General features: G+C 39.2%; 4 protein-coding genes and 1 non-coding gene across 8 annotated transcripts; 1 reads left to right on the forward strand and 4 right to left on the reverse strand.

Moving 5' to 3' along the window:
- Positions 1-18390: 18390 nt before the first annotated feature.
- Positions 18391-48401, reverse strand: LOC104237189 (protein DETOXIFICATION 27-like). 2 transcript variants are annotated; one of them, XM_070172234.1, is made up of 8 exons: positions 47885-48399; positions 46725-47266; positions 46483-46569; positions 37281-37337; positions 19353-19591; positions 19133-19251; positions 18769-18858; positions 18391-18658 (listed from the first exon to the last, which is right to left on the reverse strand). In XM_070172234.1, exons 1-8 carry the CDS (start codon positions 48191-48193, stop codon positions 18596-18598), a joined length of 1506 nt encoding a protein of 501 aa, XP_070028335.1. In that variant the 5' UTR covers positions 48194-48399; the 3' UTR covers positions 18391-18595. The 2 variants fall into 2 exon arrangements, with proteins under 2 accessions (XP_070028335.1, XP_009789598.1); XM_009791296.2 differs by lacking the exons at positions 18391-18658; positions 18769-18858; positions 19133-19251; positions 19353-19591; positions 37281-37337 and adding exons at positions 37513-38031; positions 38131-38189 and having other exon boundaries at positions 47885-48401.
- A 2240-nt stretch (positions 48402-50641) lies between these two features.
- On the reverse strand, positions 50642-54780 carry LOC104237188 (protein DETOXIFICATION 27-like). 3 transcript variants are annotated; one of them, XM_009791292.2, is made up of 8 exons: positions 54265-54639; positions 53238-53779; positions 53074-53160; positions 52929-52985; positions 52481-52719; positions 52093-52211; positions 51873-51963; positions 50642-50729 (listed from the first exon to the last, which is right to left on the reverse strand). In XM_009791292.2, the coding sequence occupies exons 1-7, from the start codon at positions 54556-54558 to the stop codon at positions 51877-51879; spliced, it is 1425 nt and encodes a 474-aa protein (XP_009789594.1). In that variant the 5' UTR covers positions 54559-54639; the 3' UTR covers positions 50642-50729; positions 51873-51876. The 3 variants fall into 3 exon arrangements, with proteins under 3 accessions (XP_009789594.1, XP_009789595.1, XP_009789593.1); XM_009791293.2 differs by lacking the exon at positions 50642-50729 and adding an exon at positions 51183-51325; XM_009791291.2 differs by lacking the exon at positions 50642-50729 and adding an exon at positions 51478-51755 and having other exon boundaries at positions 54265-54780.
- Positions 54781-96563: 41783 nt separating this feature from the next.
- Positions 96564-103488, forward strand: LOC104227077 (uncharacterized). The gene is made up of 2 exons (XM_009779207.2): positions 96564-97294; positions 102544-103488. The coding sequence occupies exons 1-2, from the start codon at positions 97154-97156 to the stop codon at positions 103459-103461; spliced, it is 1059 nt and encodes a 352-aa protein (XP_009777509.1). The 5' UTR covers positions 96564-97153; the 3' UTR covers positions 103462-103488.
- A 1657-nt stretch (positions 103489-105145) lies between these two features.
- On the reverse strand, positions 105146-105511 carry LOC138890182 (uncharacterized). The gene has a single exon (XM_070173548.1). The coding sequence runs from the start codon at positions 105509-105511 to the stop codon at positions 105146-105148; it is 366 nt and encodes a 121-aa protein (XP_070029649.1).
- A 34802-nt stretch (positions 105512-140313) lies between these two features.
- LOC138890958 (small nucleolar RNA R71) lies at positions 140314-140420 on the reverse strand. The gene has a single exon (XR_011407320.1). It is a non-coding gene; the product is annotated as a small nucleolar RNA R71 (small nucleolar RNA).
- Between the last annotated feature and the right edge of the window lie 3759 nt (positions 140421-144179).

Below are 144179 nucleotides of genomic sequence, written 5' to 3' on the forward strand. Positions count from 1 at the left end.
GACGTCTGTATTTATCCCACAGAGGCTACGGAGTTAGGAAACGTTTCACTTCTATTCTTCTCTATCGTGCGGTTTTGTTCTCTCACTGTTAAATTGAAACCTCTACTCTTGCCCTTTCGCGAATGGCAAAGTCACGTACCACTTCTTCAGCCGAGCAGTAGCATAGACCTGCGATAGATCAGCTACGTCTCCGGTGGCTTTGTGGAGGTTGGATAGGTTTCACCAAGCTCTTCACTACCACTTTCAGCGGTGCATCTTCTGAAGATCCCCAGGATTATCTAGACAGTTGTCATGAGGTTCTCAGGAACATGGGGATAGTGGAGACCAATGGGGTTGACTTTGCTACTTTTTGCTTATCTGGATCCGCCAAGACTTGGTGGAGGGATTATTATTTGGTTAGACCAGTTGGGTCACCAGCTTTGACTTGGGATCAGTTTTCTCAGCTATTTTTGGAGAAGTTTCTTCTTCTCACTCAGAGAGAGATCTATCGGAGGTAGTTTGAGCATCTCCAGCAGGGTTCTATGACTATTACTCAGTATGGGACCAGATCTATCGACTTGGCTCGTCATACTCTTATCATACTTCCCACCGAGAGAGAGAGGGTGAGGAGGTTCCTTGAGGGGCTCATTCAGCGTATTCGACTTCAGATGGCTAAGGAGGCGGGGAGTGAGATTTCTTTTCAGGAGGCGGCCAATGTGGCTAAGAGAGTTGAGATGGTTCTGTTGCAGGGAGGTGGTCAGGGGTCTGAAAAGAGGCCTCGTCATTTAGGTAGATTCAGTGGCGCCTCGTTTGGAGGCAGAGATTCGTATGGTATAGGCCATCCTTCTAGGCCTTTTCAGTCCTTCAGGTTTCTCACGGTGTTTCAAGTGGTCGTAGTTCTCATATGCAGTATTTTGATCAGCAGTCCTACAGTGCACCACTAACTCCTATTAGTGCACCGCCGCTTCAGAGTTTTCAGGGTTGTCAGCCCCAGCAACCGAGGGCTTGTTTTACTTGTGGTGACACGAGGCACATTGCTAGATATTGTCCTCGAGCATCGAGCAGCTCTCAGCATCCGGGTTCCCGTGCCATGGTTCAGGCACCGAGTGTTCCACAGCCCGCCCAGCCAGTCAGGGGTAGGGGTAGAGGTGCTAGAGGTAGAGGTAGAGGTAGAGGTATTAGAGGTGGAGGTCAGGCAGCTAAAGGTGGAGGTCAGCCAGCAGCAGGCCATTCCAGAGGTGTAGTTCAGGGTGGTGGGGCCCAGCCCCGGTGTTAAGCTCTTCCAGCCAGGCCTGAGGTTGAGGCTTCCGATATAGTTATCACAGGTACTGTTCTGGTTTGTAGTAGAGATGCTTCAGTCCTATTTGATCCAGGGTCTACATACTCCTATGTTTCATCTTATTTTGCACTGTATCTGGTTATGCCTAATGATTCTTTGAGTGCTCTTATATATGTGTCTACACCAGTGTGTGACTCTATTGTGGTAGATCAAGTCCATCATTCGTGTATAGTTGTGATTGGGGGTCTTGAGACTCGTGTAGATTTGTTACTTTTGGACATGGTTGATTTTGATATCATATTGGGGATGGACTGGTTATCACCTTACCATGCTATCTTGGATTGTCATGCTAAGATTGTGACCTCAGCCTTACCGGGTTTACCTCGTTTAGAGTGGAGAGGGACTTCTGGTCGTTCTACCTGTAGTGCCATCTCTTATGTGAAGGCTCGGCGTATGGTCGAGAAGGGGTGTTTGGCCTATTTGGCATATGTTCGTGATTCTAGTGCCGAGGTTCCTTCTATTGATTTTATGCCTGTTGTTCGTGAGTTTCCTTAGGTATTTCCTTCAGACCTGCCGGGTATGCCACCCGACAGGGATATTAGCTTCTGCATTGATTTGGCTTCGGGTACACAGCCCATTTCTATTCCGCCGTATCGTATGGCCCCGCCTAAGTTGAAAGAGTTGAAAGAGCAGTTGCAAAACTTGCTTGAAAAAGGTTTCATTAGACCTAGTGTTTCATTTTGGGGTGCGCTGGTGTTGTTTGTAAAGAAGAAGGACAGATCGATGAGAATATGTATTGATTACCGGCAGTTGAATAAGGTTACAATCAAGAATAAGTAACCATTGTCGAGGATTGATGATTTGTTTGTCAGCTTCAGGGTGCCAAGGTATTTTCGAAGATTGACTTGAGATCTGGCTACCATCAGTTGAGGATTAGGGCATCTGATGTCCCTACGATAGCTTTTCGCACTCGGTACGGGCATTGTGAGTTCCTAGTGATGTCATTCGGATTGACAAATGCCCCAGCAGCTTTTATGGATTTAATGAACCGAGTGTTTAGGCCGTACTTGGATTCGTTCGTGATAGTCTTCATTGATGATATTTTGATCTATTCTCGCAGCCGGTAGGAGCATGAGCAGCATCTTAGAGTGGTTCTCCAGACTTTGAGAGATAGTCAGCTGTATGGCAAGATTTCGAAGTGCGAGTTCGGGCTGAGTTCAGTTGCATTCCTGGGTCATGTTGTATCAGTAGAGGGTATATAGTTAGATCCAAAGAAGATAGAGGTAGTCAAGTACTGGCATATACCAGCATCAGCTACCGAGATCTGGAGTTTCTTGGGATTGGCAGGCTACTATCGTCGGTTTGGGGAGGGGTTTTCATCTATCGCAGGCCTGATGACCAGGTTGACCCAGAAGGGTGCCCAGTTCAGGTGGTCGGACGAGTGTGAGGCGAGCTTTCAGAAGCTCAAGACAGCTTTGACTACGACACCGGTGTTGGTTTTGCCCACAGTTCAGGGCTTTATATAGTTTATTATGATGCATCTCGTATTGGACTTGGTGCGATGTTGATGCAGGATAGCAAGGTCATTGTCTATGCTTCGCGACAGTTGAAGATTCATGAGAAGAACTATCCAGTGATGATTTGGAGTTGGCAGCCATTGTTTACGCGTTGAAGATTTGGAAGCATTATCTATATGGCGTGGCATATGAGGTTTTCACGGATCACAAGAGTCTGCAGTACTTGTTCAAGCAGAAGCAGCTAAATTTGAGGCAGAGAAGTTGGTTGGGGCTGTTGAAAGACTATGATATCACCATCTTATATCATCCGAGAAAGGCCAATGTGGTGGCCGATACTTTGAGTAGGAAGTCAGCTAGTATGGGCAGTCATGCTTATATTCCGGTCGGTGAGAGGCCACTTGTTTTAGATGTTTAGGCTTTGGCCAATCAGTTCGTGAGGTTGGATGTTTCTGAGCCCATTCGTGTGTTAGCTTGCACGGTCGCTCGTTCATATTTATTGGAGCGTATCCGTGATGGGTAGTATGATGATCCCCATTTGTGTGTCCTTAGAGACACGGTGCAGCACTGAGGTGCCAAGCAGGTTACCTTAGTTGATGATGGAGTTTTGAGATTGCAGGGTCGAGTTTGTGTGCCTAATGTGGACGGACTCCGAGAGTTGATTTTAGAGGAGGCCCATAGCTCCCGGTACTTTATTCATCCGGGCGCCATGAAGATGTATCAGGATTTGCGACAACATTATTGGTGGTAGAGAATGAAGAAGGATATCATTGCATGTGTGGCTCGGTGTTTGAATTGCCAGCAGGTTAAGTATGAGCATCAAATGACTGATGGTTTTTTCCAGAAGATTGAGATTCTTGAGTGAAATGGGAGCGGATCACCATGGACTTCGTTGTTGGACTCCTACAGAACTAGAGGAAGTTCGATGCAGTGTGGGTTATTGTTGATAGGCTGACCAAGTCAGCGCATTTTATTCCTGTGGCAGTCTCCTATTCTTCCGAGAGGTTAGCTGAGATCTATATCGGGAGATTGTTCGTCGTCATGGTGTGCCCGATTCTATCATTTCGGACCGAGGTACGCAGTTTACCTCGCATTTCTGGAGAGCAGTTCAGCGAGAGTTAAGCATACGGGTTGAGTTGAGCACAGCGATTCATCCTCAGACGGACGGGCAGTCCGAGTGGACTATTCAGATTTTGGAGCATATGCTCCGAGCTTGTGTCATTGACTTTGGAGGCTCGTGGGATCGGTTTTTGCCATTAGCAGAGTTTTCCTACAGCAACAGCTACCAGTCGAGTATTTAGATGGCTCCTTATGAGGCTTTATATGGTAGGCGGTGTCAGTCTCCGGTTGGATAGTTTGAGCCGAGAGAGGCTCGGTTGTTGGGTACGGATCTGGTTCAGGAGGCCTTGGACAAGGTCAGTATTATTCAGGATAGGCTTCGTACAGCTCAGTCCAGGCAAAAGAGTTATGCCGACCGCATGGTTTGTGATTTGGCATTCATGGTCGGCGAGCGGGTATTGCTTCGAGTCTCGCCTATGAAGGGCGTGGTGAGATTTGGGAAGAAGGGCAAGCTTAGCCCTAGGTTCATTGGCCCGTTTGAGATTCTTGATCGAGTGGGAGAGGTGGCTTATTAACTTGCATTGCCGCCGAGCTTATCAGTCGTGCATCCAGTGTTTCATGTGTCCATGCTTCGATAGTATCACGGCGATCCATCCCACATGTTAGATTTCAGCATTGTCCAGTTGGACAAGGAGCCGGTGATTATTCTAGACCGGCAGGTTCTCAGTTGAGATCGAAGAGTTTTCCTTCTGTTCGTGTTCAGTGGAGAGGTCAGCCTGCTGAGACATCGATCTGGGAGTCCGAGTCCGATATGCAGAGCCGTTATCCCTATCTTTTCCCCGACTCAGGTACTTCCTTCTTATGTCCGTTCGAGGACGAACGGTTGTTTTAGAGGTAGAGAATGTGATGACCTCATTTGTTTTAAAAATAAATTCTGTGTTTCGAGGTCTTACAAAACTCTTTCTATCTCACCACTATTTGCGTGCGCAGTCCGGGCGCGTAGCCAGGAAGCTAATATATGAAAATCTGTGAAAAATGATAAATTTTGACTATAAAATGAATTAAGTTGACTTCAGTCAACATTTTGGGTAAACAGATCTGGACCCGTGATTTGACGGTCCCGGAGGGTCCGTAGGAAAATATGGGACTTGGGAGTATGCCCGAAATTGAATTCCGAGGCCCCAAGCCCAAGAAATGAATTTTTAAAGAAAATTATTTTTCTGAAATTATTTATGAGATTTGGAAATGAATTGTGATTAGAACTCAATGGTATCGGGCCCGTATTTTGGTTCCGGCACTCGGTACAGGTCTTATATGTGATTTAAGATAATTCTGTGAAATTTGGTAAGAAACGGACTTGAAACGACGTGAATCAGATCATTTTTGAGAAAATTGGAAATTTGAAGTTCTTAAGAAATTTTCATGATTTTGATGCTAAATTCCTAGTTGTTGATGTTATCTTAGTGATTTGAATGCACGAGCAAGTCTGTATGATGTTTTTAGATTGGTGTACATGTTTGGTTGGAAGCCCTGAGGGCTTGGGTGAGTTTTGGATAGGCCACAGAGTGAAATTTTAACTTAGGGAATTTCTGGTATGCCTCAGGCCTATAGGCTTCGCATTTGCGAAGCCTGTCTTGCATATGCGAGCTCGCAAATACGAGCAATGTATCGCAAATGCGAGAGGTGGCCTGGGCTGCCTTCTTCGCAAATGCGAAGTTTTTGTCGCAAATGCGACATCTGCCTGGAATCCCCCTGAGTCGCAAATGCGAACATAGCAGAGATCAGGGTTCGTAATTGTGAACCCTGTTCGCAATTCCCATAACTGCAACTTGCAATTTTTATACTTAGCCGAAAAACTCCCATTTTTCACATCTTTTCAAAACACAAATTCCCTAGGGCGATTTTTGAAGAACAACTCTTCTTCCAAATCGATTGTAAGTCAATTTTAACTCGTTTCCTTTAATCATTAACATCTTTTAACATGATTTCAACTCAAAACCAATGATTTTCATGGGGAAATTGGGTGTTTTGGGTAGAACCTAGATTTTTTAAAATTGGGGATTTGAAACGCGATTTGAGGTCCGATTTCAAAATAAATTATATATTTGGGTTCGTGGGGGAAAGGGTAGTCGGGTTTTAGTTCGAACCTCGGGTTTTGACCATGTGGACCCGGAGGCGATTTTTTACTTTTTGGGTAAAACTTTGGAAAACTTATTTTCATACATGGCATTGATTCATTTGGCGTTTATTGATGTAATTAAGTAACTTGTGGCTAGATACGAGCGAATGGGTGGTGGAATCAAGAGATAAAGCGATAATTGAGGCTTGAATTGTATCTGTAGCATCGAGATAAGTGTTTGATCTAACCTTAGTTTGAGGGATTAGGAGTTGTGTCCTATTTGCTGCGTGTTTCTTGTTGAGTACGACGTATAGGCATGGTGATGAGTATCTATACGTTGGTGTCGAGCATGACCGTGAGTCTTGAGTTGAAATTTATTGTGTTCTTAAATAATACTACGGATGCTTAAGTTGTTGATTCTCTATATTGAGCAAGGATTATGGTTATTCTCGTGAAAATTACTTATGACTAAGTATTGGTGTTAGCTGAGGTAGTTAGGTGTTGGAACAAGTTTGGTTTTAGCTGTTTCTCCCTTGCTGGGACGTAGTTACTTATACTGTCGATTCCCTTGCCGGGATAGTATAGTGCCGGGACTCTTGTTATGATTGTTGTTGATTGTATATGTGGATCGGGCGGGTTGCACGCCGCAACAATATTATATGTGGATCGGGTTGCACGCGCGCAATAGTATTAAATGTGGATCGGGTTGCACGCCGCAACAATGATATATGTAGATCGGGTTGCATGCCGCAACAATGATAAATGATATGGATCGGGTTACACGCCGCAACAATGATATATGTGGATCGGGTTGCACGCCACAACAATGATATATGTGGATTGGGTTGCACTCCGCAACAGTGATAAATGATATGGATCGGGTTGCATGCCACAACAGTGTTGTTATATATTGGGATCGGGTTGCGCGTCGCAACAATTGTTGATACAAAGTGTTTATATATTGGATACAAGTTTCTTATTGCTTTGCCGTGAATTCTAAGTTGTCCTTATGTCGTTACTCTTGATTTACTATTGATATTGATACACCTCCGCAGCATGTACCTCCCTCCCATCTTTACTTGTTTATTCCTGTTTTATTTTCCAATGTATATTATATAACTGCACAGGTTCATTTGGTAGTCTGGTCCTAGCCTCGTCACTATTTCGCCGAGGTTAGGCTAGGCACTTACCAGCACATGGGGTCGGTTGTGCTGATACTACACTCTGCACTATGTGCAGATCCTGGAGCAGCTCTTGGACCATAGCATTTGGGTGGATACCTTCAGTCCACGCGGAGATCCAAGGTAGACTTGCAGGCGTTCGCAGGCCCTGGCGTCTCCTCTATCCTTTATTTCCTGTTTCATTTCTTTGATTCGGAAACAATGTATCTTTATTTTCAGACTTTGTATTTAGCACTCTTAGATGGTACTGTGACACCAGTTCTGGGTGATTAAGGCTTAAAGAGTTGTATTAGATTCATATTTCAGATATTTTACTACATTTCTTCCGCTTAATGAAATTTCCACTGTTTTTTACATTATTGCTTTATAAATGCCAAAAAGGTATAAAAATGGATAAAGGTAATATGTTCAATAATTGGCTCTCCTAGCTCACATTAGTAAGCGCCATCACGACTCCCGAAGATGGAAAATCCGGGTCGTGACACTAAAATTTCGATTTTGTCCTTTTATTTTGAGTTATTATGCTTAATATTAAAAGGTTATTTTTGTAAACCAACATTTTATTCATGCTTTTATAATAATATAGATAGATATAGATTGAATAAAAAAGACAAAATTTTAAAATAAAAGTAGAATTTGCCTATATATTAGTAGTTTTTAGCATTAGTCTCACACGAATTTACCACATAATCAGAGTCTCAATATAATTTATTGAAAATATTAAGTGTAAGTAAAATTGTTCTTCAAAACAGTTATTCATAAATGTTATAAAAAAAATTGCTGTATAGAACAATTGCAAAAAAACGTATTCAATTTTTGTACTAACGTCTCAAATAGTTGAGTTTTTAAATGATCTAGTTAATATAAAATTGTAATTGGTTCTAAAATCCTAAATTTTAGGTACATAATTTAAATAAGGAAAGATGTAATAACCAAATTTTAATGAATTTCTAAGTCTTAAATATAGAAAAATAATTAAATAACTATTTTGTCTAGTACAAAATCTATTTTTAAAGGGTAAAAAATGCAAACGATATTTCACTAAGGGGCTTCGTGCTTTTAATATAATACTAGTCTCACAATATGCGCGTTGCGTGTGTACACTATCTCAATAAAACAATATTAAAATAATATATAAATATCATATTAAAATATTATATTTGATTTATAAAATAAAAGCATATGTTTGTGAAAGTGATAAATGTTGATCCTGTGTACTTACTCAATAAAACAAAAAATAACCACATAAAATTTTTCAATCATATGTTGATATATATCCAATAATAAACTTATTTTAGTTTAATAATTTCATCACTCCAAATTCAAAAATTATCATTCTTCCTTCCCAGTTTCAATATTCACACATAAAATTAAGAGATTTATAATTTTGGTTTTGAGATAATTTAAGAACTTCACCAAAAAATGAATTAGGTTAATGGATGATATTAAATAATAGTTTCCTGCTTATTATCTCTTTTTATTTTTTCTAGACAAAATTACATAATAATGCACTTCATAAGTTGATCTTGCATTATTTTAGCCCATTTACAAGTTTGCAAATGTGTAGTCAAATATCAATAAGCTTAGATCTGAATTTTTTTTCAATTTTTTTATGCTCTTTATCTTCAAGCGCGAAACATTTTCATTCTCCTTTTTCCTCAAGTTACTACACACCTATCTGTCACGACCCAAAATTCACTAAGAGTCGTGATGGCGTCGGACACCACTGTCAGGCAAGCCAACCAAAATACTTAATTAAATTCTCGTTTCAAATATTTCCGAAATCACTTCTTTTACATTTAAATAATACACAGTAAATTCCTCTGAATAAATAATGAAACATTTAACAACTTTTAAAATTTCTGAATAAATCCATAGACATCCCAGAACCCAGTGTCATAAGTGCATGAGCAATTTCTAAGAAATAGTATAATACAACAACCGTCCGGAATACAATATTGGACAAAATAAATACAGTAATCTGAAAGAGACTCTGCTAGTTGCGGGTCGTCTCGAGATGTGCAGCTCACCCAAGTCTCCGTATCAACCATGCTGCTACGCTCACTAGGCCACTAGAGATGCATGTGCTTGTGCAACAAAAATGCACAGAAGTGTAGTATGAGTACGAAAACAACGTGTACCCAATGAGTATCCCGCCTAATCTCGAAGAAGTAGAGACGAGAGGTCGACTTCGACACTTACTAGTGGTCTAATAATTGTTATATCAATAATATATTAAATCGTGAATTTTTATAAACATGATTTTAATTCAATAGAATGAAGCAAGTAAACAATTCTTTCTTTTATAGGAAATTTTCAAATTCCTTGTCATCATTTACACATATATTCTCAAGCCGGGAAGAGGCATTAACAACTTCAATAAGTTTCAAGGCAAGCAATACAAGCATGCGGATATCATGCCGAGATCGTACGGCCCGATCCAACATAAATGTAAAATGTGCACTGCCGAGGGTCGAACAGCGCGAACCATAGATGCATCTATTACCCCGCTCGCAAATCATACATGTGACACAGGTACACATAGAAATACATGCTCAAACAGCAAATTAAGAATTTATCGGGGAACGTTTATCCAAATAAAAGCCAATTCTCTTTTAGCGATTTAAGAAAATGAAGTTTAATCCTTTTAGAAATTCATTTACCAATTCGATAAGATTTAAGCAATTCAACTGCCAACAAGATTTCAGATATTCCAAGTATAGCATGCTTTTGGGTCCTAGACTACCCGGACAATAGCATAATAGTAGTTACGCACGGACTCTCGTCACCTCGTGTGTACGTCGCCCCCACAAATAGGAGCACATAATCAATTAACTCACATATGGGGACAATTCCCTCTTACAAGGTTAGAAAGGAGACTCACCTCACTCCGAAGATCCAATCTGGCATTCCACGCTCTTCCGAAGACTCGAATCGATGCACAATGCTCCAAAACTAGCCAATAATTATACAAATCCATTAATATATGTTCAATTACTCATTACAATCCAATTATTCCTAACCCCGATCGAAAAGTTGACAAAATTGCCCTCAGGCCCATGTGCTTGGATTCCGAAATTTCTCGAAGATAAAATTTGCCCATGAACTCACGAACTTAAATATATGATTTTCTCCTAATTTCGTACCCAAAACCGTGGTCAAAATCCAAGAATATCAATTTTCTAGGTTTTCCTCAAACCCCCAAATTTCTACCAATTTACATGCTCAAATCCATACACAATCAATATATTTAACTCAAGATAGGTGGGTTAGCTTACCTTGTCGTTGATGATGAAAATACCCTCTTGAAACCCTCCAAGAATCGCCCAAGCCAAGATAAAGATGAAAGAAAATGGCCAAATCCCGACTTTAAAACAACCCACTGTCCCCAACACTTTCCTTACCTGCGTTCTCTAGACCGCTTCTGCGGTCTAGGCTTCCAGCCTATTCCGCTTCTGCATCTTCTCCTCCACAGATGTGGTCTCGCATCTACGGCGAAATGACCGCATCTGTGGTCCCAGCTCTCCCCCGCCAATTTCGCATCTGCGACTATAGGGCCGCTTCTGCGGCTCCGCACCTGCGGCTCCGCACCTGCGGCCCTAGTCTCGCAGGTGCGGTTACACCAGCAACTTCAGCCTTTTCCCAAAATTCCATTTTCGGTCCGTTAACCACCCGGAATCCAACCGAGACCCCCGGGACCCCAACCAATCATACCAACCAGTCCCAAAATATATTACTGACTTGCTCGAGGCCTCAAATCATATCAAACAATGCCAAAACCACGAATTGACCTCCAATCCATGCTTTATGAACTTTAGAATTTCAAACTTCTACTTTTGATGTTTAAACCTATTAAATCACGTCCGATTGACCTTAAATTTTGCACACAAGTCATATTTGCCATTACGGACCTACTCCAACTTTCGGAATTAGATTCCGACCCCAATATCAAAAAGTCCACTTCCGGTCAAACTTCTCAAAAACCTTCAAATTTCTATCTTCAGCCAAATGACTCCAAAATGACCTATGGGCCTCCGAATTCACTTCCGATCACGCTACCAATACTAGAATCACCATACGGAGCTATTCCCACACTCGGAATCTCAAACGGACATTGATAACCCTGAAATGCACTTCAATCCAAACTTATGAGATTCTTCCAAAAATGCTAACTTCCACAATAGGCGCCGAAATATTTTCGGGTCTTCCAAAACCCAGTCCGGACAAACGCCCAAGTCCGAAATCATCATACAAACCTGCTAGAACCTTAGAACCTCGATTCCGAGTTCGTTTACTCAAAAATCCAACCTTAGTCAATTCTTTCAACTTAACGCTTCTAAAATGAGAATTCTCTTTCCAAATCAACTCCGAACTTCCATGAATTAAATTCTGACCGTACGCACAATTCATAATAGCTGAGTGAAGCTGCTCATAGCCTCAAACTGCTGAACGATGCGCTAGAGCTCAAAACGACTGTCAGGTCGTTACACTATCACAACTATGAAAATTCAAAAACAGACGCGAGAAATCTAAAATCTCATCTTCTTTAATGCTAATCTTGTTAAATTTTGAATATAATTTTGTGAGAAATTTGGAGTGGGTATTGTTTGAACTTATTATAATTAGTCTAAGTAGACTGTATACAAAGTTTGAAGTCATTTAATGGAGATTTGGAATAGTTTTAATCAAGAATTGCAAGTGAAAATTGTACAAAAAGTTCGTCATAGATGTTTATACATTTTTATACAATATTATACACTTTTATACAAAGAGGTATATTATACATAGAGTTGTATAAAAATGTATAAAGATGTATAAGCACAGTAGTGAAAATGTTAGTGATACACCATGTATATAGGTGTAGTAGTTGAAGAAGAAGAAGAAATGTGAGAAATTTACCAAATACCTATAAATAATGTATCAACCTTGTATAAAATAATGTATAAGAGGTGTTTATACACCATTATACATTACTTATACACTATTATATAAATGAATCCTATTAATGGAGCTTCAGGGGTTCTTCTTCTTCTTTGGGCATCTTCTGAAATTCAACTCGAATCTAGTTCAAATCTGCTCCAAATCACTTCAAATTTGAGTTTTGAACTCCCATTGACGATTCCAATCAATTGGGCCAACACTCAGTCCAAACAACTAACAAAATCAAAAAATCCAATTTCTGAAATTGAAGCTTCGAATGACCTTTAATGATGACTCCAAAAATAATAATTCTTTTAAGTGGTATTTTTTCTTCTCATCTTAATAGTGATTATCAACTTTGAATCTGGAAGGAGAATTGAAGAATATATATAATGGTAGAGAAATTTTGGGGTGCAAAGTCGTGAAAGAGGAAGAAGAAGAAGAGCGAAGAAAAGAAAAACATAGGGTGGGCTAACTGATGAAAAATAATTTTCAGATTATGTACAACCTGGCCATATCAGGTAAGAACTTCAAACGTGGGCCATTTTTTGATGGACTGTGGGGCCAAGTGACAAGGAGGGTAATTCCCCTTTTTTGTGATAACCCAAAAGGTTATCACTTGCTTTTAAATTGAATTCTGTATTTTCGAGGCCTTGAAAACCTCATTTAGCATCATCTCGATTTGCGTGCGTAGTCCAGGCGCGTAGTTGGAAAACTTATATGTGAAAATCTATGAAAAATGATAAATTTTGACTATAAAGTAAATAAATTTAACTTCGGTCAACGTTTTGGGTACACGAACCCGGACCCGTGATCTGACAGTCCCGGAGGGTCCATATGAAAATATGGTACTTGGGCGTATGCTCGGAATCGAATTCTGAAGTTCCAAGCCCGAGAAATGAATTTTTAAACAAAATTATTTTCTGAAATTGTTTAAAGGAATTTGAAATGAATTTCGATTAGAACATGTTGGTATCGGGCCCATATTTTAGTTCTGGCACCCGGTACAAGTCTTATATATGATTTAAGATGATTCTGTGGAGTTTGGTAAGAAACGGAATCTATTAGATGTGATTCGGACCGTAAATGCAAAGTTTAATGTTTTAAGAAGTTTTGAAATATTTCATTGATTTTGAGGTTTAATTCATTGTTATTGAGGTTATTTTGCCAATTTGATCGTACGGATAAGTTCGTATGATGTTATTGAGTTAGTACGTATGTTTGGTTTTAAGACCCGGGGGCTCGGGTGTGTTTCGGATATGTTTTGGAAAGTTTTTGGAACTCAAAAAGTTGCAGGTTTCTGTTTTTCAGTGCCCAGGGATTTTACTCTTCGCGTTCGCGTGGTCCCTCTCGCGAACGCGTAAGGCAAATTTACCAGGTGCTAGATTTCTTCTTCGCGAGCGCGAAGGTTGAGACGCGAACACGAGGCTAAGGGGGGGAATACCCTTCGCGAACGCATCCATGCACTCACGAATGCGTCCATGCACTAGATTTCTAGGACTAAAACATGTGATTAAGGGTAGAAAATTAGGGATTTAGGTAGAGTTAGGGCTTTTTGATTATTTGGGAATTTGACCTCGTTTTGGGGTCGGATTTGAAAATAAATTATATATTCGGGCTCGTGGGTGAATGGGTGATCGGGTTTTGGTCCAAACCTCGTGTTTTGATCAAGCGGGTCTGGGGTCGATTTTTGGATTTTTGGGAAGAATGATTAGAAAGCTATAATTAAGTATTGGAATTGGATTGTTTAGCATTTATTGATGTTATTAAGCCGATTATGTGTAGATACAATTGATTTGGAGCCGAATTCGAAAGGAAAGGTAGTGTTTGAGGCATGAGTTGGCCGTGGAAGTTCGAGGTAAGTGTTTGGTCTAACCTTAGCTTGAGGGATTAGGAGTCGAGTCCTATTTGCTATGTGGTAATTGTTGAGTATGATGTATAGGCATGGTGACGAGTATCTATACGTTGGTGTCTAGCATGCCCGTGAGTCTTTATATTATGATTATCATGACTTCGTTGTATCTTTCATGCCTTGGTGATGGTTTCTATTTGTTGTATAAAGTTTGTGGAAAGAATTGTGACCTATGAACATTGAGGAGCGTTGGCTCAAGTTGTATAATGAATTGTGAAAGTATAAGTGACAATTGAACTTTTAGAGCATTGGCTCGAGTTGTGAAATGAGTTGTGAAGGCATAAGTGATAATTGAACCTCTAGAGTATTGACTCGAGTTGTGAAGTGAACCGTGAAGCAAAAAAAATGAGAAAGAGAAGAGATCATTATGTTGTCACCCTTGCCCGGCTATTGTTGATTTAATTGTTATCTCCCTTGCCGGGATGTTGATGTTATTGATGTTGTTCCCTTGCCGGGATTTAATTGTCGACTTGTTGCTCCCTTACTGGGATTCTTATTGCAATTTCCTTTATTTCTTTGCCCTATTATTTGTGATTGTTGTTTAGGTGAGGAAGAGAGTTAAAGCACGAAGGGTGATGTCGTGCATTGTTTGTTTTGTGAGGAAAGAGTATAAAGCACGAAGGGTGATGTCGTGCTGCATGATGTACCATCCCATGCCTATTATATTGATTTCATGGTGAGGAAAGAGTGTTAAGTACGAAGGGTGATGCCGTGTCGCACGATGTACAATTCCGTGCCTATTGTATTGATTCTTATGGTGAGGGCGAGAGTAAAAACACGAAGGGTGATGCCGTGCACTTGTCCTTGATTTCCCTGATTCTTGCTGATAATTGAGTTATGATGTCCTTTACGTTTATTTACTGATTTTCTGTTGTTGCTTGATTTTATTTCGAGCTTTTAGATCTCCTTACCCTATTTGCCTTGTAATTGTTGTTTGGGTGAGGAAGAGCGTAAAGCACGAAAGGTGATGTCGTGTATCATTTTGGTGAGAGAGTGTTAAAGCACGAAGGGTGATGTCGTGTATTGTTTTGGTGAGAGAGAGTAAAAGCACGAAGGGTGATGCCGTGCACTTGTCTTTGATTTTCTACTTTTTATTGATAACTATGTTACAGTTTCTCTACACTAAATTGTTGGTTTCCTGTTGATACTTGTTGTACCCCGCAGCATGATTTCCCCTTCCTATTTTCAATTGAACTGTGGTGATTCTCATATTTATCTGTTGCTCTTCTGTTACTACTCGATGTTTCCCCGCAGCATGTTTTCCCCCTCCCATACTTGGTTGTATATCACTGTTTCTTTCTGTACTTCTTTTTCGCTGTATATAGTTAAAATGCACAGGTTTATTTGGTAGTCTGGTCCTAGCCTCGTGACTGCTTCGCCGAGGTTAGGCTAGTAACTTACCAACACATGGGGTCGGTTGTATTGATACTACACTCTGCACTCTTTTGTGCAGAACTCAGTGTTGTAGACTTCGGACCGCAGTGGGATTGCTGATTCTTGCTCATCAGACGACCCGAGGTAGTCCTGCAGGCGTCCGCAGGCCTTGGCGTCTCCTTCTATCCCTATTTCCTGTTTCATTTTCCTTTTATTCAAAAACAGTGTATTGTCATTTCTTCAGACTTTGTATGTAGCAATCTTAGACCGTCTGTGATACTGTGACACCAGGTTTTGGGTGGTTAAGGCTTAAGTATTTGTAGTAGATTCAGATTTTATATATGTTATTGTTGTCTTCCGCTTAAATTTGGATTTTTCCGCTGTTATCACGTTATCGTCTTATATTTGTTAAAAAGAAATAACTGGATAATGAAGTAAGTAGTTAAAGGATTGGCTTGCCTAGCTCACGTTAGTAAGTACCATCACGACTCCCGAGGGTGGAAAATCCGGGTTGTGACATTTTTATTTGAACATAGGATAATTTTGACTTGACTTTAATAGAGTACATTAAATACAAAAAATTTTATATTGATGCGATGTTAGTTTTTAGATATTTTTTAAACATAAATCCTTTTCTAACCCAAAGTATTAATCAACATAATCTTTTATCCTAAAAAAATTGAACTGAATGGTAAAAAGAAAAAGATTTAAACGGAAAATAATTCTTGCTAAATCCTATAGAAGAATTAAAAATAAAAGTAACGACAAATTAAACTAAGAAAAATTGCCAAAGGTTACAATAATATTCTATAAAACGAAAAAAAATAAAAAAGATTAAGGGACTTACATGCTAAGGCATGATTCATATCTCATTCGATGAGGACCAAAATAAATAATAATTTACCTCGATATACTTTGTTGTGTTAGTTCAAATGATCCAAAAGCTTCTACGATCTAGAATTGGCAACCTAAATTGGGAGAAAGAAAGCACAAAAGTTAGACAACACCAAATTAAGAACATAAAAGAGATGATAAATAGAAGCAAAAGCACTAATAAGCAATAAAGGAGTTTGAATCACAATCAACGATTAAGACTTAAACAACTCTAATGAAAATATCAAATTAAGACTTAAACAACCCTAATGAAAATATCAAACTTCTCGTATGGCAAGCTAAAAAGAATAAAGAGAATTCAAAGCAAGAGCCTTTCCAAGTTAAAGCAACAATAAAAAATGAAAGACAATATGGAAAAGACAGCAAAAATTGACTCTTAAAGCAATAATAAAATTTTTAATCAACGCAGAAACTAAACCTTAGTTTCATGAAAATTGGTACACGTTTCTAATGCCCTTTACCACGGATATTCATTAATAATAAGTTTTCTATTTATTCTGTTAAATGTTCTCCTTTTGAACCCACCGAAAATTTGACTTTTCTTTAATAGAGATATTAAATGCTTCCTACTTATTCTCTTTTAAGTTCTATTTTCCTTTTTTAACCTACGAAAATCACAATTTATTTTGGATATTAATTGAAGAAGTTGTTTTTCACTTATTCTCTTCTTCTTTCTCCTTTTTTTGTAATACGTTAGTTTCATTTTTTTCTCCTAAAAATACCTTTTTGATATTTACAATTATATCCAACTTAAAATCCACTTACAATGGGTAAAAAATGCGAACAACATTTTGTTAAGGGTCTTCGTGCTTTTAATACAGTAATAGATAATAGATAGATATATAGATAGATAATAATAATAATAATAATAATAATAATAATAATAATAATAATAATAATAATAAAGATACTTAAAATTTTATTAAATTTAGCCACACATCTAGTACATACAAAAGTTGGAGTAATCCTAAATTACATGAATTCCATTACATGGATTCGTGCAACGTCTTAATACCCATATTCCTTTACAATATAGGTATATGTATTAATATTACATAGATTAAAAATACTAAATTACAAAATTAAAAATAAACCAAACTTTATTTTGTCAAAAGAAATTGAGAATATACACTATCTACAAATTTACAATATTTCAACCTAAGCTTTTTTTTTTTTTTGGTCGAACAACCTAAGCATTCAAAATAGCCACTGCATTACTACTCTATGCATATTTAACTTGCTCCAAACGATCACAAATATTATATTAAATTTTTCAAGAGAGAGCAAACCGTTGAATACATGCCATTTTTCTTAAGTTCTCGTGCAAGTAGGGATCTATATAATGATTGCCTCAAGTTCAACTACTTAGAGATCAAATATACGAACATATAGAAGGTTCAAGGGCATTCTTTTTTCAAGTGAGAAACAATTCGAGCTCAGGACTTGATCATAAAGTCAAGGCTAGGCTGTTTTTCCACCATTAGTTTGATAAGGTCATAAGCATTATGTTCCTTCTTTAATTATTCCAGGTTTAGTTGTCATGACCCGCCACATCATCATGCCACGTAGGTGTCACTTGGTATATATTTTTGACATATGGAAGGGTTACATAAGTTAGGGAAAAGATCTTGGTGGAATATCCTAGAACTATGCAGAATTTCCTTAAAAAAGCTCTAGATATTTATGCATTTGTAGGAAGGTTCTAGAGAAATATAGAGGTTTCCTTAGGAAGACCCTAGAAACCCTATAGAATTGTTAAGAAAGTCCTTAGAAGAATCTAGATGTGTAGAATATTCTAGAGAAGGGACTTAGTTGTAAATATGGAAGGACTTGTAGAACAATTATTATTTACATACTAGCCCCTATGTGATTAGTATAAATAGGGGCATTCATTTGTAATTCATCAACCAAGCAAACAATTCAAGTTCTCTCTAATACAAAGCTTCCTTTAACAATTCTCTTGTGTTCTTTCTTCCATTCTCTTAGCGATCTTGAGTGTAGTAAGGTTGACTTGACATAGCAAGAACGTGATCAAGTTGTGCAAGATCGTGAGCGAGTTGCCAAGTGCCGCACGTGTACTTAGTTAACAACTAACGACGTGACATTATTGCTCTCTTTTTCACAAGGGTGAAACTAAAACGTTGTTGAGAAAGTTGAAGTACGCCAAACTTTTGAGCTTGTCATATTTGACTTACTACTCACTGAATCTTGATTTATCTACAATGTTCATTGAACAAATTACCCTTGCACAAAACAGCATGATTATTGCTTATTCTTTATGCTTAAAGAAGAAACAGGGTAGGAAACAAAACAAAAATAGAAGGTGTCACCGACTCAACGTTGTCTAAAAAAGGAAATGATCATCTAGGATTGACTAGCTGGAGGTGGCTCCGACCACTTTTGCACATGCATTCTAGCTTTTTCAGCCTGCCAAGAAATGCACAACAATATATAATTTTTATTGTTAAGATGAAGGGTTTTGATAAAATTGAAAAACAAGTTCCAGAGTTTTGCATTTTCCTAGAAAAAGATATTACCTCATTTTCCCAATCACAACGATACGTTATAAAAGCCAATATTATCGTCTGCAAAGCTGTCCCTCCAAAAATCATTCCTGCCCACATGCCCTGCAATTTCCAATTTTCATTTATAAGCACAAAAAACTCTAATAAAAATTGTCATTCCGCAACGTAGATCCACACCCCAACGGAGAAAAATAAGCACAAAAAATAAAAACAACTCATTTATTTTCTTAAGACTTAATATATAAAAGAATACATGGTACGATCTGAAAAGTATTTACAATATATTACTCACAAAATAATTACTAGTAAATTCCTATTATAAATATTAATTTGTTAATTTTGTAATATGATTTTAAAAAAAAGGAAACCGACATACCTCAAGACCAGTGTTGAGAACCATACCCATAAGAAGTCCAAGAGGGACCCCAACAAGGTAATAGCAACCTAGATTAATACAAGCCACTTTTGATTGCCATCCTGCTCCAACAGCAACACCTGTAACAGATAATGCATTTCTCTATTAAAATTCTTTAACGCAGACAGTACATAGAATTTAAACTCATATTTTACTTCGAACGAAAAAGAAAGGTAATTACCGGATAAAACAGGTTGAACACTGTTTAGAAGAATAGTAACGGCAAGAAGGTAAGATATCTTCTTGACAGCATTTAGGACATCAAGGCTTGATGAGAAGATTAGAGCAAATTTATCTTGATATATCATTATTAATACACAAAAGATTAACCCAATCACGGTGGATTGTGCCACTGATACCACTGTTGCGAATTTTGCTGCCTTTCCTCTTCCAGCACCTAGTTCATTTGCTACTCGCACTCTGAAAATAAAAAAATAAATTACCCCCCCCCCCCCCAACAAAATAATTATATGGTGAAGTAACATCATCTTCCTCATTTGTACAACAGTACAAGTAAGCAAGCGAATACTCCCTCCGTTCCAATTTGTGTGATGATGTTTGATTGGGAACGAAGTTAAAGAAAGAGCAAAAGACTTGTAAAACTTATATGGTCTAAAACAATCCAAAAAAAATTTTGTGGCTATAAATCATCTTATTAAAGGTAAAATGGGAGGTTTATAATTAATTGTTACTAAATTTTAAATTGTATTATTCTTTTTGGAAGTGACTAAAAAAATGGTGTCACATAACTGGGATAGAGGGAATATATACCAACATGTATATATATATCAAGCAAGCCTAACACTTTTCAACTTAATAGGATAGTCCAAGTAAATAGTCATCAACTTAACCAAGGTCCAGTAAGGTACTTAAATGTTTTTTGAATGCTTATATATCTATACTATATTAAAAGCACGAAGGCCCTTAGCGGAATGTCGTTCGTCTTTTTTATCCTTTAAAAACAGATTTCACACTAGACAAAATAGTCATTTAATTATTTTTCTAAAATTTAGGACTTTAAAATTAACTAAAATTTTTGCTACTTGTGATGACCCAAAAGGTCATCACTTGTGTTGCAAGTGAATTCAGTATTCTGAGGCCTAAAAACCTCCTTTTTACCCCACCCTAATTTACGTGCGTGGTCCGGGCCTATATCCGGAAAGCCTTATATGTGAAAATATGAGAAATAGAAATTCTAGAGTTAAAATTTGATTATGGTTGACTTTGGTCAACATTTTGAGCAAACGGACCCGGATCCGTGTTCCGACGATCCAAGGAGGTCCGCAGTAAAATATGGGACTTGAGCGTATGCCCGGAAATGAATTCCGAGGTCCCAAGCCTTAGAAATCAATTTTTGAAAGAAATTGTTTCATTGAATTATCTAAGAAATAAAGAAAAGAATTAATATTTGAAACCATTGTTGTCGGGCCCGTATTTTGGTTCCGGAGCCCCGTACAAACTTGTTATAGTATTTGAAAGATAACTATGAAATTTTGTGAAAACGAAGTTTATTTGACGTGAGTTGGACTTCCGATTGAAGAGTTATGAACTTTGAGAGTTTTTGATAAAAATGTTGAGTTTTGAGGTTTAATTCATGATTTTACATGTTATTTTGATGATGTGATCGCACGAGTAGGTCCATATGATATTTTTGAGTTAGTATGCACATTTGGTTTGGAGTCCCGAGGGCTCGGGTGAGTTTCGGGTAGGTTCCGGGGTGTCTTAGGCTTAAAACATGGCTATTGGAGGTTCAGAAAAACTGCAGCTCTATGAACCTGCTAGTGCGGTCCGCATTGATTTTGTGTTGTCCGCACTGGTGACTGTGCGGACACAGTTAATTTTGTGCGGTCAGCACAGGTTCACTGGTGACTGTGCGGCCGCAGTTGATTTTGTGCGGTCCGCACAGGAAGTCTGAGAGGGGTACATTAAGACAGGATTTTCAGTTATTTTTCAAAACTGCAAAAACATAAGAGGCGATTTCTCAAACAACCCTTCTTCTCCATAACATTGGTAAGTGATTTCTAACTTGTTTTCTTCAACATTAACATCTTTTCACATGATTTTAACTCAAAATCAATGATTTTCATGTGGAAATTGGGTGTTTTGGGTAGAACCTAGGTTTTTCAAAAAAATGGGGATTTGGACCTCGATTTGAGGTCTGATTTCAAAACAAATCATATATTTGAGTTCGTGAAGGAATGGGTAATCAGATTTTGGTTCGAACCTCGGGTTTTGACCATGTGGGCCCGAGGGCGATTTTTGACTTTTTGGGTAAAACTTTAGAAAACTCATTTTCATGCATTCAAATTGATTCATTTAGCATTTATTGATGTAATTAAATAACTTGTGACTAGATACGAGCGAATTGGTGGTGGAATCAAGGGGTAAAGCTATAATTGAATCGTGAATTGTGTTCGTGGCATCGAGGTAAGTGTTTGGTCTAACCTTAGCTTGAGGGATTAGGAGTCGAGTCCTATTTGCTATGTGGTAATTGTTGAGTACGGCGTATATGCATGGTGACGAGTATCTATACGTTGGTGTCTAGCATGCCCGTGAGTCTTATATTGTGATTATCATGACTTCGTTGTATCTTTCATGCCTTGGCAATGGTTTCTACTTGTTGTGTAAAGTTTGTGGAAGGAATTGTGATCTACGAACATTGAGGAGCGTTGGCTCAAGTTGTATAACAAATTGTTAAAGTATAAGTGATAATTGAACCTCTAGAGCATTGACTCAAGTTGTGAAGTGAATTGTGAAGCAAAAGTGAGAAAGATAAGAGATCATTATGTTGTCGCCCTTGCCGTGCTATTGTTGATTTATTCGTTATCTCCCTTGCCGAGATGTTGAGGTTATTGATGATGTTCCCTTGCCGGGATTTATTTGTTGAATTGTTGTTCCCTTGCCGGGATCGTTATTGCAATTTCATTTATTCCCTTGCCCTATTGTTTGTGATTGTTGTTTGGGTGAGGAAGAGAGTTAAAGCACGAAGGGTGATGTTGTGCATTATTTGTATTGTGAGGAAAGAGTGTAAAGCACGAAGGGTGATGTCGTGCCGCACGATGTGCCATTCCGTACCGATTTTATTGATTATATGGTGAGGAAAGAGAGTAAAAGCACGAAAGGTGATGTCGTGCACATTTTTTATTATATGATTGCTTTGGTGAGAACGAGAGTAAAAGCACGAAGGGTGATGCCGTGCATTTATTGATTTCTGATTCTTTGTTGATATCCGAGTTATGTTGTTTCTTTTGTTTATTTGATGTCTTTCTATTCGGAACTGTTATCTCCCCCACAGTATGTTCCCCCTCCCATTTTGTTTGGTTATTTTTGTACTTCTTTCTCGTTGTATATATTTGAACTGCACAGGTTATTTGGTAGTCTGGTCCTAGCCTTGTCACTACTTCGCCAAGGTTAGGCTAGACACTTACCAGCACATGTTGTACTGATACTATATTCTGCACTATGTGTAGATCCCGGAGCAGCTTTTAGACCATAGTGTGGAGGCTACCTTCAGTCCACGCGGAGATCCAAGGTAGACCTGCAGGTGTCTGCAGGCCCTGGCGTCTCCCTCTATCCCTATTTCCTGTTTCATTTTCCTTTTATTCAGAAACAGTGTACTGTTATTTCTTCAGACTTTGTATGTAGCAATCTTAAACAATCTGTGACACTGTGACACTAGGTTTTGGGTAATTTAAAGCTTAGGTAGTTGTAATAGATATAGATTTCAGCTATTTTAATTGTTATCTTCCGCGTAATTATTTAAAGTTCCGATGCTTTTGCGTTATCGCCTTATAATTGTTAAAAAGAAATAATTGGATGATGAGATAAGTAGTTAAGGATTGACTTGCCTAGCTCACATTAGTAGGCGTCATCACAACTCCCGAGGGTGGGAAATCCGGGTCGTAACAAGTTGGTATCAGAGCTCTAGGTTACATGGGTCTCACAGTTCACAGACAAGCTTAGTAGTGTCTGAGGGATCGGTACGGTGACGTCTGTATTTATCCCTCAGAGGCTACAAAGTTATGAACAACTTCACATTCATTCTCTCCTGTCGTGCGATTTGGTTTCTCAATGCTAATTGAATTTCTACTCTGTTCTTTCGTAGATGGCGAGAACACGTGCTTCCTCATCCACTAACCAGCAGCCCGAGCCCCCAGCAATAGCTCCCACGAGGGGCAGAGGGCGAGGCCGTGCTAGAGGCCGGGGTAGGGGCAGAGCTCAGCCCCGAGCAGCAGCACCAGCAGCGGAGCCTCAGGTTGACTTTGATGATGAGGTTCCGGCCCTAGCAGTTCCGGTGGGCCCAGCTCAGGTCCTAAAGGGGTTTATTGATACCCTAGTTCTTCAAGATGCTCTGGTCCGTCTGGTGGGCCTAATGGAGAGTGTCGCCCGAGCAGGCTTGCTTCCTCTAGAACCAGCCTGAGAAGAGGAGGAGCCCAGACTCCTGCTACTCGCACTCTAGAGTAGGTAGCTCCCCAGTTTCATACTCTAGTGGTTCAGCTAGTTAGAGCAGTTCAGCCGAGTGTGGTAGCTCAGACCGACGATGGAGCAGTTATGTGTACCGATACTTTGTGGAGGTTGGATAGGTTCACCAAGCTTTTCACTACTACTTTCAGTGGTGCATCTACTGAGGATTCCCAGGATTATCTAGATAGTTGTCACGAGGTTCTTAGGAATATGGGGATAGTTGAGACCAATGGGGTCGATTTTGCCGCTTTTCGCTTATCTAGATTCGCCAAGACTTGGTGGAGAGATTATTGCTTAGCTAGACCAGCCGGATTGCCAGCCTTGACTTGGGAGCAATTACGCAGCTATTTCTGGAGAAGTTTCTCCCCATCACTTAGAGAGAGGCCTATCGGAGGCAGTTTGAGCGCCTCCAGCAGGGTTCTATGACTGTTACCCAGTATGAGACCAGATTCATCGACTTGGCTCGTCATGCTCTTATCATACTTCCCACCGAGAGAGAGAGGGTGAGGAGGTTCATTGATGGACTTATTTAGTCGATTCGTCTTCAGATGGCTAGGGAGGCTGGGAGTGAGATATCTTTTCAGGAGGCGGCCAATATGGCCCAGAGAGTTGAGATGGTTCTGTCGCAGGGAGGTGGTCATGGGTCGGATAAGAGGCCCCGTCATTCAGGCCGATTCAGTGGTACCTCGTTTGGAGGTAGAGATTCGTATGGTAGAGGCCATCCTCCTAGGATTTTTCAGTCGGCACTCCAGGTTTCTCATGGTACTTCAGGTGGCCAAGGTCCTCAGATGCAGTATTATGATCAGCAGTCCTTAAGTGCACCACCTACTCCTATCAGTGCACCGCTACTTCAGAGTTTTCGGGGTAGTCATTTAGGTCGTCAGGGCCAGCAGTCTCAGTAGCCGAGGGCTTGTTACACTTGTGGTGATATGGGTCACATTGCTAGGTTTTGCCCTCGAGCGCCAGGTAGCTCTCAGCATCAGGGTTCCCGTGCCATGGTTCAAGCACCAGGTGTTCCACAGCTCGCCCAGCCAGCTAGAGGTAGGGGTAGAGGTGCTAGAGGTGGAGGTATAGGTACTAGAGGTAGAGCTCAGGCCACTAGAGGTGGAGGCCAGCCAGCAGCAGCCCGTCCTAGAGATGTAGTTCAGGGTGGTGGGGCCGAGCCCCAATGTTATGCTCTTCCAGCTAGGCCTGAGGCTGAGGCTTTCGATGCAGTTATTACAGGTACAGTTCTGGTTTGTGATAGAGATGCTTCAGTGTTATTTGATCCGGGGTCTACGTACTCGTATGTGTCCTCTTATTTTGCACAGTATCTGGTCATGCCTAGTGATTCTTTGAGTGATCCTGTTTATGTGCCTACGCTGGTGGGTGATTCTATTGTGATAGATCGAGTCCATCGTTCAAGTATATTTGTGATTGGAGGTCTTGAGACTCGCGTAGATTTGCTTCTTCTGGACATGGTTGATTTCGATGTCATATTGGGGATGGACTGGTTATCACCTTACCACGCTATCTTGGATTGTCATGCTAATACTGTGACCTTAGCCTTGTCGGGTTTACCTCATTTAGAGTGGAGAGGGACTCCTAGTCATTCTACCCGTAGTGTCATCTCTTATGTCAAGGCTCGGCGTATGGTCGAGAAGGGGTGTTTGGCCTATTTGGCATATGTTCATGATTCTAGTGCTGAGGTTCTTTCTATTGATTTTGTGCCTGTTGTTCATGAGTTTCCTGAGGTTTTTCCTTCAGACCTGCCGGGTATGTCACCCGACAGGGATATTGACTTTTGCATTGATTTGGCTCCGGGCACACAGCCCATTTATATCCTGCCGTATCATATGGCCCCGCCTGAGTTGAAGGAGTTGAAGGAGCAGTTGCAAGACTTGCTTGATAAGGGTTTCATTAGGCCGAGTGTTTCGCCTTGGGGTGCACCGGTGTTGTTTGTTAAGAAGAAGGACGGCTCGATGAGAATGTGTATTGATTACCGATAGTTGAACAAGGATACAATCAAGAATAAGTATCCATTGCTGAGGATTGATGATTTGTTTGATCAGCTTCAGGGTGCCAAGATATTCTTGAAGATTGACTTGAGATCTGGCTACCATCAGTTGAGGATTAGGGCATCCGATGTCCCTAAGACAGCTTTCCGCACTCGGTACGGGCATTACGAGTTCTTGGTGATGTCATTTGGGTTGACGAATGCCCCAACAACTTTTATGGATTTGATGAACCGAGTGTTGACGCCTTACTTGGATTCGTTCGTGATAGTCTTCATTGATGATATTTTGATCTATTCCCGCAGCCGGGAGGAGCACGAACAGCATCTTAGAGTGGTTCTTCAGACCTTGAGGGATAGTCAGTTATATGCTAAGTTCTCGAAGTGTAAATTTTGGTTGAGTACAGTTGCATTCTTGGGTCATGTTGTATCAGTGGAGGGTATTCAGGTTGATCTGAAGAAGATTTAGGCAGTCAAGAACTGGCCTAGACCAGTATCAGCTACAGAGATTCGGAGTTTCTTGGGGCTGGCAGGCTACTATCGTCGGTTCGTGGAGGGGTTTTCATCCATCGCAGCACCGATGACCAGGTTGACCCAGAAGGGTGCCTAGTTCAGATGGTCGGATAAGTGTGAGGCGAGCTTTCAGAAGCTCAAGACAGCTCTGACTACGGCACCGGTGTTGGTGTTGCCCACAAGTTTAGGGTCATATACAGTTTATTGTGATGCATCTCGTATTGGGCTTGGTGTAGTGTTGATGCAGGATGGCAAGGTCATTGCTTATGCTTTGCGGCAGTTGAAGATTCACGAGAAGAATTATCCGGTTCATGATTTGGCGTTGGCAACCATTGTTCACGCATTGAAGATTTGGAGGCATTATCTATTGGTATGGCATGTGAGGTGTTCACGGATCACAAGAGTCTGCAGTACTTGTTCAAGCAAAAGGAGTTGAATTTGAGGCAGAAGAGGTGGTTGGAGTTGTTGATGGACTATGATATCACCATCTTATATCATCCGAGAAAGGCCAATGTAGTGGCCGATGCGTTGAGTGGGAAGTCAGCCAGTATGGGCAGTCTTGCTTATATTCCGGTCGGTGAGAGACCGCTTTCTTTGGATGTTCAGGCTTTGGCCAATCAGTTAGTGAGGTTGGATGTTTCTGAGCCCAATTGTGTGTTAGCTTGAACGGTCGCTCGTTCTTCTTTATTGGAGCGTATCCATGATCGGCAGTATGATGATCCCCATTTGTGTGTCCTCCTAGACACGGTGCAGCACGGATGTGCCAAGCAACCTTAGGTGATGATGGAGTTTTGAGATTGCAGGGTTGCGTTTGTGTGCCTAATGTGGATGTGATTCGAGAGTTGATTTTAGAGGAGGCATATAGTTCCCGGTGCTCTATTCATCTGGGCGCCGCGAAGATGTATCAGAATTTGCGGCAGCATTATTGGTGGCGGAGAATGAAGAAGGATATTGTTGCATATGTGGCTCGGTGTTTGAATTGTCAACAGGTTGAGTACGAGCATCAGAGGCCCGACGGTTCATTTCAAAAGATTGAGATTCCTGAGTGGAAATGAGAGCGTATCACTATGGACGTCGTTGTTGGTCTCCCACGAACTCAGAGGAAGTTCGATACAGTGTGGGTTATTGTTGATAGGCTTACCAAGTCAGCGCATTTCATTCCTTTGGCAATCTCTTATTCTTCCGAGAGGTTAGCTGAGATCTATATCCGGGAGATTGTTCGCCTTCATGGTGTGCTCGAGTCTATCATTTCAGATCGAGGTATGCAGTTTACCTCCCATTTCTGGAGGGCAGTTTAGTGAGAGTTGGACATACGGGTTGAGTTGAGCACAGCGTTTCATCCTCAGACGGACGGGTAGTCCGAGCGGACCATTCAGATTTTAGAGGATATGCTCCAAGCTTATGTCATTGACTTTGGAGTCTCGTGGGATCAGTTTTTGCCTTTAGCAAAGTTTGCCTACAACAACAGCTACCAGTCGAGTATTAAGATGGCTTCATATGAGGCTTTATATGGTAGGCGGTGTCGGTCTCCGATTGGATGGTTTGAGCCGGAAGAGGCTCAGTTATTAGGTACGGATCTGGTTCAGGAGGCTTTGAACAAGGTTAGGATTATTCAGGATAGTCTTCGTACAGCTTAGTCCAGGCAAAAGAGTTATGTCGACCGCAAGGTTCGTGATTTGGCATTCATGGTCGGTGAGAGGGTATTGCTTCAAGTGTCGCCTATGAAGGGCGTGATGAGATTTGGGAAGAAGGGCAAGCTTAGCCCTAGGTTCATTGGCCCGTTTGAGATTCTTGATCGAGTGGGAGAGGTAGCTTATAGACTTCCATTGCCGCTGAGCTTATCACCCATGCACCCAGTGTTTCATGTGTCCATGCTTCGGAAATATCATGGCGATCCATCCCACGTGTTAGATTTCAGCATTGTCCAGTTGGACAAGGACTTGTCTTATGAGGAGGAGCCAGTAGCTATTCTAGACCGGCAGGTTTGTCAATTGAGATCGAAGAGTTTTCCTTCTGTTCATGTTCAGTGGAGAGGTCAGGCTCCTAAGGCATTGACCTCCTGACCTGGGAGTCCGAGTCCGATATGCGGAGCCGTTATCCCCATCTTTTCCCGACTCAGGTACTTCCTTCTTATGTTCGTTCGAGGACGAACGATTGTTTTAGAGGTGGAGAATGCGATGACCCAAAAGGTCATCACTTGTGTTACAAGTGAATTCAGCGTTCCGAGGCCTAAAAACCTCCTTTTTACCCCACCTTGATTTACGTGCGTGGTCTGGACCTATATCCGAAAAGCCTTCTATGTGAAAATATGAGAAATAGAAATTCTAGAGTTAAAATTTAATTATGGTTGACTTTGGTCAACATTTTGAGCAAACGGACCCGGATCTGTGTTCCGACGATCCCGAGAGGTCCGCAGTAAAATATGAGACTTGGGCGTATGCCCGGAAATGAATTCCGAGGTCCCAAGCCTTAGAAATCAATTTTTGAAAGAAATTATTTCACTGAATTATCTAAAAAATAAAGAAAAGAATTAATGTTTGAAACCATTATTGTCGGGCCCGTATTTTGGTTCCGGAGCCCGGTACAAACTTGTTATAGTATTTGAAAGATAACTGTGAAATTTGGTGAAAAACGAAGTTTATTTGACGTGAGTTGGACTTCCGATTGAAGAGTTGTGAACTTTGAGAGTTCTTGATGGAAATGTTGAGTTTTGAGGTTTAATTCATGATTTTGCATGTTATTTTGATGATGTGATCGCACGAGTAGGTCCATATGATATTTTTGAGTTAGTATGCACATTTGGTTGGGAGTCCCGAGGGCTCGAGTGAGTTTCGGGTAGGTTCCGGGGTGTCTTAGGCTTAAAACATGGCTATTGGAGGTTCAGAAAAACTGCAGCTCTATGTACCTGCTAGTGCGGTCCGCATTGATTTTGTGTTGTCCGCACTGGTGACTGTGCGGCCACAGTTAATTTTGTGCGGTCAGCACAGGTTCACTGGTGACTGTGCGGCCGCAGTTGATTTTGTGCGGTCCACACAGGTTCACTGCTGACTATGCGGCCGAAGTTGATTTTGTGCGGTCCACACAGGGAGTCTGAGAGGGGTATATTAAGACGGAATTTTTAGTTATTTTTCATTTTTCAAAACCGCAAAAACATAAGAGGCGATTTTTCAAAGAACCTTTCTTCTCCAAAACATTGGTTAGTGATTTCTAACTTGTTTTCTTCAAGCATTAACATCTTTTCACATGATTTCAACTCAAAATCAATGATTTTCATGGGGGAAATTGGGTGTTTTGGGTAGAACCTAGGTTTTTCAAAAATTGGGGATTTGGACCTCGATTTGAGGTCCAATTTCAAAACAAATCATATATTTGGGTTCGTGGGGGGAATGGGTAATCAGGTTTTGGTTCGAACCTCAGGTTTTGACCATGTGGGACCGGGGGCGATTTTTGACTTTTTGGGTAAAACTTTAGAAAACTCATTTTCATGCATTCAAATTGATTCATTTAGCATTTATTGATGTAATTAAGTAACTTGTGACTAGATACGAGCGAATTGGTGGTGGAATCAAGGGGTAAAACTATAATTGAATCGTGAATTGTGTTCGTGGCATCGAGGGAAGTGTTTGGTCTAACCTTAACTTGAGGGATTAGGAGTCGAGTCCTATTTACTATGTGGTAATTGTTGAGTACGACGTATAGGCATGGTGACGAGTATCTATACGTTGGTGTCTAGCATGCCCGTGAGTCTTATATTGTGATTATCATGACTTCGTTGTATCTTTCATGCCTTGGTAATGGTTTCTACTTGTTGTGTAAAGTTTGTGGAAGGAATTGTGACCTAAGAACATTGAGGAGCGTTGGCTCAAGTTGTATAACGAATTGTGAAAGTATAAGTAATAATTGAACCTCTAGAGAATTGGCTCGAGTTGTGAGGTGAATTGCGAAGCAAAAGTGAGAAAGATAAGAGATCATTATGTTGTCACCCTTGTCGGGCTATTGTTGATTTATTCGTTATCTCCCTTGCCGGGATGTTGAGGTTATTGATGTTGTTCCCTTGCCGGGATTTATTTGTTGAATTGTTGTTTCCTTGCCGGGATCGTTATTGCAATTTCATTTATTCCCTTGCCCTATTGTTTGTGATTGTTGTTTGGGTGAGGAAGAGAGTTAAAGCATGAAGGGTGATGTCGTGCCGCACGATGTACCATTCCATGCCGATTTTATTGATTATATGTTGAGGAAATAGCGTAAAAGCATGAAGGGTGATGCCATGCACATTTTTTATTATATGATTGCTTTGGTGAGAACGAGAGTAAAAGCACGAAGGGTGATGCCGTGCATTTATTGATTTCTGATTCTTTGTTGATATCCGAGTTATGTTGTTTCTTTCGTTTATTTGATGTCTTTCTATTCGGAACTGTTATCTCCCCCACAGCATGCTCCCCCTCCCATTTTGTCTGGTTATTTTTGTACTTCTTTCCCGCTGTATATATTTGAACTGCACAGGTTATTTGGTAGTCTGGTCCTAGCCTCGTCACTACTTCGCTGAGGTTAGGCTAGACATTTACCAGCACATGGGGTCAGTTGTGCTGATACTACACTTTTCACTATGTGCAGATCCCAGAGTAGCTTTTGGACCGTAGTGTGGAGGCTACCTTCAGTCCACGCGGAGATCCAAGGTAGACCTGCAGGCGTCCGCAGGCCCTGGCGTCTCCCTCTATCCCTATTTCCTGTTTCATTTTCCTTTTATTCGGAAAGTGTGTACTGTTATTTCTTCATACTTTGTACGTAGCAATCTTAGACGGTCTGTGACACTGTGACACCAGGTTTTGGGTAATTTAAAGCTTAGGTAGTTGTAATAGATACAAATTTCAGCTATTTTAATTGTTATCTTCCGCTTAATTATTTAAAGTTCTGCTGTTTTTGTGTTATCGCCTTATAATTGTTAAAAAGGAATAATTGGATGATGAGATAAGTAGTTAAGGATTGGCTTGCCTAGCTCACATTAATAGGCGTCATCACGACTCCCGGGGGTGGGAAATCCGGATCGTGACACTACTAATCTTTCCTTATTTGAATTATGTAAGGACCTAATATTTAGGAATTTAAAATTAATAAAATTTTACTTATATAAAATCTTTCCGAAGATATATTTTTCATATGAATATTAACTTGCACGTTTATTTACTTTGACGAATGATTTCTCTTCTCTATTAATGAGATGTGTTTGAAAGCTCTTGATTTTTGAGTCGATTTGGATTTCAACAGTTCATGGATCACGATGCTAAGGCTAAGCTCCTTTTTTCCCGTTGTACACCATCGTTCTTTCTTTTATCTTTATAAATTCTACTTTGGTAGTGCTATAAACAAAAATTTGGGTACAATTGACCAAATAACTTAGCTAATATATTCTAATTAAGCTTTGTATCATAATAAATTACTCAGGTATTATAATCTACATCCTACCATGCTCTGTCTATCGATTTATTTTTTTCTATTTATTTATAGGTGAACGTTTATTACCAACAACGATATAAATATATTTGAAATATATACCTAATAAAAATTTTCATATCTTAAGATATTTTTCTAATATTTGAGAAGAAAGTTTGCACGTATACAGAAACTAGATATTTATGTAATTTTTAAAAAATTTAGAAGCATTAGTATAGGGTACACAATGCGCGTACCCTAAAACCAGACCCGTTAAAATTAAAATTGAGTTAAACTATAAGAATCTTCTATTATTCAAAACATTAGAAATTATGAATTAGAAAAATTCTATATGAGACAAAAACACAATGACTTTGGAAGCACCAAAAATCCAAAATTGACATGCTAATGATTTTTTAACTATTTGGAAAATATAATTCTATTGAATAAAGTTATTTGTAGTTAATATTTGAAAATTATGATGAAATAATGTTAAGAATTTGAACTAACAAAAAATAAGTTATTGTCTTTAGTGTTGAGAATAAATAACTAAGTCGTTAAATTAAATTATTTAGCAGAAGAATTCAATTTAATTATTTTTCAAATTTACTATATAAGTAAAGTTATTTGTTAAGTTGATAAAATTCTTAGCGTACATAAATTTGTTTTCGTAAGAAGAGAATTACTGGTGAAAGAAATAAGAATAATAGAGCAAAATTTATAATATAAAATTAAGAGTCAAATTGATAACAATGTAAATTTGAAACAATAAGGATGAAATAGTAGATGAAAAAATATATTTATAATGAGTTATCATTTATTTTTCTTTCGTACTCAACGAGTAATCAATATGAGTAATCAATTATGAGGATATATATGTGGTCATTGTAAAACTTTTTTGATATATGATTGTCTTCATTTATAGAGCTAATTAAAAGGGAACAATATTTATTATTTTCAGGAATTTTTCTTTAATTTTTATTTTATAATTTATGTATAAATCAAATATATCGTCTAATAATATTTACGTGTTTTGTTTAAATTGTGTATTTATTGATATAGGTACACGCGCAAAGCGCGTACCCTGAGACTAGTATTATATTAAAAGCACAAAGGCCCTTAGCAAAATGTCGTTCGCCGTTTTTATCCTTTTAAAATAGAGTTCACACTAGACAAAATAGTCATTTAATTATTTTCTTAAGTTTTAGGTATTTAAAATCTACTATGTTTTGTTTACCAAACCTTTCCTTATTTGAACTATGTACAAATTCTTAATATTTAAAACTCTAAAATCTATTCAGATTTTATTACTTCAATTAAATACAAACGTATAATAAATACATAAAATTGATCATAAATATCTCAACTTTTATGCAAGTTACCTCACATATATAAACCAATTGAATGGAATAGTCATTAAAAGATAACAATACTTACGTAGACCTGTTGGTAATTAGAACTTTTGTTAATTGAATGCCTTACATTGAAATATATCTACGTTATGATATGTTTAGGAGGTTTTACGTAGGAAATGATACTTATCTATGATAAGTATCAACTTTATATCTATATCTATCTATATCTATATCTATACATACATACTATATTAAAAGCACGAAGGCCCTTAGCAAAATATCGTTTGCTTTTTTTGCCCTTTAAGAATATATTTTATATTGGACAAAGTAGTAATTTTAATTATTTTCCTAATATGTAAAAATAGTCAATTATTTTTCTAACATGTAGGGACAATCATTTAATTAAATGCCTAGTATTTAGGACTTTGATATGGAAAATCATATAATTATCTTTTTTTTTTTTTTTGTAAAAGTTTTTGTTTAAGAATCCTTGACGAGCTCTTTTCTTTTCGTTAAAACGTTTCAGGTTTAGTAGTGTTTTTCTTTTCTTTTCAGAACTTCTTTTCTTCGTTTAGTTATGTAATTTGGTTATTACAATGAGCTATAATAATTTATTCTTTTTCTAATCCGTCAAAAATAATTGATATAATATTTATTATTAATTAAAAAGTTAAATAATTTGCATTTTACTATTGAAAAGAAAATTGTTATTTTCTATAATATCACTTTAATCATTTAATTAATTCATATAATATTTATTATTAACTGTATTATATGTTGGATAAAATTGTCAATACAAGTAAAATATTTTTCTTGAAAAGAACTGCCGTAAGATAGAAAAGGGAGAATAAAAGAATAGAAAGTAGGAAACTTCCTCTTACTTGATATCCCCAATGACAGAGAAGGTAAAAGACAGTCCTTTTATAGTTTGCAGGGAAAGTAAATATTTTCGAAGGAAAAAAGTTAAAAGAATAAGACAATAACTAAGAAGGTCAAAATTTTCGTAGTTTATAAAGAAAAAAGAATAAGACAATAAGTAGAAAACTTATTAATTAATTTCCCTATTAAAAAAAGTCGAATTTTGTAGGTTAAAAAGGAAAAAGAATAGATAATAAGTAGGAAACTTATTCTTTAATATCGAAATTAAGGAGTGTAAAAAAACAGTTAATATCCCAATTTTTATTTTCCATGAACACTTTCTTTTAGTTTTTTGGATGATCACTAATTTCATCTACCTATAAAAGACTGTTTGTAGGTCGACTTCTTAAATTAGAATTTTAAAACTATTTTCTTTTTGAAAAAGGGGTTAAAAACTTCTAAAGAAGCTAATATTTTATACTTATTATCATAATTTTTTGATAATAAGCCTTGAGGTAAATTTTTTAACGTTTAGACTGTTTCTTGAAGTTTTGTAATAATAGATGTTAAAAGTTCTTGCATTTTCTACATAGCTATCAATTCAAGTCTGTAATCTAAAAGATAAATAAATGTTTAAGTTTATATAACTAGAATAGATATTCTTGTAGTTTTTTTAATAAGTACTTTATTTGTATTTTAAACATATTACGTGTGAGAAATATATGTGTTTAACAAATTTATTTCGTGAGCATGTAATTGTTGTTTTATGAAAAAATCTGTAAAAAAAAAAAAAAAAAGCGTTTACATGAAATTAGAAAGAGTGAGCTTGAAATATTTAAGAATAGAGCAATCAAACTTTATATAGAAAGATATAACAAAGTAGTACAATTGAAAGTGTATATGGCTGAAGAATACATAAGAATTAAAATTAACATTATTATTGGAGATGCTAGGAATATGACTGCCACCAAAAGATTACAATCTTAAAATATAATTCACTAATAATTAATATCGAATCTTAAATATGTTTGCACTTTAATGATCTCTAATGTTTCTTCAATTGGATATAAGACTTGATCTCATTGACAAGGAGGGGTGGCTTTTTTTGTAAATGTTTTTTTCTATTTGAAGTCTAACTTTAGCTTTATCATAGGAAGATCCAAGCATTTCAAGGCTTTTTTTTTGGTCATTCTTCTATTTTTTTTTGGTCATTCTTCTGTTTTTTTCTTCTCTACCCCTTCGGGGTAGGGGTAAGGTCTGCGTACACATTATCCTCCCCAAACCCCATTAATAGAATTTTGCTGGGTTGTTGTTGTTGTTGTTGCTTCTATTTTTTCTTAGCTGTCCTAATACCAAACAAAAAGAAGTTCGTTCTACAAAAAAAGAAAATTGTTAATTAGTTGACATTGTTTGTGTCTACTGTCTTATAGAATGAACTTAAGAATATATATCATGCAAAAAATATTGGAAAAAACTCTTAAATCTTCAAGAGTTTATGTATTCTTGCTAAAAGAAAACATGAAAACTTTTAAAATAGTAATGAAATATAAAAATAAAATAATTTTTTAGTAGAATATAGCAACCAAGATGATTGGGGACTTTTTAGTGTCATCATTTTCTTTATTGAGTTAGCTAAATAAGATCAAGAAACATCATTTTGAAGAACTTTTTTATGTAAATATTTTATAGCTCAAAGACTATTCATTAATATAATATTAACATAATTTTTAAAATTAGTACTTATTAAGAGGGAATACATGCGCAACGCACGTATCCTAAGACTAGTATAATATATATAAAGAGAGAGAGGAGTCCTAAAATAAAAATACATTCATGTACAAATTGAAAATAGGAAAAATATCACATATTTATTGGAAAATATCAGACTTCTTTAGGGCAGAGTTTCTTACTTTATTTAGTAACTAAATTAATAAGATGAGTAATCATTATTTCTAAAAACTTATGTCTTTTTCTTTAATTTTTCATTTACGAAAATCGAACATAATTTTTAATATAAAATTTATGTAATTCTTTATAAAATTTATACTCATTAAGACGAAGTACACGCGCAACGCGCGTCCCCTAAAGACTAGTTTATAATAGGTCCTAGGTACTATTAACATGGAAACAATCACTTAACATAAGCTAAAGTCCTAAAAGGAATACAAATAGATGTAGCTGCTATGGGTGTGATTGATGAAGAAAAATATAATTTCTCGTAGACTAGAATATATGTGTCAAGAATTCTTGTCTTTATATATTTATATCGAATTTACGTCCAATTTTGTCTTCCTATGCAAATATACGTCGAAATGGAGAGTAGGTAGACAAAGCTTTAATTTTGCCTAAGTAAGGAATTAAAAGCAGACACAAAGAAAGCTACATGATTGTACACCTAACACATTGCTTGCAGCTTTCATGCTCAATTGACTATTTAATTTATATATACTAACCCTATGTGGAAAAAAATATAAATTCCTGGTGGAATAAATTAAACCATCTGGTATTTTCAACATATGATCATAATCATCCATTTCCTCCTCCTCCTTTATGGTTTATAAAAACTAAAATATGAGGACAATCATTGAACTTATAAGTTCAAACTCTAATGTGAATTAAGCTTCAAAAGCAAACCAAACGACTGACAATCGTTCGTTTAACGTCTAATTGTCACTATCCATTTAATTCGCATATTAACTAAATGGTACAAAAGAGAGGAGGACATCATTTTCTGAATTAATTGTGTTGGTTGTTTATAGATATACGTCTCTGTGTCAATTATCATGCATCACGCATGTTTAACTCAAATCTAGAAGCCAGAAGGAGCTGATCAATATACAAGAGCAAAGGACAGGACGTAAGGCCCGACTATAATAATTAGTAGAGACTGGGACAAGTCGTGATGTTAGGTCTCTAATCTTATTTACATAATTAAAGCACTTTTTCAGGTCGAAAAGACTCAATATTTCTTCTCTACCTGTTTAAAAACCAACATCCAGGACAGATGTTCGCTGGTTAACTTCATTATTTCATCTTTTAAATAAAGCAAATGTGTGACTATAATTCCGTCAGGAACCTTCTTATTTTATTCTATTATACTTTATGCATATTTGGTTTTCAAACCATTTTTATAATAAAGAATATTTAGATTATTATAAATTATATCTCTAATTTTAGACATATTACTTGCAAGTATCTCTTATTTATTACTCTTTCTGTCCAATTTATGTCACATAATATTTTTTTAGTTTATTTAAAAATAATTTAACTTTATAATTTTCTTTTTATCTTTAATGAGATGATTTATAACTATACAAATATCTAAAGTTTGTTTTAGATCACAATTTTTAAAAAAACAAAAATTAATTCCATATCTAGTCAAATAATATCACATAAATGGTAACGGAGAGAATATCTTACTTGTCTGCCCAAAGATAAAAGAACACTTAAAATAAGAACAGGATTTTATATATATAAGTAAAGAAAATACTAATACCCGGTGGCAGCGAGGAAAGCAAGTGGTATCATCATCTCCCAACCATTAATATTCATGCTGCAATAGAGTCAGTCAAAAGTACAATAAGAAAGAAAAAAAGAAAATTAAACAGAAAAAGAAAGATAAGAACGGAAGAGGTGATAGAAAACTGATGAGAGAAGGATGTATAAGTAAAAAATAAAGCAGAGAAAGATGCAATAGACATAAACAAGAAATTGCTTAACTGATTGACTACAATGTTGCGACTGCAGTTTTTTTATAACAAAAAAACATAGCAAACTTAAGCTAAAAATTAGGAACTACCCCACAAAGTTTTCTCCTAAAAATTAGATAACAAAAACCACGTTAAACTACTTCCTAAGGACTAGAACAAACCTAAAAAAGTAGGAGTTTTATTTACTAACACCCTCCCTTAAACCGAAAGCTTTCGAGCTTCAGTTTATCTTCAATTTCTTGAGTTCTTCCATGGTGCTAAGTCCCAGCATTCTTCTCAAATTTTGGAAAGAAAGTAACTTGAGAGGTTTAGTGAAAATATCCGCCAACTGGTCTTCACTCCGGCAATATGTTAGCTCTATTATTCCTTCATTGTTGAGATCTCGCAAGAAATAGTACTTCACGTCAATGTGTTTGCTTCTTCCACGTAGCACCGGATTCTTTGACAACTTGATGGCAGAGTTGTTGTCACAGAAAATTGTAGTTGTTTTTTCTTGTTTGAATTTCAGTTCTTCAAGAATTCTCCTTAACCAAACAGCTTGACAAGCACAAGTTGTAGCAGCAACAAATTTAGCTTCGGTACTTGACAAAGTGACAATTGATTACTTCTTAGAAGACCACGAAACAACCCTCATACCTAACATAAAAACATAACCTGAAGTGCTCCTTCTGTCGTCTTGATCTCCTGCATAATCACTATCGGTAAAACCAATCAAATCAGATTTTTCACCCTTCTTGTAGAACAAAATAAAATCCTTAGTTCCCTGTAAGTAGTGAAAGATTCTCTTAGAATCTAGCAGGTGAATTTCAATTGGGCTCTCCATGTATCTGCTTATGAGACTTACAGCATATATGATGCCGGGCCTTGTAGCAGCAAGATACATCAAACTACCTACAATTTGCTTGTAGAATGTGATGTCCACCTTATTTCCGCTTCCAACTTTGCATAGCTTCAAGCCAAACTCAACTGGAATGTTGGCAGGATTGCAATTCTGCATTTTGAACCTGTCCAAAATTTCTCGCACATACTTCTTTTGGGAAACAAATATTCCATCATCAGATTGTACTATTTCTAATCCAAGAAAGTAATGCATCTTACTAAGATCGGACATTTCAAACTCATCCATAATAGACTTCATGAAATCGGCAAACATGACACTATCATTCCCAATAAATATAAGATCATCGACATATAAACACACAATGAGTATTTTTTCAGATTCTCCAGTGTTAACAAAAAAGAGTGTTCATATGGACATTTCAGAAAACCAACTTTTAGAAAGTAAGCCTCAATACGACTATACCAAGCTCGCGGAGCTTGTTTTAGTCCGTAAAGAGCCTTTTTCAACTTGTACACCTTATGCTCATTTCCAATTTTTATATAACCAGGAGGTTGTTCTACAAAAACCTGTTCTTCCAAGTGCCCATACAAAAATGTCAATTTGACATCTAATTGGAAAATAGGCCAAGAATTCTGTGCCGCTAATGCAATCACCAATCTGATTGTATCATGTCTTGCAACTAGAGAAATTACTTCTGTGTAGTCAATTTCATATTCTTGTTTGTATCCTTTAGCCACTAAGCGTGCCTTATACTTGTCAACTTCACCATCATCTTTCAGCTTTGTCTTGAATACCCACTTCACACCAATAGTTTTGTGCCCTTTGGAAGATCTGATAGCTCCCAAGTGCCATTTCTTTCAATGGCATCAATTTCGTCATCCATAGCTTTCCTCCATTTCTCCTCTTTAATAGCATTTTCAAAAGTTGTAGGATCACTATCTGCAAACAATGCAAAGTAGGAAAAATAATCTTCATTTACATCAATTCCTGTTACCTCATAATCCATCATCCACGCGGGCCTTTTGCGAGCACAACGAAGAGACTCATCTGGTGCATCAATTCCTTCCAAAGCTGAGGGTGAAATTTCAGCAGCTGCTGGATTATAATTTTCAGAATTTTCGGGTATTGTTGTTGCTTCTTTAACTTCATTATCAATTAAGATTGGAATAAACTGCTGCATATTCCAATCTCAATAGTTTTCTTCATCAAAAATAACATCTCTGCTAGTCACAACCTTCTTTGTCAATGGATTGAACAACTTGTACGCCTTGGATGCCTCGCTAACACCAAGAAAGACACACTTCTTGCTTTTGTCATCAAGCTTCTTCCTCTACTCGTCTGGGATATGTGCATAGCCAACTCAACCAAAAATTTTAAAATGATCTACAGTAGGTTTCCTTCCACTTCAAGCCTCCTCTGGAGTCATGTTTTGAATGGCAAATGTTGGACTTCTATTCAAAATATGAATACTCCAATTTACTGCTTCTGGAGAGAATGTCTTTGGAACTTTTCCTCGAGCTAGCAAGCTTCGAACCATGTTGAGAATGGTTCTATTCTTCCTCTCCGATACACCATTTTGTTGTGGTGTATACGCCGTTGTGAGCTCTTTTCGAATGGCATAAGTCCCATAAAATTCTTCAAATCCCTTAGAGCAATATTTGCCCCCACGGTCTGTTCGGAAGCTCTTGGTGGTCTTTCCTGTCTCATTCTCCACATTAGCTTTGAAGCTTTTAAATGCATTAAAGACTCTGATTTTTCCCACAGAAACTACACCCAAGTCTATCTAGAATAATCGTGTAATGACCCGACCGGTCGTTTTGAGTTTTTGCACCTTACTCGTCAGTTCTCGGGCATGGTTTGCCCCGTGTGATGGATTATGATTTATGTAAATCGTTGGGTTTGGTTTTCAGGGTAATCAGAATGAATTTGGAAGAACAATTCTCAGTTGAAGCTTGAAATTAGAAAAGTTTGACCAAGATTTGACTTGTTGGTATATGATTTCGGATCGAAATTTTTATGATTTGGTTAGTTCCGTTAGGTGATTTGGGAACTAACTAAATTATTTTGGAGCGTGATTGAAATGCATTTTGGAAGTCCATGGAAGTTTTAGGCTTGAATTAGTGAAATTGAGATTTTGATATTTTCTGGTTGATAGGTGAGATTTTGATATAGGGGTCGGAATGGAATTCCGGAAGTTGCATCAGCTTCGTTGTGTCATTTGTGACGTGTGTGCAAAATTACAGGTCATTCAGACGTGGTTTGGTTGGGTTTTTGATCAAAAGCATAATTTGAAAGTTCTTGAAATTCTTAAGCTTGAATCCGATGCAAATTTGGTATTTTAAGGTTGTTTTGAGCGTTCTGAAGGTTGGAACAAGTTTGAATGATGTTATGGGATATGTTGGCATGTTTGGTTGAGGTCCCGAGGACCTCGGGTGAGTTTCGGGTGGTCAATCGGACCATTTCATGTTGTGAAAAATTGCAGAATTGCTGTTGTTGGTGTTGCAAGTTTTTGACCTTCGCATTCGCGATGCATGTCCCGCGTTCGCAAAGGGTTAAGGTGCGAGGATGTGGAGTTGGCCTTCGCGTTCGCGAAGATGGTTCCGCGATTGCGAAGATGTAAGGTCTTTGGTCATCGCGTTTGCGAGGTTTAGGTCGCGTTCGCATAGAGGAAGAAGGATAGCTGGGTCCTCAGTGCATTTGTTCTACATGTTCGCGTAGTTAGGGTCGCGATTGAAAGGTGTTGAGTGTGTTGTGCATCGCATTCGCGAGAGCTTTCTCACGTTCGCGTAGAATAAATTTCGGTCAGTGAAGCAATGTGCTTCGCGAACGCGAGGGCTATGCCGCATTCGCGAGAGCTTTCTCACGTTCGCGTAGAATAAATTTCGGTCAGTGAAGCAGTGTGCTTCGCGAACGCGAGGGCTATGCCGCATTCGCGATGAAGAAATGTATGGGCAGAAAGTTTATATTTTAAATCGAAGGTTTAAGTCCAATTTCATAAAAACCATTGGAGAGCTCGGGAGAAGGTGGAATTTGAGGAGATTTTCAGTGGAGCTATTGGGGTAAGTATTCTTCACTCATATTTGGTTTAATTCCATGATTTGGTCTTGAATTTCATCATTTAATTTGAGAAATTAGAGTGAAAATTGGGGGGAAATGGAAGAACAGTTGAGATTTCTTTTGGGGATTTGAATGGGCAATTGAGATCGGATTTTGACGAATTTGATATGGGTAGACTTGTGAGTGAACGAGGATTTTATTGATGTGATTTTTATCGGATTCTAAGACATGAGCCCGGGGGCCGGGTTTGAGCAATTTCGGGATTTTTGATGTAAATTAGATATTTTCGAGTGGGCTTTATTTTCTTAGCATATTTTAATAGTTATGTACTGATTGTGGATAGATTTGGAGCATCCGGAGGTTGATTCGTAAGGGCAAAGGCATCGCGGGCTAGAGTTTGGACCAGATCAAGGTAAGTAATGATTGTAAATGCTGTCCTGAGGGTTTGAAACCCCAGATTTCACATCGTTGTGCTACTTTGAGGTGACACACACGCTAGATGATGAGCGTGGAGTTGTGCAACGTTGGTGATTGTGACTTGGTCCGTCCCGTACAATTGTTAAGTCGCGTATTTGATTTGAAATCTTATGATATTTCATATTTTAGAGATTGATATTATATTTTGGGTTGTATGCCATGTTTGGGGCCTTGTGCCGACCTGTTGAGACCCTTAGGGGGCACTTTCACTATTTTTCCTCACTCTGTTTTGAAAGCATATCCTCAATCATGTTTTACCTGTTTATTGTTTAAATCTGGTTTTATCACTTTACTTCTTGAAATGTGAAAACTGTTTGGGCTGAGTTCCTTGTTTTACTGATGGTCTGAGTGATCGTGAGGTTGATGACTGAGATAGACCGAGGGTCTGATTGTGAGGTTGATGACTGAGATAGACCGAGGGTCTGATTGTGAGGTTAATGACTGAGCGAGGCTGAGGGCCTGTTGTGAGGATTATATTTATATGGATCGGGTTGCATGCCGCAGCGATATAGCGCTTGGGCTGTAGGAGCCCCTCCGGAGATCGCAGTCGACTATATATATGGATCAGGCTGCACGTCGCAACAGTTACTATATAGTACCTATTGAGTGTGAATGCTGAGTGTGAGCGCTGATTGGAAAGAGTTGAGTCACGAGTGACTGAGAGTCTTGCCCAAGGGGCTATATATATATACATGTACATGAGTGATGCTTTGCCTGAGGGACTAGTTTATGAACTTACTGTTTTCACCCCTCTTTAAAGTGAAATTGAACATGTTGATTTAATTACTGCTTTCACTCATCTTTAGACCGAGCCTCTATTGAAAATGATGAACAAATGTTTTCAATAATCTTTTATTTAAACTGAAGTTTTTAAGTTATGAAAAGGATTGTGAATTTATGTTATGCCAAGGGGCTGTATATGAACTATGTTTTGCCCGAGGGGCCGATTATGATTTTTATCTCTTTTATTATAAATGGTATTGAACCCCTACTGAAACTGTTGGAAAGCATTTTTCAAATGATTTTCACCAAAAGCTGGATTTTAAATGAGACGATTGACTCGTATTTTGATTTGAAAGATTGTTGTGCTTATTGAGTTTATCATAAATGTGGATTCGTCGTTTCCTACTGCTTATTATTTATTTACTCTTATTACTTACTGGGTTGGAGTACTCACATTACTCCCTGCACCTCGTGTACAGATTCAGGTATTTTAGAATCCGGTAGCGGGTGTTAATTGCTCAGAGGCGGAGTCGTCGGAGTTAGCAAGGTGGCTGCATGACGTTCGTAGCACTGCTTTCTTTCCTCTCATTTCCATTACTGTATTTGGTACATTTTTAGACTCTTGTTGTATTCAGACCTTGGTAGATGCTCATGACTAGTAACACCCTGATGTCGGGCTTGTATGTTATTTCTGCACTGTTCATTCAGACTTATATTATGAAATATTTGTTTAATTAAATGCTTAAAAATGACTCTTAATGATTAAAGGGTTAAAGTGGGTGTTGTGTCAGCTGGCCTTGTCTTTACGAGAGGTGCCATCACGACCAGGTCTGAGTTTTGGGTCGTGACAAGTTGGTATTAGAGCCTAGGTTACATAGGTCTCATGAGTCATGAGCAGGTTTAGTAGAGTCTCGTGGATCGGTACAGAGACGTCTGTATTTATCCTCGGGAGGCTTCAGAACCTTTAGGAAAAACTTCACATTCTTGAATTCTTATCGTGCGTCTTTGATTCAGCTTGAAATTTAACTCTTTGAAATCCTTCCACGCGTTCATATGCGCGCGTGAGCGCTCAGTATCAGATGTGCATCGATGGCTTGTGATTCCCTGATCGACGGGCGAGATGTGATCTCTGTGTGTTGATGTAGGGCTAGTCTGGAGGACTCGAGGCCGGATTTTTGGCTATAGCTTGAGCTCTGAGCTGATGATTGTGTGAGCGTGTGCTTCTAGACCTTTATGTTCTGTTGTGTCCCTATTAAGGGGAGTAATGAGTGGATAGCTACGTGATGAGTATGTTATGGCTGCGAGATGTGTCCATATGAACCGAATGAGGCGAGAAGGGTCTGCTTTGGGGCAGCAAGGACTTTTTGGTATTTGATTTCCATCTTAATTCGAAGTATAGCCCCGAGTTATGGGTGTGTGAAGAATCTTTTCATGTGTTCTAATTAGGAGTGAAGTAAATTTCATGTTGCGGTATGAGTTCAGACTCAGGAAGACTAAGTGACTGCGTGATGTTTATGACGGTGGAAGGTATACAGAAATGTTAGTTGGAGGCAAAACAGGTGTGTTATCTCCTGCGGCGTGTTCTGAGGTTGTGTGATCCTTATGTTGTCTGTTAGGAGGTCTCATTTACAAGTGAATTATATGTGTTGGAATTTAAATTTGGGCCGCTTAAGAGAGTGGGCTTGACTATTACAAGGGTGAATGCGAGATTTGCATAAGATTTAAAGTACTAGGTGGTCTGTGTTCATGAGTGTATGAAGGGTTGAGTTTAATCTCACTATAGTATTATGGTAGCAATAGAGTATATGTGTTATGACCTGTGGCCACATATGTCAGAGTGAACCAACTCCAAAACATGCTTTGCTCACCATGATTTGCCTTTCGGGAATTGAGATTGGTGTTGTTTGCCAACAACACATTCTTCACAAATTTGAGAAGGAGCAGTAATTTGAGGAAGACTTGTGACCATGTTCTTCTCCTGAAGTGTCTTCAATCCTCCAAAACTCAAATGACCATAACGAAAATGCCACAACCATGAGGGATCATTCACTTCCGTCATCAAACAAGATTGAATACTATCAATCTTTATCGGAAATAATATGTTGGAACTCATCTGAACTATTGCTATAGCTCCTCTCACAGGGTCATAAATTTCACACTCACCCTTCTTAATAGTGATGACATAACCTTTCTCTTGCAACTGACCAACACTCAGTAAGTTGCTTTTCAAATCAGGAACATATAACACATTAGAGATTGTTTCCACAAAACAATTCTTGGTTTTGATCTTGATGTCACCTTTTCCCGTTGCATCGACAGTAAAACAATCACCAAAACTAACTTTAGAACGGAAGCCTTCATTTAAGTAAGAAAAGCAAGACTTACTTCCAGTCATGTGATTAGTGCAGCCTGTGTCTAAATACCAAACATCTTGCTCGGTTTCCTTCTCTACTTAAATTGCCATCAACAAGGTCTCACCTTCCTTGTTCTCCACGTAATTGGACTTCTCTTCCTTTTCTTTTTCATTAGGCAGCCCAGTATAACATTCAGATGCGTAATGACCAAATTTATGACATCTATAGCACTCTATCTTGGATTTGTCATAATCTCGACCTCTGCCTTTTCCTTGAGATTGATCATTATTTGCTTTGAAATTCCTACAGGAATCTCTAACTCCACGATCTCCTCTTCCTCTTCCTCTGCCTCAACCTCTACCTCTACCCCTTCCTCTGGAATTGGAAGAAGAAATAAAAGTAGAAGCCTTCAAAGCCTGCTCATCGAAAGTTGAACTACGGTTCATCTTCTGCTCATGCACCAATAAAGAGCTCTGCAATTCGTCAAGTGATAAGACATCTATGTCTTTTGACTCCTCAATGGAGCAAACGACATAATCACACTTTGGTGTCAGAGAGCGCAATATCTTTTCCACTATTACGATGTCGCCCATGTTCTCACCATGGAATCGCATTTTGTTGCATATCTCCATGGTTCTAGCACAGTAGTTGGTGACGGATTCTCCTTCCTTCATCTGCAAGGTTTCGAAGTCCCTCCTCAAGGCTTGTAGTTGTGCTCACTTCACTCTTGTAGAGCCTTGATACTTTTTCTTCATGGAATCCCATATATCCTTGGAAGTTTCTTTGCAAAGAATGGTTTCCAAGATGGAACGCTCAATAGCCTGAAAGAGATAATTTTTTGCCTTTAAATCTTTCAACTTTCTTGCTTCAAACTCAGTCTTTTGAGCATCCATCAAAGTTTCGCCTACTGCTGGCGATTTAATACCATCTTCAACAATTGGCCAATACTCTTTTGACCGTAAGAAATTCTCCATCAGCATACTCCAGTGGTCATAGTGACCATCAAAACAGGGAATAGCTGCTTGCACAAAATTGCTCTCTGAAGCCATAGATGAAGAACAATTTTTTTTGTTTTTGGGTAAACTCTCTCTCTCACGGGTTTATCTTTTTTCTGGATCTAACCTTGTTCGGATACCACTGATAAAAAACTAATGAGAGAAGGATGTAGATTTATAAGTGAAAAATAGAGCAGAGAAAGAATTAATAGACGTGAAGAAGAAATGGCTTGACTGATTGACTGCAATGCTGCAACTGCAGCCTTTTTATATATAAAAAAACATAGCAAACTTAAGCTAAAAATTAGGAACTACCCCACAAAATTTTCTCCTAAAAACTAGATTACAAAAACCACGTTAAATTACTTCCTAAGGACTAGGACAAACCTAAAAAAGTAGGAATTTTATTTACTAACAAGAGGGCAATTCGAAAGAAAAAAATTGGATGTGAAACTCGAATTGATTGTTATGTGTAGCTACTTTAGTTAAATTCAATAAATTAAAACTGAAAATGAAACTAAAGAAATGACGAATGGCTTACCAAATGGACAACGCATCAAGAGCCAACGTTGCATTCTCCAAATACCCTGTCATCAACATTAATATCCTATAGTACCAGTTCTCCAAGCTACAAATAAATGTTCAAAACATAATTATAAGATTGTAATCACAATTTTTATTCCCATATCTTGTCTTCAAATAGTATAATTAAGTCAGATATTCAAGCAGATTTATAATTAAAACAAAATATTTTTGTTTAAGAGCGGTATTAATTTTGCGTACCAAAGCATGACGCCAGAAGCGGCAGAGAGTCGAATGAATTCCCAAAGTCCCGAAAATGCTTGTGTGGAGAAACTACTCCACGTTTCTGGACATCCACCACATGCGGTGTACCAAAACAACCCAATAAACAACAACCACCACGATATATCCAGTGCCACGGCGGCTCCCACTATTCCGAGATTCAGTTTGTACACGAACAGCCAGCTAACCACCGTGTGAATCGCCAGCACCGCCAGTGAAACCCAAGCGAGAACCGCCGTCTTCAGCTGGCTCTGCAAAAACCTCTGTATCGGAAACTGAAACGCAAAGCTGAAGTGCAGCGGAATAAACCACAGCGCCACCACTCCTGATAGTTCTGCCACGTCGTCCGGTTGGCCTAACGCTCTCAAAATTGGGGTGGCGAATATGTACAGCGGCAGCAATAGGAAGCAACATAGAAATAGAACGATCCATGATCTTTGCATGTATATTCCTAACATGTGATGTTTTTTTGCTCCAAAAGCTTGTCCACATAACGTCTCTAATGCACTCGCCATTCCTAGCTACATGTCCATGTCAAAAATTAAACCAAAAAACAGAAGTTACTCACTACTTTTGTTGATTGGCAACAGAGTAGAAATTCTAACAAGAAATCCGACAAGTACCCGTGGATTTAGGATTTTAAATTCGTGGGTGCTCGCCAAAAAAATTTGAAAGAAAAGGAAAAAGGAGTTTAGATGTAGGTGCTTACTCAATATTTATTTAAATATTTTTATAATTATTTATGCAAATTTACTAAATCTTTGTGCTTGAGCACCAGCAAATGGCCATGTAGATCCGCCAACAATAGTAGATAAGAGTTAAACATGTAACCTAAAAATATTACTATACCAGAAGCTTAATTATTATATGTCACAACAATTTGTATATATTATATACTCCCTCCGTTTCAATTTATGTGAACCCATTTGACTAGGCACGGAGTTTAAGAAAAGAGAGAACATTTTTAAACTTGTAGTGTAAAATGAGGCACATATATTTTGTGTGGCTATAAATCATTGCATAAAGGTAAATTGTTTCCAAATAAGGAAAGAGGTCATTCTTTTTGATACGGACCAAAAAGGAAATAGGTTCACATAAATTGAAACGGAGGGAGTAGTATTGAAGAGGGATATACATACAAGGAGGCCAAAGTTGAGGCCAACAATGACAGTGTTAGAAATGGAGATGGCAGCGAGTTCAACTTCACCAAGGTGTCCAGCAAAACCTTGAGTGATAATGTTCATGGTATAAGAGGCTATACGGCTGAAGATGGATGGACCAACGATATGCCATAGTTTCTTTGTTTCGATCCATACTCTTGTTTTTAGATCTTTATCATCATCTTCATCAACTCTTTCAACTGTATTTTTCGACAGCAACCAGTCCGCGGAGGTTGCCTCCGCCAGCAACGGTTGCCGGTTTTCCTCGTTATCTTTAACGCTGCCCATTTTGTAATATACTAGAATAAGGCAGAGGAAGGTGTAAAATTTAGTAGGTGGTTACCAAAAGGAGAGTTGTATATGAAAAACCGTGGGGCGATTTTGTGGGGAAGTTTATAGAAGAACCCAAGTAATACGATGACGGCGTAAACTTTTACATTCAGCGTAATTGGACTGATAGCAAAGTAGTTGCCAATTTTGAATTGTTTGGATCATTTCATTTACAAATTCGATCAGTATGGAAAGTCTTTTTTTGTCAACTACTAGTTTTAATACTAACAGAAATTACGTTTACAGTCAGCAATACTAATTAAATTGCATTAACAGTCAGTACCTATTAAAGTAATCTAATGAATCTTATAATCGAAAAATTAAACTGGTCTTAGACTGATCGATCTATCCATGTGATTAGAGCTTGTGAAGTAAACAAGAGCAATAGTTAATCGAAAACCTTTGTGTGTGTGTGGTTTTTTTTTTTTTTTTGAGAAGAATACTTCACTTTAATTGTTTTTTGTTGTTTTCACACATATTAAGGAATTCACCTTTTAATATTAATTAAATATAAAATTGACCATATTAACCTTAATTTGTTCATTAAAAATATAATAAATACTCCTAGGCTCTTTACTCCAAGGGCAACTTTGGAAAAAAGAAATTAATTCCTTTTTGATATCTGAAAAAATCAAATATTATGGATTACAAAAAAAAGAGCTAAAAATTAATTAAAGTAGACAGGAGGGAGTAGTAATTATCATAAATTATGCATCATTACAAAATAAAGGGTTCACACGGCTATTGGAATATATATATATATATATATATATATATATATATATATATATAATTTCAAGGCTGTGATTATTTAATAAGGTATTACCTCCATTGAGCCGATTCGAATTTGTAGAGGCTGGTAATTGTTCGGTTAGGTTGTTTTAATTTCACTAGGATTTCGTTTAAGATAAGGAACTTCACGGCTTAACACTGTCATATTTCTAGCTCACTATTTCAAACGAGATAATACAGTGCGGTTTTGTAGCTATGATTTATATTTTCTCTCCATTTTAATTTATATCATTGTACTTACCTAGATTCAAAAATTGTTGTTGTATATTGCATATATAATAAAGTGTCATTAAAATAAAATAAGAATATGTCAAATATAAAAATGGGTCAATATATATTTGAACGATTTTAAAAGCAAACGTAGTATTAAATGAAACGGACAAGTAGCAAAATAAAAAATGGCTCCTTCTCAAGCAATTGAATGCCAACTTGATTATAGTCATGATTCATGACTTGATAACAAAAGATATGACAAAAGATGTGGTTGTAGCACTTTTTTCATTGCTTTTCACGCTAAAGAGCAATTAAATGCTAGTACTAGTAAAATTTTATTTTCCAGGATAATTTTGTTGCCTTCTTTTTTTCTATTACAATGTGAAATCTATTTAGAATCTTTGACAAAAATATGTAAATTTTTTGTTTCAAATTCTAAGAAACGTGTACAGTAAAAAATGCATATGACAAATGAGACTTAACACAGATTTAATAAAAAGATAAAGAATTTCTGAGCAACGATCGTAAGAGATTAGTGACAAATTGAACCCGACAAATGAGATTTCTACATCAGAAAGTAATATAAATGACAATTACTTAAATCACAAAAATATGCATTAAAACATGTGCTGAAATTAAAATACATGCACCGCCTGGTATGAACCAGGGCCCCTAGTTATAGGAAAAATTTCCTGAAACTAGTAAATATTTAACAAATGTGGAACCAACTGGGCCATCAGCCATACAGTTGTAAGTTTAGTTTGAGAAATTTCAAAATGTATTTGAGCTAATATACCACCAGACATAGTACTTTTGTAACTAGAACTTTCTTTTACAAGTGATGATGATTGACAAAGATAAATGACCATATAATTCTACTTTGGTGCAAGCTGAGTTGTGGCGGATTGTATTCACCTTCCAGTTGCCTAAACTCATTAAAAATTATAGGTTTTCATACCTCAAATATTTGATCTTGTTGTTCCTACACCCTTCTTAGCAAGCTCAAAGGTGGAGCCATGTCACAGCTGTATAATTTTTGTTTCTCTTTGATTTTGGTAAGTGGGTGGAGATATATCAGCTTTCTAGCTAGAAGATCATTATTTTGTGTAAATAATTCTTCATCGGTGAAATAACGTTGTATAGCGCTCTCAAAATAATAGCTGAAAATATGGTTATATATATTTCAGTATGTTATATACAAAAAATATACAAATTGTATACATTTTTGCGGCTACCAAATATAAATAGTTTCGGCCGCGGGCTAAAAATTGATCTTTGCTCTTCTTCGTCTCCATCATCATCAAGCCCATCTACGAACCTATTTTTAGTAGGAAAAAAAAGGTTGTATATTACAATAGACCACACAAGTCCACGTTAGTACAATAGACCCTATGGTCCGGTCCTTTTTCGAATTCCGTGCATACCGGGAGCTTAATGCACCAGACTGTCCTTTTTTTATATTACTCATGTGCCGAATTGTACCAAATTCCTGCAATTGCAATTGGTAGGACGAATTTAACCTGTTATTCACTGGCATAGGAACAACAATGTTTATATCATTATGATTCCCTTCCCCTGAGCCAAAGAACCAAAAATAATAGAGGGGCAAAAGAAGAAGCAAAGCTGTTTAAGAAAATTTATATAAAAACCTAAAACTCCATAAATATAGCCAGAGTTTGGACATAAATTTAGTTTTATCTTGAAAAAAATGAGTTTTTGAATATGAAATGAAAATTAAATTTTTAAAGTTAAAATTGTGTTTGGACATGCATTTTACTTGAAAAGAATTTGCAGTTTTGTGAGTAGAAAACTTCAAAAACTACTCTAGAGCTATTTTTGAGATTTTAAGCCTTTGTTTTCAAAAGCTGCCAAAAAATGGTTTAAATCTATAGACAAACGGATATTTGATTTGCTAAGAAGAGATCACAATCCCTTTCAAAGATACGCTTCAATCTTCATGATACTACCAGAACTTGTACAAAGATACAAAAATGTGAGTTCTGAAAACTCTGATTTCTCTGAAAAATAATGAAAAACTGATGCTAATCCTCTGGTCTTTTGATTCATCCCTGTACCATTTTCCTCCTTTCAAGGAAGCACAAAATAAAAAAGACAGTACGATCACGGTCAGACTGCTGAAGAGTCCAGATGATAATAAGCATTTAGCTACACCTAAGACCTCATCAGTTTCTATCTCTACAATAATAGCTACAAACACCAAGCACAAGAGCAAGTGATTGGAGCGTTTTACTTTCTTTAGTGAACTTAATTGACGCAAATCTAGATTAATAGACCAGTGAATTCGAACATCAAATAGTTAAAAAAATACAAACAAAAGCAACTGGAACAAAGATATTATATATCACGGAAATGTTATATCAACAAATAGCACAACTATCTTCCAACATTAGCAGACCCCAAGTTTTCTGCATGCGTGTGAGACCCTTTGTTAGTGAGTGTTAATGAATCAAGAACAATGTCGTTGACATTCCTCTCGAATTTCAGCTTCTCATACCTAAGTTGAATGTCCAGTAGAAAAAGTTGAATTTTTCATAGAAAATTTTGGCAAGGGAGAAATATTTCTTGCTACACAGCCAAATTGAAAGGAGAATTATCTAGTTCGATATTATACCTCTTTATATGGTCCATTGACATCTGATGGTCATAATCGTTAATATCAATGTTTGAACTATAGTCCCCGTGATCATGCCATACCATAAGCCCTGCAAATTTACTTGCTACATGTTATCTCCAGTATACGTTTGAGTATATTAGATTGTAGTCGTTTTACCACAGTTAATATTATAAAGGGAGATCGATTCTAAAATATCATGGTTTACTGTTTTACATACCGTTAATCCAAAATCTAGTGACCATCCAAAAAATATTCCGAGGGGCACTCCTACTAAATAATAGCTGCCTAAGTTGACATATGCCACATGTGCTTGCCAACCAGATCCAATTGCTACGCCTGAAAACATTGTAGCAAATAATTAACTACAATACATGGTTTTTCATATAAATGTCAGCATCTAATACTTTGAGATGGATTTAACTTTTAAAGAATCTTTACATTCTCGACGTATTTTAACCTATTGTAGTAGGTACCTTACATTATTTCTAGGCTACTAATTCTATAGTGATGAAAAGTTATCTCTAATTATCTCTTAGTACATGATAGTGCAAAAATTGGTTTACACTGTCAATATATAAAAGTTAAACTCCTTTAAGATTCCTCACCTGAAAGAACCGGTTGAATGCAATTACAAAGGATTGTGGTCGCCAACAAAAATGCAAATCCACACACCATTCTAATGACAGGAGTACTTGACGTGAATATCATTGAAAGCTTATCAGGAAAGGCCATAACTATTGACCAAAACAAAATGCCCAATGCTAAAGTGTTCAACAATGCAACTTTCGTGGCAAACTTTGCATGGTTCCCATTTCCAGCTCCAAGCTCATTTGCAACACGTACCCTATATTTAAAGAAAAATGCATAGTTACCGGATGAAACTTTCGTATGGTACTATGGCCCAATGAAACTTCAGTGGCAGAAAACAAGAAATGACATATGCTCTTTTCTATTATTAATAAACATTCATGTACCAGAAGAGAAAAGATGAACAAACCATAAGCTACACTTAATTTAAATAGTAGAATGAATTCAACTATTTGATGAACATACCCTGTTGCCGCCAAAAGACCTAGTGGAATCATGGATTCCCACCCGATGATTGTAATACTGGAGAAGAAAGAACATCAATTTACTCCCAAAATCAAGCAAAAGATAGCATTTACTTGAGCTAAATATACAATAAAAAAGAACAAACCAGATAGAGAGCGCATCAACTGCAACCTCAGTATTGTTCATGTACCCAGACACAATAACTAGCACTCTAAAATAAATATGCTCCAACCTGAAATATCAAACATTATTATATTAATGTGACTGTGTTTCTGATAACAGAGAGAAATAAGGGACAAGAAAGCATACAATAGCATCACCCCAGAAGCCACAGCGAGCTTAAAGAAATCCCAAAGACCAACAAACGCTTGCATAGAGAAACCAGTCCAAGAATGAGGGCACCCACCAAAGACAATGTAAGCAAGAAATCCCAACACAGAAATCCACCAAGAGAAATCAAGAATGAGGGCAGTCCCAACAATTCCAAATCCCAATTTATATAGAAAAATCCAACTCAAGACCACGTGAAGAGCAAGTGTCCCGCCAGAAACCCAAGCAATTACCGATGTTTTTAGCTGACACTGCAGGAACCTTAACAAAGTGAACTGAAAAGGGAAACTCAAGTGCATAGGGATTAGCAGAATTGCTACTTTTCCAGTCAATTCAGCCACTGCTTCCGGCTGCCCCAGTAGCTCCAATATAGACGCGGCATAAACAAAAAGAGGCAATTGTATCATTGAGCTGATAAATAACACAACCCAAGAACGTTGCAAGTATACGCCCAACATATGGTATTGCTTTGCCCCATAAGCCTGGCCACACAATGTCTCCAGAGCACTGGCCATTCCCAGCTGACCAATCAGTAATACTTCAATAACATCAACAAAATTTCAAACAAAAAATTTATATAAAGCAGCTGATAGTTTTCTCTATATCAGACATGGATTTAAATAAACTAAACCTCATTATTCATTTCTTATTTAATTTTACAAAAATCAATCATTTGGTGAGTACTTTCTTTCTTTGGAGTTTAAATTCTATACACAGGCAATGTAAAAAAAAAGGTATTTAAACAATCTGATTACTTATACTGTAGTTACAGGTAAAAGGGTAGCCCTGTGCACGAAGTATCCCGCGATTAGAGGTTGATTCCACGATTCGAACCCGTGACATATAGTCACACGGAGACAACTTGACTGTTGATCCAAGGCTCCCTTCACTGTAGTATAGGTAGATATCTCTATTTTGATTAAGCTACACTAATCATATTAAAAATTACACACTATTAGTCATATAACTTATAGATCCTTTTGCATTTTCAAAAAGAATAACATACCAAGAAGCCGAAAGTAATGGGAATGAAGAAAGTGGTGGCAAGGGAAATGGCGGCGAGGTCACGGTTACCCAAGTGGCCGGCGAAGGATTGACTGATAACTGTGAGAGAAAACATGGCCAATCGGCTGAAAATGGAAGGTCCAGCTATTTCCCATATCTTCTTTGATTCTCGGCATGTTCTTTTGACTAAATTATCTGCTTTTGATTCTTCTTCTTCTTCTTCTGCTCTGTCTTTGAAGTGTAAAAGGGGCTCATTTCCTGTGATTGAATTCATTCTTCTATTGAGTAACAGCATCACAACGATAATTGCCGAATGACAAGGACAATAGATCGGAAGGTTCAAAAAGACAACAATGTCGATCCAAAAATATAAATTAAAAGCCAAGTTGGGAAATTAAATAAAATTATTAATCAAAATTAATAGACAAACTAGTTAAAATCTTTCGTAAGCTACAGAGTACAGACAACTCAACCTGCCTCGCAACCCCTTTTAACTGAGAGAAAAAAAAAAAGTCAAGGTAGGGAAATGAGAATAGAAAATCCATAAATAATGCTCGCCTTTGGCGATAGATTTGTGACATTTAAAAAAAATTAAGAATATTATTTATTCATAGAATATGATCAGTTTTTTAAAAGAAAATTGAAAAGAATTATCAATCCCTAAAAAATGATTTAGGACACTTTTTGGGTGAACTATTATTTTTCACTCACAAAACTTCAACTTTTATTCAAATAAAATACATATCCAAATACAACCTTAACTTCCAAAACTATTTTTCAACACAATTTAAAAAAAATCAAATTTCTATTAAATGTATGTCCAAATGCTAGTGGTATTTCAATATTTGTGATAACCAAAATTCATTATTTTCGAATACGTACTGAATTTTAGTCTTTGAAATACTGATGAAATATTAGTTATTCGGAAATTATTTTAAGTTAGATTATACTTTTAGTAAAATTATTTTCAAACACAATTTCAACTTTTAAATAATCTTTTATAACTTTAATTTCAAATAATTTCCTTGAGCTTCAACAAAATCTTATTCAAACATCTACTTAAGATACAAAGTGGCAGCTCAGTAAAAAAGTTTTCATTTAATTTTCAAATATAACCTTTATAAATTTCCAATGAACTTATTGTTTAACTTTAAGGACAAAAGAGAATTCATTTTCTTACTTTACCACTTTAAATAATTGAAGATTTCATATGGTACGATTTAAGGTATAAAGTGGTAGCTCAGTAATATGCTGCAGTTCTTTTTTTGTTTTACTTTATTTATTAAATATTATCTATACTATATTAAAAGCACGAAGGCCCTTAGCAAAATGTCGTTCGTCATTTTTACATTTTAAAAATAAATCTTATATTGGATAAAATCGTAAATAAATTATTTACCTAATATTTAGGAATTTGAAATCAACTAAAATCTTTCTTACTAAATCTTTTTTATTTGAATTACTATATAGGAAGTCCTAATATTTAGGACATTAAAATCAATTGAATTTTACCTTATATAATTTTTTCATTATTTGAACTAATAGATAAACTCGATAATAATAAATGCCATTGACCAACAATTAAGGGTTTTAAAGGAGCTGAAATAAATTAACTCACGTCAAACTATCGAGGATGACGTGAATTTTAAATTTGGATACAAAATCTTGAGTTTTAAAACGTATAGCAAAAATTTACTTTCGTGTGCACTAATTGTGTTTTTCCTTTTTTATAATCATGTTCATTGAAAGTTTAAAAAATTTTACACTTCCAAAATTTGAGTCATTTAATTATTTATTTAGTATTTAAAACTTTGATATTTACTAAAATTACTAAGTCTCTCTCAATTTGAATTAGCATTATCAAAGAATTCTAACGAATTAAATGTTTAGAACATTAATATTAACTAAATTTTGAAGACTAAATCTCTCGTTATTTGAAATATATTCTATCATAGATCTAACCAATTAATTTTATATAATTAATTATCTTTAAAAAAAGACTAAGTAAAAAACTATGAAGTGGATAATGTCGGTTGGCACTCATCCAATTTCCGTATTCTTAATTATTTATTTTTAACCGGTGAAAAAAACCAAGCTCTTAAATCATCAAATACTGTATAATCTTGCATAAATTGAAAAGGAGGCATAATAATTCAAAGTTGAGATGATAAAGTTATAGAACTCAGACTAACTTTAAATTAAATATATGAAATGATGATCGATGAATTTTATGGAGCAGAATCTCTTCCTTTATTGAGTTAGCTTATACTCATGAATTATGGAGCTTAAATTTTTATTTTGTACTTTTAAATTATTTTTAGTGGTATATTTATTTATTTAAAAAATCACTCATCGAGATGGGGTACACGCGCAAAGTGCGTACCATAAGACTAATTAATTAGAAATGTCTAAGCAGCTATGCACCAACAAAATAAACTGTTCGCACATCAATAGCAATAATTTGTTTTATTTTTGAAAAAAAGATACTCCTAAGTCCTAATAAAAAAATTGAGAGATTGAAGACAATGAGACAACATTACAATAACTGAAAATGACGCTAGATGGCCCTTTTTAAACTATTATTTATCTTTTGACGTCGTTAAAAAAAGTTTTGAAAAAATAATCTCGTGTCAGTATTTTAAACACGGTCGACAGTATTTTGAAGCATCAAAAAACTCTGATGATGACCAGAATTTTTAGCACCAGAATTTTGAAGCACAAAAAATTATGACTATCACCAAAATATTTAGTCACAATACTGAAAAGTTCTGGTAATTCATCAGAATTTATGTCAAAATCGGGGCGATCACCATAACTGTTGTGTACTTTAAAATTCTGCCCAATATGCTTTAAAGTTCTAACGATCGAGAATAATTCTACCGAGCAAACTTAAAAGTTCTAGGATGAGGTTTCTTCCCTAACACTTTTGTTATTGAGATAAAAAAATCAAATAACACCGAAATATCCTATTTTTGTCATTCTTTTTTATAGGAACTTTGTTAGGACTTACGATAGAAAAGATAGGTGGGCTTGAAGGTGAATTGGGCCAGCTGAGAAGGTGATTATTGGGCCAGTCAGGAAGAGTACTATGTTTGCAACCCTAGTTAATAGCACGGGCAAAGATCACTTTTAGCCTGTGGCTGAAATTATTTATATTCGATATCTGCAAAAGTGTATAAAATTTATATATTCTTTTATGTCACGACCCGAATTTTTCGTCTTCAAAGCCGTGATGACGCCTAACATTGAACCTGCTAGGCAAGCCAACGTTACAGAACATCTTACCTTTTTCCTTTATCTTTTAAATATTTAAGACTTAACAAAATGAACCCAACGGAAATAAATGTGGAAGAAAACAGTTTAAAAGCTTAACTTTATACAATAATGAAAACCAAAATGAAATCCACCCAGAACTGGTGTCACAACTCACGAACCGTCTATGAATACTACAAATAAAGCTTTGAACGAAAAGTTTACATCTGTCTTGAAAGTAGATAAAACAGAAATGAAATAGGATAGAAGGGGACGCCAGGTCCTGCGGACTCCTGTAGGACTACCTTGGGTCTCCGTGAAGCAGTGATATCAACCAACCTCACGATCAGCCACTAGCTCCAAAATCTGCACAAAAAGTGCAGAGTGCAGTATCAATACAACCGACCCCTTGTACTGGTAAGTATCGAGCCTAACCTCAATGAAGTAGTGACGAGGCTACGGCGGGGCATACAACATATACAACATGCAACAGTTTATACTAAGCAGAAAGGAAATACAGAATATAATGAAGCAATAACTGGCATTAAATAAATCTGGAACCCAACTGTTCTACTAGTATTCACCTATAACCAATCCTTAGGGGTGTTTCAACAACACAATAATGGACCTCAACAGATATGAACACTTAACAACAACTGATGCGGCGTGTATCCCGATCCTATCACATAAACAACAACAAAATCAATATTCACCCTTATTTCTCCTTGTTGCGACGTGCAACCTCATCCCACCTGTCCACCCTTATTACTCCTCAATACATATCACCCTTATTCCTCCTGTTGCGGTGCAACCCGATCCCACCTATCCACCCTTATTACTCCTTGTTGCAGCGTGCAACCCGATCCCACCAGACAAACACATTTTCACCCTTATTTCTCCTGTTGCGGCTTGCAACCCGATCCCAAAATATATATATATACCAGCACCAATCATAAATGAATAAAGACAAGTGTTTCACAGGTAAATTCAATTTCTCCAATATACTTATACCGCAATCCACACAATGGAATATTACTATGATTAGAAAACTTCACTGGTGTAAACTACTCAGCGAAACCAACCAAAGTGTGCCATAAGGCACCAACAAGCCAATACAAGCCAACAATGTAATAAAACGAAACCATGAAACAATTAAATACTTCAATAAAGAGAAAAACAGTCAATATGAAGCGATTAGACATGGAACATATATGAGCAAGTAGCAATTAATATATAGAAGCAATTATGAACAAGTAGCAATTAATGCAAGAAATAGTACAATAGGAAACGGGGAAGGGAACAAGTTAAAAAATGGAAATTTGGTGGCGCATAAGTACTCGTCACCACACCTATACGCCACACACATGGAATTTCACATAGCAAATAAGTCGGGGAATTCCTATTCCCTCAAGTCAAAGTTAGGCAAATACTTACCTCAAGCCAACGGGTAATTCAACACTCAATCATCGCTTTACCTCTCGATTCCACCACCAATTCACTCGTATCTAGCAATAATTAATTTAACAACATCAATAAACGCTAAAGGAAACAATTCCAATGCATAATCATAGATTTTCTAACATCCCCAAAAATATAAAAATCGACCCCGGGCTCGCTTGATCAGAACTCGAAATTCGGACCAAAAACCGATTACCCATTCACCCCGAGCCCGAATATACAATTAGTTTTTGAATCCGACCTCAATTTTGAGGACTAATTTCCCAAATTTCGAAATTCCTAAATTCTACCCAAAAACAACCAATTCCCCATGAAAATCCCTAGATTTTGTGATGAAATCTTGCAAAATGATGAGATGGATTGAAAGAGTTGAGTTAGAAATCACTTACCTATGATTTGGAGAAGTTTGAGTCTTTGGAAAATCTCCTAGGGAGGTTTAGGGTTCGAGAGATTTGAAAAATAGGTGAAAATCCCGTCTAAGTTATGATTTACACAGTTGCAGATATAGCATTTACTATCACATGTTCACAAATGCGACCAAAGAATCGCAAATGCGAAACTTGGCCTGACCTGCTGCCTTCGCAAATGCGAACTATTGTTCGCAAATGCAGTGACCGTTGGAGTCGCAATTGCGACGATGAAATTCGCAAATGCGAAGCTCCCCCTCCCTGCCCTCTGATCGCAAATGCGATGAAACTTCGCAAATGTGATGCTCGCATTCGCGAGCCAGACTTCGCAATTGCGAAGTCTGCAGATCTGCAACACAACAGTTAATTCTTTTAAGTCTCAAAACACTCCGTGGCCTATCCGAAACTCACCCGAGCCCTCGGGGCTCTAAACCAAACATGCACACAAGTCTAAAAATATCATATGGACTTGCTCGTGCGATCAAATCGTCAAAACAACATCTTAAACAACGAATTTAGCACCAAAACTCATGAAATTTTCAATATAGTTTTAAACTTCCTATTTTCTCAACCAATGGTCCAAATCACGTCAAATTACTTCCATTTTCCATCAAATTTCACAGATAGGGTCTAAATACCATAACGGACCTGTACCGGGCTCCGGAACCAAAATATGGGCCTGATACCAACAAGATAAAATCTATTTAGATTTCCAAAAACCATTACATTTTTAGTTAAATAATTTTTTTCAAAAATTCATTTCTCGGGCTTAGGACCTCGGAATTCGATTCTGGGCATACGCCCAAGTCTCATATTTTACTACAGACCCTTTGGGACCGTTGGAATACGGGTCCAGATCCGTTTACCCAAAATATTGACCGAAGTCAACTAAAATCATCTTTATAAGCCAAAAATCATTATTTCTCAATTTTTTCATACAAAAGCTTTCCGGTATCGCTCTCTGACCGTGCACGCAAATCGAGGAGAGATAAAAGGAGGTTTTATGGCCTTGGAATATAGATTTGACTTCTAAAACAAGAGATGACCTTTTGGATCATCACATTCTCCACCTCTAAAACAACCGTTCGTCCTCGAACGGACATAGAAAAGTACTTGAGTCAGTGAAAAGATGGGGATATCGGCATCACATATCGGACTCGGACTCCCAAGTAGATGCCTCAACATGCTGACCTCTCCACTGCACACGAACCGAAGAATAACTCTTCGATCTCAACTGATGAACCTGCTTGTCTAGAATAGCTATCGGCTCCTCCTTGTAGGTCAAATCCTTGTCCAACTGGACAGTGCTGAAGTCTAACACGTGGGATGGATCGTCGTGATACTTTCGAAGCATGGACACATGAAACACTGGATGCACTACTGATAAACCTGGTGGTAACACAAGCTCGTAAGCCACCTCTCCCACTTTCCGAAAGATCTCAAAAGGCCCAATGAACCTAGGGCTTAACTTGCCCTTCTTCCCAAATCTCATCACACCCTTCATGGGCGACACCCAAAGCAACACTTGCTCTCCGATCATGAATGCCACATCACAAACCTTACGGTCGGCATAACTCTTTTGCCTGGACTGAGCTGTACGAAGTCTATCCTAAATAATCTTAACCTTATCCAAGACATCTTGTACCAAATCCGTACCCAACAACCGAGCCTCCCCTGGCTCAAACCACCCAACCGGCAATCGACACTGTCTACCATATAATGCCTCATAAGGAGCCATCTGGATGCTCGAATGATTGTTGTTGTTGTAGGCAAACTCTGCTAATGGCAAGAACTGATCCCAAGAACCTCCAAAGTCAATAACACATGCTCGGAGCATATCCTCCAAAATCTGAATAGTACACTCGGACTGTCCGTCCGTCTGAGGATGAAATGTTGTGCTCAACTCGACCTGCGTACCCAACTCACACTGTACTACCCTCTAGAAATACGAGGTAAACTGCATACCCCCATAAAAAATGATAGACACGGGCACACCATGAAGACGAACAATCTCCTGGATGTAGATCTCAACTAACCACTCTGAAGAATAGGAAACCGCCACAGGAATGAAATGTGCTAACTTAGTCAGCCTATCCTCAATAACCCATACTGCATCGAACATCCTCTAAGTCTGTGGGAGCCCAACAACGAAATCTATAGTGATACTCTCCTGTTTCCACTCAGGAATCTCAATCTTCTGAAGCAAACCACCAGGTCTCTGATGCTCGTACTTTACTTGCTGACAATTCAAACACCGAGCTACATATGCAACAATATCTTTCTTCATCCTCCTCCACCAATAGTGCTGCCACAAATCCTGATACATCTTAGCGGTGCCCGGGTGAATAGAATACCGGGAACTATAGGCCTCATCTAGAATCAACTCACAAAGTCCATCCACATTAGGAGCACACACACGACCCTGCATCCTCAAAACCCACATCATCTCCAACTGTAACCTACTTGGCACCACCGTGACATACCGTGTCCCTGAGGACAAGCAAATGAGGGTCATCATACTACCGATCCCTAATTCACTCAAATAATGATCGGAATAAACATGATTCAAATGGATGCAAATAGAGTTCCTAGAAACATGGTATCTAATGCATACATGAGATAACTATTTTTATTAAGGCAGGATTATTAACCTAATAGCGGGATCTCTAAGTGAAAGTACTTATGCAAAATCAAAGTTGGAATAACGATATATGTAGTATGCTGAAGCAATAACGTGAATACTCTAAGAACCGGTTATCTAATGCACAAGTTCAACATGGTTTAAATGCAAATAGACACAGCAATCCCAAAACACGGCTTCTAATGCAGATTTGCAGAATATAAAGCCTATAACATGTTTTCTACCCAGTTTTACCCACAATATCATACAACTACCCTCTCGTTTTACTAGTTAACTGTGACGACCCAAGGGGTCATCACTGTAATTCTTCCTTGTTCCGTGGTCCTGAGGCCTTGAAAACCTCGCTTTTAGTTGCCTCGATTGGCGTGCGCAGTTCGGGCACGTAGCCGGAAAAGTTTTTATGTTAGAATATGTGAATTATGTGAAACATTTGATGAATTTTGGTATTAATATGCATAATGTTGACTTCGGTCAATATTTTGGGTAAACGGACCCGGACCTGTGATTCGACAGTCTCGGAGGGTTCGTAGAAAAATATGGGACTTGGGCGTGTGCCAGGAATCAAATTCTGAGGTCCCAAGCCCGAGAAATGAATTTTTGAAAGAAATTGTTTTCTGAAATTTGATATGAAAATTTGAAATGAAAAGGAGTTAGAAAATATAGGTATCGGGCTCGTATTTTGGTTCCGACACCCGGTACAAGTCTCAAATATGTGTTAAGCACTATCTGTAAAGTTTGGCTAAAAACGGACGTCATATGACGTGTTTCGGACTAAAAATGGAGAATTTAAGTTATGAAAGTTGAAGAAAAGAAAATCATGTGTTTGAGGCTTGATCCTATGTATATGATGTTATTTTGGCGATTTGATCGCACGAGTAAGTCCGTAAGATGTTTTTAAGGTTGTGTGCATGTTTGGTTTGGAGCCCCGAGGGCTCGGGTGAGTTTTGAATGGGGCCCGGGAGGTCTTGGACTTAAGAAAATGCAGGTTCAGGTGTTGCAGACACCAGCGCGGCCGCGGTCATTTCTGCGCGGTCCGCGCTGGAGCCGCGCGGCCGCGATGCATTTTTGTGTGGTCCGCATGACTGAGTCTGAGGGCTAGGGTTTCAGGTTAGCCAGCGCGGCTGCGCACCAAAACAGTGCGGTCCGCGCTGGAAGGGTTCAGAGAAGCCCCACTTTTCTCCCACTCGGCGCGGCCGCAACACATTTTTGTGCGGTCCGCGCCAGGTCCTCAGAAAGGTATACAAGTTCGGAAAATCTCAGTCATTTTTCACTTTTCAAAAACCCAAAACCTAAGAGGCGATTTTCCAAACAACGTTTTTTCTCCAAAACGATTGGTAAGTGATTTCTAACTTAATTTCTTTATTCCTTAACATCTTTTAACATAATTTCAACTTCAAATCAAAGATTTTCATGGGGAAAATTGGGTGTTTTGGGTAGAACCTAGGTTTTCTACAAATTGGGAAGTTGGACCTCAATTTGGGGTCCGATTTAAAAACAAATCATCTATTGGGATTCATGGGGGAATGGGTAACCGGGTTTTGGTCCGAACCTCGAGTTTCGACCACGTGGGTCCGGGGGTATTTTTGACCTTTTTGGGAAAAACCTTGAAAAATCTATTTTCATGCATTGGGGATGATTCATTTAGTAATTATTAATGTGATTAAGTAACTTATGACTAGATCCGAGCGGATTGGTGGTGGAATCAAGAGGTAAAGCTATACTAGAAGCGTGAGTTGAGTTTGGAGCATTCGAGGTAAGTGTTTGTTCTAACTTTGGCTTGAGGGAATAGGATTAGGATGATATTTGCTACTTGCTAATGTGGAGTACGGTGTATAGGCATGGTGACGGTTATCTATGCACCGGAGTCTAGCATGACCGTGAGTCTTGATTGCTTTTAATTCGAATAATGTGACACAAGCTCCTTGTTTATTTGATAAGTTTCATATAATGTGAACGGTTGAGGAAGAATGATTTAAAAGGAGAATGTGTTGTGAATACTCCCTTGCCGGGATGTGTAGACTGATATATATATTCTCCCTTGTCGGGATATTTTGGGCTGTTAGCTGTACCCTTGCCGGGTTAAAGGTATTGAGTTGTTATTCTCCCCTGAAGGGGTCTACTATATGAAGTCAGATATTATGAACTATATTATGGGATCGTGTGGCACGCCGTCCACTTATATATGATATTATGGGATCGTGTGGCACGCCGTCCACTTATATATGATATTATGGGATCGTGTGGCACGCCGTCCACTTATATATGATATTATGGGATCGTGTGGCACGCCGTCCACTTATATATGATATTATGGGATCGTGTGGCACGCCGTCCACTTATATATGATATTATGGGATCGTGTGGCACGCCGTCCACTTACATATGATATTATGGGATCATGTGGCACGCCGTCCACTTATATATGATATTATGGGATCGTGTGGCATGTCGTCCACTTACATATGATATTATGGGATCGTGTGGCACGCCGTCCACTTATATATGATATCATGGAAACCGGAGTTTCTTCTATTTATTTCCGATAATTCATTTTTATCTGTTACTCCCCGATAGCATGTCCCCTCCCAGTTTTACTTCGTAATTATCTTGTTATTGTTTCCTTGCACTTGTTGTATATATATCTGTACAGGTTAACTGTGGTAGGTACTATCTAGCCTCGTCACTACTTCGCCGGGGTTAGGCCAGACACTTACCAGCACATGGGGTCGGTTGTGCTAATGCTACACTCTGTGCATTTTTGGTGCACAGATCAGGGAGCAGCTTACGGACCGCAGTAGTAGGACTTCTGGGAGCTATCTTCAGTCCAGGGACTCTCGAGGTAGCCTAGCTGGCGTTCGCAGGCCGAAGTCCCTTTCCATGTTTTTTTTTGTTTATCTTGTATCAGACAAACATGATGTATTTTCCCTTCAGACATTGATTGTAATATTCTGTAGTAGTCCGTGAGCTAGTGACACCAGACTCTGGGTAGCATTTTGGTTCAAACTTCCGCACTTTTGGTTTTCAGTTGCTTTAGATTAAAAGTCTTCCGCTTAGATTTTGTCTCGTTTATTATATTGTTTGAAAGAAAGCAGGAAAGGTGTTTTGAATATTTGGCTTGCCTAGCTCCGATGGTAGGCGCCATCACGACACCCGATGGTGGGAAATCCGGGTCGTGACATTACCCCAATATCTGTTTACAAATAATTATTACAGACCAGAATTTGAATAAATTACATAAATGCAATATAGATTAAACTATCGGGAGCCTGATTCAGGCCCAAACGCAAACCTGGGGTACTAGGCCTTCAGTAGTCTCAAATGCCAAAGATTTCATTGCCAAATTTGTGTCCAGATGTGTTAGAGTTCTCTAAGGACCTCAAGGATCCCGGGCAGTGCTCACACCCAGACCTTCCTTAAATAAAGACTGATTATGTGCATTGTGGAAGAGACAACCCTGATATGCCAGAGTTCAGAGAGATCTCAAGGATCCTAAGAAGTACACATACTAGAGGGGCAGAACTTAATAATTTAAGAGTAAGTGAGAGTGCTTGAAAATAGTTTAGGAGTGAAAGGTTTTTCTAGAATAGACCAGTTTTGAGAAAATACTAGTAATGAAAGCCAGTTTTAAAAGAATACTGATAGAATTTGAAAACAGTTCAGAAGAGAGCAAATTAAATAGACAACCAGTCAGTCATAGAAGGTTCAAATTCACAAGTACTATAGCAGGCAGGCTTGCACACAGGGGTGAAAGGGGATTGGGAACATATATGAATCTTATTAAGGGTGCATGAATAGGGGCAGGGAGGCATGTAGACAACATAGAACACTTAGGATCTTCATAGTCTTACTAAATTAGCCAGGATAGCAGGCAACTAAAACACGGAGCAAAGATATGGAAGACAGAATCAGACACACAAGTAGGGTCATAGCAGATCATAGTTAAGGGATTAAACATGAATTGCAAACAGGCAAGCATCAGATAACAGGTGAGGTGTAGACATGATAATTATACATTTGAACAAGGTAGAATTTAGGCATGCTAGATAAAGCAGTAGATATGCTATTATAATTAGACATGCTAATCACGTATTGAACAGGACAATGCTAAGCAAGACAGTGAACAGAAACAAGAATGGAACTTATAATTGATAAACTTAATGCAGTAATGAAACACATAGGGTTTAGATTTATGAAATAATCAGGGACATACTAGCTAGGAAGAAAAACACAAAATGCAAAGCAAACATTGAGCAATATCTAGTCTTGGCTTGCAGTCGGCTAGATTAATGAAGACCACAAGTAGTAGAGAAGAACAGATAGCTTTTTAGAGTGTAAGAGTGTTTTTGTGAACTAATGTTCGTGTCCAGAAGTGAGAATAGAGAAGAGTATATATAGTAGTTAAGAGCAAAAACAATAAGGTAAAGGAGATCAATCACTCAGAAGTTAAGGAAATCACTAAATCAATTCACACGTCAAATCAGTGTAGTCTTCCCTTAATTAAGGGTAATTACCCAACGGTAAAGAAGCGGGATACATTTAAGGAAAGAAAATTAAGTGAGCAATTAGGGGTAAATAGACAGGAGTTCAATTAAGGAAGCAATCTTGAAGAATTAGTAAGTATCACAGGTAATCAAATAAGGTAAGAAAACTAATTAAGGTTGTAAATAAGGGAAACAATCAAGAATCATCACATAAGTTTGACAGAGCAAATCAGTAAATCAGAAATTTGAAATAGTACTGATTTAAGGGTGGGGAGGGGGAGAATATCAATTTCTACAAATAGACAAATAGGTTAAATAAATTTCATAAACACAGAAATTAGCCGAGAAATCAACTCAAAAATCTTAATAGAGATGAACTAGGGTAATAGACAAAAACAATGAATCTGACTAAGGGAAGCATGTGAATCAAACATAGAACGAAACATTGCACAAGTAACACGAAGAACTCATAATCGAATCACAATATGAGAAAATTAGGGCTTTAGCATAAATCGACTAGGTTAAGGCAAACTCAACATAAATCGGTGAGAAGCACGTAAGAACAGAAGATTAAACATCAAAAATCGGAAAGCTTTTAGAGAAGATGATTTTCAGTAAACCCTAGGTTTTAGGAAAAACGGAGAATCAATTGAAAAACCGTAAAACTTTCACAAAAACATGTGATTTAGGTTCGATTCATCTCATATCTGTACAAATCTGAAAAGATCGGGGACCTAAAATTAGGGCTTTCGAAAGTAAAACATAGATGGGACATAGGCTTAGGAATCCATGGATTTATGACGAAAATAAGAAGGATCTTACTCAAAGTCGAACCAAATGACCTGAAACAGGCTCGAATAACCCAAAGGTGTACATAGACCTGCCTAGGTCCCTTGAGAATCTCCTCAAGGATCTTGGAGATGGAGGTACCATAGCATAGAAGAGGCCATTAGAGGCCTGAGGTGGTGAAGAACCACCATAGAAAGGCATTAGGTGAGTGACGGCGGAGAAATTAGGATTAGAGTTGGAGAGCATTTGAGAGACGGAAAGAAGGGTGACGATGGGGGGAATGGTGAAAGTGATTAGGGTTAGAGGGGGGGGTATATGGGTATAATTAGGATGATAAATGATCTTGGACCGTTGATCAAGAATGATCAACGACCCGGATTGTCCAAAGGGTTTTGGGTCGGGCAGATAGGGTATTGGGCCTGGGTCTTTTGGGCTAATTTTATAAGGTATTGGGCTGGTAGATTTTAGGCTAAAATTGAAATAAAAGAGGTTATTTGTTAAATACCCCAAACAATTGATTAAAAATAATTTGTAAAATAATTACTAGTTATAAAAAATGAATTTCATGCATAGAAATATTTTAAAAATAGTTATTTAGTATTTAAAAATACAAAGGATTAATTTCTGGTAAAATAATACAAAAATGTACGCATGAGCTATAATTGCAAAGTCCAAAAGGTGTCAATTTGGCTATTTATGAAATAATTTGGACTCAATAGGACCATAATAGTAATATTAAATCAAGACATATTCTAAATTCATTTGTGATGCAATTTTATAATTATTTATTAAAGGTAAAATACTAGGCAAATTAATTTAACAAATGCAGAAATTGTGGAAAAATAATGCTAATGCATGAATTTGAAGATATATATGCATTTAAAACTATTATAGGGAAAAATTGGGTATCAACAGCTGCCCCTCTTTACCTGGGAAGGATGAAAGAGTTTTCGGGTAAAGAAATGATGGCCAATTTTGACCAAATGGGATGTTTTGAAAGATAGAGGCCGGACTCTAGTATTTGAGCTGCCTACATATCCCTGGTTTTACAGGAATCAGGCCATGTGTACTGTGTAGTTCCAGATCCATCGGTGGAATATACCGATGAAGTCATTACAAAAACGGACACAAGATTTCGGGATGGATGAAAGAGTGGTTATGGTGAACGGTCAAGTTTGAGATAGTTGAAGGGATTGAAGCGAGGTCGCTCTTGCTGGGATAGCGGTTGCTTACTGGTCACCTGTAGATAAAGAGATGCTACGAACATGTATTTGTGCGAAAATTTAAACATGATGCAGGTTCTCTTTGGACCATGAAAGTTATCTTCGGACGGTTAAAGATGACGTCCTCAAACCATGATGTCCTGGGCCATGAATTTCAGTGAGAGATTCGCATGCCATGAAATGATGTTCTCGGGCCATGAAGATGGTGCCTCCGAACCGTGACGCCTTTGAATTATATGCAAATTTGAGAGATCCTCAAGCCATGGCATGGTGTTTTCCGGCTATGAGGATGATGTCTTTAGACTATGATACCTTTGGATAGATTGATGATATTTCAGCCTATGAGATGTAATAATAAGATGTTAACAAGACAAAGATTAGTCTTGTGAAATGGAGGGCAGAGCTTAGCCCGACAGAAGAGCAAGTAGATAATACCAGAATAGAGCAACATTTATGCAAGGACAAATGCTTAGTCCCATGAGAAGGCAGGGCTTAGCCTCATGCAAGGTGCGGGACAGAGCTTAGTCACATGTAGATGAAAGGCAGTGCTTAGCCTTATGCAAATATGGAGGCAGGGTTTAGCCTCATGCAAGATGCGGGACAGGGCTTAGTCCCATGCAGATGGAAGGCAGTGCTTAGCCTTATGAAAAATGGAGGCAGGGCTTAGCCTCATGCAAGATGGGGGACATGTCTTAGTCCCATGCAGATGGAAGGCAATGCTTAGCCTTATGCAAATATGGAGGCAGGGCTTAGCCTCATGCAAGATGCAGGACAGGGCTTAGTCCCATACAGATAGAAGGCAGTGCTTAGCCTTATGCAAATATGGAGGCGGGGCTTAGCCTCATGCAAGATGCGAGAAAGGGCTTAGTCCCACGCAGATGGAAGGCAGTGCTTAGCCTTATGCAAATATGGAGGCAGGGCTTAGCCTCATGCAAGATGCAGGACTAAGCTTAGTCCCATGCAAAGAACGAGTAGCAAATGAGAGTAGAATATTTCTTAGCTGGGGATATATTCATTGTTCGCTGGCCCGATTGATAGTGATTTTGCTGCGTGTATATATTTGCGAGTGCTACGGTTACGTTAGATGTGCCTGCGCTCAAAGAAAAATTGCAAGTTTTCTATAGGGAGGTTGGTTCGTGCCTTTGTCCGCTGGCCTTGCTTCTTTATGCTGGATGCCTTGTTTAAGTTTCCCTGGGTAACACCTGGCTGTTACGGAAATAGAACTTTCGAAAATATGCCATTATTGATAAAAATAGAGTTATTTTAGAATACATAGTGAGATATCAAGTATTTTTAGATGAACTAGTGATTGTAACACACTTCAGAGACATTGCAGCTTTCGCGTGTTAGAATTTTGAGGGTCCTCCTCAAAATTCTGCCCCGGTTTAGTAAATGATCATTCGGCCGTTTGCGAGTGACGAAACTTATTGAACCTTCTTCAGAATTTTGAGAATCCTTCTCAAAATTTTGCCCTAGTTTCTTAACCAATTTCTGACTTTCTGGCATGTGATGGCGTCGGCTGGATTTGCTCCGAAATTTTTAGGTTCCTCCTCAAAATTCTGTCCCAATTTCTGGTTCTGGGGGAAAATGAAAATTTTATTATTGTCACGAACCATATTTCTCACCCTCGGGAGTCGTGATGGCGCCTACTAGTGAAAGCTAGACAAGCCAACCATTTGAATTATTTACCTTTTCCCCATTTTAGTCCTTTTGCAATTAATAATCAACAATTGATAAACAACGGAAATCTAATAAGCAGAAGACTGAGATGTAATAATTTAAGAAATATGCCAACACCAATCCATACAATAACTACCCAAGACTGGTGTCACAATTCCGCAGATTGTCTAGGAATACTACAAATAAAAGTCTGAAAGATTTATTACAACATGATCTCTGAAGTATAATAAAGAAACAGACTAAAAGGATAGGAGAAGATGCCAAGGCCTGTGGACGCCTGCAGGACTACCTCGGAATCTCTGACTGGACTGAAGGCAGCGACCCAAAGCTACGGTCCGAAAGCTGCTGCTCCGGGATCTGCACACAGTGCATAGTGTAGTATCAGCACAACCGAACCCATGTGCTGGTAAGTGCCTAGCCTAACCCCGGCGAGGTAGTGACGAGTCTAGGACCAGACTACCAAATACACCTGTGCAGTTATATCATATACAACGGAAAATAAAAGCAGAAATGTATAGTTAAGGATGGGAGGGGGAAAAATGCTGCGGGGGGAATATCATTTACCATCAGTAACTCAGGAGAAATGCATAAAGAACAATTTAAAATTCGTAACAGGGAGAATAAGGAAACAATAACAAATCAATATCCACTTTTATCCTTTATTGTTGCGGCGTGCAACCCGATCCAAATCCAAAAAAACACTGTTGCGGCGTGCAACCTGATCCAAATATAATATTGTTGCAGCATGCAACCCGATCTAAATATAATATTGTTGCGGCGTGCAACCCGATCCCAATATACAATTCAACACCAATCACAAAAGAGTCCCGACAAGGGAGAAAATAAGGGAACAACAACATCCCGGCAAGAGAACAATATCAAAACATCAACATCCCAGCAAGGGAGATAACATTAAAAGCAACAACATCCCGACAAGGGAGACAACATAATAATCCTCTTTTCTTTTTCACATTTACTTCACAACTCACTACACAACTTGAGCAAATGCTCTATAAGGTTCAATTACCAATTTTTACTTCCACAATTCGTTTTACAACTTAACTCTCGGAGACTACCACAAGAATGAAATGCGCTGACTTGGTCAGCCTATCAACAATAACCCACACCATGTCGAACTTCCTCCGAGTCTGTGGGAGTCCAACAACGAAATCCATAGTGATCCGCTCCCACTTCCACTCGGGAAGCTCAATCCTTTGAAACAAACCACCAAGCCTCTGATGCTCGTACTTTACCTGCTGACAATTCAAACACCAAGCCACATATACAATGATATCCTTCTTCATCCTCCTCCACCAATAATGCTACCGCAAATCCTGATACATCTTAGCGGCGCCCAGATGAATAGAGTACCGGGAACTATGGGCCTCCTCTAAAATCAACTCTCGGAGTCCGTCCACATTAGGCACACAAACTCAACCCTGTAGTCTCAAAACTCCATCATCTCCTAATGTAACCTGCTTGGCACCTCCGTGCGGCACCGTGTCCCTAAGGACACACAAATGAGGATCATCATACTGCTGATCTCGGATATGCTCCAATAAAGAAGAATAAGCAATTGTGAAAGCTAACACACGACTGGGCTCAGAAACATCCAACCTCACGAACTGATTGGCCAAAGCCTGAACATGCAAAACAATTGGTCTCGCACCGATCGGAATATATGCAAGACTGCCCATACTGGCTGATTTCCTACTCAAAGCATCGACCACCACATTTTTCTTTCCCGAATGATATAAGATGGTGATATCATAGTCCTTTAATAGCTCCAACCACCTTCTCTACCTCAAATTTAGCTCTTTATGCTTGAACAAGTATTGCAAACTCTTGTGATCCGTGAACACCTCACATGACACGCCATACAGATAATGCCTCCAAATCTTCAACACGTAAACAATGGCTACTAACTCCAAATCATGAACCAGATAGTTCTTCTAATGAATCTTCAACTGACACGAAGCATATGCAATAACCTTGCCATCCTGCATCAACACCGAACCAAGTCCAATACGAGATGCATCACAATAAACTGTATATGGCCCTGAACCCGTGGGCAAAACCAACACTGGTACCGTAGTCAAAGCTGTCTTGAGCTTCTGAAAGATCGCCTCACACTCGTCCGACCACTTGAACTGGGCACCCTTCTAGGTCAACCTGGTCATCGGGGCTGTAATAGATGAGAACCCCTCCACAAACAGACGATAATAGCCTGCCAAACCCAAGAAACTCTGAATCCCTGTAGCTGATGCGGGTCTAGGCCAGTTCTTGACTTCCTCTATCTTCTTCGGATCTACCTGAATACCCTCTACTGATACAACATGACCCAAGAATGCAACTGAACTCAACCAGAACGCACACTTCGAAACCTTAGCATACAACTGACTGTCTCTCAAAGTCTGGAGAACCACCCTAAGATGCTGTTCGTGCTCCTCCTAGCTGCGGGAATAGATCAAAATATTATCAATGAAGACTATCATGAACAAATGCAAGGCCTGAACACTCGGTTTATCAAATCCATAAAAGTTGCTGGGGCATTTGTCAACCCAAATGACATCACCAAGAACTCATAATGCCCGTACTAAGTGCGAAAAGCTATCTTAGGGACATCGGATGCCCTAAGCCTCAACTGTTACGGCATGCAACCCGATCCAAATAAAATATTGTTGCGCGCGTGCAACCCAATCCAAGTATAATATTGTTACGGCGTGCAACCTGATCCCAATATACAATTCAACACCAATCACAAAAGAGTCCCGACAAGGGAGCAAATAAGGGAACAACGATATCCCAGCAAGGGAACAATATCAAAACATCAACATCCTGGCAAGGGAGATAGCATTAAAAGTAACAATATCCCGGCAAAGGAGACAACATTATAATCCTCTTTTCTTTTTCACATTTACTTCACAACTCACTACACAACTTGAGCCAATGCTCTATAAGGTACAATTACCAATTTTTACTTCCACAATTCGTTTTACAACTTGAGCCAACGCTTCTCAATATTTAATTACCAATACTACTTCCACAAGCTATGCTCAACAATAGAAATCATCACATAAGGCATGAACAATACAAACGGAGTTACAATAATCATAATATGAGACTCAAGGGCATGCTTGACACCAACGTATAGATACTCGTCACCATGCCTTTACGTCGTACGAAACAAATAACACATAGCAAATAGGATACAAACTCCTAATATCTCAAGCTAAGGTTAGACCAAACACTTACCTCAAACTTTCACGGCCAACTCAAGCCTCAAACACTGCTTTTTCTTTAGAATTCGCCTCTAAATTACTTGTATCTAGTCCAAATTGATTGAACAACATCAATAATTGCTAAAGGATTCATACCTAACACTTAATTATAGGTTTTTCATCATTTTCCCCAAAAAGTCTAAAATCGACCCCCGACCCACAAGGTCAAAACCTGAGGTTCAAACCAAAACCCAATTACCCATTTACTCACGAACCCAAATATATAATTTGTTTTGAAATCGGACTTCAAATCGAGGTCCAAATCCCCAAAATTTGAAAAACCTAGGTTCTACCCAAATCACCCAATTTTGCCATGAAAACCTTTTATTTGAGTTGAAATCATGAGAAAAGATGTTAAAGATTAATAAAAACAAGTTAGAAATGACTTACAATCGATTTGGAAGAGTACTTGTCTTTGAAAAATCACCCAAGAGAGTTTTGGTTTTGAAAGGATTTGAAAAATGAGAGATTTTGGCTAAGTTATAATTTGCACAGGTGCAGATATCGCATTTGCGAAGTCAGGTTCGCAAATGCGGCCCACGCAAATGCGAAGGTAGGCCAATTCCTACTGTCTTCGCAATTGCGAACAATCGTTCATATTTGCGGTCCTTGTTGAAGTCGCATTTGCGACATAAGCCTCGCAAATGCGAGGGTTCCTGCCCCAGCCCATCATCACAATTGCGATGGGTCTCTCACAAATGTGAGCTCACAATTGCGAGCCAGGCTTTGCAATTGTGAAGCTTGCAGACCTGCAACACATAGCAGTTGAAAATCTGAAACTTTCTAAGTTTAAAACACTTCGTGGCCTATCCAAAACTCACCCGAGCCCTCGGGGCTCCAAACCAAACATACACACCAACCTAAAAATATCATACGGACTTGTTCGTGCAATCAAATCATGAAAATACATGTAAAACTATGAATTAAATCTCAAAACTCATCATTTTCATCAAGAACACTTAAAGTTCATAACTCTTCAACCGGAAGTCCAAATCACGTTAAATAAACTCCATTTTCACCAAATTTCACCATTATCATTCAAATACTTTGACAAGTTTGTACCGGCTCTAGAATCAAAATAAGGGCCCGATACCAATGGTTTCAAATATTAATTTTTTTCTTTATTTCATAAATAATTCAGCAAAACAATTTCTTTCAAAAATTAATTTCTAAGGCTTGGGTCCTCGGAATACATTTCCGGGCATACGTCCAAGTCCCATATTTTACTGCGGATCTCTCGAGATCGTCGGAACACAAATCCGAGTCTATTTGCTAAAAATGTTAACCAAAGTCAACCATAATCAAATTTTTAACTCTAGAAATTTCTATTTCTCATATTTTCACAAAATGGCTTTCCGGTTATGTGCCCGAACTACGCACGCAAATTGAGGTGAGACATAAAGAGGTTTTTAAGGCCTCAGAACACAGAATTTATTTCTAAAACAAGTGATGACCTTTTTGGATCATCACAATTATGATATGACAGAACCCACAGGGCTGCCTACGTATCCCCTTTTAAATAGGAATCAGGTCAAGCATAGTTCAATTATATCATGTTAATGCAAAAAATCTAAGCATAGTATCTTTTGACTGCGTCTGAATTGATTGGTTTTAGCCAAATTTCTTCGTCCATTTCTGCAAGTATGAGTGCTCTTCCTGTTAGCACCCTATGAACCATGTAGGGACCTTGCCAGTTGGGAGAGAATTTTCTTTTGGCTTCATCTTGATGCGGGAAGATCTTTTTTAGCACCAGCTGTCCTGGTGCGAACTGTCTTGGTTTGTCCCTTTTGTTGAAAGCTCTGGACATTCTGTTCTGATAAAGCTGACCGTGACATATCACGTTCATTTTTTTCCCATATATAAGGGCCAATTGCTCATAGCGGCTCCTCATCCATTCTGCATCGCGGAGCTCGGTTTCCTGTATGATCCTTAAAGAAGGAATCTCTACCTCGGGGGGATGACAACTTTGGTACCATAAACCAGTATGTAAGGAGTTGCCCTGGTTGATGTGCGAACTGTAGTGCGGTATCCCAACAAAGCAAAGGGTAGTTTCTCGTGCCATTGTTTGTGATTTTCTACCATCTTCCTTAGTATATTTTTAATGTTTTGTTGGCAGCTTCTACGGCTCCATTCATCTGATGTCTATAGGCTGTGGAATTCTTGTGCTTGATTTTGAAAGTTTCACACATGGCTTTCATCAGATCACTGTTAAGATTGGCGGCATTATCAGTAACAATGGACTTGGGAACTCCGAATCGGCAAACAATACGATCCTTGACAAAGTCTGTGACAACTTTCTTGGTTACAGCTTTGTAAGATGTGGCCTCTACCTATTTTGTGAAGTAGTCAATGGCTACTAGAATAAATATGTGCTCGTTTGAAGCAGTGGGCTTGATAGGACCAATGGCATCCGTTCCCTAGGCGGCGAATGGCCAAGGTGAGTTTGTGTCATTGAGTTCATTTGGCGGCTCTTTTATCATATCGGTATGCACTTGACATTGGTAGCATTTGCGGACATACTGGACGCAATCTGTCTCCATAGTCATCCAAAAGTAACCGGCCCTAAGTATCTTCTTGTGCAAGATGCAACCATTCATATGCGGGCCGCATGTCCCAACATGTATCTCCTCGAGTAGCTTAGAAGCCTCTTTTGCGTCGACACATCTTAGCAATCCCAAATCAAGGGTTCTTAAGTTTCCTCCGCTGTGGAAGAAGTGATTGGACAATCTCCAAAGTGTGCATTTCTGAGTATGGTTTGCATGCTCCGGATATTCTCCCTTTGCCAATATTCTTTGATGTCATGAAACCAAGGTTTTCCGTCTGTCTACTCTTCGATATGGGCACAATACGCTGGCTGATTATGAACTCTCACTGGGATGGGATCAATGAAATTCTTATCTAGATGCTGTATCATGGATGACAAGGTGGCCAATGCATCTGTGAACTCATTCTGAATTCTAGGCACATGCCGAAACTCTATCTTCGTGAACCTCTTTCTCAATTCCTGTACATGGTGCAGATATGGAAATATATTGGAATTCTTGGTGGCCCACTCTCCTTGCACTTGGTGCACAAGCAAATCTGAATCACCTATTACCAACATCTCCTGAATATTCATGTTGATTGCTATGTTGAGCCCTAGTATGCAGGCTTCATACTCTGCCATGTTGTTGGTACAGGAAAATCTGAGTTTAGCAGATACCGGTAATGTTGACTTGTTTTTGATACCAAAACCACTCCAATGCCCACTCCTTTGAAATTCGCAGCTCCATCGAAGAACATCCTCCAACCGTCGTATGCTTCACTATTATCCTCTCATACGAATGACACATCTTCATCAGGAAAATACATTTTTTAGGGTTCTTATTCTCCTCCCATAGGATTTTTAGCAAGATGCTCTGCCAATGCTTGTCCTTTGATCGCCTTTTGAGTTACATAGACGATTTCGAACTCACTTAACAGTATCTGCCATTTGGATAGCTTCCCTGTCGGCATGGGTTTCTAAAAGATGTACTTTAGAGGGTCCATCTTGGATATGAGGTATGTGTTATAGGCACAGAAGTAATGCCTCAATTTCTAGGACGTCCAGGTCAAAGCACAGCATGTGCGTTCCAGCAAAGAGTATCGTGCTCCATAAGGTGTGAATTTCTTACTCAGGTAGTATATAGCTTGCTCCTTTCTCCCTGTCTCTTCGTGTTGTCCCAAAACACATCCGAAGTCTCCATCCAATATAGAAAGATAGAGTAACAAAGGTCGTCCTGGTTCTGGCGGGAACAAGACTAGTGGTGTGGACAGGTACTCTTTGATTTTATCAAAAGCTTTCTGACAATTCTCGGTCCAGCTTGTTTCGGCATCTTTCCTTAGCATTTTGAAGATGGGTTCACATATGACTGTGGACTCTGCTATAAAATGACTGATATAGTTGAGACGTCCTAGGAAGCTCATCATGTCCTTTTTGCTCCTAGGCAGCGGTAACTGCTGAATAGCCTTAACTTTAGACGGGTCCAGCTCGATCCCTTGACGACTGACAATGAATCCCAGTAACTTTCCTGCGGGAACCCCGAATGCACACTTTGTGGGGTTCAGTTTCAAGTTGTACCTCCTTAACCTGTTAAAGAACTTTCTCAAGTCCTCTATGTTATCCGCGACCCTCTTGGATTTGATAATGACGTCGTCCACATAGGTTGTCATGGCCCTCATGTAAGTAGCCCCAGCATTTTTTAGACCAAATGGCATCATCTTGTAGCAGTATACTCCCCATGGTGTAATAAAAGCTATTTTCTCTGCATCTTCTTCGTCCATCCAGATCCGGTGATAACCCGCGAAGCAATATACAAAGGATTGGAATTCATGCTTGGCGCAATTGTCGATCAGGATGTATATATTTGACAGTGGAAATTCGTCCTTGGGACTTTCTCTGTTTAAGTCTCGATAGTCAACACATACTCTGACTTTCCCATTTTTCTTCAGAACTCGCACAATGTTGGCTAACCAGGCTGGGTAGTCAACCACCCTAAGGACTTTGGCTTTGATCTGCTTAGTAACTTCCTCCTTGATTTTCAGGCTCATATCTGGTTTGAATTTTCTGAGTTTCTGCTTCACCGGCGGGCACATGGGATTGGTAAGCAACTTGTGAGCCACTATGGACATGCTCAAACCGGTCATGTCATCATATGACCATGCGAAAATGTCCTCATACTCCTTTAAGAAACGAATGTACTCCTCTTTCTTTGTCGGTGATAAGTGAATGCTGATGGAGTCTCCTTAACGGTCTCGGCGTCCCCCAAATTTACTGCTTCAATTTCGTCCAGGTTGGACTTAGGCTTATTCTCGAAGTTTTCAACCTCCCTGACAACCTCCTCAGGTATTTCATCTTCTTCATCCGAATCACTATCCTCATATTGCGTTGCCTCATTACATGTCACAGTCACCGGTTCATCAGGAAATGTAATAATAACGCTGTAGAAAGAAAAATATGGAAGATAATAATGAATAAATAAGAGCAATGCATTTGATTAAAATTGAAACATCCAAACAAGTACGGCTCGATGAATCGAGCATTTATTTTGAAACAAATAAGTCTTTAAAACAAAATTACTAAAAATTTTAGATACCTAGAATGGCTATAGAAATAACATATGCCAAGCTATCCAGGGACTAGGCGCACCCGAGATGGTGTAGCAGTCCAGTTCCTAAGAATAACTCCCTTCTCCATAGTCTGAATAGTGAGGCTTTATTCCTCCTCCTCCTCCTCCTCAATTATTGCACTGCAATCTATGTCCCCATCCTCCAGGAATAGATTCCTCAGCCCAGCTAATGCTTCTTCTTCTGCAGTTCCCCATATTGTATCAGCTTGGTAAAAAGTTTGACCCAAACATGGCACTGGTTGCTCGAAAGGGTAATAATGCCCACACCATAGAGGTGACCAATCATCATATTCTTGCCATGTATACTGGTATCCGATCCTGAAGGTAGTACCATGACGTTTCAGCTGTATCAGTTTGGTAATACCCTGAAGATTCTTCCCAAGCCCTTTGCCGGGTTCATACCCAGACCAAGCCAGTATGCTTTCTATTTTGTTACTCCACCATTTGTCTTTCTCAATGGCATTGACACATTCGATGTGATGATAGATTTCCCCTCCCAGTCTTCTTCTATTCCCGATGACCGGGATGGTTTGACTGGTGTAGATAGGGTTACTTTCGTCCCCATGAATGGTCACCTCCTGATGGTTCCATTCAAATTTCACGGCTTGGTATAGTGTGGAAGCCACATCCCCAGCGGTATGTATCCATGGTCAGCCCAACAGAAGATTGTATGAAGCTGATATGTCAAGCACTTGGAATTCAATGTCGAACCAAGTTGGCCCCATCTGCAGACAAAGATTAATCTCCCCTATCGTGGCCCTTTGAGACCCATAGAAGGCTTTTACATTCATGCTTCTTGCCCGTATCTCATGGAAACATTTGCCCAATCTTTTCAGAGTATCCAACGGACAAATATTGAGGCTTGAACCCCCATCAATCAAGACCCTGGCGATGGATTTGTCTTCAAATTGGATCATGATATGCAATGCTCGGTTATGATTCAACCCTTCAAGTGGTAGTTCATCCTCTTGGAAGATTATTTTATGTCTTTCCAGCACCTACCCTACCATATTGGCCATTTCTCCGTAGGTGATATTGTTGGGTACATAAACTTCACTCAACACCTTCATCAAAGTGTTCTTGTGCGCCTCTTGAATTTTGCAATAGTGATAGTATGGATATCTGAGCTGGGGTTTTGTTCAAATGATCAATGACGAAATATTACCTTGCTTGTACTTTCCTCCAAAGGTCATCTGGTCCTGTTTCAATGGTAGGCTGCTTTGTGGTGGCATCCTTACTTGGCCCACCCAAGTGTTTAGGTGTATAGATTCTTCCGGTCCTAGTCATTCCTTGTGCAGCATTGGATTCCTCTATATTTGCCTTTCCTTTTTGCCTAGCTTCAGCAACGTAATCCCAAGGTATTGCTTTTGAATTGAAAGGAGGTGTGGTTGATACTGTCACTATGAAAGGTGTGGTCGCTTCCACTTCAAATGGAACAGGGGTGGCTGCAGGTGGAGCTACCTCTACCTCAAATGGAATTGATGCAGTTACCTCAACTTCGATCAGTGACTGAGTTTGTACTATGATAGGAGTAAGTGTGACTGCAGGTTTAAAGTCATCGCCTTCTCGAATAAGCCCAATTGACCCCTCAGGATCCCATTCTTCGTCCATCTCTATCACATGTATCCCACCACCCCTATGGTCCGGGAGAGGATTGTTGCGGACATTGGGCGCAGCTTCTTTCGTCTGTATGACCTTGTTGTCAATCAACATCTGGATCTTGTCATTCAATGTTCGGCACTTGTCAATAGTGTGCCCCTTCATACCAAAATGGTATGCACAAGTTTTGTTTGGGTTGACCCATTATGACGGGGTTTCTACTGCCACAATAGGAATGAGAGTGACGTAACCAGCAGCTTTCAACCTTTCATATAGCTAGTTGATGGGTTCAGCAATAACGGTGTATTGTCTGGGTAGTTTGCGGTCAAAATTGGGTTGTGGTCTTGGATAATTTTGGCGAGTTGGAGGTGACTAGAAATGAGTGGTTCGGAATTATAGGTATGATAGACAGTGGCCGGTTGGGAATATTTGGGAGATGAGGGTTGATATATAGATAGTGGTGCTTGGTATGTGGGTGGGGGTGTTTGATATATGGGTGGAGGTGTTTGATATGTAAGTGGACATTTCGGGCCTTGAGCCACCATTACTGCCCCAATGTTTTTTGTCTTTGATATGCCGCTTGATTGTAATGCCTTGTTTGTGGCATGTAATACCTCAAAGTTTGTTACCATCCCGCTTTTGATACCTTCTTCGATCCTTTCCCCAAGTTTCATGATGTCAGAGAATTTATGGTTTTCAATAACCATCAACCTTTCATAGTATTGCGGATTTTGTGCTCTGACGAAAAATTTGTTCATCTGTTCCTCGTCCAAAGATGGCCTGACTTTGGCTGCTTCCGACCTCCAACGAGTAGCATACTCGCGGAAAGTCTCAGTGGGCTTCTTCTTGAGGTTCTGAATGTAGAAGACATCTGGTGCATTTTCTGTGTTGAACCTGAATCGGTCCATGAAATTAGATGCCATACTAACCCAGTTGGACCATTTCTTAGGATCTTGGCTGATGTACTAGGACAAAGTATCTCCCGTAATACTTCTCATGAAAAGCTTCATTCGGATTTTTTCACCCTTTCCGACCCTGCCAAGTTTGTCGCAATAGGTCCTTAGATGAACCCTGGGATCACCTGTACTGTCAAACATCTCAAATTTGGGATGTTTGTATCCCTCTGGCAGTTCTACATCTGGTTGTATGCATAGGTCTTCATAGTTCAAACCTTCTATCCCTTTGCCTCCTTTGACACCCTGAACTAGACTTGTCAACTTCTTGAGTTCCTCAACTATGTTCTTGATAAGCAGGCCCTTCTCAGCGGATTCTGGTGTATAGAAAGTTGGTTGGATAGAGTGAGGTACGATTTCCACGTATATAGGGTTGTTTTGGTAAGTGCCAGGAGCCTGGGTGTAGTGGTGGTCATTGGTTGAGTTTTGAGGATCGGGAATAGGTTGTGGTGTGTTCTGGGGAGTGTGATAAGTGGCGGTTGGTGGGTACTGGATTGGTTGATGGTGGTGTTATGGCGGAGTTGGTATCGGTAAGGGATTAAGATTTTGAGGTAGGGTTGCATATTGATGCGGTGCGAGAGGATTTTGTGGATATTGGTTTAGTGTATTTTGGGGAGGTGCTGGGTTTTTGGTATTTTATTGGTTGATGCCGGGGACATTCAGGGTGAGGGATAGGTTTGCCAAGTTGCATACCTGCTCGAGTTCTCCCTACAACTCCAGTATCTTTTGTTCCAACCTCAAAACTAAATTCTTTGGTGCCGGAGTACTCTGTCCGTCAGAAGTTTCTGCATTTTTTGCATTTTCCTTTCTAATACCACTTAAGTCGTCCATTTTAGTTTTCCCTTTACTCTTTGTATTACTTGGAGGAGGAGAAGGTAGAAGGACTCTAGATCTAGTGTGATACGCTGATGATGCCAGTATGTGCGAACCAACCTTAGAGGATGAGAATAAAGAATAAAGAAAAACAAAAGGTAAACAAGTCAGTAAGGGTCCTGAAATGTTTGCAGTATTTAAACACATATTGCGGGAATGTAAATTCGTGTCCTAATTTGGGAGCCTCGTTGTGCCCGAGGTAGGCCTAGCGATAAATAGATTTGGAGAAATTCAGTGCCAATAATTGCCTCATTTCATTAATGTAAAAGTAAACGACCCAAAACGACACCAAATAATATAATGTTATTAATGGCACTTGGCCTTATTACATTTAAAAGAAAAGCAAGTAAATCTAATCTACTTGGTCCCAGAAGGACCCTCTCCAGACTGGATGCTCTTGTCGATCAGCTCCCCCAGCTCGCACAAGTTCAGCAATAAGAAAGCCCTTGCCAAATGTCCTCCTTCATTTCCCTCAGCGTTCTGGCAGTCAGTGACCCTTTTTCTCATCTTCCCTTCTAACTCCATTAGACTATACTCTAGATATTCCAGCCTTTCACTGGATTTAGCAGCTCTCTCCTTCCACTCATTGATCATCTCCATGTCTGCCTTATGCTGTTCCATATGTTCCGCTTCAGACTCTCGAATTCTTTTGCGCAGCTTGTTATACTTCACCTCTGCTTCAACAACCTCGTCTATGATCCTGTTTCCTAGACCAACCCTTGGCTCGAAGATCCCGGCTATGTTGTCATCCAACCATGAGGGGTAAATGTATGAGTGACCCAGATGATATCGGTCCAGCTCGATGGTATCCTTTTCCACAATAATCTTTAAGGTCCACATATGTTGTGCTTCATTCTTATATGGGATGGTGTCACCCTGAAAATCAGCTATGAAGTGACTCATCTTGGCGACTCGTGGTATGACCTGCCTCCTGCTTGCTTGTCTCATAACCCTGAGAGGAGCGTAAGGGTATATGCCCCTTAACCCAATCAACACCAAGTGTGGAAAATCCCTGGATCTGATGATGAACTCATCGGTAGGGAACCACTCGAACATCTACTGGACCTGATCCTCGGTCAAGTTATTAAAAAGCTGTACCCATCCCACAACATCCTCCGGTTGAGAAAACATGTCTGGAATATAGTTCATTCTTTTGGGATGATGGAAGGTTATGTGATCATTCCACGGCCTTCGCGGAAATTCTTGACGGTATTGTCCCTTTTGGAGATGTTCCAACAACTAAACATGTAACATCAAGTTGCAACCCTCGAAGAATCTGAACCCCTTCTGACATTGCTCCAAAGCCCGGTACATGTATGCAACGATCATAGGGACAATAGTATATGTCTGCCCCTCAATCCTGTCCATCAGAGTTTTGGCCACCATGGCCAGCCTAGTATGGATTCTATCTCCTTGGATTGGGAATACCAGCATGCCCAAGAAATACATAATAAACACGAAGACCCTACGATGAATTCAACCCAAGAAGGTGATTGAGAACTCATCATCAAAAATACGGTAAGAGCGACTATGACCGTATCGTTCATAAAGGAAGTCAAAAGGTATGTAGGAGTCCTTCAGGCATTTCAAGTTGTCATTTTTCTTCAGCCCCATCATCTTCAGAAATCCTTTAGCAGTGCGATTTTCAGGTGCTAACAGACCAGGGCTATCCCAAGGCAACCCAGCAAATGCTCCTATTTCATCTAGAAGGGGAGTCATTTCTATGTTTCCAAAGCGGAACACGGCCCTTTCCTTGTCCCAAAACATAGTGGCAACCTCGATCAGCATTTTGTTGAGTTGAAGATCCAATAGAGAAGGCAAGTTTCCTAAGACTCGTTTCACATAGTTTTGGTCACATAAAGGAAGATCCCTCCACCAGTCTAGCAAAAGTGAGGGTATGCTACCAACTATACCAAATCTGGGGACTTCGTGCCTCATTTTCTGCAAAACAAAAGATAGTTAGGCCCTTTTCCCTTCCAAGTTTGTCTATTTATACAAGAATGATTAACATATTGACACTTATTTCTCCAAATTAATGTATACAATCGTGATTGCTTCCATTGGGATTATGGAAAACCCGATGGACTTTTGGGTAAAGTTTGTCTTAAAGGGTTATTATGTGGACAACATATTAACCCGGCTAAGTTTGACCATGATGCATGCACAATTAATTAGAGTAAGGTTTTCTATAGAGGTCTAGACTGGGACCTTCAAGTGGATAATTTGAGGGGGAAAGGCACAGAACCGTCGAACGCACCGTTGATCGACTAGTTTTACCGCTAATACGCCTTTCCGATTTTAAAAGGGTGATATATGGGAAGAGCGCAAACACTCATCAAGCGTTGATATAGTATTGATTACGCACGAGTGGAATATGATGTTGAGTATGTTTTATGCAACAATAAATAGCATGTTTTCAAGTATTTGCACGTTAAAAAAATGATAAATGCAGTATTACATAATTAAAAGACAGTTACGGAAAAAGAAAATGAAGAGACAAGTCAGTTTCAGGAAATAAAAAAAATCATAAATAAGCAGTTAAATCCAAATAAAGGGGAAAGGGTACCCGGGATAAAGCATGCTTGGACTAATTCACAAAAATAAGTTCGTTATGGTAAGAGCCTAAAAATATTCCCAGCAGAGTCGACATGTTGTCGTGCCCCCTTTTTCTTTCGCGGAGTCCGGGTTTCGACATTCATGGGGGAACAACTTGTTTCCTTTTAGGAACTGGGTATTTAAAGAGTCGCCAGATTAAGGTGCGTTAGGGAACCTAGAGCGATTAACTCATGTAACTAGTTTGTGTTACCAGAGATTAGGGTAAGGGCTCAAAATAACCTTGAGGGTAAGATGTTAGGCACCCCTCACGGTCCACAATGGTGGGTCCTGGCCGAACTTAAACTATGTGAATTAGTCATTTTAACAAGTAAACAGTTTTAACACATATTTGCAAATAAAGGTCATTTTCACAGTCTAAATACATATATAGTGAAGGAAATTCAGATAATGAAAGTAAAAGAGGTTTGGACAGCTTACACATGTATATATAAAGAAAAAGGGAAGTTTAGACAATTTAAACACATATAGGAATTGGGAAGTCCTATGTTAATTAGCCTATAGGATCAATCTGTGTGATGCCCAGTAATCCTCTTCAACTAGAGGGGCTACACGTGACATTAACGCGCAGGTCATTATATTCTTTTACTACCCATTACCCTCCCCTTAATGGTTATATAAGCGAGTTTGATTAATGACCTCTAAGCATGCTGCTACCTGTCCCTTCCTTGTGGTCCTGGAGGAGCTTAGGACCTCTAAATCTGCGTAGTTCTAGACAAACCTAAGATATTTAAAAGGCAAAAATCTAGGCGACAAACAAATAACATGTAGGCAAGCAAATAGGGAAAAGCAGTTAAAAGGCTCATGTTTACCTCCGCATGTATATAGACAAATAAACAACACGTCTAAAACACAGATTCAGGTAATTTCTAGAAAGAATCCTAGGACAGGATATCTAGGTGAATATTAATACACAGATCTTGCAACGATAGTTCAAAACTCAACGGCAGGGTCCAAATCAGTTTGCCTACTGATTTCAAATCTATAAAACTTAAGCAGTTTATACATAATTGAAACGCAGTTTCTAGTTTTATACAAGGACAATAATCACCTAAGGCTTGCCTAGGCATGGGGACTATACGTAATCATAATTACAGGAACTGTTTGAATATTTTGAGATTGTTCAACCTATGAGCATGCTGATCTAGGTGATACAGGTTATAACAGGTGTTTTATATTAATTTGTATTTAGAGACATGATGTCTATGTATGGGGGGAGCTGTTTAAACCTTTTGTAGACAGTGATCGGAATAAACATGATTCAAACGGATGCAAATAGAGTTCCTAGAAACATGGTATCTAATGCATACAGGAGATGACTATTTTTAATAAGGCAGGATTATTAACCTAATAGCGGGATCTCTAAGTTAAAGTACTTATGCAAAATCAAAGCTGGAATAGCGATATATGTAGTATGATGAAACAATAACGTGAATACCCTAAGAACAGGTTATCTAATGCACAAGTTCAACATGGTTTAAATGCAAGTAGACACAACAATCCTAGAACATGGATTCAAATGTAGATTTGCAGAATAAAGCCTATAGCATGTTTTCTACCCAGTTTTACCCATAGTATCATACAACTACCCTCCCATTTCACTAGTTACACCAATATCTGTTTACAAATATTATTACAGACCATAATTTGAATAAATTACATAAATGCAATATAGATTAAGCTATAGGGAGCCTGATGCAGGCCCAAAGCAAACCTGGGGTACCAGGCCTTCAGTAGTCTCAAATGCCAAAGATTTCATTGCCAAATTTGTGTCCAGATGTGTCAGAGTTCCCTAAGGACCTCAAGGATCCCGGGCAGTGCTCACACCCAGACCTTCCTCAAATAAAGACAGATTATGTGCAGTGTGGAAGAGCCAGCCCTGATATGCCAGAGTTCAAAGAGATCTTAGGGATCTCTAAGCAGTACACATACAAAAGGGGAAGAACTTAATAACCTAAGAGTAAGTGAGAGTGCTTGAAAACAATTTAGGAGTGAAAAAGATCTTTCTAGAATAGACAAATTTTAAGAAAATACTAGTAATGAAAGCCAGTTTTAAAAGAATACTGATAGCATTTGAAAACAGTTTAGAAGAGAGCAAATTAAATAAATAGCCATTCAGTCATAGAAGGTTCAAATTCACAAGTACTATAGCAGGCAGGCTTGCACACAGGGGTAAAAGGGGATTGGGAACATACAGGAATCTTATTAAAGGTACATGAATAGGGGCAGGGAGGTGTGTAGACAACATAGAACACTTAGGATTTTCATAGTCTTACTAAATTAGCCAGGATAACAGGCAACTAAAACAAGGAGCAAAGATGTGGAAGACAGAATCAGACACACAAGTAGGGTCATAGCATGATCACATAGTTAAGGGATTAAACATGAATTACAAATAGGTAAGCATCATATAATAGGTGAAGTGTAGACATGATAATTATACATTTAAACAAGGTAGAATTTAGGCATGCTAGATAAAATAGTAGATAGGCCAATATAATTAGACATACTAATCATGTATTGAACATGACAATGCTAAGCAAGACAGTGAACAGAAACAAGAATGGAACTTACAATTGATGAAGTTAAGGCAGTAATGAAACATATAGGGTTTAGATTTAAAAAATAATCAGGGATATACCAGCTAGGAAGAAAAACACAGAATGCAAAGAAAACATTGAGCAATATCTAGCCTTGTCTTGTAGCCGGCTAGATTAATGAACACCACAAGTAGTAGAGAAGAACACATAGCTTTTTAGAGTGTAAGAGTGTTTTTGTGAACTAATGTTCATGTCCAGAAGTGAGAATAAAGAAAAGTATATATAGTATTTAAGAGCAAAAAGAATAAGGTAAAGGAGATCAATCACTCAGCAATTAAGGAAATCACTGAATCAATTCACACGCCAAATCAGTGTAGTCTTCCCTTAATTAAGGGTAATTATCCAACGATAAAAGGGGCATGATACATTTAAGGAAAGAAAATCAAGTGAGAAATTAGGGTTAAATAGACAGGAATTCAATTAAGGAAGCAATCTTGAAGAATCAATAAGTATCACAGCTAATCAAATATGGTAAGAAAACTAATTAAGGTCGTAAATAAGGGAAATAATCAAGAATCAGCACATAAGTTTGACAGAGCAAATCAGTAAATCAGAAATTTGAAATAGTACTGATTTAAGGGGGGGGATATCAATTTCCACAAATAGACCAATAGGTTAAATGAATTTCATAAACACAGAAATTAGCCGAGAAATCAAATGAGAAACCTTAATAGAGATGAACCAGGGTAAAAGTCAAAAACAATGAATCTAACTAAGGGAAGCATGTGAATCAAACACAAAACAAACATTGCACAAGTAACACGAAGAACTCAGAATCGAATCACAATATGAGAAAATTAGGGCTTTAGCATAAATCGACTAGGTTAAGGCAAACTCAACATAAATCAGTCAGAAGCACGTAAGAACAGAAGATTAAACATAAAAAATGGGAAAGCTTTTAGAGAAGATGATTTTCAGTAAACCCTAGGTTTTAGGAAAAACGGAGAATCAATTGAAAAACCCTAAAACTTTCACAAAAACATGTGAGATAGGTTCGATTCGTCTCAGATTTGAAAAGATCGGGGAACTAAAATTAGGATTTTCAAAAGTAAAATAGAGACGGGATCATAGGCTTAGGAATCAATGGATTTAAGACGAAAATAAGAAGGATCTTACTCAAAGTCGAACCAAATGACCTGAAACAGGTGAGAATAATCCAAAGGTGTACACAGACCTGCCTAGGTCCCTTGAGAATCTCCTCAAGGATCTTGGAGATGGAGGTACCATAGCATAGAAGAGGCCATTAGAGGCCTGAGGTGGTGAAGAACCACCATAGGAAGGCAGTAGGTGAGTGACAGTGGGGGAATTAGGGTTATAGTTAGAGAGCGTTTGAGAGACAGAGAGAAGGGTGACGGTGGGGGGAAGGGTGAAAATGATTAGGGTTAGAGGGGTACATGGGTTTAATTAAGGTAGGGGATCTTGGACCGTTGATCAAGAATGATCAACGGTCCGAATTGGCCAAAGGGTTTTGGGTCGGGCAAATATGGTATTGGGCCTGGGTCTTTTGGGCTAATTTTATAAAGTATTGGACTGGTAGATTTTTGGCTAAAATTGAAATAAAAGAGGCTATTTGTTAAATACCCCAAACAATTGATTAAAAATAATTTGTAAAATAATTACTAATTATAAAAAATGAATTTCATGCATAGAAATATTTTAAAATACTTATATAGTATTTAAAAATACAAAGGACTAATTTCTGATAAAATAATATAAAAATATACGCATGGGCTATAATTGCAAAGTTATTGTAATTATAGCCAAAAGGTGATAATTTGGCTATTTGTAAAATAATTTGGACTCAATAGGACCATAATAGTAATATTAAATCAAGACATATTCTAAATTCATTTGTGATGCAATTTTGCAATTACTTATTAAAGGTAAAATACTAGGCAAATTAATTTAACAAATGCAGAATTGTGGAAAAATACCGACTGATGCTAATGCATGATTTTGAAGATATATATGCATCTAAAACTATTATAGAAAAAAATTGGGTATCAACAGTGAACACCTCACACGACACGCCATATAAAGAATGCCTCCAAATCTTCAGCGCGTGAACAATGGCTGCTAGCTCCAAATTATGAACTGGATAATTCTTCTCGTGGATCTTCAGCTGACGCGAAACATATGCAATAACCTTGCCATTCTGCATCAACACCGTACCAAGTCTAATACGAGATGCATCACAATATACTATATATGGCTCTGAACCTGTGCGCAATACCAACACCAGCGCCGTAGTCAAAGCTATCTTGAGCTTCTGAAAGCTCGCCTCACACTCGTCTGACCACCTGAACTGGGCACCCTTATGGGTCAACCTGGTTATCAGGGTTGCTATAGATGAAAACCCCTCCACAAACCAATGGTAATAACCCACCAAACCCAAGAAACTCCGGATCTCTGTTGCTGATGTGGGTCTAGGCCAGTCCTTGACTACCTCAATCTTCTTAGGATCCACCTGAATACCCTCTACTGATATAACGTGACCCAAGAATGCAACTGAACTCAACCAAAACTCGCATTTAAAAAACTTAGCATATAACTGGCGGTCTCTCAGAGTCTGGAGAACGACTCGAAGATGCTGCTCATGCTCCTCTCGGCTGCGGGAGTAGATAAAGATATCATCAATGAAAACAATCACCAAGGAATGCAGGTATGGCTTGAACACTCGGTTCATCAAATCCATAAATGCTGCTGGGGCATTTGTCAACCCAAATGACATCACTAGGAACTCACAATGCCCATATTAACTCACACTTTGGCACCCTGAAGCTAATCACGAACATAATCCAAATAAGCCAAACACCTATTCTCAACCATACGCCGAGCCTTCATATAAGAGATAATCCTGCTGGTAGAATGACTAGGAGTCCCTCTCCACTCTAATCGAGGCAACCCCGGCAAGGCTACGGTCACGGTCTTGGCATGACAATCCAATATAGCATGATAAGGTGACAACCAATCCATTCCCAAAATAACATCTAAATCAACCATATCGAGAAGTGGTAGATCTACACTAGTCTTAAGACCCCCAATAACAACCACACACGAGCGATAGACACGATCTATAAAGCAAATATGAAGCAAAATAAGAAGACACATAGGAGTATGTAGACCCTGGATAAAACAGAATCAAAGCATCTCTACTACAAACCGAAACCGTACCTGTGATAACAACATTGGAGGACTCAGCCTTAGGCCTGGATGGGAAAACATAACATCAGGGATGGGCCCTACCACTCTCAACTATATCTTTGGGATGACCTCCTGCTGGCTGACCTCCACCTCTAGCGGCCTGGCCTCCTCCTCTAACGTCTTAACCTCCACCTCTAGCGGGCTGACCCCTACCTCTAGCTGGTTGGGCAGGCGGTGCCGGAATCATGGCACGAGAACCCTGCTGCTGAGACTGAACACCCACTAATCTCGGACAAGCTCTCTAGATATGCCCATACTCACCACACTCAAAACATCCATCTGAATACTACGGCTGAGAAAACTGAGACTGACCCTAACGGGCCGGCTGACCACGATAATAGCTCTGAAGAGGAGGTGGCTTGATAGGAGCTGGCGGTGCACTATGAGCTGGCTGACCTGAAGGAGGTACATAAGGACCACGACCCCTTGAAGCTCCATGGGATGTTTGGAGTGTTGAATGAAATGGCATGGGATGATGGCCCCTACCAAAAGTACCTCGACCTCCAGATGAGGTCCCACTGAATCCACCGGAATGACGCAACCTCTTGTCAGACCCCTGACCATTCCCCTGTCATAGAACCATCTCAACTCGCCTGGCCACATTGGCTGCATCCTGGAAAGAAATCTCACTCCCTATCTCTTTAGCCATCTGCAATCTGATAGGCTGAGCTAATCCCTCAATAAGCCACCTCACCGTCTCTCTCTCAGTGGGAAGTATAAGAAGAGCATGACGGGCCAAGTTAATAAATCTGGTCTCGTACTAAGTAACGGTCATAGAACCCTGCCGGAGGCGCTCAAACTCCTTCGATAATCCTCTCTCTGAGTGATAGGGAGAAACTTCTCTAGAAATAGCTGAGAGAACTTATCCCAAGTCAAAACAGACGACCCATCTGATCTGGCCAAACAATAATCCCTCCACCAATTCTTGGCGGAACCTGATAGCCGAAAAGTAGCAAAGTCGACCCCATTGGTCTCCACTATCCCCTTGTTCCGTAGAACCTCATGACAGTTGTACAAATAGTCCCGGGGATCCTCTGAGGATGTACCGCCATAGGTAGTAGAGAAAAGCTTGGTGAACCTATCCAATCTCTACAAAGCATCAGAAGACATAACTGCTCCATTACCGGTCTGAGCTACAACACCCGGCGGGACTACCCCAACTGGCTGAGCTGCTGAAGTCTGAAGCTGAGGAGCCATCTGCTCCGGAGTGCGAGTAGCGGGAGTCTGTGCTCCTCCCCCCAGCTCGAGAGGCAGTTGGTGCTACAGGAAGTATGCCGGCCTGAGTAACACTCTCCATAAGGCCCATTCGTCGGACCAAAGCATCCTGAAGCACTGGGGTAGCTATGAACCCCTCCGGAACCTGAGCTGGCCCTACTGGAACGGTCTGGGCCGGAACCTCATCATCAAACTCTACCTGAGGCTCCGCCACTGGTGCTGCTCCTCGAGCTTTGGGCTGAGCCCTGCCCCTGCCTCGGCCTCGTCCTCTGCCCCACGTAGGAGCTGCTGCTGGGGGCTCGGGCTGCTGATCAGCTGATGAAGCGGTACATGTTCTTGCCATCTGCGAAAAAACAGAGTAGAAAGTTCAATTAGTATTGAGAGATCAAACCGCACGACAGAGATGAACATAAGTGAAATTATTCCTAACTCTGTAGCCTTTGGTGATAAGCACAGACGTCTCCGTACTGATCCCTCAGACTCTACTAAGCTTGTTCGTGAATTGTGGGACCTAAGCAACCTAGAATTCTGATACCAACTTGTCACAACCCAAATTTCCCACATTCGGGACCGTGATGGTGCCTAACATTGAACCCGCTAGGCAAGCCGACATTACAGAACATCTTACCTTTTTCCTTTATCTTTCAAATATTTAAGACTTAACAAAATGAACCCAACGAAAATAAATGCGGAAGAAACAGTTTAAAAGCTTAACTTTATACAATAACGAAAATCGAAATAAAATCCACCTAGAACTGGTGTCACAACTCACGAACCATCCATGAATACTATAATAAAAGGTCTGAACGAAAAGTTTACATCTGTCTTGAAAGTAGATAAAACAGAAATGAAATAGGATAGAAGGGGACGCCAGGGCCTGCAGGACTACCTTGGGTCTCCGGGAAGTAGTGATGGCAACCAACCTCACGATCAGCCACTAGCTTCAAAATCTGCACAGAAAGTGCAGAGTGTAGTATCAGTACAGCCGACCCCATGCACTGGTAAGTGTCGAGCCTAACCTCGACAAAGTAGTGACGAGGCTACGGTGGGGCATACAACATATACAACCTGCAACAGTTTATACTAAATAGAAAGGAAATACAGAATAAATGAAGCAATAACTGGCATTAAATAAATCCGGAACCCAACTGTTCTACTAGTATTCACCTATAACCAATCCTTAGGAGTGTCTCAATAGCACAATAATGGACCTCAACAGATATGCACACTTAACAACAACTGATGCGGCGCGCATCCCGATCCCATCACATAAACAACAACAGAATCAATATTCATCCTTATTCTTCTTTGTTGCAGCATGCAGCCCGATCCCACCTGTCCGCCCTTATTACTCCTCAACACATATCACCCTTATTCCTCCGGTTGCGGTGTGCAACCCAATCCCACCTGTCCACCCTTATGACTTCTTGTTGCGGCGTGTAACCCGATCCCACAATATATATATATATATATATATATATATATATATATATATATATATATATATATATATCAGCATCAATCACAAATGAATAAAGACAAGTGTTTCACAGGCAAATTCAATTTCCCCAATATACTTATACCGCAATCTACACAATGGAATATTATTATGATTAGAAAACTTCACCGGTGTAAACTACTCAGCGAGACCAACCAAGGTGTGCCATAAGGTACTAACAAACCAATATAAGCCAACATTGTACTAAAATAAAACCATGAAATAATTAAATACTTCAATAAAGAGAACAACATTTAATATGAAGTGATTAGGCATGGAACATATATGAGCAAGTAGCAATTAAAACATGAAAGCAATTATGAACAAGTAGCAATTAATGCAAGAAATAATATAATAGGAAACGGGGAAGGGAACAAGTTAAAAATGGAAATTTGGTGGCGCATAGGTACTCGCCACCACACCTATACGCCACACATATAGAATTTTACATAGCAAATAAGTCGGGGGATTCCTATTCCCTCAAGTCAAAGTTAGTTCAAACACTTACCTCAAGCCAACGGGTAATTCAACACTCAATCACCACTTTATCTCTCGATTCCACCACCAATTCACTCGTATCTAGCCATAATTAATTTATCAACATCAATAAACGCTAAAGGAAACAATTCCAATGCATAATCACAGATTTTCTAACATTTTTTCCAGAAAGTCAAAAACCGACCCCGGGCCCCCTTGGTCAAAACCCGAAGTTCAGACCAAAACCCGATTACCCATTTACCCCCGAGCCCGGATATACAATTAATTTTTGAATCCGACCTCAATTTGAGGTCTAATTCCCCAAATTTTGAAATTCCTAAATTCTATCCAAAAACACCCAATTTCCCATGAAAATCCCTAGATTTTATGATGAAATCTTGCAAAAAGATGAGATGGATTGAAAGAGCTGAGTTAGAAATCACTTACCTATGATTTGGAAAAGTTTGGGTCTTTGAAAAATTGCCTAGGGAGGTTTAGGATTCGAGAAATTTGAAAAATAGGTGAAAATCCCGTCTAAGTTATGATTTACACAGTCGCACATATCACATTTGCGATCAAAAGTTCGCAAATGCGACCAAAGCATCGCAAATGCGAAGCTTGGCCTGACCTGCTGCCTTCGCAAATGCGGTGACTATTGGAGTCTCAATTGCGACGATAAACTTCGCAAATGCGAAGGTCCCCCTCCCTGCCCTCTGATCGCAAATGCGTTGAAACTTCGAAGTCAGACTTTGCAATTGCGAAGTCTGCAGATCTGCAACACAACAACTAATTCTTTAAGTATCAAAACACTCCGTGCGCTATCCAAAACTCAGCTGAGCCCTCGGGGCTCTAAACCAATCATGCACACAAGTCTAAAAATATCATAAGGATTTGCTCGTGCGATCAAATCGCCAAAATAACATCTTAAACAACGAATTTAGCACCAAAACTCGTGAAATTTTCAATATAGTTTTAAACTTCCTATTTTCTCAACTAATGGTCCGAATCACGTTAAATTACTTCCGTTTTCCACCAAATTTCACAGATAGGGTCTAAATACCATAACGAACCTATACCGGGCTCCGGAACCAAAATACGGGCCCGATACCAACAAGATCAAATCTATTTAGATTTCCAAAAACCATTATATTTTCAGTTAAACAATTTTCTTCAAAAATTTATTTCTCGGGTTAGGGACCTCGTAATTCGATTTCGGGCATACTTCCAAGTTCTATATTTTACTACGGACCCTCTGGGACCGTCGGAATACGGGTCCGAGTCCGTTTACCCAAAATATTGACCAAAATCAACTAAAATCATCTTTTTAAGCCAAAAATTATTATTTCTCAAATTTTTTATACAAAAGCTTTCCGGTATCGCGCTCAGACTGCGCACGCAAATCAAAGAGAGATAAAAGGAGGTTTCTAAGGTTTCGGAATATAGATTTGACTTTTAAAATAAGAGATGATCTTTTGGGTCATCACATTTTAATATAACATAAAGAATATATATATATATATATATATATATATATATACACGCTCGGTTGTTATTTTGAGAACGACCGCACAGTGTCATTTCCCCTAATAGCAATGGCCGGAAGAGTTTATTATTTTATCAGGGAACTATTAATAGCTGGTCGTAGTCTTAATATTTATTTCTTTAATCCTAACAAAAGAGTTTTTTTTTTTTTAATAATTTGGTCAAAAACTCCCTTCCTCGGAAACCAATTTCCAAAATAAGTAGATTTAAAAGGAAAAATGATACTGTATAGCCACTGTAAAAATAATAGCCGAAAAATGTATATATATATATATATATATATATATATATATATATATACATTTTGTCTGTTATTTATAAAAATTATACAAATTTTATATACTTTTTCGGCTACTAAATATAATAGTTTCTGGCGCGGGCTAAAAATGACAATACTCCTATTTAAAACTTGACCCATTAGTCTTTTCTTTTCAAGTTAATTTGTTGCATCTGCCAAAACGAATGAATATTAATGAAATAATTGAATCCATTTCATCAGATCTATTAACTATTATTATCTCATTTTTATCTTTCGAGATTTGAGAATGACGCTAGCCGAGTTGGCTTTTCTTATTTAACTGTCATTGACATTATTATAAGGAATAACATAATAAAAGAATCCCGTTCATCAGATATGTCATCTCATTTTAATCTTTCAAGATTAGAGAAAGATAGCTAGAAGAGTTGACTGTTCTTTGTTATGATAACTAAACATAACCATTGATATAGCTCATTGAATTAACCAGCAAAGGAGCTAAGAGGAATGAGCCAAGGTTCAATTTGGACAAAGCATATATAGCATACACCAATAAAAAAAAATTGAATATACACCTTCTAAATTACTCCCTATGTTCACTTTACTTGTTCACTATACTAAAAATATATTTTCACTTTTACTTGTCCATTATACTAAATCAAGAGAAAGACAATTTTTTTTTTCGTGTTTTACCCTTATCATTACCTACCCACTCCCCAAATCATTTCTCAAGACTTTTGAAAATGCTATCATTATAATATGTAAAATTGTAATATATATATATATATATATATATATATATATATTAAAGGAAGTACAAAGTTAATAGTAGACAACCAAAAATGAACAGTACATGTTATGACGATACAATTTGCCCTTAGAGGGCGCCATAATCTTTGGGACATGGAAGGCATTAATGCAAATGACTTTTAATTTGTTTAGGTCAACACAAGCGCTTACCAAAGTCTATTATATGCACGGCGTGTATTATAGAAAATGGTAACAGCCTTAACTATAGTATAAAATAGCAAACAATATGTTCACGTGCCAACATTAATTAAAGGCATAAGGCTTAATTACTGCTGTAATATCATGTATTTTGTTATGTATCATGTTATATATAGTCAACCATAAAGAAACTCAGTACATCAGCAAAAATGAAGAAACTTATCCTATAATTTTGAACATAATTATGTTTGCAATAGGCAACTGCGGTGGCCCTTTGATCCTTCGTCTCTATTTCATCAATGGCGGTCAAAGACTTTGGCTTTCTAGTTGGTTGCAAACTGTTGCCTGTCCCATTATTCTCATCCCTTTAACCATTTCCTATTTTCATCGCCGGAAAATTGAGGGACCGGCGGCTAAAGTATTCTTTATAACTCGACAAGAACTCATCGGAGCTGCTGGCGTCGGAATCATCGCCGGTCTTGATGGTTATTTAATCTCTTGGGGCCCGCAAAACTACCCGTTTCAACTTCGACTCTTATTTTCGCAACCCAACTTGCGTTTACTACACTCTTTTCTGTACTTATAGTTAAGCAAAAATTGACGGTGTATTCAGCGTTTGCTGTTGTTTTGTTAATCGCCGGAGCTGCAACTCTGGCTCTCCGACTGAACGGTGACCAGCCGGCCGGTGAGTCAGCGGTCGATTATGTGTTGGGGTTTGTAACGACGCTTTTAGGTGCGGTTTGTTTTGGGTTGATGTTGCCGCTTATTGAGTTGATTTATACGAAGGCAAAACAAGCGATTACTTATACTACTGTGTTGGAGATTCAGATGATTATTGCTATTTCCGCTACCGGTTTTTGCACCGTTGGAATGATAATTAATAAGGATTTTCAGGTACGTATCATTTTCTTGTTTAATACTTCTCGAACTCAAGTCTAAGAGCCTGTTTGGATTAGTTGATTTAAAGTAGTTGATAAGTATTAGGTGTCCAAAAGTATTGTTAAATGTTGAAACTAATTTAATAAATAAGTAGTTACGTGTTTGGATGCATAACTTGATGCAGTCTTGAAAAAAAATGCTGATAAACTCTTTTTCTATTAAAATCACTTAAATAACCTTAAAACTCATATTTAAGGGTGTAATTTCTTCGAGATTTTAGATCGATTCAAATACAAAATAAAAAGAATTACAAGAAAATACATGACTTCACACCATAACAAAAAATGACCCATGTTTTTAAGTTTTACCCGACCTAGCTCATATTTGTACATATTTTGAAAACAGTAGCTCTTGCAAATTCAAAATCTGTGTTCTTACAACCATTGCTTCTAAAAGCTATGGAGTTAAATCTGTGTTCTCACAACAATTGCTTTCACTCTCTCTTCTTCTCACATCTTTTACATATGCTTCAAGGGGTCGTCCGCTATTACTGTTTCTCCTCCTATGTCACCTGGTTGCAATGTAAAAAAATTGAAGAGTAGAAGTCTACCATTGAAAGCCATTCAAAACTTTGCTTTTGAAAATAGGACTTTTTGAGTTTGTTAGTTGTTTGGATTGAGTGTTGCTCCAATTGATTGAAAATATAAATTTGAAGTGATTTGGAGTAGATTTGAGTTAAATTTCATAAAAGATGCAAGGAAGAAGACGAACTAGTTTTTTGTATAATTATGTATAATCTTGTATAATAGTATATGAGTGTATAAACACATCTTATACACTATTATACACCTGTAACAACTAAATTTCGCTCCTGAAAAATAATAATCAAGACAAGAAATATAGCGATAAATATTATATTTAATTTCAAGTGATGGGGTTACAATCACTAAAATATCTCTAAATCTAAAGAGATGTAGTCCTCTGATTCTTCTCCTCACGGATGATGGTTCAAGAGCTTGAAAGCTTGATCTTGAACTTGACGGATTTCAGATTTGTAGTACGTCACGAACGATTTGAAGCTCGTCACGAACCAGGAGTTGGTGTTGGGTTATCACGAACGGAAGATTTGAAGCCGTTCGCCTATGACTTGAGTTCACTTTTGGAATTTGACCAAAGACGACGATTGCAGATATGGATGGAGACCTTGATGCTATTCTTCAGAGCCTCTTTAGCCTTTCCTTCTGCTTACTTGCTTCTTTCTTAGTCTTCTCCTTTGACCCCTTTATATAGGTGTGAGGTAGAGTAATTTCCAAGAAAACCCTAGTGGATCATTGGGCTTGAGGCTTATGGGCCGACCCATTTGATAGAAGACCAATTTGAGGGCTAGCCCAATAATATATTGGACTTTTATTTAAATTAATTTATTTTAGATTTAAATAATCGACCCGATTATACTAGCCCATAGTATCATTTGGACTAATATATATTTAATACATGATTAAATCCAAATTACTTGTGGATTTAGATTTAATAAAATTTTATTTGTCTACAAATGCTCTCTACTTCAAGGCTTGTCGCGGTGTAGGCTTGCTGAAACAAACGACGAGACTTGAAGTACCCGTGGACGTTGATATTTTTTTTTCAGCACTTGTGGTGACTTCTACCGGTCAAATCTGAACTTTTATCGAGTTGCACATTTATGTGAAATGCTAAATACAAACTCCAAACAAAAATTAACCTTCCAATACTTTGGTTGTAGAACACGTGTGTGCAATGTAATTTGATTTGGATGTAGCAATTGCAAATTTTAGTAATGGAGAATTCTTGCAAATTGTCAGACAACTTTCCATGTTTGTCTTTTTTTTGTTGTGTTCCATGTTTGTCTCACGCATTAGGTCTATTTCCTTTTTCAACAATTTGAATTTTGTCTCAAAATTTCCATATGAGGCTTGCTAGTCAACGACCAATTGAATCTTATTTTTAAAGGAAAGTTCTTGTTCATCAAGCTAACAACAACTGACTTAACACTTCTATAAATAGAAGAGGTTCTAGAACGTTTTCCATGAAGGTTTTCTGCCGTTTGTCCTTAATTTTGCTTTGGCATCTATTTACAGTTTGTACCCCTCAAAAGAAAAATTTGCATGTTGGCATAGGAGCATCAAAACACAAGCCGCTTGATCCTTTTGATGTTAAACTCGTAGGAATACGGATATAAGAAAAATCAGAGCAAAATACATTTTGTACCTCCTCCGGTAACATTTAAACTTCAGTTCGCAATCTGCCGTTTTATATTACTCAGCTTTGCATGTCTGTGGCAAAAAGTTCATATCTCATTGTCAGAGACTCCAAATAATGAGCCGCTTGATTCTACTAAAACAAGACACAGAGGGCTGCAACATATCCAAGAACCGGAACAAAAATCCTTCTGTACCATTTTAGGTATTGTTTTTAATTTTTGTTTCACGTGTTGCCGCGTTTGATCTTTCGGCTTTGCGCGTCTTCACAAAAAACTACATATCTTGGTGTAGGAACGTCGAAATCACGAGAGGTTTGCGGCTACAGAAAATAGGCTCGGAGTACTACAACATACCAAAAATTTGAATTTAAATTCGTATTGTATCATCCCAGGTGAGCTTCGTAATCTTGGTTCAAGTTCTATCACGCTCGACATTTCAGTTTTGCGCGTCGTAACCAAAAAAATCATATCTTGGTGTAGGAATGCCGAAATTGTGAGCGGTTTGCGGTAACAGAAACTAGACTTCCGGAGCTACGACATAGGTAAAAATCATAATCAGAATATGATGATATATTCCCAGATGTTTTCTCGAATTTAGGCAACATATTATGACATGTTGCCCCATTCTGTCTTGCTGTTTTTATTCATAGATTCTTCCCTTTTTTTCTTCGCAGACTCTTGGAGCAGCACATAGGGTTGTGAATTCTATCAGCAAGGATGCGTTTCATCGACCATGATACACCATACCCACACCTTGAGATTATTAGCGACAAGCAGAATCCGCGCGCCCAAGTTCTAACTTTAAAAGTTCATCCTCCGGTGATAGGTGCTTTCCCGCTCACTAGAAAGTCGCTTGACGCCTCCCTTGATCTTGCAGAATGGTCGACTAGAGAGACGAAGGATGCATTGGACAGATTTTTGGGCCAAGCAACCAACATGAAGGTCCTACTTTTGAAGTCCTCCACCCATCAAAAGGTCGCGTCTGCTAGTCCTCTTCATCGTGATTACGATGGACGTCTCGCCACTTGGAGTGTTCCTCCTTCCGGCTTTGGTGAAGTTCGCTATACATCCAAATATTGGGAGTGGGTAGAAGATGTTATTGCCCGCAACAAGTTGACTCTGGATGGCATCAAGGTCTATGACGCCATCTTTGCTTTCGTTGTTCACATATGACTACAATGAGAATGTCCTCCATGCCTTTTGTGAGCTTTGGCGTCCATCTACCAACACAATTCTACCTCCATTGGTGAACTCTCCATCTCTTTGTGGGACTTGCGAGCAATCATAGGCCTTCCGGTGCATGGGTTTTTCTACGACGAAGTTATCCCCTCGGCTAAGGAGTTGAAACAAGAAGACGATCAAGGAAAACCTTTCCTCCCAAGAAGTTGTCTGCACCTATTCTCGGTATTCTACAAACTCATAAAGGATGATGTCCACGTGGTCTCCATTCGTGATTGGGTGGAGTTTTGGTTTCGAGGCCCGAGTAGGTATGCCAAGCCTCCGCAAAAGTCATCAAGGAATTGGACTACAAGGCCGAAGTTGAATCATAATCCTTCTGGGAATATTGACGCGAGCTTCCTACCACGAACCGATGAGGAGAATGCCCCCTTTATTGAGCTTGGCGTAGAGGAGTCACTTAGAGCTGAGACTTATTTGGCGGCTTTCCTTGCATGTTGGCTTTGCAAATTTGTGTTTCCCAACAAGAAGATCGACTACATTCATGCTAGTGTCTTCAAAATTGCGAGTCTGATGGCTCATGGAGAGAAGTTTTTCTTGGCGGTTCCCGTCCTTGCAAGTATTTATCATGGCTTGAAAGAGGTCTCCACTTCTCAAGATTTGGGTGCCTGCAAAGCACTCTTTCCTATTCATTACGTATATGGATGGATAGGAGCATATTTTGACACCTACTATCGTGTTAAGCGTCCACAACGAGGTCTGCAAATGTGCAAGGTTTCTGGCGAGAAGATGGCCAAGCATTTTGACCTTAGTAATGCCCGTGCGTTGTTTCAACAAGTTAGTGCACGACAACTTCACCATTTGGCTATGCTACAAGGGAGGGAATTGAATCTTACCGATCGTGACGAACAATCGAATTCTTGGAGTGACTTTTTTATAAGTCTTCGCTCAAGCTTCATCACCCTTAGGCATGACGACATTCATATTGTGGAATCTTATAGCCCGCATAGGTTTAGTCATCAATTCGACTTTTGTCAAGATGTTCCTGGCAACCTCATAGAGCGACCCTATAACGGCTCACTGAAAATGCTAGTGCAATTCTGGGACTCCTGTGTTCGTCTTGGAGGTTCATCAAAGGTTATTGTCCCTACGCGTCCATCAGAAAAGGGACCTCTAATGACTTGTGAGTATGCAGATTGGTGGTCAGCTCGTCGAGTGCACTCTTCTCGACAAAGTACTCATATCATTTTGAAAGTTCCAAGGAAAGATGATATTCCTTTATCCTCCAAAGATGATCAACGTCAAAGGAACACTCACGAAGGGTCTTCCAAGTCCAAGTTAAGATCGAAAGATCCTTCGCCAAGCACCAAGGTCTTACCCAAGTCTACCCCTTCGACGGGCGGGGAAGCCCATGTGGACAAAGGAGCTAAACACGTTTTGTTGACTTCCAAGTCAACTACTGCCACTATAGAGGTGACGAACAATCCTTGCAAAAGGAAAGCGCCTCCTACTTCACCAAACAAAAATGTTGCGAAGACAACCAACGTCGTGCCAACAAACGAGGAAAGGACTCAAGCTTCTGCTTTGCCCAATGAGATTTTTAATGTTAGTGCAACTTCCAGTTCGAACGAGAGTGATGTTAGTCACGACATACATCACGAGCCATAGTGAGTTTGCTGACTTGGATGCTCTTAGTATCGATACTGGATTTTTCGTAGAGGGTGACCCTAGCTCAACGATGCCGTTGTCTGAACTGGAGACACGAGTAAATATTATTTCCTTCAAATTTACTCCCTTTCGTTTTTTTTTGAACACTAAAGTTTTTTTTCTTTTTCTTTTTCTTTTTTTGCAGTTGGGCGTCAATGAGTTGTATGATGACGTGCTTGGTGAAGACACGGTGGAAGACTGTGTTACAAGCCCAAATTCCCTCGGTGTGGCCGCAAAAAGTCCTCACACTTTATTTGATGGTGTTGAACGTCACGCTGCAAACAATGCTCCGTCGATAGATTTGAGTCTACCCAAAGAGTCGCACCTTGTTCTTCCAGAAGATGTTGTGCTTTCCAAGCCAACCATGACGAGTAAGATGGAGGTTTCCGCAAGTCAAGCAAAACGTCTAAAAGCCTTCGAGCCTACTCCATGGTCGTTGCATCTTGATGCTCCAAACTTTAAGCCACAAGAGACTATTTTCCGTATTAAACTTTCTTTTGTTAACACGATGTGGCATACCTTGTGTGAATGGATCGAAGAGTTCTCTCTTGATTCTATGGATAGCTTCACAAAGTTGGAGAAAAGTATTGCTTTGAGTCTTGAGGAAATTAAGAAAGAAAATGTTATTGATACTTCTACCTTAGAGGCTCTCGTCGAGGCTTCCTTCAAGACGTACGCAGATTACGATGCTTTAAGATCGTCCAAGATGACTAAAGAATTTCACCAAGAGTCACTTTCTGATGCACGACGACGCCTTGATGATGCAAAACGGGAATATGAAAAAGTGAGCGAGTCTGTAGAAAAACTTCAAGCCATTCTTGCGAATGTTGAACAACAGCTAGCTTCCTTGGCCTCCAGAAAGAAGAAGATCATTGCACTCTTGGACAATCAACAAGTGAAGTTGGCTAAAAGTGAAGAGAACGTTGATATTACAGAATGGGAGATTTACACCATTGAAGCCAATCATCCATTATCTGACGATGAAGCAGAGAAATTATCCCTCCTGAAAGGGGCAGTTGAGACAAGCCGCCAACAAATCCTTAGCTTCAAACCTTTTCCATGATTTTAGAGTTTTTTTTTTTTGCTTAGGATTCTCGACTTGCGATTTTTTTTATAACTAATATCATGTAATGGAGTACTTATGTCTTGGAGCATTATTATTATTATTATTATTATTATTATTATTATTATTATTATTATTATTATTATTATTATTTTTAATATGTGATATTTCTCTTTGAGACCCGGATTCCCTCCATTACTCCCAATTATTTCCTTCTTAAATTTCAGCATATGTCTTGTATGTTGGTTTTGTTGTTTCGCGAAAAAGAATTCATATTTTGCTGTAGGAGACTTCAAATCATAAGCCGCTTGCTTTTACCAAAACTAGACTCATAGGAATAAAACAGATCAAAAAATTAGCACGAATCTCCTTTTGTGTCAGCGGGAATTAATTTTCAAAGTCGATCTACACGTCTGACCCGTGTTTAGCTCACAACTTTGCACACTCTGCGCAAAACAAATCACATCTCAAGATAGACGCATCCAAATCACAAGACATTTGCAATGTCTGAAAATAGACTCGGAGATCTAAAACTCATATAAATTTCATAGCAAAACTCCTTTAGGACTGTCAACAGAAAATCACGAAGTCGACTCAACTACAGTGAATTTTCAGATTTGTGTACCTTCGGCAAAAATAGTTGTATCTTGAGCTTGAAGTGTCGGAATTGCAATCTGTCCATGTCGTTAGAAAGAAAGACCAGAGATCTAAAACTCATATAAATTTCATAACAGAACTCTTTTCAGACTGCGAACAGAAAATTCACGAAGTCGACTCAACTGCAGTGAATTTTCAGATTTGCGTACCTTCGGCGAAAATAATTGTATCTTGAGCTTGAGTGTCGGAATTGCAATCCGTATGTACCGTTAGAAAGAAGGCACGGAGATCTAAAACTCATATAAATTTCATAACAGAACTCTTTTCGGACTGTGAACCGAAAATTCACGAAGTCGACTCAACTACAGTGAATTTTCAGATTTGCGTACCTTCGGCGAAAATAATTGTATCTTGAGCTTGGAGTGTCGGAATCGCAATCCGTCCATGCCGTTAGAAAGAAAACTCAGAGACCTGAAGTATCTACGAAATTTATGGAAGAACGTTTTTCGGTCTACCAACAAGAAATTCGCGAAGTTGACGCGACTGTAGTGAACTTCCAGATTCGCATGCATATAGGAGTCTTTGCGGCATAAGACCTTCTGGATTAGTCAAAGTTCCAGATCATGTATTCCACACATTTTTTTTGAAGCTTATGCGACTGAACTTAGAATAAAACTCTAAGCTGCCTACGTACCTCGGTGAAGAGGATCAAGTCATAACGTAGTTCAAAATAGGTGATTTTGTTTTTGTGTCCTAACTTTTGCCTAGGCCGCCTTTTTTGAGGTTTTCGACCTAGCAGACTCTTTTTTTTGGGTGCAGTTCGCAGTTTAGGCTCATGCGGGCCAGGAGTATTGCAACATGCAGTTTAGATTCTTGTGTCAAGGAGCATAGCAGCTTGCAGTTTAGGCTCGTGCATTAAAGAGCTTCATGACTTGCAGTTTATGCTCGTGTGTCGAGGAGCGTTTATTCTTCAAGGATAGTACCTCTTCAAAAATTTCCCGTTGATAGGGCCAATTCTCATGCCATCTGCATCAACTAACTTGTAAGATCCACTTGAATAGGTTTCTTGCACAACATATGGACCATCCTACTTTGAAGTGAATTTGCCCCCAGATTTGCGAGAGGTGATAATAGGTCTTCTTACTGCAAGAACTTGATCGCCAACTTGGAAGGACCTCAATCGAACCTTTTTGTTGAAAGCACGATAAAGACGAGCTTGATAACATTCAAGACTTTGTTGAGCTTCTAGCCTTTTTTCATCAAGGGACTCAAGTTCTTCAAGGTGTAGGCGAGCGTTTTCTTCCTCAGTAAGACCTTCTTGGACAGCGAGTTGCAAGGACGGTATTTGACGCTCAAGAGCAAGAACTGCTTCGACTCCATAAACAAGAGAATAAGGAGTTGCTTGTGTCGGCGTGCGATGAGTCGTACGATATGCCCACAAAACTTCTTCCATTCTGTCATGTCAATCTCTTTTAGACTTGGAGACGACCTTCTTTAACAAGTTGCAAAGCGTCTTGTTAAATGCTTCGGCTAGTCCATTTGCAGTAGCATAATACATTGACGAATTACGTTGCTTGAAGCCAAAAAGTTCACAGATCTTGGTCGTCAATTTGTTATTGAACGGTTTTCCATTATCTGTTATTATATAACTAGGAATGCCAAAACGATATATGATGCTCACTCGAATGAAGTTTGCAACATTCTCTTTCTTCACTTCCTTGAGAGCGACGGCCTCTGCCCATTTTGAGAAATAATCAGTTGCGACCAAGATGTATAGATGTCCTCCAGAAGATTTTGGAAGTGGTCCAACAATATCTAATCCCCAAGCATCAAATGGCAAGATGCAACAGTAGGGTGTAACATTTCAGGAGGTTGGTGTATAAAATTTGCATGAAACTGGCAAGCCTTGCATCTTCGAGCATAATCTAAGCAATCTTTCACCATTATCGGCCAGTAGTAACCCATTCTCTTAATGTGGAAGTGGAGCTTCGGCCCAGATTGATGTGATCCACAAACTCCTGAGTGTGCCTCTTGCATAGCTTGAGTTGCTTCATCTTCCCCTAAACAACGCAAGAGAACTCCCTCAAATGATCTTCGATACAAAGTGTCTTTGTAGTAAAGGAAACGAGGGGCACACCGACGAATTTCGGTCTTTCTTCTTGGATCTTCTGGAAGTATCCCATAACATAAGTAGTCGATCATGGTTTGTCGCCAATCAACCTTCACAGCTTCAGCGACGGCTACCAAACGCTCGAGCTTGCTTTCTTCGTCCTCGTTCTCATCTGGCGGCACTATCCATTTTTGGCAGATAGTGATTTGTTTCTGGCCGGGCAGAGTCAATGTTGAAGCTAGAGTAGCTAGGGTGTCATCCTTCTTATTTTCCTTCCTTGGCACATGCTGAAGAGTTACATTGCCAAGCCATCCAATCAATTTCTGTGCATAATCATAATAACGACGCAATTCTGGCTTTTTGACCTCGTAGCTACCTAGCAATTGATTGATCACTAACTCAGAGTCTCCAAAAATATGTAATTGGAGTTGTCTCATATCAATGGCCATCTCAAGCCCAAGTATGAGTGCTTGATATTCCGCAACGTTGTTGGTGCAATGTTGTGTTAAGGTGAAGGAATATGGCAAGACTTTCCCTTGAGAAGTGACAAACACAACACCTGCACCAGCTCCCTCACGATGTGCGGAGCCATCAAAATACATTTTCCACGGTGGTTGCACTTCGATGAACATCGCATCCTCATCAGGTAGTTCATCAGTCAACTTCCAATCATCAGGAATTGGATGATCTGCCAAGAAATCTGCCAAAGCTTGTCCTTTCACAGCTTTTTGTGGGATATACACAATCTTGAATTGTTAAAATTGGAGGTACCACCTTGCTAATCGATCATTAAGGACGGGTTTTGACATAACAAACTTGATCGGGTTCGCCCTTGAGACGAGACAGACGATATGAGCTTGAAAGTAGTGCTTCAGCTTTTGAATTGCGAAAACCAATGCCAGACACAACTTTTCGATCGGAGAATACTTTAGCTCATTTGGGGTCATCATCCTACTCAAGTAGTAGAGGGAATTTTCTTTTTTTTCACCATTTTCTTGGGCCAAAAGGGCTCCCACTGACCTTTCTTGGGCTGCAATATATAGAATCAATGGCTTTCTTGGTATAGGGGCTGCCAGAACTGGAGGTTTCATCAAGTAGGATTTGATGCTTTGGAATGCATTACTGCAAGCTTGGTCCCATTCAAAAGGTATACCCTTCTTCATGAGTCAGCTAAAAGGTTGGCACTTCCCTGCTAGATTTGAGATGAATCTTCTAAGGTACGCCAATTTTCCTTGTAGACATTTCAGTTCATGGATATTTTTGGGCTCGGGCATCTTCAAGGTGGCGTCAACTTTGGCTTGATCTATCTCAATCCCTCGATGTCGAACAATGAAGCCAAGGAATTTTCTAGAAGTAACTCCAAAGGCACATTTCAACGGGTTCATTCTAAGTTGATATCTCCAGAGTCGTTCGAACACCATTCTTAAGTCTTGTAAGTGGTCTCCTCTCTTTCTTGATTTCACCACTAAATCATCCACATAGCATTCCACATTCTTGTGGAGGATGCCGTCAAAGATATTCTGCATTGCCCTTTGATATGTGGCGCCAACATTCTTCAAGCCAAAAGGCATTACTTTGTAGAAATAAATGCCTTTAGGAGTGCGAAACGCAGTAAGCTCTTCATCTTTTGGTGCCATACGTATTTGATTGTATCCAGATGATCCATCCATGAAAGACATCGCCTCGTATCCGGTGGTGGCATCAATCATAAGCTCTGGAATGGGGAGAGGAAATTCGTCCTTAGGGCATGCATTATTGAGGTCTCTAAAATTGACACAAACTCGAATTTGGCCATTCTTCTTCTTCACAGGAACAATGCTTGAAATCCATGAAGGATATTTAACCTCCCGAATGAAACCAGCTTCGATAAGTTTATTGACCTCGACTTCGATTGATGGGATCAATTCTGGCCTGAAGCGTCTTTGGGCTTGCTTAACAGGACGAGCTCCTTTATTGACTACGAGATGATGAACTGCTACCTTATGATCTAAACCAGGCATCTCTTTGTAGCTCCAAGCAAAGACATCTCTATATTCTTTGAGTAGCTCCACATAAGTGTTTTCTTCATCTGTGGTTAATAGGGCACTTACATAGGTGGGCCTGGAGTCTTCTGCAGTGCCAAGGTTGACTTCTTTCAATGCATCAACAACTATTTTAATTCCTTCTTCTAGTTCTGCAGGAGCGTCCTTGACATCTTCATCTTTTTGAGGATCATCATCGTTAAAAGATATATGGCCACACCAAGAGGCATCTCCCAAATATTCGTCAAATTTCATTAGGGATGAAGTGTATTGCTCCTCATTCGTAGTAATGTGATATCAAGATCCTACACTTTTTTCATCTTTGTCATGCTCTCTAGTGTGGACCACTGTGCGAGTTTTCACTTTGAGTACCTCTCTGCATGAAATCAAAAGTTCTGATTGTCGCCTCATTCTGGAAGGGACCAGGCTTTGACACTCTTTGGAGATACTTTGGACTCTAGATGGCAAAGGTCTTCTTATTTGGAGCCTGTACAATTACAGGCGGGATGTTCAGTACCGATTCTTATAATACTGTTCGGGGAGTCGATAAGTAATTCCTGTAGCCCACCTACTCACCCCATCTTTACATAAGCAATTTCTTGAACGGAAAAAATAGATGCTTTCATGGACTACTTTGACTTTAGGGATTAGCTTCATCATTAGCTAAAGAAGAGAGAGAAAGGGGAAGCTTAGTCTAATTGTCCGAAGTGATTCTTTCTTGATTGGATGCGTAATTTCTTTGGGACTTGTTCTTCTTCCTTTTCAATGGTCCCAACCTCTCAAATACAGAAATTCTTGTAGTTGGTTCTCCAAGTCGATCAAAGACAGAAGGCCTTTTATTAGGACCAATGGGTTTATCTTCCGTCGTGATATAGTTAATACTTGCTCTTCTAATGGAGATGCGAACTGGTGGGGGTTGTTTGTAACCTAGACCCTCACGTGATTGCTTCACCACATGCTCATTATCCTTCATCGTGTTTGCTTTCCTAGTAGCTTCAGGTGGGAGCTTCCCTAGCTTAGATGGTTCATTGGGATCATATCCAGCCTTTGCAAACAACCTGTAAGCATTCAGATCAAAACCTTCATTTGTGCGTTTCGTAGGGAGTGCCTTATTTTGAGGCATGTGAGGGGCCACAAAATTTTCCAGTAGCTTTGAAGATAACTTTATGGTATCAATCTGCTTGATTGGAAGGGTTAATTCTCTTAGTGCACCTTTTTGGAGGCTTGATGATTCTCCTTCATCTTTCTTCACTTTTGGGACGTAACGAAATAAAGGAGCTATTTTCTTGCCTTTGGCCTTCGTGATGTCATCAACTTTTACTCCCTTCATGATGTGGTTCTTCAAGTAGAACTTTGCATCAACGAAGTATGCCTCGCTTCAGAGAATGGCTTGTCGTCAGCAACTATCTTCTTTTCGACTCCATCTTTATTATATTTCAAACATTGGTAGTAAGTTGATGGGACAACTTTGTTCTCGTGTATCCACAGCCTGCCAAGCAACAAATTGTGTGAAGTCTTTGCATCGATCACATGCATCCATGCAGTTGATTACATATCTCCCATGGTGATTTCCAGCTTGATAGCTCCTATGGTCCTTTGTCCTCCTTGATTGAATCCTTGAATCATCAGTCGGCTTTCAGAAAGTTCTTCAGTTGAGATGCCGAGTTCTTTCATTATGCGAATGGGAAGAATGTTAACTGTAGATCAATAATCTATCAAGATTCTGTTTATCCTCCTCTCGAGCACATAACCCACCATAAACAAAGGGCGATTGTGTGGTGCCTCACCAAGTAGGAGATCGTCTTCAGTGAAGGTGATTTTTGTATTACAGACATTTGCTTCTTGGAAGAAGGACTCAACAAGACTATTAGACAGTGATGGTGAGAGTGTTGACTTGACTTCATTCTTTTCCTCTTCTTCTTTATCAGCATTACAACACAAGGCCTTGTTATCACCGTCAGAAATCCTCGTGCGAAACCAGCTCGGCAAAAATTCTCCCAAAGTCACCGGGTGGCGTGGCTTTTGGTGATGGTGTGTCTCTATCTCCACCTTCTTTGGGTTCTTAACAATTTGTAGCTTCTTTAGTCTTCTTACCATCTTATTCCTCGTAGGTTGCTTTGTTGATCCTTTTTGCAGATTCAATTTACGGCGTCTTCGACGAGTCACCAGGGTCCATCCTTTTTCATCAGGTTGATCAACTCGGACTTTGTCATCCTTCAACAATTCTTCATGTTCATTCCCTTCACAGGTGCATATCTCAATCGGATCGAATGAGCCAAAGGTAATGGACACATGGTTTGTGCTTGCTTTTTTGTCTTCGAGCTCGATCTTCTTTTGACGAGCCAAATCCATAACTTTGTCCTTGAAAACAAAGCACTTCTCAAGAGGGTGACCTACAAGCCGATGGTATTTGCAGTAATTCGGGTCATTGCTTTTTCCAGCTTCATCTGGTTGCTTCATCTCTGGCAGCTCAATAAGCTTTAACTCGAGGAGTTCTTCAAATATTGCAGGCACATCAGAGTCTAGAAATAGGTACTCCTTTTCTTGCATCTCTTTGAGAGTCAACTTTCGATTTGCATTGTCTTGAGAGGAAGTTGTTTTTATACTCTGTTCTTGCTCGCCTTGGTAGTAAACTTCAAAGGAGAGGCATTGACGTTCATGGATTCTTTGCTTTCATTTTTGGGTACGAACTTGCTCCATTTCTTGACTTCTTCCTTATCTCTTCCCTTGAGAGGTTCGTAGATGGGCAGCCCTTCGTTTCCCACAGAAGCCATGCTCAACTCCATATCATGAGCATGTGTGGCAAGTTCTTCAAATGTCCTGGGCTTAATTCCTTGCAAGTTGTAACGAAGTCCCCAATGCATTCCTTGGATGCACATCTCTATGCCAGAAGCTTCGCTTAGCCTATCTTTGCAGTTAAGGCTTGCATTCCTCCATCGATTGATAAAGTCAATAACTAGTTCATCTTTTCGTTGGCGAGTGTTCGTAAGTTCCACCATGCTCACAGTACGCCTCGTGCTATAAAAGTGATTGAGAAACTCTTACTCCAATTGGTCCCAACTATCAATGGATCCAGCCTCGAGGTCAGTGTACCAATCAAAAGCATTCCCCTTTAGTGAGCGGACGAGCTGCTTGACAAGGTAATCTTCATAAGTCCATGCATTGTTGCATGTCTTAACAAAGTGCGCAACATGTTGCTTTGGATTTCCCTTGCCATCGAACTGTTGAAATTTGGGAGGTTGATAGCCGCCAGGCATCTTCAGGCTATCGATTCTTGTAGTATACGACTTTGTGTACATGAGAGAAGACTTTGAAGCGACCTCATACTTATCCTTGATAGTTCCCATAATGAATTCCTTCAATTGTTCTATGGGAATTGATCCTTCAGAGGAGACATGAAGTTCTTTGGCGGATGACACTTGTTTTGTTGGAGGATCAGCCTTCTCGTGGACTTCAGGAAGCTTTCCAGGTGCATGACTTGATTCTCCATCCATCATGCTTTCAACTATGCCTGTCAATTTTGCGATACAGACATCTTGATCTTGAGCATACTTTGTTAACCCATCAATCGCCTTTGTCAGGTTTACAAGTTGCTCCTTCATTGTCGAAGTGTTAGTCATCATTACCTCTATGATTATTGCAGATGATGAAGAATAACCGAGACCTTCCCATGGATTGAACTCAGTTTGGAACATGTCATGTGGCGAGATTGGCAGCCAACACTTAAGACTTCATCATCAGGTTAGGTAAGCTGACTCTTGGTATTGTATAAAGTAAGTTGAGCAAGAGCTTTCTCCACAACTTCTGCAATATTATCTTCTCTCTCTGACTTGCTAGCAGAGGACCTTTCTTCTTCGAATGATGAAGATCTCAAAGCATGCATTGGTGCAGACGACACTTGGAGTGCTTGTTGCCCTAAGACGCTCGCCTTGCTCCGGGTGATTGGCCCAAGACTCCCCATAGTAACGTTCAGGATACTTTCAACGTCAGAAGAAAACTTGGAGTCAGCAACTTCGATCTTCTTTGAAGCCATCTTAGTGATCTTGAAAGTTGAGAGTTGAGAAGAGATGAGAGGTAGAGATAGTCCCGCTGGGTGTGCCAAAATTTGTAACAACTAAATTTCGCTCCTGAAAAATAATAATCAAGACAAGAAATATAGCGATAAATATTATATTTAATTTCAAGTGATGGGGTTACAATCACTAAAATATCTCTAAATCTAAAGAGATGTAGTCCTCTGATTCTTCTCCTCAAGGATGATGGTTCAAGAGCTTGAAAGCTTGATCTTGAACTTGACGGATTTCAGATTTGTAGTACGTCACGAACGATTTGAAGCTCGTCACGAACCGGGAGTTGGTATTGGGTTATCACGAACGGCAGATTTGAAGTCGTTCGCCTATGACTTGAGTTCACCTTTGGAATTTGACCAAAGACGACGATTGCAGATATGGATGGAGACCTTCATGCTATTCTTCAGAGCCTCTTTAGTCTTTCCTTCTGCTTACTTGCTTCTTTCTTAGTCTTCTCCTTTGACCCCTTTATATAGGTGTGGGATGGAGTAATCTCCAAGAAAACTCTAGTGGATCATGGGCTTGAGGCTTATGGGCCGACCCATTTGATAGAAGACCAATTTGCGGGCTAGCCCAATAATATATTGGATTTTTATTTAAATCAATTCATTTTAGATTTAAATAATCGACCCGATTATACTAGCCCATAGTATCATTTGGACTAATATATATTTAATACATGATTATATCCAAATTACTTGTGGATTTAAATTTAATAAAATTTTATTTGTCTACAACACCTATATACAAGCGTCTGTAGACGAACTTCTTCCACGATTTTCAGTTGCAATTCTTGTTCAAAACTAGTCCAAATCTCCATTAAATGTCTTCAAATTTTATGTACAACCTCCTTATGCTATTTCTGATAAGTCTAAATAACACTCACTCCAAATTTCGCACAAAATCAAAATCGGAATTTAAACCCACATATTTAAGCTTGTTAAAAATCTAATTTTCACCACTCAAATGGATTTGGTTTGTTAAACTAATATTTGAGTCATAGTTACTGATTCAAAAATCAACTTAAAAACTTGATCAATTTTTTTTAAAAATTAAATAGTAATTTTGAGAACCTATTGGAGTTGGATGCTGAATCTTAGCCTATTATTTTTGGGCTGACTGGTTGTAAATTGAAATATGGGCTATAAAATTGAAAAGTAGAGAGCCCAGTTGTTCTTATGTGAAATTTTTCCATTATCTGTCATTTTATTTTAAAAACAAACGTGATTATATAAGATAATTTTATGATAAATATAATTTATGTTATGATAAACATATAATCATAAGCTGTTTAATAATAATTTATATCTTGTCTTCATCACCAAAATCCATTGATATTAATACAACACTTAAAAAAGTAATACACCAAAAATGTAATTTATTTTCGTTTAATACTTATGGTTCAAAGATTAATGCACAATCATATAAATACAAAATATGCAAAGGAAAGGGAATTTACTTACCTCAAATATTGTCAACGAGAATTGTAGACTTGAAGAAGCTGAGGGTTTAGGGTTGAAGAAATATGGGCAGTGAATATTGATACAAGAATTTTGTTTTAAAAAGAAATATTTTAGGGATAAAATAGTAAAAGTTTTGATCAAATTTAAAGTGCTTATAAGCTAAAAATTCATAAGTTGAGGATGATCAGCTAATGACTTTTGACTTATTTTTGACTTATAAGCACTTTTAACTTTACTAAACACGTAAATAAGTCGAAAAGTAGTGATAAGCTGATTTGACCAGCCTAGAAGCTTGGCCAAACACCCTCTAAGAAACTAATCTTATTCTATTTTTTCATTCATATTCCTTCTTCCTGGTACTTTTTCTTTCCTTAGATATTTTATACCATGCATAAAATTTATTCAACTTGGATAGGAAGAATGAATAACCAAAACATATTAGCGACTGATTTTAAACAGGCGATTCCAGGGGAGGCAAGTCAATATCAGATAGGAGAAGCTAAGTACTATATGGTACTAGTATGGTGTGCCATTGTTTGACAATTCGCACTATTGGGATTAGTTGGAGTAATATTTTATTCTTCATCTTTGCTCTCTGGAATTACAGGCGCTTTCTTACTTCCCGTTACTGAAGTTTTAACTGTAATATTATTTCATGAAAAATTTCAAACTGAAAAGGGAATCGCTCTTTTCCTAGCTCTCTGCGGATTTATTTTCTACTTCTATGGTGAAAATGAAGAAAGCAAGAAGGAGAAGCGAGATAATTTCATGGATGATCACTCAACTTTTACTTTATTATTTCAAAGCGATTGAGCTATTTTTTTTAATAAAAATGTTTTTAACGTTATCTAAGTATTGCAATAGCCACTCAAACTCTGTTTAATTATCACAGAAAGTTAGTAGGAGAAAAAATGCGACGCAGTGGCACTAGATATAATATCCATTCTATGATACTTATATATTAGATGCTTTTTTAGATACTAGTCTTAAGGTACGCGCTTTACGCTGTACCCGTATCAATAAATATAAAATCCAAAAAAATCATATACAATATATATGATGTGCAATCGTCGGGTGTCATTTTTAAAGTATTTCTAAAACTTGATGGTGTATTATATTAAAGATTTTAATGATGTAATTATAAAAGGATATATCTATTACAACATTTATTTAAATATACATTTACATTTTGTACTCAAATTTTACAAATAGAAGAGTATATCATTTAATAATACTTAAATTTAAATGATTCACATAGTCAAATTTAATAATACTTCGAAGATGACAGCTTTCATTTAGCCAACTAAGAGCAAACAACAATAAAAATTAAGAATAATTTATGTAATCTTGTGATAGGCTGAAGAATTTATGTACTGAAATTGACATAAAAAAATTATTTTAAAATTGTTTCGTTTTGTCTTAAAAGATTAAATATTGTTGAAATTACCATAGAAATTTGATGACTATAAAATATTCATATATTATATACTTAAAAATAAATTATTTTGAAATATATATATATATATATATATATATATATATATATATAATATGTCAATTATATGTATTTTCTAATAGTATTTTGCAGGAAATAAAAATATCATGATAAAGCAAATAAAGGAATAAAAAGAGATCGCGATGCATCATGGCAGTAGAAGCACGTCGCATCATGGGTCGTGATGGCGCCTACTAATACGAGCTAGGCAAGCCAATTATTTGCACAATTTACCTTTTTACCCATTTTATATTCATTAACAATTTTGAAGTAATAACACTTAAACAGCGAAATTTAACATAAGCGGAAGAAAAAACAATAAGCTATCAGAAAATGAATCCAATACAATTGTTTGAATCTCGACTACCCAAAACTGGTGCCACAGTTTCACAGTCGGTCTAAGAACACTACAAATAAAGGTTTGAAAGAAATAAATACAACACTGTCTCTGGAAATGCATGAAAGAAACAGGAATAGTAGATGGAAGGAGATGCCAAGGCCTGCGGACGCCTGCAGGACTACCTCGAGTCGCCTAATGAACAAGAATCAGTAATTCCACTGCGGTTTGAAGTCTACAACACTGAGGTCTGCCCAAAAGAGTGTAGAGTGTAGTATTAGCACAACCGACCCCATGTGCTGGTAAGTGCCTAGCCTAAATCCGACGAAGTAGTGACGTGGCTAGGACCAGACTACCAACTAAATCTGTGCAGTTATATAATATACAGCGGAAAGTAAAGCAGGAATAAGCAAGTAAAGGTGAGAGGGGGAAACATGCTACGGGGGTATACTAGTATTAACAGTAAATCTAGAGTAACAGTCTAAGGGCAGGTTAGAATTCACAGCAAACCAAAAGAAACTAATATCCAAACTAAGCACACTTGTATCAATAATTGTTGCGGCGCGCAACCCGGTCCCAATATATAACAACATTGTTGCGGCGTGCAACCCGATCCATATCGTTTATCATTGTTGCGGCGTGCAACCCGATCCATATCGTTTATCATTGTTGCGGCGTGCAACCCGATCCACATATATCATTGTTGCGGCGTGCAACCCGATCCACATATAATATTGTTGCGGAGCACAACCCGATCCACATATAATATTGTTGTGGCGTGCAACCCGATCCACATATAACATGGTTGCGGCGTGCAACCCGATCCACACATAACATTGTTGCGGCGTGCAACCCGATCCATATATAACATTTACAATTATAACGAGAGTCCCGACAAGGGATCAATAAGGTCTACACTATCCCGGCAAGGGATCGACAACATAAGTAATTACGTCCCGGCAAGGGAGAAACAACTATAACCCAACTTGTTACAACACCTAACTACCTCAACTATAACCAAACTTGTTACAACATCTAACTACCTCAGCTATAACCAAACTTGGTACAACATCTAACTACCTCAGCTATAATCAAATTTATTCCCCGAGAATAACCATAACCCTTACCCAACACAGAGAATCATCAACCTAAGCATCCGTAATACCAATTAAGAACACAATGCAAGGAAAGCACAACTCAATAATAGCCCGGCAAGGGGGCAACATAATGATTTCATCTCTTTCTCACTTTTACTTCACAATTCACTACAACTCGAGCCAATGCTCTAGAGGTTCAATTATCACTTATACTTTCACAATTCGTTATACAACTTGAGCCAACGCTCCTCAATATTCATAGGTCACAATTCTTTCCACAAACTTTACACAACAATAGAAACCTTCAACAAGGCATGGATAACACAACGAAGTCATGAAAATCAAAATATAAGACTCACAGTCATGCTCGATACCAACGTATGGATACTCGTCACCATGCCTATACGTCGTACTCAACAAGAAACAAATAGCAAATATGACACAACTCCTAATCCCTTAAGCTAAGGTTAGACCAAACACTTACCTCGATGCCATGAACACAATTCACGTTTCAATTATAGCTTTACTCCTTGATTACACCACCAATTCGCTCGTATCTAGCCACAAGTTACTTAATTACATCTAAACACTAAATGAATCAACCCCAATGCATGAAAATGAGTTTTCCAAAGTTTTACCCAAAAAGTCAAAAATTGCCCTCGGTCCCACATGGTCAATAACCGAGGTTCGAACCAAAACCCGATTACCCATTCCCCCACTAACCCAAATATATGATTTGTTTTGAAATCGGACCTCAAAGCGAGGTCCAAATCCCCAATTTTTTGAAAAACCTAGGTTCTACCCAAAACACCTAGTTTCCCCCTTGAAAATCATTGATTTTAAGTTGAAATCATGTTAAAAGATGTTAATGATTGAAGAAATATAGTTAAAAATGACTTACAATTGATTTGGAAGAAAAGTTGTTCTTGAAAAATCGCCCTAGGGAGTTTGTGTTTTGAAAAGATGTGAAAAATGGGTTGAAAATTGTCCAAGTATAAAATTTGCAGGTCGCAGGTATGGGAATTGCGAACCCCGACCTCTGCTAGATTGGGACTTGCGAAACAGGGCTCGCATTTGCGAACCCTTCAGGAAAATAGGACCTTCGCATTTGCGAACAGCATGTTGCATTTGCGACTTCGGAATTGCGAAGAATGGGTCGCATTTGTGACCCAAGGCTGAACAAGGATTTTCGAATTTGCGAAAGATTACTCGCATTTGCGAGCAAGGCAGGCCTGAGTTGTTTTTCGCATTTGCGATCTAGCCTTCGTATTTGCGAGCTCACATTAATGCGAAGCATGCAGGCCTGAGCACACCAGCTAAAATTCTGTAATTTTCTATGTTCAAAATACGCCCCGTGGCCTATCCGAAGCTCACCCGAGCCCTCGGGGCTCCCAGCCAAATATACATACAACCTCAAAAACATCTCACGGACTTATTCGTGTACTCATATCACCAAAATAACATCAGAAACATCAAATTAAACCTCAATATCAATGAAATTTCAAAACTTCTTTAAACACCAAACTTTCCAATTAAGGTCCGAATCTCGTCAAACGGACTCCGTTTCCTACCAAACTTCACAGAATTATCTTAAATCATATATAAGACCTGTACCAGGCGCCAGAACCAAAATACATGCCCGATATTAACATGTTCTTATCAAAATTCATTTCCAAATCCTTTAAACAATTTCAGAAAACAATTATCTTTAAAAAATTCATTTCTCGGGCTTGAGACCTCAGAATTCGATTCTGGCACACGCCAAGACCCATATTTCCCTACGGACCCTCCGGGACGGCCAAATCACGGGTCTGGGTCCGTTTACCCAAAACGTTGACCGAAGTCAAAATAATTCATTTTATAGTCAAAATTTATCATTTTTCACAGATTTTCACATATAAGCTTTCTAGCTACGCGCCCGGACTATACACGCAAATCGAGGTGATGCTACTAGAGGTTTTTAAAGCTTTGGAATGCAGAATTTTATTTAAAAACAAGTGATGACCTCTTTGGTCATCTCATTCCCCACCTCTAAAATAACCGTTCGTCCTCGAACGGATAGAAAAAGGAAGTACCTGAGTCGGGGAAAAGATGGGGATAACGGCTCCGCATATCGGACTCGGACTCCCAGGTCGATGCCTCAGGAGGCTGACCTCTCCACTGAACACAAACAGAAGGAAAACTCTTCGATCTCAACTGACGAACCTGCCGGTCTAGGATAGCTACCGGCTCCTCCTTATAAGACAAGTCCTTGTCCAACTGGACAGTGCTGAAATCTAACACGTTGGATGGATCGCCGTGATACTTTCGAAGCATGGACATATGAAACACTGGATGCACGATTGACAAGCTCGGCGACAATGCAAGTCTATAAGCCACCTCTCCTACTTGATCGAGAATCTCAAACGGGCCAATGAACCTAGGGCTAAGCTTGCCCTTCTTCCCAAATCTCATCATGCCCTTCATAGGCGACACTCTAAGCAATACTCGCTCACCGACCATGAATGCCAAATCACGAACCTTGCGGTCGGCATAACTCTTTTGCCTGGACTAAGCTGTACGAAGCCTATCCTGAATAATCCTGACCTTGTCCAAGGCATCCTGAACCAGATCCATACCCAATAGCCGAGCCCCTCTCGGCTCAAACCATCCAACCGGAGACCGACACCGCCTACCATATAAAGACTCGTAAAGAGCCATCTGAATGCTCGACTGGTAGCTGTTGTTGTAGGCATACTCTGCTAATGGAAAAAACTTATTCCACGAGCCTTCAACGTCAATGACACAAACTCGGAGCATATCCACCAAAATCTGAATAGTCCGCTCGAACTGTCCGTCCGTTTGGGGATGAAATGCTGTGCTCAACTCAACCCGCGTGCCCAACTCTCGTTGAACTGCTCTCCAGAAACATGAGGTAAACTGCGTACCTCGGTCCGAAATGATAGACACGGGCACACCATGAAGACGAACAACCTCTCGCATATAGATCTCAGCTACCCTTTCGGAGGAATATGAGACTACCACAAGAATGAAATACGCTAACTTGGTCAGCCTATCAATAATGACCCACACTGCGTCGAACTTCCTCCGAGTCTGGGGGAGTCCAACAACGAAATCCATAGTGATCTGCTCCCACTTCTACTCAGGAATCTCAATCTTCTGGAACATACCACCAGGCCTATGATGCTCATACTTAACCTGCTGACAATTCAAACACCGAGCCACATATGCAACGATATCCTTCTTCATTCTCTGCCACCAATAATACTACTACAAATCCTAATACATCTTCGCGGCGCCTAAATGAATAGAGTACCGGGAACTATGGGCCTCCTCTAAAATCAACTCTCAAAGCCCCTCCACATGAGGCACACAAACTCGACCCTGCAGTCTCAAAACTCCATCATCACCTAAGGTAACCTGCTTGGCACCTCCGTGCTGCACTGTGTCACTGAGGACACACAAATGGGGATCAGCATACTGCCGACGCTCCAATGATGAAGAACGAGCGACTGTGTAAGCTAACACGCGACTGGGCGTAGAAACATCCAACCTTATGATCTGATTGGCCAAAGCCTGAACATCCAAAGCAAGCAGTCTCTTACCAACCGAAATAAAAGCAAGACTGCCCATACTGGCTAACTTCCTACTCAAAGCATCGACCATCACATTGGCTTTTCCCGAATGATATAAGATAGTGATATCATAGTCTTTCAACAACTCCAACCACCTTCTCTGCCTCAAATTCAACTCATTTTGCTTGAACAAATACTACAGACTCTTGTGATCCGTGAACACCTCACATGGCACGTCATACAGATAATGCCTCCAGATCTTCAACGTGTGCACAATGGCTGCTGATTCCAAATCTTGAACTGGATAGTTCTTCTCATGAATCTTCAACTGTCGCGAAGCATAGGCAATTGCCTTGCCATCCTACATCAATACTGCGCCAAATCCAATACGAGATGCATCACAATAAACTGTGTAAGGCCTTGAACCTGTGGGCAAAACCAACATCGGTGCCGTAGTCAAGGCTGTCTTGAGCTTCTGAAAGCTTGCCTCACACTCGTCTAACCATATGAACTAGGCACCCTTCTGGGTCAACCTGGTCATTGGGGCTGCGAGAGATGAAAACCCCTCCACGAACTGACGATAGTAGCCTGCCAATCCCAAGAAACTCCGAATCTCCATAGCTGGTGCTGGTCTAGGCCAGCTCTTGACTGCCTCAATATTCTTCGGATCAACCTGAATACCCTCTGCTGATACAATATGACCCCGGAATGTAACTAAACTCAACCAGAGCTCACAATTCGAAAACTTGGCGTACAACTGACTGTCCCTCAAGGTCTGAAGAACCACCTTAAGATGCTGCTCGTGCTCCTCCGAGCTACGGGAATAGATGAAAATATCATCAATGAAGACTATCACGAACGAATCCAAATAAGGCCTGAACACTCGGTTCATCAAATCCATAAAAGCTGTGGGGCATTTGTCAACCCAAATGACATAACCAAGAACTCATAATGCCTGTACCGAGTGCGGAAAGCTGTCTTAGGGACATCAGATACCCTAATCCTCAACTGATGGTAGCTAGATCTTAAGTCAATCTTCAAAAATACCTTGGCACCCTGAAGCTGATCAAACAAATCATCAATCCTCGGTAATGGATACTTATTCTTGATTATAACCTTGTTCAATTGCCGGTAATCAATACACATTCTCATCGATCCGTCCTTCTTCTAAACAAACAACACAGGCGCACCCCAGGTTGAAACACTCGGCCTAATGAAACCCTTCTCAAGCAAGTCTTGCAACTGCTCCTTCAACTCTTTCAACTCAAGCAGGGCCATACAATACGTAGAATAGAAATGGGTTGAGTGCCCGGAGACAAATCAATGCAAAAGTCAATATCCATGTCGAGTGGCATACCCGGCAGGTCTGAAAGAAATACCTTAGGAAACTCACGAACAACGGGCACAGAATCAATAGAAGGAACCTCAGCACTAGAATCACGAACATAGGCCAAATAAGCCAAACACCCCTTCTCGACCATATGCTGAGCCTTCATATAAGAGATAACATTGCGGGTAGAATGACTAGGAGTCCCTCTCCACTCTAAACGAGGTAAACCCGGCAAGATTAAGGTCACAGTCTTGGCATGACAGTCCAAGATAGCGTGGTAAGGTGATAACCAGTACATCCCTAATATGACATCAAATCAACCATGTATAGAAGAAGCAAATCTACACGAGTCTCAAGACCTCTAATCACAACTATACACGAATGATGGACATAATCTACCACAACAAAATCACCCACCGATGTAGACACATATACAGGAGCACCCAAAGAACCACTAGGCATGACCAGATGCGGCGCAAAATAAACCGAAGCTTCTCTGCTACAAACCAGAATAGTACCTCCACCTCCACCTCTAATACCTCTACCTCCACCTCTAGCATCTCTACCTCCACCTCTAATACCGCTACCTCCACCTCTAGCTAACTGAGCGGGCTGGATGAGTCCCTCAATGAACCTCCTCACTCTCTCTTTCAGTGGGAAGTATGATAAGAGCATGACGAGCCAAGTCGATGAATTTGATCTCGTACCGAGTAACAGTCATAGAAGCCTGCTGGAGATGCTCAAACTGCCTCCGATAGACCTCTCTTTGAGTGATGGGGAGAGACTCCTCCAGAAATAGCTGTGTGAACTGTCCTCAAGTCAAAGCTGATGACTTAACTGGTCTAGCCAAACAATAATCTCTCCAACGAGTCTTGACGGATCCAGACAAGCGAAAAGTAGCAAAATCGACCCCATTGGTCTCCACGATACCCATGTTCTTGAGAACCTCATGACAACTGTCTTGATAATTTTAGGGATCCTAAGAAGATGCACCGCTGAAAGTTGCAGTGAAGAGCTTGGTGAAACCTATCCAACCTCCACAAAGCCTCCGGAAACGTAGCTGATCTATCACCGGTCTGTGCTGCTGTTCGGCTGAAGAAGCGGTACGTGACCTCGCCATTCGCGAAAGGACAAGAGTAGAGGTTTCAATTTAGCATTGAGAGATCAAAATCGCACGACAGGAAAGAATAGATGTGAAGTCTTTCCTAACACTGTAGCCTCTAGGGGATAAATACAGACGTCTCCGTACCGATCCCTCAGACTCTACTAAGCTTGTATGTGAACTATGAGACCAATGTAACCTAGAGCTCTGATACCAACTTGTCACGACCCGAATTTCCCACCCTCGAGGGGGGAGGGGGGATGGGGTTGTGATGGCACCTACTAATACGAGATAGGCAAGCCAATTATTTGCACAACTTACCTTTTTACCCATTTTATATTCATTAACAATTTTGAAGTAATAACACTTAAACATCAGAATTTAACATAAGCGGAAGAAAAAGCAATAAGCTATCAGAACATGAATCCAATACAACTGTTTGATCTCGACTACCCAGAACTGGTGTCACAGTTTCACAGACAGTCTAAGAACACTACAAATAAAGGTATGAAAGAAATAAATACAACACTGTCTCTGGAAATGCATGAAAGAAACAGGAATAGCAGATGGAGGGAGACTCCAAGGCCTGCAGACGCCTGCAGGACTACCTCGAGTCGCCTGATGAACAAAAATCAGCAATTCCACTGCGGTCCGACGTCTACAACACTGAGGTATGCACAAAAGAGTGCAGAGTGTAGTATCAGCACAATCGACCCCATGTGCTGGTAAGTGCCTAGCCTAACTCCGGTGAAGTAGTGACGAGGCTAGGACTAGACTACCAATAAACCTGTGCAGTTATATAATATACAGCGGAAAGTAAAGCAGGAATAAGCAAGTAAAGCTGGGAGGGGGAAACATGCTACGGGGGTATACCAGTATTAACAATAAATCTAGAGTAACAGCCTAAGGGCAGCTTAGAATTCACAACAAAACAAAAGAAACTAATATCCAAACTAAACACACTTGTATCAATAATTGTTGCGGCGCGCAACCCGGTCCCAATATATAACAACACTATTGCGGCGTGCAACCCGATCCATATTATTTATCATTGTTGCGGCGTGCAACTCGATCCACATATATCATTCTTGCGGCGTGCAACCCAATCCACATATAATATTATTGTGGCGCGCAACCCGATCCACATATAATATTGTTGCGGCACACAATCCGATCCACATATAATATTGTTGCGGCATGCAACCCGATCAACATATAACATTGTTGCATCATGCAACCCGATCCACATATAACATTGTTGCGGTGTGCAACCCGATCCACATATAACATTTACAATTATAACGAGAGTCCCAACAAGGGATCAATAAGGTCTACACTATCCCGGCAAGGGATTCGACAGCATAAGTAATTATGTCCCGGCAACGGAGAAACAACTATAACCAAGCTTGTTACAACATCTAACTACCTCAGCTATAATCAAATTTGTTACAACATCTAACTACCTCAGCTATAACCAAACTTGGTACAACATCTAACTACCTCAGCTATAATCAAACTTGTTACAACTTCTAACTACCTCAGCTATAATCAAACTTGTTCCCCGAGAATAACCATAACCCTTACCCAACACAAAGAATCATCAACCTAAGCATCTGTAATACCAATTAAGAACACAATGCAAAGGAACCACAACTCAATAATAGCCCGACAAGGGGGCAACATAATGATCTCTTCTCTTTCTCACTTTTACTTCACAATTCACTTTACAACTCAAGCCAATGCTCTAGAGATTCAATTATAACTTATACTTTCACAATTCGTTATACAACTTGAGCCAACGCTCCTCAATGTTCATAGGTCGCAATTCTTTCCACAAACTTTATACAACAATAGAAACCTTCAACAAGGCATGAATAACACAACGAAGTCATGAAAATCACAATATAAGACTCATGGTCATGCTTGACACCAATGTATAGATACTCGTCACCATGCCTATACGTCGTACTCAACAAGAAACAAATAGCAAATAGGACACAACTCCTAATCCCTCAAGCTAAGGTTAGACCAAACACTTACCTCGATGCCACGAACACAATTCACGTTTCAATGTAGCTTTACTCCTTGATTCAACCACCAATTCGCTCGTATCTAGCCAAAAGTTACTTAATTACATCAGTAAACACTAAATGAATCAACCCCAATGCATGAAAATGAGTTTTCTAAAGTTTTACCCAAAAAGTCAAAAATCGCCCTTGGGCCCACATTGTCAAAACCCGAGGTTCGAACCAAAACCCGATTACCCATTGCCCCACGAACCCAAATATATTATTTGTTTTAAAATCAGACCTTAAATCGAGGTTTAAATCCCCAATTTTTTTGAAAAACCTAGGTTCTACACAAAACACCCAATTTCCCCCATGAAAATCATTGATTTTATGTTGAAATCATGTCAAAAGATGTTAATGATTGAAGAAATCTAGTTAAAAACAACTTACAATTGTTTTGGAAGAAAGTTGTTCTTGAAAAATCGCCCTAGGGAGTTTGTGTTTTGAAAAGATGTGAAAAATGGGTTGAAATCGCCTAAGTATAAAAGTTGCAGGTCGCAGGTATGGGAATTGCGAACAGAGGTTCGCAATTGCGAACCTTGATCTCTGCTAGCTTGGGAATTTCGAAACAAGGGTCTCATTTGCGAGCCCTTCAGGAAAATAGGACCTTCGAATTTGCGAACAGCGTGTCGCATTTGCGAAGAATGGGTCGCATTTGCGACCTAAGGCTGAACAGGGATTTTCGCATTTGCGAAAGATTACTCGCATTTGCGAGCAAGGCAGGCCTGGACTGTTTTTCGCATTTGCGATCCAGCCTTCGCATTTGCGAGCTGCGAAGCCAGCATGCCTGGGCACACCAGCTAAAATTCTGCAATTTTCTAAGTTTAAAATACGCCTCGTAGCCTGTTCGAAACTCACCCGAGCCCTCGGGGCTCCAAGCCAAATATACACACAACCTCAAAAACATCTCACGGACTTATTCGTGTACTCATATCACAAAAATAACATCAGAAACATCAAATTAAACCTCAATATCAATGAAATTTCTCAAAACTTTTTTAAACACCAAACTTTCCAATTAAGGTCCGAATCACGTCAAACGGACTCCGTTTCTTACCAAACTTCACAGAATTATCATAAATCATATATAAGACCTGTACCGGGTGCCGAAACCAAAATACGGGCCCGATACCAATATTTTTTTAAATCAAAATTCATTTCCAACTCCTTTAAACAATTTCAGAAAATAATTTTCTTTAAAAAATTTATTTCTCGGGCTTGGGACCTCGGAATTCGATTCCAGGCACACGCCCAAGTCCCATATTTTCCTACGGACCCTCCCGGACAGCCATATCATTGATCCGGGTCCGTTTACCCAATATGTTGACCAAGTCAAAATAATTCATTTTATAGTTAAAATTTATCATTTTTCACAGATTTTCACATAAAAGCTTTCCGGCTACGCGTCCGGAGTGCACACAAATCGAGGTGATGCTAAAAGAGGTTTTTAAAGCCTCGAAACGCAGAATTTCATTTAAAAACCAAATATAATGAGATCACGACGCATCATGGCAAAAGAACCACGAGGCATCGTGGCACCTTATGAGCTTTGATTTCTATAAAAAGGATGTCATATTTGTGTTGAAAGAGGGGGAAGATCATACGTTGCCTAATTAGCAACTTTTCTCTAGCTTTGATCTTTACTTCTTTCTTTATCTCTTTCACTTTCCTCTTGTAATTTTTGAATTTTCTAAGAGTGTTGATAGTATTTTAAGAATATCTTTCTTTGTGAGATTTAAAGACTCCATAATGGAGTAATCTCTTTTGTTGGGATAGTTGATGAAACTCGATATCGTTATAATATTAATCTCAATTTTACTACATGCTTGACCTGAAACGTTCTAATTATATTTCTATATTGTGCTGGAATATTAGTTTTAAATAATTATTATCACTTCTATCTATTTATTCTCCAAGGTTAGTTGTATGTTAATTTTGTAATTCTTACGAAGCAAAATTACTATACGATAACTATTGGGTAAAATAATAGAGTGAGAGTAATTCTTTTTAAGCTATCATTCCAAGTCTGTAATCTTGCTTACTTCCATTTTAATTCTCACGGAGGAGTTGTAGTTGGCAAGATTATTGATTTTTAATAAAATATAATCGCAACAGGGTTTTGCTATCTTTTAGCACAATTCAGGCAAGCAAATTATTTCAGTTTAATTGTCACGAGTCATATATCAATTGGTTTACATAACCTCACGGAGTATTATTAATTGATTATTTCTTAGTGAGCAAAATATAATTGTATTAGCAATAAACAATTGTTTTTAAGAGAAATACATGTAGAAGCTATGATTTTATTATTATCACGCTATCGAGTGAATTCAATGATTCCCAACTCTCTTTAAATATAAATCTTCCGAAAGTTATTTTATTTCAACTTAAGCAATTTAAATTTTCAACAAACAAAATTTTATCAATTTGATCTCTCAAATAGTAGTAAGAATATTATAAGATTGTAGCTAGATTCTCCAATATCAGTGGGACGATATCATATACTATACTAGAATTTGACAGAGCACGAGTAGCAAGATCTTATACGCATTGGCCTTGTCAAATTTTTGGCGCCATTGCCGGGGATTGGCATACATCTACTTCAGATTAAATATTTTATTAATAATTTGAGAACTTATTATAATATTTTTCTTCTCTTTATAATTACTACCAACTATTTTTATTAAATCTCTTAGTATATCTAATACAATTAGACTATTATCAGTACTTTACTAACCAAAAAAATAAATATACTATAATCAATACTTTCACAGTCTCTCACACTATTAATTGCCCTTTTATATATTATTGTTGTAATTTTAGATACTACTACGAGTACTAATACTAATACTTTAAATAATATTATATTTTCTTGTCACAATTTACTTGCTGCATCATTTTTATATATCTATTTTATTTCAAGTGTGGTATAATATTACTATTATCTATAAATAATAAAATTATTGTACTAATACTTTTTTTCCCCTTTAACGCCTTTTTTTATCATCTTTGCAATCTTTTATTATTGTTGTTATTATTACTATTATTATTGTTTATTGCTATTATTATTTTAGGAACTAATTTTCTTTACTTTATGAATTTCAAATAGTTTATGACCCGCTCTTCTATAAAAGTGTTGGCAAGTTACGATCCTAAAATTGAAAGAACTCTTCGATCACGCAGGAAAGAACAAACGTCTTCTCAAACAATAGCTTGTGAAGGAATGGAGAATCAGGAAATAGAAAATATCAACCCACGCGAAGTACCACCACCAGTCCAAATAGAGGATCAATTTGATGAAGTGGCGCCAAGACCAGCAAACAAAATCCTAAGGGATTATACTAGATCAGACCATTTCAACTGTGAATCTAGTGTTAGGAAGCCCCCAGTGGCATCCAACAACTTTGAAATCAGGATCGGCCTGATTCAAATGATCAAACAATCTTGCATCTTTACTAGAGATTCAAGTGAAGATCCACATAGTCATCTAATTGATTTTCTAGAACTAGTTGAAACTGCTAAGTATAATGGAGTATTTGTAACGACCAACTGGTCGTTTTACTTTTTAGAACTCTGTTCCCTTAAATAAAACTTTTCACGCTTCCTTTAACTAATTTACAACCTGCGGGGATAGTTGGTTCGGGATTTGGAAGAGTTTGTGTTGAAAAATGCTCATTTGACTCCTTAAGATTTTCTTAAAAGGCTAAGTTTGACTTTGGTCAATATTTTTAGCAAACGGACCCGGATTCATGTTTTGACGGTCCCGGAGGGTCCGTAGGAAAATATGGGACCTGTGCATATGCCCAGAATCGAATTCCGAGGTCCCTAGCCCGAGTAATGAATTTTTATTAGAAATTGTTAAACTGAAATTCTAAGGATTTAAAGAAACTAATTAATGATTGATCACGCTGGTATCGGGCTTGTATGTTGGTTCCGGAGCCCAGTGTAGGTCCAATATAACATTTAAGACTTTCCCACCACATTTGGTGTCAATCCAAGTAGTATAAGTACGTTTCGGCACGTTAGAAGCGAAATTAAGAACTTGAAGTTCATAAGTTTGATTCAATTGGATTTAGGGGGGTGATTCATAGATTTAGCGTTGTTTCGGGTGTTCCGAAGGTTCGAACGGGTCCATTTTATGATTTCAGACTTGTTGGTATGTTCGGGCGGGGCCCGAGAGCCCCGAGCGTCAATCGGACGAGGCTCGAGTGAAGTTCGAAAAGTTGAAAAGGGCTGAAGCATCTGGTATCTGTCATAACCGCACCTGTGGTTGGATAGCCGCAGGTGCGAGACCGCAGAAGCGGTAGCACTCTCGTAGATGCGGCCAAGGCAGGCCAGGCTAGAAACTGCAGAAGCGTCTCCGCAGAAGTGGCTTCAAGACCGCAGAAGCGGTCCCAGCCCGCTTGGTCTATTCCGCAGATGCGGTCTTTTCCTCGTAGAAGTGGGACCGCAGATGCGGAAATCAGTGAAGTAGTGAGCTTCATTTAATGCGGGTTCTAAGTCATTTTTTACCACTTTTCACTCCTCCATTGGCGATTTTGGGAGATTTTGAGAGAAGACATCCAGCTAGCATATTGAGGTAAGTTATCCCACCTATTCCTAGTCTAATACTTGTGTCTTAGGTAGATTAAGCACTAGGATTAAGGTAAAATCATGGGTTTCGAGCAAAAACCTAGGGTTTTAACAAAATTTATATTTAACCATGAAATTTGCTATGAAATGAATTAGAAATCGTATATTATTGACCATTAGGTTATAGAGAACAACTTTCTTCGAAAAACTTCAGAATCCGGGCACGTGAGTGATAACTAGGGATTTTTATACATTTTATACTCCTTACTTAAGTTTTGATTAGAAATGTGTACAAAATAATCACACAGGCTCACAAGTTGTGCTTGATTGCACGTTTGATCAACAAAGTGACAAGAAGTCAAATATCAGCTCAAAAGGAGTGATACTTTCACAAGTATCAAGACAAGTCAAAGCTCAGGAAAAACAAGGACAATGTGGCCGCACACCACGGTATGCACTGTGAGGTTCAGAGAGCATGACATTCAGGCACAAAGGCAATGCAGCCGCACTAGGTTTTGTGTGGTCCGCACTAAGATCAATGCGGCCGCACTCGATTTAGTGCGGTCCGCAGTAAGGAGGATCAGAGAGTTGCCAAATTCCGAGTTCAAGCCAATGCAGTCCGCGCTCCATTTTGTGCGGACCGCACTAGAAGCCTCCGCGGCCGCAGTCTATTCTCTGCGGTCAGCAGTGCCCGAGTTTAGAGAGTTAGATTTTCAAGCTCAGAGCCCTAGTGCGGCGGCACACCATTTTGTGCGGTCCGTACTAGCCCCGCAGGGGTATTTTTGTCCAGATTTTTTAGCTTAGTATAAATAGCTTCTTTTCCCATTTTTAGGGTATCAGATAGTTTTAGAACATAGTTGCGCTCGTGGGTTCGAATATTTTATCCATTTTGGGAAATTTTATCTATATTTCATCATTGAATCTTATTGTTTATCTTAGTAATTAATTAATATGAGTTGTTCTTCATCTATTTCTTGCTTTTCTTCTTTAATTATGTGTAGTTATACCCATAAGCTAGGGTTGTGGCTCAACCCTAGTGTGGGTAATTGATGGGTCTTGAATTTTAGGGCTAGATTGACTATGGGTGTTTGATATTTGGGCCAATTTCATGGTTAATTGATGAATTAGTGGTTGCAAACACTAGTTTGTGTTTAGTTGACTTGAGCTCTTCTTAAGAAAGAGAGCCTAAGTCTCCGAAATTGGTCCAACAAGGAATTGGGGCGTAATCAAGATATTGATAGCCCTAATTAAAGTGTTAAACCTCGAGAGAGTAATACCCAACTTGAACCTTGATTGCTTGTGCAAATTTGCATACCCAATTGGTCTTGAGAAAGTTAATTCGGACAAAATCACTTGAACCACCTAGAAGTGTAGAGTGAGTAATATCGTGCAACGGTTAAATCATACTTCCCAATTATGTGAATCGTGTCTTAAACTCAATTACCCGTCAATTGACCACCTAGGCGAAAGTAACTACCCTAGTGCCTTTTAAACCATTGGAACAATCCTCTTTAGTTTTACTCTTAGTTTAATCTAGTTTTATTTACCATTGTAGTTTGATAGAAGTAGAAGTAAAACAAAAATCCCAAAAATGTATAGAAGTGTAATTTGGAACACATACGCAATTCTAAACTAGATAGATACCCGACTCCAAATTCTAGCTCTCTGTGTAAATCGATCCCGACCCGAAATTGGGTAAAAGCTCTTCGACCCTCTCTCGCTACTTAATAGTAGTGTAGGGTAGGCTTCGATTAGTGGGCCCGGGGTCGGATTTTAGGAAACTTGTGCTTAAGGGTGAGAAATTGCTTAATTAGTTAGAATGCGATCTTGTGAGCTTCTATTGACTAGTTCCTACCTCGTTTATCTAGTTTTGGATCGTTCGGCTCCAAAATTGAGAGTTCGGTCTCGTTCTTGTATTGGAAGTGCACTTTGGAGCGAGGTGAGTCTTCTATATAACCTTGTAAGAGGGAATTGTCCCCATAGGTGACACTGCTATTATGCTAAGTCCGGGTAGTTTAGGACCCAGAAGCATGCTTTATGTAGTATTCTTGCAATGCTATGTTTAATTTGGATTGCTTAAATCATGGTGATTATGATAAATGAGACTAGTTAAGAGGAACATGATCTTTCTTGGCCTTTTTAAAGAGAAGTTGATAACTCAGTGAGTAATATCTCCCCAGTTATGTATTCTTGTCTACTTGTTGCTGTGTTTAATTACATTGACCGCGTCACATGGTTGATTCATGAGCAGGGTAATAGATGCATCTATGGTTCGTGCCGTTCGACCCACGGCAGTGCACAATTTACTTTCATATTGGATCGGGCTGTACGACCTCGGCACAACTTGCTCATGCTTTACTCAGTATTTTTCTATGGGTTGAGTTTATTATTTGTCCTGGAATGGGAGTTGCCAGCTATGACATTATCTAGGAGAAGACTTGTTAGTTCTTGCTATACATTGCTAATTATTTGTTTAATCCATGCTCAGTATAATTCATCTCTCATATCATTTGACCCTAGTAAGTGTCAAGTCGACTTCTCGTCTCTACTTCTTCGAGATTAGACATGATACTTACTGGGTACATATTGTTATATACTCATACTATACTTCTGTACTTAATTGTACAGGATCTGAGGCAGGTACATCTGGCTATTAGTCTAGTGCGTATCCCTGAACAGATTTCGAGACTTCTACGGTGAGTTGCTTCCCTTCCTGTGTCGTTCAGCGGCTTGCTGAAGTCTTTCTCATTTATTTTTGCTGTCTATTCTATTTCGGACAGTAGGATAGATTGAATTTTTTGTATATTCTACTAGTTGCCCACAACTTGTGACACCAGATCTTGGCACACACTTTAGTAGACCATTCTTTTGGGAATTGTATAATTATTTTCGGTACAATACTGGTTATTACTTATTTTAACTTTAACTTAAGAAATTACTGCAATTATTTTGGTAAAAAGTAAAATGAGAACTTATTTATATTTCCGCGTTGGCTTGCCCGGCAATGGTGTTGGGCGCCATCATGACCTATAATGAAAATGGTTCGTGACAACATGGTATCAGAGCAATAGGTTCACGTAGGTCTCATAAGTCCTGGGCAAACCTAATAGAGTCTTGCAGATCAATACGGAGACGTCTGTATTTATCTTCGAGAGGCTATAGGGTGTTAGGAAAACAACTCTATATTCATTTCTATAGTACAGTGGTTGGTATACTAAATTTCCCTCTTCTATTCTCTCACAGATGGTGAGGACACGAATGACTGATGTTCCAGACCCGGGAGTGGCTGCTCCCCCCGTTGCTAGAGGCCAAGACAGAGGCCTGGGGAGGGCACCGACCTGAGGTAGGGGACGAAGGCATCCCAAAGTTATCCCAGTAGTATCACCAGTAGATCCTACAGAAGATCCTATCATCGAGGAGTAGGGCGAGGCGCCCGCAGCTGAGCCTACCCCGGCGAACTTTGTGACAACACCGGGTTTTCAGGAGATTATGGGCCGTATGCTGTGGTTCATGGATTCCATGACTCAGGTTGGTTTATTTCCAGCGGATCCAGCTACATCACAAGCAGGAGGGGGAGCACAGACCCCTACTGATCAAGCTCCTGGTCATGCAGTTGCAGTGTATCAGACTCCAGGTGCACTATCCACAGATGGGGCCTAGCCAGTTGTTGCAGTGGCGCCCCAGCCTAGACCAGCTGCGGATGGCGATCTGCAGAAGTTGTTGGATAGATGGACCAGACTTCACCCTCCTATCTTCAGGGGTGAGCGTCATGAGGATGCCCAGGACTTCATAGACAGGTGCAGGGACAGACTGCATAACATGAGGATATTGGAGTCGTATGGGATTTACTTTACTACTTTTCAGCTAGAGGGCAGGGCCCGTAGATGGTGACAGTCTTATGTTCTTGGCAGGCCAGCATGTTCCTCTCCCCTCACTTGGGGCCAGTTCACATAGTTATTCTTGGATAGGTATATTCTACCCTCTGAGAGGGAAGAGCTGCAGTATCAGTTTGAGCATCTTGAGCAGGGCCAGATGTCTGTAACCGATTATGAGGCGAGGTTTTCTGAGTTGTCTCACCATACACTCATGATACTTCCCAGAGGTGAAGAGAGAGTACAGAGATTTGTTGCGGGGTTGCACCCGAGTATTCGAGATAGAATGGCCCAAGAGGTGGAGATGGGTACTGAGTATCAGCTAGTGGTAGAGATTGCTCGCAGGATTGAAGGATATCGTCAGAGGAGTAGGGAGCAGATTCAGCAGGACAAGAGGGCCTGGTTTTCGGGAGAGTTCAGAGGTGCCCCAACTAGGGGTAGAGGTCACTTCGGGAGGGGTTAGCCCAGCAGACCCCCGTATTCAACACCACTACCACCTCCCCAAGGTGCTCCAGTGAGACCTTATTTTAGTGCGATGCCAGAGAGTTCTTTCCACCCCCAGCTATTAAGGTATCCTCCAATGGTTATTCTGGTTATCATGATTCTTCCAGTGCTCACTTCAGTACCATACCAGAGAGTTCATATCGCCCACCAACCATTCAGGGTTCTTCTAGTGGGTATTTGGGTCAGCAGGCTCAAACTTCAGGGCAGAAGGCTATGGTGCCGAGAGGTTGCTACGAGTGTGGAGATCCGGGTCACATGAAGAGGACCTACCCCAAACTGCGGTGCAAGGCAGTACAGCAGGGTCAGCAGCCCATGATTCCACCACCGGTTGCCCAGCCTCCCAGAGGCGAGGGACAGATGGGTAGAGGTCGTCCTAGAGGTGGAGGCCAGGCAGAGAGAGGTTAGTCAGCTACTGCTCAGTCAGGTGGAGGCCAGCCAGCTGACACTCTAGCCATATTCTATGCCCTTCCGGCTAGGCCAGATGCATTGGCCTTAGATGCCGTCATCACAGGTATTATTGCCGTCGGTGGTAGAGATGCTTCGGTATTATTTCATCCAGGGTCTACTTATTCATATGTATCATCTTTGTTTGCTCGTTTCCTGGTTATTCCTCCTGCGCCTTTGGGCATTCCTGTTTATGTGTCCACTCTTGTGGGCGATTCTATGGTTGTGGATCGGATCTACCGGTCCTGTGTGGTCACATTCTGTGGTTTCAAGACTAGAGCGGACCTCTGATTGCTTGATATGATCGATTTTGAGGTCATCCTAGGCATGGACTGGTTATCTCCATATCACGCCGTCCTAGATTGCCATGCCAAAACTGTTTCATTAGCGATGCCAGGGTTGCCGAGGTTGGAGTGGAAGGGTTCCACAATTGATACATCTAGTCGGGTTATCTCTTTCCTGAATGCTCGGCATATGGTCGAGAATGGGTGTTTGGCTTATCTAGCTTATGTTCTAGACACCACCGCAGAGTCTCCAACGATTGATTCAGTTCCAGTAGTTTGGGAGATCGCCGATGTGTTTCCTTCTGATCTTCCTGGTCTGCCACCAGATCGCGATATTGATTTCTGTATTGATTTGGAGCTTGAGGAGTTGTTAGCAAAGGGGTTTGTTAGACCTAGTGTATCACCTTAGGGTGCACTTGTATTATTTGTGAAGAAGAAGGATGGGACTATGCGGATGTGATTTGATTACCTCTAGTTGAACAAGGTCACCATCAAGAAAAAGTATCTGTTGCCTCGTATCGATGATTTGTTCGACCAGTTTCAGGGTTCTAGGGTGTTCTCTAAGATCGACTTGAGGTCAGGGTATCATCAGCTGAAGATTCGGGACTCGGATGTTCCGAAGACTGCATTCCGGACTAGATATGGCCATTATGAGTTTCTAGTGATGTCCTTTGGCTTGACTAATGCCCCAACAACATTTATGGACTTTATGAACTGGGTATTCAGGCCTTATATTGATTCATTTGTCATTGTCTTCATTGACGACATCTTGATATACTCCCGTAGCCTAGGGGAGCATGAGCAGCATTTGAGAGTAGTGCTTCAGACCTTGTGAGAGTAGAAGCTATATGCTAAGTTCTCTAAGTGTGAGTTTTGGCTAGAGTCATTGGCATTCTTGGGGCATGTTGTGTCAGGAGAGGGTATTAAGGTGGATCCCAAGAAGATTGAGGCAGTTCAAAGTTGCCCACGTCCTACCTCAGTGACCGAGATCAGGAGTTTCCTGGGGTTAGCAGGTTATTACAGACGATACGTGCAGGGCTTTTCATCTGTTGCATCACCTCTGACCAGATTGACCCAGAAGGGTGCTCAAGATAGCTTTGACCACGACACTGGTTCTTGTATTGCCTTCTGGTTCAAGGATGTATACGGTATATTGTGACACTTCACGCATTGGCTTGGGATGTGTATTGATAAAGGAGGGTCGAGTTATTGCATATGCGTCATGTCAGCTGAAGGTCCATGAGAAGAATTATCCTGTGCACAATTTGGAGTTGGCCGCGATTGTTCATGCTCTTAAGATATGGAGGCATTATCTATACGGGGTATCGTGTGAGGTTTATACTGATCATCACAGCTTACAACATTTGTTCAAGCAGAGGGACCTTAATTTGAGGCAGCGCATATGGCTTGAGTTACTGAAGGATTATGACATCACCATTCTTTATCATCCGGGCAAGGCAAATGTAGTCGCGGATGCCTTAAGAAGGAAGGCAGAGAGAATGGATAGTTTGGCATTCATTCCAGCAGAGGAGAGGTCACTAGCTTTGGACATTCAGTGCTTGGCTAACAGACTTGTGAGGTTGGATATTTCAGAGCCTAGCCGAGTTCTTGCGTGTGTGGTTGCTCAGTCTTCATTATTGGGGCAGATCAAGGCCCGACAGTTCGATGATCCACATTTGACAGTTCTCAGAGAGACGGTGCTACAGGGTAGTGCCAAGGAGGTTTCTATCGGCATGGATGGTATTTTGTGACTCCAGGGTCGCCTATATGTTCCTAATGTTGATAGTCTGAGTGAGAGGATCCTAGAGGAGGCACACAGTTCGTGGTATTCCATTTATCTGGGTGCTACGAAGATGTATCGTGACTTGAGGCAACATTATTGGTGGCGGAGGATGAAGAAAGACATAGTAGAGTATGTGGCAAGGTGTTTGAATTGCCAGCAGGTCAAGTATGAACACCAAAGGCCAGGTGGCCTACTTTAGCAGATGCCTATACCAGAGTGGAAGTGGGAGCGCATTACTATGGACTTCGTAATTGGGTTGCCCAGGACTTTGCGGAAGTTTGATGCAGTATGGGTCATTGTTGACAGGTTGACCAAGTCGGCGCACTTTATTCCGGTTGTGACTACTTATACTTTAGAGAGATTGGCCCAGATTTATATTCGGGAGATAGTCAGGTTGCACGATGTGCTTGTTTCCATCGTATCAGATAGAGGCCCTCAGTTCACTTCCCATTTCTGGAGGGCCATTCAGAGTGAGTTGGGGACCCGCGTAGAGCTTAGCGCAACATTCCATCCTCAGACCGACGAGCAGTCGGAGCGGACAATTTAGATCTTGGAGGACATGCTCAGAACATATGTGATTGACTTTGGAGGACAGTGGGATTAGTTCTTGCCTTTGGCAGAGTTTGCTTACAACAATAGCTATCAGTCCAGCATAGAGTTGGCTCCATACGAGGCCTTATATGGTTGATGGTGTCGGTCTCCTATCGGGTGGTTTGAGCCTGGTGAAGCTAAGTTATACAGTACAGATTTGGTGCAAGATGACTTAGACAAGGTAAAGTTGATCTAGGAGAGACTTCGCACAGCTCAGTCCAGACAGAAGAGCTACGCGGATCAGAAGGCATGTGACATATCATTCATGGTTGACGAGAAGGTTCTCTTGAAAGTCTCGCCAATGAAAGGCATTATGAGGTTCGGGAAGAAGGGCAAGTTGAACCCAAAGTTTATTGGCCCCTTTGAGGTGTTGAGAGGAGTTGGGGAGGTTGCTTACGAGCTTGCTTTGACCCCAGCTTATTGGGGGTTCATCTGGTTTTCCATGTATCGATGCTTCAGAGGTATCATGCCGACTTATCCCATGTGTTGGACTTCAGTACTATTCAACTGGATGAGAGTATGGGTTATGAGGAGGAGCCAGTTGCCATTATTGATAGACAGGATTGCCAGTTGAGGTCCAAGAGGATTTCAGCGGTGAGGGTCTAGTGGAGGGGCCAACCAGTCGATGAGGCGACCTGAGAGTCCGAGGAGGACATGCGGTGCAGATATCTACATTCATTCAGCAACTCAGGTACTTTTCTATGTCCATTTGAGGACGAATGTTTGTTTAAGAGGTGGAGAATGTAATGACCCGACTGGTCGTTTTGCTTTTTAGAACCCTGTTCCCTTAAATAAAACTTCCCACGCTTGCTTTAACTAATTTACGATCTGCGGGGACGGTTGGTTCGGGATTTGGAAGAGTTTGGGTTGAAAAAAGCTCATTGACTCCTTAAGATTTTCTTAAAAGGTTAAGTTTGACTTTGGTCAACATTTTTAGCAAACGGACTCGGATTCGTATTTTGACGGTCCTAGAGGATCCGTAGGAAAATATAGGACTTAGGCGTATGCCCGAAATCGAATTTCGAGGTCCCTAGCCCGAGTACTGAATTTTTATTAGAAATTGTTAAACTGAAATTCTAAGGATATAAAGAAACTAATTAATGATTGATCACGTTGGTATCGGGCTCGTATGTTGGTTTCGGATCCCAGTACATGTCCAATAGAACATTTAAGACTTGCCTGCCAAATATGGTGTCAATCCGAGTAGTATAAGTACATTTTGGCACGTTAGAAGTGAAATTCAGAACTTGAAGTTCATAAGTTTGATTCAATTAGATTTAGGGGGGTGATTCGTAGATTTAGCATTGTTTCGGGTGTTCCGAAGGTTCGAGCGGGTCCGTTTCATGATTTCAGACTTGTCGGTATGTTAGGGCGGGGCCCGAGAGCCCCGAGCGTCAATCGGGCGAGGCTCGAGTGAAGTTGGAAAAGTAGAAAAGGGCTGAAGCATCTAGTATCTATCATAACCGCACCTGCGGTTGGACGGCCGCAGGTGCGAGACCGCAGAAGTGGTATCCCTCTCGCAGATGCGGCCAAGGCAGGCCAGAAACCGCAGAAGCGGCTCCCAAGCCGTAGAAGCATCTCCGCAGAAGCGGATTCAAGACCGCAGAAGCGGTCCCAGCCCGCTTGGCCTATTCCACAGCTGCAGTCTCTTCCTCGCAGAAGCGGGACCGCAGATGCGGAAATCACTGAAGCAGTGAGCTTCATTTAATGCGGGTTCTAAGTCATTTTTACCATTTTTCACTCCTCCATTGGCGATTTTGGGAGCTTTTGAGAGAAGACTTCCACCTAGCATCTTGAGGTAAGTTATCCCACCTATTCCTAGTCTAATACTTGTGTCTTAGGTAGATTAAACACTAGGATTAAGGTAAAATCATGGGGTTAGAGCAAAAACCTAAGGTTTTAATGAAAGTTAGATTTAACCACGAAATTTGCTATGAAATGAATTAGAAATCGTATATTATTAACCCTTAGGTTATAGAGAACAACTTTCTTCGAAAAACTTCAGAATCTGGGCACGTGGGCCCGGGGTCGGATTTTAGGAAACTTGTGTTTAAAGGTGGAAAATTGCTTAAATAGTTAGAATGCGATCTTGTGAGCTTGTATTGACTAGTTCCTACCTAGTTTATCTAGTTTTGGATCATTTGGCTCCAAAATTGAGAGTTCGGGCTAGTTCTTGGTATTGGAAGCGCACTTTGGAGCAAGGTGAGTATCCTATCTAACCTTGTAAGAGGGAATTGTCCCCATAGGTGATGTAATCTAATAATTTGCCATTAAATGTGGAGGCTACGTACGCACTAGGTGACTAGAGTCCGTGCGTAGCTACTATTATGCTAAGTCTGGGTAGTTTAGGACCCAGAAGCATGCTTTATGTGGTATTCTTACAATGCTATGTTTAATTTGGATTGCTTAAATCATGGTGATTATGATAAATGAGACTAGTTAAGTGGAACATGATCTTTCTTGGCCTTTTTAAAGAGAAGTTGATAATTTAGTGAGTAATATCTCCCCAGTTATGTGTTCTTGCCTGCTGGTTGCTGTGTCTAATTACATTGACCGCGTCATATGGTTGATTCGCGAGCGGGGTAATAGATGCATCTATGGTTCTTGCTGTTCGACCCTCGGCAGTGCACAATTTACTTTCATGTTAGATTGGGCCGTACGACCTCGACACTACTTGTGCATGCTTTACTCAGTATTTTTCTATGACTTGAGTTTATTATTTGTCCTGGAATGGGAGTTGCTAGTTCTAACAGTATCTAGGAGAAGACTTGTTAGTTCTTGCTATACACTGCTAATTATTTGTTTTATCCATGCTCAGTATAATTCATCTCTCATATTATTTGACCCTAGTAAGTGTCAAGTCCATTTCTCGTCTCTACTTCTTCGAGATTAGACAGGATACTTACTAGGTACATATTGTTATGTACTCATACTACACTTCTGTACTTAATTGTACAGGATCTGAGGTAGGTACATCTGGCTATTAGTCTAGTGCGCATCCCTAAGCAGATTTCGAGACCTCTATGGTGAGCTGCTTCCCTTCCTATACTGTTCAGCAACTTGATGGAGTCTTTCTCATTTATTTTTGCTATCTATTCTTTTTCGGACAATAAGATAGATTGATTATTAGTATATTCTACTAGTTGCCCACAACTTGTGACACCAGGTCTTGGCACACACTTTAGTAGAGTATTCTTTTAGGAATTGTATAATTATTTTTGGTACATTACTGGTTATTACTTGTTTTAACTTTAACTTAAGAAATTACTGCAATTATTTTGGTAAAAAGTAAAACGAGAACTTATTTATATTTCCGTGTTGGCTTGCCCGGCAATGGTATTGGGTGCCATCATAACCTATAATGGAAATGGGTCGTGACAGTATTCCCTGAAGCAATTAAGTTAAGGCTATTTCCTTTTTCTTTAAAAGGAGATGCTAAGACTCGGTTGCGAAGTTTTCCTCAAGGATCAATTACCACATGGGACCAAATGACTCAGAAATTTCTAAATAAATACTTTTCTCCTGCTAAAACCACAAAGTTAAGACAAGACATATCTAATTTCTTGCGGGCTAACACAGAGTCAGTTTATTAAGCTTGGGAAAGGTTTAAAGCAATGTTAAGAAAATGTCCACACCACTATATTCCTGAACGTATGCAATTGTATATTTTTTATCACGGGCGAAAAACCCTCATCCAGAAATGTGATAGATGCAGCTGCAGGAGGTTCAGTAATGGGAAAAACCATAGAAGAAGCATTGCAATTGTTGAATAAAATTTCTGAGAATGCCATCCAATGGCCATCTGAGCGTATAATTATCAAGTAGGCTGCTACAATAAATTAGGTAGATGTTTTAAATACACTAACACAACAGATTGTTTCTTTGGCACAAAAGTTTGAATCTTTTCAGGTGAATACACAACAACCAAGCCAGTATGAAGTTTGCGATATGTGTGGAGAAAATCATCTAAACCATGAATGCCAAGCAATCCATCAAAATGATGAACAAGTCAATGTTATCAGCTACAAATCTTACCCTTTTGGAAGTCCAATGGCACATAAACATCCAGGAATTCAATGGAGCAATCCAAATGGTGCCGAGAACTCTCAAAACTTTCAGAAACAACCTGTACAGGATCCGTCAAGATATCAAAATCAAAACTGAGGGCAATTGAATTTTAAACCTTATTAGCAAACAACACCATATCAACAAAGGCCTCAACAAGCTCACCCGAGTCTTGATGACATTATGTACAAGTACATTAAGGCCACTGATGAAGAGATGGAGAGTCAGACTTCTGCCCTTAAAAATTTAGAAATTCAGTTGAGCCAACTAGCAACTCTTGTGTCAGAAAAGATTCAAGGTCCCTTACCAAGTAATACAGAGAAAAATCCAAAGGAGCACCTTAAGGCCATCACCTTACGGTCAGGTAAGGAGTTGGATGAACCCTATGCAGACTGATCAGGACAACATGTAGACAAGGGTAAGAATGTTGAAACACCCTTTGAACCATCAGAAGAGAAAGAAGTCAAGAAAAAAGAAGAAAAAAATATTAAAAAGTTAACTCCTCTCCCTGTGACTATTCCCTTTCCACAAAAAATGAAAAGAGAAAAGCTTGACAACCAATTTGCAAAATTTTTGGATATTTTAAAACAAATTCACATCAATATTCCTTTTACTGATGCTTTGTCACAAATGCCTTCATATGCCAAATTTTTAAAGGAAATTTTGTCAACTAAAAGAAAATTGGAAGAAGTTTCTGCGGTAATGTTTACGGAAAAATGCAGTGCTATACTTCAAAATAAGCTACCACAAAAACTTGGTGATCCAGGCAGTTTTATAATTCCATGCACTTTGGGAGAAGTACATTTTGAAAAAGCACTTTGTGGTTGTGGAGCTTCAATAAATTTGATGCCATTTTCTATCTTTAAAAAGTTAGATCTTGGTGAAATAAAAGACACAAATGTTTCTCTTCAGTTTGCAGATCAAAGTACTAAGAAAGCTAAGGGAATAATTGAAAATGTACTCGTAAGAGTAGATAAGTTTGTTTTCCCTGTAGATTTTATAGTGCTTGAAATGAAGGAATGTCCTAAGGAACCAATAATTTTAGGTTGACCATTTCTTGCTACAGGAAGAGCAATTATAAATTTTCATCAAGGACAATTAATTTTAAGAGTTGATGAAGAAAGAGTCATATTTGGTATGCAAAAGATACTAAGATATTCAGAATATGAAACATCATCTTCATGTTTATCAATTGACATGATTATTTATCTTACAGATGAATTCAAAGATGATCAATTAATTCCAGATTCAATGGAAAGATGCTTGATCAAATCAGGCACCACACAGGACGATGATCCCACCATCAGAAGAGAAGCTAAAATATTCGACAAAGATTCAGAAGAAGAAGAGATGAAATCCGAAAAAGTTCAATCAAAAATTGAACTCAAAACTCTCCCTTCTCATTTCAAATATGTTTATCTTGAGCAAGAATTATTTCTAGTAATTATTTCATCTTCTCTTATTGCAGAACAAGAAAATAGTTTGATTAAAGTATTGAAAGCACACTAAGGAGCCTTAGAATGGATTGTAGAAAATATTAAAGGGATTAGTCCGACTATTTGTACACACAGAATCCTCATGGAGGATAGATACAAGCCAATAGTCCAGCCGCAAAGAAGATTGAATCCAGCAATGCAGGAAGTAGTGAAAAAAGAGATCGTAAAGCTATTGGCAGCAGGTATTATATACCCCATTTCAGCCTGTGAGTAAGTCCCGTTCAGGTAGTACCAAAGAAAGGAGGTATGAATGTTATAAAAAATGAAAGTAATGAGCTCATACCTACCAGGACTATTACAGGATGGAGAGTCTGTATTGATTATAGACGTCTCAATGATGCCACTAGAAAAGATCATTTTCCTTTGCCATTTATTGATCAAATGTTGGAAAGAATTGCAGGATACGATTTTTACTATTTTCTTGATGGCTACTCAGGATATAATCAGATACAAATTACACTAGAATATCAAGATAAGACAACCTTCACATGCTCTCATGGAACATATGCCTATAAGAGAATGCCATTTGGTCTGTGCAACGCCCCTGCTACATTTCAGCGTTGCAAGTCGACAATTTTTGCTGACATGATTGACAAATTTCTTGAAATTTTTATGGATGATTTTACACTATTTGGCAAAACATATAAGGATTGTCTTAACCATTTGACCTTATTTCTTAAAAGATGTGAAGAAACAAACTTAGTTCTTAATTGGAAAAAATATTATTTTATGGTTAAGGAAGGAATTATTTTAGGACATAAAATCACTGCTAAAGGGATAGAAGTTGATAAGACAAAAATTAATCTTATAGCAGGATTACTCCCTCCCACAACTGTGAAAGGAATTAGAAGCTTTCCAGGTCATGCAGGTTTTTACAGGAGATTCATAAAAGATTTCTCAAAGATTTCAAAACCGCTGACTAACCTCTTGATGAAAGACACTAAGTTTGATTTTTCAGGTGACTATGTGAAAGCATTTAAAACCCTTAAGGAAAAGTTATCAACTGCACCTGTAGTTGTGTCCCCTGATTGGAACCAACCTTTTGAGGTCATGTATGGTGCTGGTGATACAACAGTTGGAGCTGTTTTAAGCCAAAGAAGGGATAAGATTTTCATCCTATTTACTATGCTAGTATGACATTGAGTGAGACTCAAGTGAATTATGCCACAACAGAAAAAGAGTTACTAGCAGTAGTGTTTGCTTTTGATAAGTTTCGCTCCTATTTGATAGGAACCAAAGTCACTGTTTTTACTGATCATGCAACTTTAAAATACCTCTTAGCTAAGAAAGATACTCAACCTAGATTATTAAGATGGATATTACTTCTGCAGGAATTTGACCTTGAGATAAAGGACAAAAAAGGGACAGAGAACCAAGTAGCTGACTATTTGTCTAGATTAGAAAATCCTCCCCTTGAGTTTAATGAGATAAAAGAAAAATTTCCTGATGAACATATTTTTTCAGTTGACACAATTGTGACTCAACCACCCTGGTTTGCAGATATCACGAATTACTTGGTTGGAAAGTAGATACCGCAATATTTCTCTTACCAGCAAAGAAAAAAACTTATATCTGATGCAAAGTATTATCTGTGGGATGAACCTTACTTATTCAAAAATTGTGCAGATAATATCATTAGAAGGTGTGTACCTGAAGAAGAGATGAATAAAATTCTATATCACTGTCATGATGGAGCAATTGGAGGACATTATGCAGCAAATCGAACAGTTTTTAAAGTTTTAGAAGCCGAATTCTTCTGGCCCACACTCTTTAAATATGTCCGAGCATATGTAGCACAATGTGACAGGTGTTAGAGAACAGGTAATATCACCAAGAGAGAT

This window comes from Nicotiana sylvestris, chromosome 4, assembly GCF_000393655.2.
Source record: "Nicotiana sylvestris chromosome 4, ASM39365v2, whole genome shotgun sequence".
NCBI lineage: Eukaryota > Viridiplantae > Streptophyta > Magnoliopsida > Solanales > Solanaceae > Nicotiana > Nicotiana sylvestris.

What these genes read in the sequence shown, in the direction of transcription:
- LOC104237189 (XM_070172234.1), bottom strand. Translation starts at nt 48,193, where the DNA reads ATGGGCAGCGTTAAAGATAACGAGGAAAACCGGCAACCGTTGCTGGCG. An exon ending in CTTGATGCGTTGTCCATTTG is followed by an intron (nt 37,338 to 46,482) that starts GTAAGCCATTCG and finishes ACTCTATTGCAG; the next exon opens with CATGAATATTAATGGTTGGG. An exon ending in GTTGTGATTGGGAAAATGAG is followed by an intron (nt 18,659 to 18,768) that starts GTAATATCTTTT and finishes ATTTCTTGGCAG; the next exon opens with GCTGAAAAAGCTAGAATGCA.
- LOC104237188 (XM_009791292.2), bottom strand. Translation starts at nt 54,558, where the DNA reads ATGCTGTTACTCAATAGAAGAATGAATTCAATCACAGGAAATGAGCCC. An exon ending in CCATTACTTTCGGCTTCTTG is followed by an intron (nt 53,780 to 54,264) that starts GTATGTTATTCT and finishes CTGATTGGTCAG; the next exon opens with CTGGGAATGGCCAGTGCTCT. An exon ending in CACTAGATTTTGGATTAACG is followed by an intron (nt 51,964 to 52,092) that starts GTATGTAAAACA and finishes GTAAATTTGCAG; the next exon opens with GGCTTATGGTATGGCATGAT.
- LOC104227077 (XM_009779207.2), top strand. Translation starts at nt 97,154, where the DNA reads ATGTTGCCGCTTATTGAGTTGATTTATACGAAGGCAAAACAAGCGATT. An exon ending in TAATTAATAAGGATTTTCAG is followed by an intron (nt 97,295 to 102,543) that starts GTACGTATCATT and finishes CTTTTTTTGCAG; the next exon opens with TTGGGCGTCAATGAGTTGTA.
- LOC138890182 (XM_070173548.1), bottom strand. Translation starts at nt 105,511, where the DNA reads ATGGAAGAAGTTTTGTGGGCATATCGTACGACTCATCGCACGCCGACA.